This window comes from Balaenoptera ricei, chromosome 11 (genome assembly GCF_028023285.1).
Source record: "Balaenoptera ricei isolate mBalRic1 chromosome 11, mBalRic1.hap2, whole genome shotgun sequence".
Lineage (NCBI taxonomy): Eukaryota > Metazoa > Chordata > Mammalia > Artiodactyla > Balaenopteridae > Balaenoptera > Balaenoptera ricei.
Window position 1 is genome coordinate 23,287,342 of NC_082649.1, and position 142,254 is coordinate 23,429,595.

The 142,254-nt window shown below is 45.4% G+C and overlaps 5 protein-coding genes and 2 pseudogenes across 8 annotated transcripts; 3 read left to right on the forward strand and 4 right to left on the reverse strand.

Annotated features, from left to right (window-relative positions):
* The first annotated feature begins 7,239 nt into the window (after nt 1-7,239).
* Nucleotides 7,240-19,472, forward strand: TRIM40 (tripartite motif containing 40). The gene is made up of 5 exons (XM_059940718.1): nt 7,240-7,584; nt 17,751-17,846; nt 18,498-18,722; nt 19,021-19,043; nt 19,226-19,472. Exons 1-5 carry the CDS (start codon nt 7,240-7,242, stop codon nt 19,470-19,472), a joined length of 936 nt encoding a protein of 311 aa, XP_059796701.1.
* Nucleotides 19,473-25,386: 5,914 nt separating this feature from the next.
* TRIM10 (tripartite motif containing 10) lies at nt 25,387-32,784 on the reverse strand. The gene is made up of 7 exons (XM_059940719.1): nt 32,356-32,784; nt 30,681-30,776; nt 29,594-29,824; nt 28,830-28,852; nt 28,376-28,491; nt 27,159-27,191; nt 25,387-25,928 (listed from the first exon to the last, which is right to left on the reverse strand). Exons 1-7 carry the CDS (start codon nt 32,782-32,784, stop codon nt 25,387-25,389), a joined length of 1,470 nt encoding a protein of 489 aa, XP_059796702.1.
* Nucleotides 32,785-35,152: 2,368 nt separating this feature from the next.
* TRIM15 (tripartite motif containing 15) lies at nt 35,153-44,207 on the forward strand. The gene is made up of 7 exons (XM_059938239.1): nt 35,153-35,521; nt 37,070-37,165; nt 39,735-39,965; nt 40,734-40,756; nt 42,017-42,132; nt 42,489-42,521; nt 43,690-44,207. Exons 1-7 carry the CDS (start codon nt 35,153-35,155, stop codon nt 44,205-44,207), a joined length of 1,386 nt encoding a protein of 461 aa, XP_059794222.1.
* A 5,950-nt stretch (nt 44,208-50,157) lies between these two features.
* Nucleotides 50,158-51,215, reverse strand: LOC132375448 (ras-related protein Rab-9A-like; annotated as a pseudogene).
* Nucleotides 51,216-53,999: 2,784 nt separating this feature from the next.
* On the reverse strand, nt 54,000-76,699 carry TRIM26 (tripartite motif containing 26). 3 transcript variants are annotated; one of them, XM_059938234.1, is made up of 9 exons: nt 76,567-76,699; nt 67,183-67,292; nt 63,709-64,196; nt 63,449-63,544; nt 61,910-62,140; nt 57,591-57,613; nt 56,984-57,099; nt 56,708-56,740; nt 54,000-56,189 (listed from the first exon to the last, which is right to left on the reverse strand). In XM_059938234.1, the coding sequence occupies exons 3-9, from the start codon at nt 64,144-64,146 to the stop codon at nt 55,504-55,506; spliced, it is 1,623 nt and encodes a 540-aa protein (XP_059794217.1). In that variant the 5' UTR covers nt 64,147-64,196; nt 67,183-67,292; nt 76,567-76,699; the 3' UTR covers nt 54,000-55,503. The 3 variants fall into 3 exon arrangements, with proteins under 3 accessions (XP_059794217.1, XP_059794216.1, XP_059794218.1); XM_059938233.1 differs by lacking the exon at nt 67,183-67,292; XM_059938235.1 differs by lacking the exons at nt 63,449-63,544; nt 67,183-67,292.
* A 27,554-nt stretch (nt 76,700-104,253) lies between these two features.
* Nucleotides 104,254-105,571, reverse strand: LOC132374347 (cysteine-rich protein 1-like; annotated as a pseudogene).
* Nucleotides 105,572-118,632: 13,061 nt separating this feature from the next.
* Nucleotides 118,633-122,087, forward strand: LOC132374513 (BOLA class I histocompatibility antigen, alpha chain BL3-7-like). 2 transcript variants are annotated; one of them, XM_059938248.1, is made up of 8 exons: nt 118,634-118,740; nt 119,063-119,332; nt 119,534-119,809; nt 120,430-120,705; nt 120,825-120,935; nt 121,368-121,435; nt 121,541-121,588; nt 121,752-122,087. In XM_059938248.1, exons 1-8 carry the CDS (start codon nt 118,668-118,670, stop codon nt 121,806-121,808), a joined length of 1,179 nt encoding a protein of 392 aa, XP_059794231.1. In that variant the 5' UTR covers nt 118,634-118,667; the 3' UTR covers nt 121,809-122,087. The 2 variants fall into 2 exon arrangements, with proteins under 2 accessions (XP_059794230.1, XP_059794231.1); XM_059938247.1 differs by lacking the exon at nt 121,752-122,087 and having other exon boundaries at nt 118,633-118,740; nt 121,368-121,400; nt 121,541-121,677.
* The last annotated feature ends 20,167 nt before the right edge of the window (nt 122,088-142,254 follow it).

A 142,254-nucleotide genomic window follows, 5' to 3' on the forward strand; every position in this document is an offset into this window, starting at 1 on the left:
GTGACAGCGCTTAAAGCAACCGATCTGGGGGTGTCCTGATTATATTGCCCCAGTTGAGGTGGATTTTCTTTTCTTTTTTTTTTTTTTAATCCCAAAGCACATATTCTACCAGGAAAGCCACAAAAAAAAGTTGGGGAGATGGGGCTGGAAACAACTGAGGGCTCAGATGCTTGTTGGTGAAGGTTTTCTGCAAACTTTGTACAAGGTGCAAGCCTTGCCTCTGGAATTCTGGAGCCGCTGCAAAGTTAAGAACCGAAAACAGCCTGAGCACGCGGAGCCGCAGCCCCCCGGACGGTTATGAACTTTCAGCGGGGACTTCTGAGTGCAGTGGCCATCGGGCACACTCGCCAGGGCGGGGACTCTGACCCTCACCTGTCACTCCATCCGCTGAGCCTCGCCAACCAGCGCTCCCAAGCAACCTCTCTTCCTGTTCAGCTCCCCTTTAGGGCTTCCTGATGGAAAGCGGCGCCCACCTGCACCGCACTGTCAGTGCCCCCAAACGCTCATGGCGGGGGGAGGGGGGGGGGAGGTTTAGGTTTGTGGGGCCTGAAGCTCACACATTGTTGGGCCCTCTTAAAGAAAAAAGACACAAAAATGAAATATAAAGTAAGGAACCAAAGTGAATATTTACTTAGAAAGAGAAAAGCAAGGACGGCAAATTACAAATTTTAAAAAGCAGACAAATAAACATCAAAAAATCCAGTAAAATATTTTAAATTAACTGCTTGACTCCCCATTCTATTTTCCCTATGCTTTTAGCTTTATGTTTTTTGTCTCCCTCTTCATTTGACAACAATTTTGTAATAAATTTTCTCTGGGGAGAATGACTCATTTGGTATTTCCTCTAGCGTGGTTAATTTTTTTAAATTGAAAGTTTAGAAGCGTTTATTTCAGTTTACAATCATTATTGGTAATAATGTACCAATTTTTAGTTCGTTAACTTTGGGGAAACTTCTGTTAAGAGTTTCTTCTGTGAGCTCTAAGATTTCAGGATATTTCAAATTTTCTTGGGCACTGACTAATCTTAAATAACTCTTTAAATTGCTAAAGGTCATTGATCTGTTTATTGCTAATTCCTTGTTATAAAAGGGTATTATGAGTTCTAGATTATCTTTGTAGGTGCTGATATTTCACACCAAATCAACAGGAATTTTTTTTTAATGTAATGTGTTTATAGGTTTATTCTTTGCCAATTGATTATCAAAAAATCTAGGAGTCTATTCTTTACTTCTATTTAAAATTTATCTCTTCCCCTCAATTATTGATTTTGATTTGATCTGAAATTTTTTTCCTCCAATTCACTTTTTGATGTCAGAATAACCTCGATTGATTTCATGTAGAAATATGTTTAAAAATAATTTTATTTTGTCATGTATACATATTTGTATATGTTACATTGTTAAATATATTCCTGATGAGGGGAACTTCCATTTTGACTAGACCTTGATGAGACTAAATTCTACACTTAACAATTATCTACATCTGTGGGTTGAAGGGATTTATTGGCTCCACTGTCCACAGACGTCTGGTACCTCATGTCACAGGACACGTTCTTTTCATGACACATCCTCTGACTCTGCACTTTAGTCTCTGATGTCAGGTAGGTTGTCTCAGTGGGTGGTAGAAGTGTTCCTGGAAGCCACTTCTACACGGAAATACCCAGCAATAACTTATGAACTTATTAAGCAATAACTTATGAATCTTAGTAAACCCAAACAATGGAAGCCCAGCTTAATTTCTCCTTAGCTAGATCTCACCCCCAAAAGTCACTTGGTACAAGGGAAGATGTGACAGAGGAAAGTTGGAGTGGAAAGAGACAGAAATCTTACCTATGGTTAAAATATATTACTTTTGCAATTTTACAGAAGAGCATGGCCATGTAAACACATAGCTAGGGCCTATCCCAGGGTATTAGAAAGGGCCAGATCAAGTGAGGAGCTTCAGGGTCGATCTTCCTCTGTGTATCCTGCTACTGCAGCAAGATTGTCTCTGAAGTCTTCTCTCTGCTGGGGTCTCGCTTCTGTCTGCCCCTCACTCTCCACCTCACCTAACGTCACGCTCTGCTCTTGCTAGCTCCTTTTCATTCTTCTCCCTGCCTCAGTGAGCTTGGAATTTCATAAATTCCCCTATTTTGCTAATTGTATAGTTCCATCCTTTTGTTGAAAATAGGTGTGTCCAACCAAGTACTGATGGTAAGTCAGCCACTTGTACACTTTCCACTCAGGGTGGATTCAGCCCTTTCTGCAACCTCTACAACCAAAACATCCATACAGGTCCATTTGGCTGTGCTTCTCAGGAGAAGCTGTTCTGTAGAACTCAAGATAAGGACTCTATCAACCTGGTGAATGACTAATAGCCTCAGTACATTTCAGGCTGTACTTTCCTCCATGCCATTGGGTAGAATCCAGGAGGTCCCACCAAGAATGTGTTACTTTCACTAGCAGCTCCTAAGGCCTCTGCTGAATTCTCCATTTCTCCTGAGTTTCAAATCTTGAGCTCCTGTTCCCCCCACCCCTACCTCCTTTTTCATAATCGTGGAGCAGATAAAGGTTCAATATTACATTCTGCGTTTTAAAATTCTTGGCTATTTCTGCCACAGGACACCTTTCACTGGTGAACTTTCTTCCTTGGTCCCTGCCTTCTGCTGCTCTGCAGGTTGTCTCTCCTGGGCTATACCCCTCTTCCTCTTACATAGTTTGAAGGCCCCTTCTCCTTCCTCCCTCCCTCCTCCTGGATCTGCATATTTCAGAGCTAACTTTCCACCTCCAGGTATTCCTTGCTCTGAGGAATTACAAGGCCAGATTTGAAACTATCATTTTCTAATGGAATGTCCCAGTGCCCTGAGTCATTCTCCCTCCCAGAGAGGTGAAAATAAGGTCCTGTCTTGGGAGACAACGCCACCTACTGCCCACTGAGAACTGCCAAACACACAGCTGAAGGACGCTTTTTATTGCCCGTTCTGGGTAAGGTTGCAAATAATCCAGGTAAGAATAATTTAGAATTGAAGTTGAGGTGGTGATGAGACATTCAAGGATGCACAGGAATTTAAACTTGGTAAATACATCAAGACCATAGATAAGGATCTGGATGGTCCTGGGGTTCAGGGAGGTTACAGGACCTGCTTAAGGTTAACAGCTGCAAAGTGGCGGAGTGGAGATCTGAATCTGGCCCATCCACCTTCAAAGTCCATGTAGCTCCACCTCATTGTGCTAGGAGGGAGCGGATCTCCTGTAATGAATGGTAAGAGCGGTGATAGGGAAGCCAAGAGCCAGCAGAGACGAGAATTTCAAGGAAGAGACTGCTGATGATCTCATGTTTCAGAGTCATCAGTTTGGATGTGGGCTGAGAAAGCATCACTAGGATTTAGTTGGAGACTTGAAAGAGTGGCTTAAGATGCCCAGCACTGGGCAAGGCATCAGAGGGTAAGCAAAGATGGGAAGATATAGTCCCATCCCTCACGGAGCTAAGCATGAGCCAAAGTCAGGGAAGTTGGCAAAATATGTAATGGTAATAAATTAGGAGGTGGTTCATAAAAGGGAGAGAGGTATATAGACCTGCAAGTCCCTCTGACACCTTTGTGCAAATTAGAATAAGCCCCTCCCCTTCCTCAGGGCCAATCATGCTCTTGGCTGCAGAGGCCCATGGCTTGGTAAGTATAGACTGTGGGCTGGGTCCCGGTCCGGACTCATCCTCTCTCCTGGCTGCTCTTGTAACAGTGAACAACCTGCCCACTGTAAGTGGAGGCCCTGGAAGGATGACGACTGAGTAGTTAGGAAGGTTTCATGCAGGAAACTGGGACGTTGAGCTGGGCTTAAACTGATGTGAGAATTCAGAGCAGCTGCAAGAAGAGGTAGGAGGGCTTCTCTGCTGGAAAGTGTCGAGCAGAGCCAGGAAAGAAGTGATGAAGGAGAGGGAAAAGATGCAAATCACCAGGCCCCTGGCTCCAATATTTTGAAGTAGGCAAAATTAGGTAAAATCACTCATTCAAAAACTATCGATGGCCTGCTATATGCAAGGAGCTATGCTGAATAGGTTGTGAGGCAGGGGAATAATAATAACCCCTAACAATTGTGCATTGGTTTGTAATTTATAAAGAACCTCCATTCCCAGCTGTGACATTTGATCCACTTTCCTGGCAAGGAGGCTGTGGTCGTGGTTGTCTCAGAACATGAAGCTCCAAATCTCAGAATTAGGACCATAATCCAGATCTTTTGGGTAGTTCAGAATTCCTTTCATTCTAACCACTGATTATTCTTCTTCTTTAAATGTAACTAATTGTTTAAATAGATGATACCCTTACTTGGTTCCAAATTTAAAAGGTACAATGGGAACCTCCAACCCCAGTTCTCCAGACATCCAGACATCTAATTTTAGTGCATTTTAATGTGTGTTTTCTTCATGTGAGAGAGACTGAGCATCTTTTCATATGTTTTAGAGACATTTTTTCCTATGAAGTGTCTGTTCATTTCCTCTGTCCAGTTTCATCCTTGGTAGTTAATTTTTTTTTCTTTTGTAAGAGTTCTCTATGCATTAGGGGAATTAGCCCTTTGATTTTCTTTTTTTTTTTTTTTTAGCCCTTTGATTTTGATGGTAGTTGTTAATATGTTTTCTTTTTACGTTTTCATTTGGTCGTTTGTCTCTTGACATTGTTTTTGTAGATTTTTCCCCCATGCAGATCTTTTAAAATATGATTGAATTTATCTGTCTATCCTTGTATGATTTCTATATTTGAATCATTCTTTTTGTTTTGTTTTGTTTTGTTTTGTTTTGTTTTGTTTTGTTTTCTTGGCCATGCTGCACAGCTTGTGGGATCTTAGTTCCCCAACCAGGGATTGAATCCGGGGCCCTCGGCAGTGAAAGCGCAGACTCCTAACCACCGGATCGCCAGGGAAGTCCTTATATTTGAATCATTCTTAAATTGGTGTTAAGTACAGTGGGTCCTTGCCTTCAACTTGCTCAATAAGCCAGTAGGAAAATCAAGAAAAGTACCTAAATAACTACAAAAGAAATTACCATATGGTCAGTACTCTAAATTTCTTCATCTGTCTATCCAGAATCCAGTTATCAATCTACCTGAAAATTCACCTTTCCATTTATTAAGGCTTTACTTAACTCCTTCTAAGGGCAAGGAAAGGTGTGAAAAGATGACATTTTGTGGTGATGAGGCATGTGGGCTAAAATGACAGAGATCCAGATCTGAATCCCAACTCTGTTTACCCCTCTGTGGCTTTGGGCAGGTTACTTAATCTCTCCTCATTTTTGTTTCTCATATTATCTCATGAGATGTGACAAATGAAGAATGTGGAGGGATCAAGGATTAGACATTGATGAACAGATGTGTTAGCAATAAGCTTAGGGAAAGAGATGTAAGATGAGTCCTATGCCTAGATTTGTGATTTCAGGTGGTGAAGTCTGTTCTGACAAGGACCAGAGAATGGTCACTAGTGTGGGCGGCAAAAGTAAAGGTCACTGGATGTGAGCATGTCAATGAGCTGAAAGGCCTCAGTGTTGATGGTCATCTACATCGTCCTTGAAATCACCCAGGATGATGGCAGGACATGGGGTGGCTCACAAGGCTCATGGCTCATCCTCAACGAATCAAGGGAATTGGCTCTGTGGAGGACAGCAAGGCAGAGGGAGAGCGTGGACGACCAGAGCTCCACACATAGGTGCTTTTATCTGGCTCTGGGGACCTCACGCTTGGGAGGTGGTGTATGGAGTGAGGAAGATGCTCACCCCACCCGTGACCCTGAGATTCGAGGGAGCCATTCCCTTTGATAAAAAGGCCAAGGAACTATGACTATGGGGAAAGTGACTTTTTAATAGAAACCCTACAGCAGACAGTGGTCAAGTGGGATTAAGGAAGGATAGTATGGAGTGAGATTTGAACAAGAATGTTGGACCTTTTAATAAAGCCTCAACTGGCAATTCTCATCAGTGTTATCCCCTGTGGGACCCCAGTGTCAGTGCTGAAACCTGCCTGACTGGAGGGAAATTGGAAGACAGTGGGTGGGCACTTGGTATTCTGGTATCCTGAGCAGATGCCGTGGTTCTCTGATGCCTGGATCCCGAGGTACCTAAGCGGAGGCTCTGGGAGGTCTTCATTCTGTGCGTTGACTCTCACTTCATGTCATATTTACATCAGAGGCACCAAGACTTTCCTCCTCCCCATGTGCAAACAAGCCACACCTTTCACCAGCCAAGGTCCATCTCACCTTCCACCTCCCCTAGATCAGTCACGCAGGCATGGGAAGATGGGCCGTGTCACCTCTCCCCCATTTTTACTAATGCGTGAGCATATATAATCGGCACAGTCTAAAAACCATTCACCTGCTGGCCATCTCTCCAGATCTGGAGCATGAAACCATGACCTGATGTCGTGGAAGGAGAAATTGAGGTAGGATACCAGGGGAGCTTTTCTGGAGGAGGACTAGGCAAGAGGCTTAGGGATGAGGGAGTGAGTGTTGAATGCAATGTTTAAGTGAAGTGGGGACAGGGGAGTACTTTCTTCTTTGGGTCTTCTTTGGAGATGGCTTGAAAGGAAGGGAAAAGTTCTCCAAACTGCTCTATGTCCTGTTCTCCTTCTCTTTCCCTTTCATTGCAGAATCTGTATAACCCTGAGAGGGATGCTGGTTGGGAGAATGAACAGCTGACAGAGATGCTGATGCAAATAGTTGGGTAGTAATTGACAGCAGTAGCCACATTCTTACAATGTGACCACGAGCCTGCAAGTATCACAGTGTGGTACTTGATAAACTCCTGCCAGCTTCTCTCAACTGAGGGCAAATCAGAGAACACTTTCAACTTTTAAGTTTATGAGTCTCTGGCTTCTGACCAGGATACTCTGGCCTTTTAACTTTGAGCTGTAAAAATATGCACAGAAAGCTCTGAAGAGGAAAACTGGTCTTTGAATCACCTGCTTCCTCCAGATGTGTGAAGAGGAGTGATTTCAAGTTTAGTAAAGACAAGGAGACCAGAGGGTGTGTGTCAAAGTTGATGATTTATTTCTGAAACTTGTTGCAGAATTGTGGTTTCCGTTGTCCGTGCTACAACTCTGTTGATGGAGAGCAGGCGGCTGCCTGCAGTTGGAGGGCTGAATCAGGTCCTCTGAGCTGCTCCAGGGCCGCCTCCTTCCAGCTGGGCCATCTTACCTGGACTGTCTAGGGTGGCAGGCTGTCCAAAGCTCCAGTGGGGAAGGAGGCCCTATAGATGGGAGGCTGGCAGTGTGAGGTGGAGGCCATGCTCCCTCTGCAGGAGGACAGCCGGGAAGAGGGCATCTGCCCCATCTGCCAGGAGTGCCTGAAGGAGGCAGTGCGCACTGACTGCAGACACCTCTTCTGTCGAGCGTGCCTGGCCCAGCACCTGGAGAAGGCCTCAGCCTCCGGGGTCCTCAGCTGCCCCCTCTGCCGGAAGCCCTGTTCCGAGGGGGTCCTGGGGGCCGGCTATACCTGTGACAGCCACCAGAAGAAGGTGTGCTGGTTCTGTGAGGAGAGCAGACGTCTTCTGTGTGTGGAATGCCGGGTGTCCCCTGAACACAAGTGTCACTGTGAACTGGCCATTGAAAACGCCATCAGCCACTACAAGGTAAGGTGGGGTCATCATAGCCATCCCTCTGCCACCACCTCCCTGAGTTACTCCTTCCTACTCCCTGTCCTTTATGCCTGGCGTATCATAGAGGCTCGGTGACTGACACTTTTCTTTGTTTCTTCTGCTTTAACCTGTTTTGGACCCTTGTCTTCACTTTTCTGTGTTTATCTTGCTACTAATGTTAAAATTTCAATGCATTAATAGGAGTCTAAGAGGAGATACGGTCACATGATGTCAAATTCCCAGGAAGCATGAGCTCCTCGCAGTTTGCTCATCAGTAGCATGAAGGAGTTGGACTAAATAGTCCAAAACTCTTTTAGTACTAAGACTGTATGGTTCCCCTGTTTGATAGTACTAGAAAATTGGCTAGAAATGTAATCAGGTTTTACATATCCTAATGATTAACCTGGAAATACATTGAAACCTCGAAATTAGTACATGATTCTCTCTCTCTCTTCCTTCTTCATCTTTTCTTTCCTTCCTTTCTATAGTGATTATTTTTATCCTGTTTTTAAATTTTTTTTATCATAAAACTGGTACATTCAGACAACACTGTAAGGTCTAAAGTCAAAACTAAACATCTTTCTTCCTGCTTTCCCCCATTCTCAGTACCCAGAGGTAACCACTGTTAGATTTTTGTGTATCATTCTTCCAGAAAATTGTGTGTGTGTGTATGAATGCAGTCTCTAAAACACATACACACACACACACGGATTCTCTATATATTTTTCTGTAACTCGTTTTTATCATCTAAAAATACATCTTGGGCATTATCCCATTTTCCCATCAGTACATATAGATCTTATGAATTCTTTTCAACAACTGCATGGTATTCAATTCTATGAATGTACTATAAATTGGCAGATATTGAGCTATTTCCAGGTTATTATTTTGTTTTGAGGTCTCATGGGATGTTGTAATGAGTATCCTTCCACATATATTTTGGAGGACTTAGAATATCCAAGCTGTATTTTGGTGAAAGAATAACCTAACTTCCAAGTTTTGATAAGTTTTTCCTATCACTATTTTACTGAATAATCCATAGTTCCCCCACTGATTTGAATGCCGACTTCTTATTCTGCCATGGGTACGTATAGACTTGCACATTTTCTTGACTCTCCATTCCGTTCTATTCTTCTATCCATTCCTGCTTGTGTGTCAAACCATTTTAAGCACTGTACCTTTGCAATGTGTTTTAATGTCAGGTAGCTCTTAGAACCCTCACAATATTCTTATTTTTCAGAATTTTTGTGGATATTCAGATATATTTATTTTGCCAGTTAGCTTTAGCATTTATTTCCCAACTATCCTCTACCCCCATCCCCAGTTAAGTTAGTATTTGATTGGATTGACAATTGACATATTTTCACCATGGTGTCTTTCTATCCAATAATGAAGGATGAATTTCCAAGTCTTCTTTTAGATACTTGACTTTTTGAACATGTTATAATACAGGATGAGAAACTGGGGACTCCAGATTGAGGGTGACTATGGGAAGGTAGAGAAATAACTCAGAAAGCCAAAGAGGCAAAGTTCTCTGGTTCTAACATCATTCCCTCTAAGTGCAGGGTACCACAGGAGGGCAGGGAGAGCTCTCCCACCTGCTGATGGGCCAGTGAATAGATGGAAAAACCTATTCACTCACTCAATGATTTATTGAGGTCTGTGCTTTGTATAGGATGTCATGCTAGGCATTGTAAGAAGTATAAACATGATTCATAATCTTTGTCCTCAAGTTTACCTTTAAATTATGACAGGAAAACTAAAATAAATAAATAACAATATTTGTTCATTTAAGAAAGACTTAAGTTCCTGTAGTGTATTAGGAACTACTATACATGCTAGGAATACAATGATGAACAAGTCAGATGCCATCCCTCCTGCCAGGGACTTTGCAGTTTAATAAGAAAGACAGACAAGAAATCAAACAAACTACAAGTCTCATATGAGCTAAGAAGAAAACAAACAAGAGTCTGAGATGGAGAGTAATGGGTGACCCATGTGGTCGGTGAGGGCCTCACGGAGGAGGTGGCACCGGTGCTGAGATCAGGAAAAAGAGAAGGTGGCCAATGTAAAGTCTGGGCAGAAGGGAAGCACAGATTTGGGAGCCCCAGATCTGGAAAAGCCTTGTTATATTTGAAGAGTTTATAATTAGAGTGTGAATTGCCAGCATTTACTGACAGATTAAAGTGGGGTGAGGGAATGAAGGGAATCAAAGATGACTTCATGAGTTTCTGATTTGAGAAACTGGATGAATGACGGAACAATAAGGACTGGGGAGAACAGGTTTGAATGAAACATCAAGTTTCATTTAGGACAAGTCAAGTCCAAGTTGAGACACATCAAAGTAGGATCTTAGTTAAGTGGCTGACTTTGAAATCTGGATCTCCAAAGAGAGTCTGGGTTAGGATTCCCAGAACGTAGGACAGGGTTCCATCAGAATAAAGATAATATTTAAATCCAAGGGAATTGATGCAATATCCTCAGGAGAGAGTCTAGAGAGAAAAGCAGTTCCAGGGCAAGGTCCTTAGAAAGGCCATCATTTAGATGTAAGATGGAGGGGGACCCAGCAAAGGAGACTTAAAGCAAGCCACTAGCAAGGCAGGAGAAAAGCAAGGGGAGTGGTGTTCCAGATGCTAAGAGAGAAGAATCTGTTAAGAAGTGACAGTAGAGGGACTTCCCTGGTGGTGCAGTGGTTAAGAATCCGCCTTCCAATGCAAGGGACGAGGGTTCGATCCCTGGTCAGGGAACTAAGATCCCACATGCTGAGGGACAACTAAGCCCATGAGTTGCAATTACTGAGCCCACTGCGACGAAAGACACTACATGTCGCAAGGAAGATCCCGCGTGCCGCAACTAAGACCCAACGCAGCCAAATAAATAAATAGTAAAAAAAAAAAAGAAGAAGAAGAAGCAATAGTGGAGTGCATTGAATGATGCTGAGCCATCCAGTAAGATGGGCAGCAGAGAAGTGGATGCTGGGCTGGGAGGAAGCACACTTCTTCCATTGTAACAGTGGGGAACATAAGAAGGCCTCTGCAAGGGGAGGGAGTCTTGCAACTTGGGAGAGAACCCAAGTGTTCAGGTATATTTCCTCAATAATATGTGAGGGAAGAACATCAGCAGTGTGGGTAGAGGTGGAGGTGTGAAAGGTTTGAAAAGAGAGGAGAAGCCACGGTAGAGTTTGGAAAAGTGAACCTATGAGTGAAACTGAGTGGAATTGGCAGGCAGCATAGAGCACCAGTTTGAGTTTTGAAACTAGGGATTTAGTGAGTTTCATGAGGCTGCCTGAGGACAGCCAAAGTCTGGGGAGTTGAAGGTATTTTCAAAGGACTGATTACAATGGGAGACCCTGAGTGTGTTTGTAGATGTTGACAGCATAGTTCTGAAATAAAGATTTCTTATGATTTCTCACCATGTCTCTATTCCTTTGAATTAAATTTTGTAAATTAAATATTTTAAATTGTAAATATTGTAAATTGTGTCCTTTTTAAAGGAATTATGTATTGCCTGACTGCACTCCAGAAGACTGAAAAATTTGCAGTGTCTTTTTTGTACATCTGTTTCCTTACTGCCCAACTCATGCTGTTGTCAATCACTTTTGTCAATGTGCTTTGCTGGTTTTCTAAGTGCGTGACAATGATTGAAGTTGTTTTACTTTGTTTTGTTATGAATCCTGGTGGTGAGGTTTCTCTCCACATGGAGACTCACTGTCTACATTTCCCCTTAGAATCAGGGCATAAATTCTACATGAGTGCATCAGAGTAGTTTATCTTTTGGATAATAAGCTATACTAATTATGTTTAACCTTCATTTTTCCTATTCTCATATTTCTTTTCTTTTTATTTCATTTTTGGGGCAAAAATTTTAAGAATTTGTACTTGAATCAGTTCTATTCTATTTAAGAAATAAAATCTCCATGTCTTACTCAGAAATTTATCTAGTATGGTGATAGATAGATAGATATTAGGTCTGTGTCATTTTTAAAGATTAAGTAATTGCTGGCTTATTTGGAATTTAATATACTGTGCTGTGTGAAGGATGACTCCTTTATCAAACAATAAAGTTATTTTTTCTTTATTCTGGTTTACAGTTGTCCCTCAAACATTTCTGTGAGTCCTTTCGCATCTATATGTTCTTTCTGGTTTGACACAAATTAAATTCTTATAATAGTGGCATTTTTTTTTACTCTAGTCCATTGATTTTTTTTTTGTTCTAAAGTTATTATATAGTTTTGATACTTATTGCTTTATGGCTTATTTTTAAATTTAGTAGCATCTTTGTCAAATAATAATTTTTTGTAACCTGATGGTCTTGCTGACTGTCTTTTCAGAAGGATTTTCATTTTTCTAAATTTAATTTAATTTAATTTATTTATTTGGCTCTGCTGGGTATTACTTGTGGCACGTGGGATCTTTGTTGCTGCATGCGGGATCTTTGTTGTGGCATGCGGGATCTTTAGTTGCGGCATGTAGACTCTTAGTTGCGGCATGCAGGATCTAGTTCCCTGACCAGGGATCGAACCCAGGCCCCCTGCATTGGGGATGAGGAGTCTTAACCACCGGACCACCGGGGAAGTCTCCAGAAGGATTTTCTTATATAATGTTTCTAAGATTTATGGAGAATCCCTGGAATTTTAATTGGCATTGCATTAAATTTGTTGATTACATTAAGAATTATGACTTTTGTGAGCCTACTTGGTCTTCTTGACCAATAGCAGGATATATCACCAAGCGTTTTCCTTTATGTTTCTGAATTAGATGTTACATTTCTTTATTTAAATCTTATATTGAGAGTAGCTATATATTTTATAAGGGTTGCTTTTTTGACAATTGGTACTCGTAGATTCAAATGAGAGTCTTTGCTGAGTTCGTATACCTTTTAACTTAATTTCCTGACATTTTCTAGATGCACGATCATGTGGACATTGTCAGGTTTAGTCATCAACACCATTTTTCCTCATAAAATATAATGGGTGATATCATTCTTATCCATACTTTGGGGCACTTTTTGTTCTGTAAGGAGCATGTTTTTTGAAAGTTGGTCTTTTTTTGTGTGTGTGTGACTGTATCAGGGGAAAGGTACCTTTTTGCCTGTTAACCACTTTTTCTTTGATGCGTTTTGTAAGCCTTTTTTTTTTTAATTTTTATTTATTTACTTATTTATTGGCTGCGTTGGGTCTTCATTGTTGCGCGTGGGCTTTCTCTAGTTGCAGCGAGCGGGAGCTACTCTTCGTTGTGGTGCGCGGGTTTCTCATTGCGGTGGCTTCTCTTTGCTGCAGAGCACGGGCTCTAGGCGCAGGCTTCAGTAGTTGTGGCTCGCGGGCTCTAGAGTGCAGGCTCAGTAGTTGTGGTGCATGGGCCTAGTTGCTCCGTGGCATGTGGGATCTTCCCCCACCAGGGATCGTACCTGTGTCCCCTGCATTGGCAGGTGGATTCTTAATCACTGCACCACCAGGGAAGTCTTAGTAAGCCATTTGAGAAGGATTTTAAATGTTGCTATGTTCTCATGTTTCCTCACTATTTATAATGTCCTTTTTGGTCAATTTTTTTACTGTGAAATCACATTTTATCTGATATCTGATAGGATCACAGACTTTAAAAAATATTTATTAAGACAAAACAGGTCTTGCACTATTCCCTATATTTCAATTTGTCTTTTTTCCCCCCTGAGGAATATTTTGGGAAGATAAAAGTTTGTAGAATTTTGCTTTCTAATTCTAATGAGTATCTTATTTACATAAATATTACCTTAATGCAAAAATGGATGAATAAATATTTTTTGAAAAATGAGGGACTTTACCTTACTCATTTTGAATATTTTAAATGATAGATCTGAATTATCTTCATTTTTTCATGCATTATCTTTATTGCTGTTATCTTTGCTTCCTTTTTTCATTTACACAATCTTTGTAGTTGACTTTAAGCTCTTCATTAAATTTTAAACTACTCCAGAAGACAGGACTCTGACATTTTGAACAGGATCTTAAGAACAGGCCTGACTTTGACAGGCAGCAATAGATAGCATTCCTGGTAGAAGGAAGTAAAAGAAAAGCCATGAAGAGGCATGTCTGCATGGGGTGTGTCCAGGAAACCACAAGCAGCTCTGTTTGGCTAGTGTGGAGAATAGGGAGGGAGTAGAGAGAGGTAACACAGGAAATGTAAATTGGGTTACAGAGGGCCTTGGATATTGGGTTAAGGAGTTCGGGCTTATCTTTGATAATGAAAAACCCTTTTGAAGACAGTAGTAGCACAGGTAAAAAATAAAATATGACTGAGGTTTCAAGCTGGATGAGAGACAGAAGGGTGGGTCCAAGGACAGAAATATGGAGGTCAAGAGTAGTGAATTGTGGAAGAGGGTGGGGAAGAGGAAGATAAGTTTGATTACTCCAAACTGAGTTTGAGCTGTCAATAGGGCAGCAGGAGATACTTAAGTCTCAGCTGGAAACATGGAATTGACTGTTAGGACAAAGAGCTTTTGGGAATTATGATAAAATCTGAAGCCTGAAATTAAGGACATCATTTAGAGAAAGAAGAGGGTTAAAGAAACAACCTCAGGAAGGTCAAGGAAGGACGGGGGTGGGAGGTCGGGAGAGTGGGGTGGGTAGAATCACATCCAAGAAGAGGAGGCCTGAGAAGAAGGCACTTCTGGGTTTCTTTCCTGGAGATCACTGTGACCTTGGAGAGAGCAGTTCCAAAAGAATGATGAGAAGCAAAAGCAGATGCTGAGGAGCAAAGGGGCCACGAGGACGTGAAGACAACAAGAACCAACTGCTTCAAGAAATGTAGTTGTGAGAACAGAGTAGATGGAAGGGGTAGCAAGGTGAAGGTTGCTTGCTTGTTTGAGCTTTTTGAGACTTGAACTTCAGTGCTCACACAGACAATTCCCCACCGCACCCCAGCCTCCGCCTTCACCATTGAGGCCCTGAGTGAACTCCAAGACGCCCATTTACTTCCTCCCCCTCCTTCTATGACTGTTTTATTGCTTGTCTGCTGGGAAATGCCTGCAGGTAACACCAGTGACATGAAACATTTTTAAATAATTTCCTAGTGACATCATTGTCTCCTCTGTTTATTGTTTGTTTGCTTGAATGTCCTCGCTGAAGTCTCACCCACAGCCCCTTGACCTTGGTTTCACCCTCTGAATCTCAGGGCCAGAAAGAACTTTCACAGTCATCTCGTCCAACCCCAGCCTCTACCTGTACATCTCCAGTGATGTGGGACTCTTCTTTTCCAAAAGCAATACATTTTAAGAGTTTATAAGAGAAAATGAGGCAAAATGACAAAAAGAAGAAATATTCCCCATAAACAGCCAACAACAACAACAAAATCCACCCCCCCCCCAATTTTTTTTGACCTGAGGTGAGAAGGATTTACTTAATGATACACACACTCTTCAGTTAATAGCACACTCTTATCTTTAGTCCACAAATCCTGTTCATGTTTTGTTTGTTCCATTTAATCATCATTCCTCCCTCTTCCATGGACAACCACTTAAAGTGTTTGTTGTATTTTTATTTGTAGACAGTTTGGTAAAACACACATTGCTGCACTGTGTGCTTGTATATTGAATTAACAAAATTATATGATGGGCTTCGTTCTATTTCTTGCTTTTCACTCTACCATGTTTTTGAGATCAGTCCATGTTTTGTGGGTCACATAGTCCATTGTTTCTGACAGATGCACTGTGTTCCATAGCGGGCACCTGCCATATTTTACCCATCCATTTCCCAGGAGTGGACTTTATGTGATTCCAATTCTCTGTTACCACAACCAGTGCTGTAGTGTACATATTCTCTTAGAACCTAGGAATTCTCTGGGATTTTTACTCAGAAACAGGATGACTGGATCACAGAGGAAAGCACACCTAGGTGGCCAGAACCGTTGCCAGAATGGCTGTGCCAGTGCATATCTCACCAGCCCACAGTGTGGTCCTTATATCCACACACATCCCACCTCCCCCAGGTGTTATCCAGTTGTCTAATTTTTATTACTCTGATGGGGGTCAAATAATATTTCTTTGTATTAATTTCCCTTTCTCTAATCACAGGTGAGTTTGGGCATCCCCTCGTCTGTGAATTAATTGTCCATATTCTCTGCAAATTTTTCTCTTGGGTTCCTGTCTTCTTAATGATGTCTAGGCTTTCCTTTTCTTTCTTTCTTTCTTTCTTTCTTTCTTTAGGCTGTGCCTTGTGGCTTGAGAGATCTTAGTTCCCCGACCAGGGATTGAAACGGTCCATGGCAGTGAAAACGCTGAGTCCTAACCACTGGACCACTGGGGAATTCCCTAGGCTTTCCTTTTATATTCTATATATAAGTCTCTTGTTGGTTTTAGACATTGCAGATATTATCTCTTAGTCTGTCATTTCTCTGTTAGGTTTGTCCATAGAGTTGTCATTGAACAGAAATATTTAATTTTGAGATAATCAAATTAAATCATTCTCTCATGGTTTGTGCTTTTGGAGGTTTATTCTTTAACATTTTATTTATTCTTTAACATTATTTTCTATTAACTTCATAGTTTTCCTTTCACACTGTCTTTAATCCAGCTAGAGTCTGCCTTCACATATGGTTCTGGATAGGGATCTGGCTTTATTTTTCCCTGCTGTTGTAAGCCAGTTTTCTCAACACCATCTCCTACAGATTTTGTCCCTTCTCTTACTGATCTGTGTATTGCTTTTTATTTTTATTTTATCTTATTTCCTCCCAGTTTTATTGAGTTATAATTGACATACAGTAGTATGTAAGTTTAAGGTGTACAGCATAATGATTTGACTTACATACATAATGAAACAATTATTACAATAAGTTTAATGAACACCCATTATCTCATATAGATACGAAATTAAACAAATAGAAAAAAAACTCTTATTGTAATGAGAACTCAAGATTTACTCTCTTACCAACTTTCATATATAACATACAGCAGTGGGAATTATATTTATCATGTTGTACATTACATCCCTAGTACTTATTTATCTTATAACTGGAAGTTTGTATCTTGTGACTGCCTTTACCCAATTCCCCGTCCTCCCACTCCCTGCCTCTGGTAACCACAAATCTGATCTCTTTTTCTATGTTTGTTTGTTTGTTTGTTTTGGAAGCATGATTGACCTGCAATATTATGAGAGTTCCTCTTACACAACATAGTGATTCAATATTTCTACACCTTTCAAAATGATCACCATGATAAGTTTACTTACAATATGTCACTATACAAAGATATTACACAGTTTTTGACTATATTCTCCACATTGCACATTTCAGACCTGTGACTCGTTTCTTTTTACTTTTTTTTTCTTTTTAAATTCTTTTGTAAACATGGGTCTGTCCCTGAGCTCTCTCTTCTTCCATTTTCTATTTTTTCTTGTCCCAGTACCACACTGTTTTATTAGTATGGCTTTGTACACCCTTTTATCTGGTATGCAAATATATTTTGTAACTAAGGTAACAAGGGTTACAAGAAGAACATTTTCAGACTCTTTTGCTGACACCCCCCACCCTGCACCTTTCTTCCATTTTGATTCATTAAAGGCTTATGTTGATATCAGTATCAGCTTTGTTTATATTTGCTTCCTACATAGTTTACCCAAAATCTGAAAGTAAATGTTTTAGAAACTGAAATGATTCATTATATCCTTAGATTCCAGGACACCGTGACCCATCCAGACACTGATTTAAGATTTAGAGAGAGGTTCCATGCCTTCCTGGGCTGTGGGTTTGCTCTAATAGAGAGTTCTTGTCCATCCCAGCCAGGGTAGGGGAGTGGTACCAGAGGTTTTTCATCTCCTCTGTAAGTCAGTTCTCTCTAGACTGGCTTCACTTGTTGATGAGAAGTAGTGAGGGTTGCCAGAGATCAGCACATAACTTTTAGATGTCGGGAGAAAGACACCCTGAAGTCAAGTAGAAAAGGTTCTCTTACTATCTGTTATTTTTATGTAGTTAAGGCTTTTTTAAAAATTACCTATTGCTTTTTGCCATCATTATCCATTAAATAAACTCTTGTGTTCCTTACCCCAAGCATGATGCATAGAAGGCTGCCTCTTTTTAGGCGGAATTTTACTTTAGCCTCATCCTGGGATCAGGACACCCCCTCCCCGCCATGTGTTCCACGGGCACCACCCTCACCCCCAGTCTGACCAGCAGGGGTGTCTGTCTCTCTAGGAACGACTCAACCGCAGGATCAGGAAGCTCAGAAAGGACATCTGCGAACTCCAGCGGCTCAGGGCTCAGGAGGAGGAGAGACTGCAGGCTATGCAGGTGGGCTTTGCAGAGTCCCAGGAAGGACTCTGGTCTGATCATCTGTCTGTCTGGAGCAGCCTGCTGTGGGGGGAGGGCCTGGAGGCTGGAAACACAAGTGCTGGGCTCGGCCTAGGGGTCTGCTGGCTGAGTGACCTGGGGCAAGTCAAGCCCTCTGACCTTCATGTGGTTTATATGTTAAGTGAAAGCCAGTCCTGCTCCACCTGGTTCTAGGTGAAGATCAAAGGAGACAAGCAGCCCATCAACTGAAAACTACTCCACAAACCATACGTCTCTTTCTCTCTCTGACCATCTACCTTTCTGTTGCTTGCTCACTTCGATGTGGGGTCTCTCCTCACCCTATGATTTGAAGGGGGTTAAAAGTCAGTGGAAGGATATAGCCGAGTGGGGTGTGTGTGTGTGTGTGTGTGTGTGTGTGTGTGTGAGACATGGCATCTGTGGATGTTCACAAGGGTGTGAGGTGGGGGGGGAGGGGGAGGTGTCCCTTCATTTTTGAAGAACACGGCTACCCCGTAATACCCATGACATGCAGAGGCAACGCCATGAGGGGAGGAGGACCGAGAAATCAGCATTCTCGCTCAGAACATTCAGAGACTGAAGGTCCAGAGGGAGTCATCTGACACTGAACCTTAGGGAGCCCCTTTTCTGGAGTTTCAGGCAGACTGTAGGACCCACAGGCTGGAGGCTGAACTGGAACGTCAACACCAAGCCGGGAGACAGCTGGATGCCCTCCCTCAGCAGCGGCCAGGCCAGCTGGAGGACATGCCAGCAGAGGTGTCCAGAATCCCTGGCATCTCCAGGGCAATGATTCAACTCAGCAGCCTGGTCACTGAACTGGAGGGGATGGCTAAGAAACTGGATGCCAGCCTGCTGAAGGTGCATACCCTGAGGTGCCTCCCAAAGCCTGGGATTCTCCCCAAATAGTGGGCAGCCTACCTGTAGCATCCCTCTGGGAGGTGTAAGAAGGAGAGTCTTCTCTGTGACACGTGGTGGTGGCTTGTCCGAGGCTGCACAATACTGCTGCAGCGGAGGCGGGTACACAGAAGGGGTGCTACCCTCTCCAGTTCTCAAGGTGACAGCCCAGAGTGCCATCCACTAGTGGGTTGGGGAGGGAATTGGAGGGGACAGGAACCTGAGAACTGGTTGTGACTCTCACTCTCTTTCTCTCTCCTAGGATGCCAGTGACTTATTGAACAGGTATGAGCCATCCCATCTCCCTTCCCACATGTGCTTACACAGCACAAACCCACACAAACATAGACGTGTGTATGGGCTTTCTCACGGTCAAGGAGCTCCACTGCTCCATTAACTTGCATCTTCAGGCTACATGGAAAGTGGAAGATTGAACAGAATATACTGAAGGATTTCTTTGTTTCTAGGAGTGCTCCAGAGCAGTTAGAGGCTATTTATCCCAACTTAGAGAAAAGAATCAATGAATCACTTAACCAGCCATCCTCAGCAGTTCTGACCAGTTCATCCCTGGACCAGCTCATCTCAGACTCACCTCAGCCTCCTGGCTCTCCTTCCCCCAACCTGTCCAACCTCCCACTAGGTCTGCCCAGTACACCCTCAGGCCTGCCACCTCCTGAACATGCCACAGCTGTGATCAGATGCCTGACCCTCTGATACCTGGACAATAGTCACAGCCTCTTTCCTGAACCAGGCTCCCACTGCAGAAGTCAGCATCCAAGACCGCCGTTTTACCTGTGAACTGACAGTAGCACCCATCTCTCACAATCTCATATTAAAATGGGAGTACCCAGGTACCTGGATGGCATGAGTTCACAGTGGTGAGGCCACCTCTGCCTGTGGAGCTGGCGCGTCTGTTGGCAGAAATATTCCTTCTGAGCTCCTGTAACACCTGTTGTCTGTACAACGCACCTGGAGCTTACATTACTTTTGTGGTGGACAGACTCTACAGTGACCTCCCATGATCCTCCCCTCGTGCTGTTCATGCCTTTGTATGATCCCCTCTCTTTGAGTGTGAGCAGAACCTGTGACTTGCTTCTAATCAATGGAATATGACACAGGGGATGAGCTGTCCCTTCGCAGACTGTATTACATGGATGGGATGCCTCCTTGCTAACACGCTCACTCTTGAAACTCCCCTTGCTGGATTGATGACGTGGGTAGCCCTGAGGCCAGCAGGCAGCCTCTAGGAGCTGAGAGCAGCCTCCAGCCTTCAGCCAACAAGAAGCAGAGGCCCTCAGTCTTGCAGCTGCAAGCAAATTAATTCTGCCAACTGCCTAAGTGAACTTGGAAATGGATTTTTCCCCAGTCGAGCCTCAAGAGGAGAACCCAGTCCAACTGACATCTTGATTGCAGCCTTGTGAGACCCTAAGCAGAGAACCCAAATTTCTGACCCACAGAAACTGTGAGGCAATAGATGTCATAGAAACTATGATATAATAAATCTGTGTTGTTTTAAGACACTAAATTTGTGGTAATTTTTATGGAGCAATGAATAATACCTTTGGAAATTAACTATTTGTGCATCACTTCTTTGGGTGAGTAAAGAGAGTACTCTGTCTTTGTGTCCCCAGGGTTTAGGACAGTGCCGGGCTCATAGTTGGTGTCCAGTGCAATTTATTAAGTGGATGCGTGAATAAATTAATAGAACGTATAAGGGCCCTTCTTTTTTCTTTTTTTTATAAATTTATTTATTTATTTATTTACGGTTACATTGGGTCTTCGTTGTTGCACGCGGGCTTTCTCTAGCTGTGTCAAGTGGGGGCTACTTTTCGTTGTGGTGCACGGGCTTCTCATTGCGGTGGCTTCTCTTGTTGCGGAGCACAGGCTCTAGGCACGTGGGCTTCAGTAGTTGTGGTTCTCAGGCTCTAGAGCGCAGGCTCAGTAGTTGTGGCGCATGGGCTTAGCTGCTCTGCAGCATGTGGGATCTTCCCGGACCCGGGCTCGAACCCGTGTCCCCTGCATTGGCAGGCAGATTCTTAACCACTGCGCCACCAGGGAAGTCCTAAGGGCCCTTCTTGATGCTCCATGATTAACAAAGGGGACCTTTAACTAGTATTACTGAGCCCTTGCAGAAATAGTCAATAGTATACTTGGCACTGAAGGATACAAAGAATAAAACATGGCTACAAGGAGATACTGCATTGTGGTGTAAAGAGTAAAAACTCACAAGTCAGACTTGAGTTCAATCCCAGTCCTGACACCTAATACCTCTGTAACCCTGTACAAGTTACTTAGCCTCTCTGTACCTCAGTCCTACTCCCTCTAAAATGAGGATAATGGTACTCATGGCCTGGGATTGTTGTAAGAATTAAATGTTATTATATATGCCTGCTGCAGTGCCTAACACATTGGAAACATTTAAATGTGTTAATTCCATCTTCTTATTCTACGTCTCCAGCCAAAAGCTTATAATCTAGCTATGGAACCAGAATAAACACAGATGGAATAACAAGAGAGTGTGTGATGGGTTATTAAGTGTCTTAGTTGCTAAGGGCAGTGGGGATTCAGAGGAGAGACACGAGTGAGGCTGGCAAAGTCGGGGTTGGCTTCATGGGGGTGGAATTGGACAGGCAGGAGAGAAAGGTGGAGAGTATCCAGGTCAGGACAGCTCCACGGATGAAAGCGCGGAGGTGGGAAAAAGCCTCAGCACGTTTGTAGGAGTACGAAAAGACTGACCCAGTTAGTCTGGAATATTCGGGAATGGGGAAGACCAGAAGTCAAGCAGAGGGTTAGATGAGTGACACCGAAACATAGGCAGTCACCAAAGGGTTTTGAGTCAGGAGTGAAAGGAACAAGTGGTGTTTAAGGAAAACCAGTCTGGACTCTTGTTGCCAGATGGATTGGGGGCAGGAAGTCAGGGGGTTAAGGGAGGAGAAGGAGAGAGAGCCTAGTGTGGATGTTCAGAAGAAGAAGGATATAGTTACTAGGCAGGAAGCTGTATGTCTCAGAGAAACGTGAGACCCCGAATCTAAGAATAAGACATTAGCCAAGGAAAGAGCACCCCTGGATGTGACAGCTAACAATTCCCGTGTCCTAGCTGTGGTTAACGTCAAACAGAGAATTTGTCCAGAAGCATCCTACCAGCACTGGGAGGAGACTGACAAGCTCCAAGGGTCTGTCTCCACTGGAGAGTCAGTTACCCTGCAGGTGCCTACCAGGCGCTCTGTCCTCTTCTGATGTGACTGCGGATGATTAGGCCAGGTGGGCATCTGACCAGCAGATTGTTGGCCAACGGCGCCTATAAGGTGGCCTGCCGAGAAAGGTCTTATCAAAGAGAGACAATGATAATTAGGTTCTCTAAGAAATTCAAAATGGATCTATGATGAAGGCATCATTGGTTGGCAGGAAGAGCAGCAACATAGGGGATCAGAGCCGCACACGTGACTGTGTCCTGGAGCAAGTGTCATTGACCATGTTGCCCAGTGGCCACAGGCTAGTCCAGTCTCTAAGCTGCCTTGGGCCTCAAGTCCCCTTCCCACCGTTCTTGGATGTACAGAGGCAGTATGACTTAATGGTCATGAGCACAGACTTGGGAGCCAAACCATCTGTCTAATGTCTAGTGTCTAATGTGTATTATCGCTGTGCTATTTACTAGCTGCTCATGTGCGACCAGTTACCCAACCTCCATACATCTCACTTCTCTGATGTATAAAACGGGGCTGTTAAAAAACAAAAACAGGGCTATTAATAATAATACCTACCTCATAGGGTTGTTGTGAGGATTAAATCAGTTAATATGTAAAATAATATTTACTCCAGTGACTGGCCAGAGTGAACTCTCTATGTGTTGATTATTATTATTAGCATTTTTAAATCTCCAGTTCTTCCTTTGGGAACTACTTGTATCTCTCACCACTCTCACCACCCCACCAGAGCTTCCCACAAGGCTTGGCTAACAGTGGAAAAATCCCATTTTCCTTATTTGCATGTCCGATCTTATAAACTTTCTTAATATTTGAACTAACTTGAGTGAGTCTCCATTCCCTGTAGTAGAAGAAGCTGCTACAGTGTAAGTTGTGAAAAAGTCAGGTAAACTTGTAGATGTCCCAACAAGTGTGCACGTTTCCTTTGGAGTCTTGGAGAGGACGACTGGGAGCTTGGGGCTCTGGACTCCAGCACTTCCCTGGGGGAGGGAACCCCGAGTTCAGACTCTGTGACAAGCAGAGCATGGAGGCTCACGGAGCTGCCTTATCTTGAAGTCATCCTGTTTTGGGATCTATCCACTTCCTCTGCGCTGAGTCCACAATCCAAACAAGTGAATTTCAAGTAAAATTACCCTGGGAGGGGAGCAAGTGCTGATAGACCAACGTGAATATTTTCACTCACTAGCGGTTTTACTTCTCAGTGTAAGAAATATAAATTTTTTTCCTGAATCCAAACCCCTCATGGGAAGTGTGGCCAGCAGTAAAATATTCACACCAAGGCACACATTTCTGAACAAGGCAGCACAGTAGTTAAGAACTCTTAAGTCTGACATGGATCAAAATCCTGGCTGCCTGATCTGGCTGAGGAAGTAACCCAAATCCACCTGACCTCAGCTTTTTAACTTTAAAATGTGGATAATAATAGGAGCTACCTGGTGGGGTTACCAAGATTAAATGACATAATACATGTAAAGTCCTCCAACAGGCCAGGATCTTCATACATATATACCCTAGAGGCTAATAGTCATTTAAAAAGACCCAGCTAAAACCTACGAAAAATCAACAGAAAAATACAATCTACTCTTTGTTGGAATCCCAAGTCTGGGGGCTTGGGGTATGTTTTAGCATTATTTAGGGACTTGTGTGTGTCTTTTTTTTAAATATACGTCTTATATGAAATACTGAACACTCCCAGGGAAAGCAATTGAACCTCCCTCCGATCCTTGGCTCCTGGTCTCCACGTCTTTTCTACCTGCTAAATTGAGGATGAACAACAGAACTTTTGGGGTGACCTCGAACCCTGGGCCTCAAAACATTGTGCTCACCCCCTTAGAGGTTGCACCTGGATGGTTCGCTCCTCCCAGGGACCTCAGTGGGGAGATGATAGAACATTTTAGTTTACATCCAAGCAGATTCAACAGACATAGTATTAAAAAGATTGACAGTAAAGGGTATGTTTAAGCAGAATAAATGACACCTCCAATAAGAACTAGAAAATAAAATATGTTACGACAATGCTTTTATTATGCATAGGATTTTAAATTCCTTGGGACGCGGGTAGTCATTTTACAAATTCTAGGCAGCCACGTGTTAGTGCTTGTTCCTGTCCCAGAATCACACCAGGCAGGCGGATTTCTGGAGTCACGGATAATCAGCTTCTTCACACCACCCGTGGCCACAGCTTCTGCCAATGTGGCCTGCTCCCCTGCGGCTCACCACCCAAATCCACACATCTTCTACAAATCCCTAATTCTCTCCCTTCTTCTGCCCCATCCCTCAGATGGCACTTCCTGCCCAGCCCTAGAGCAGTCCCAATGCTTTGGGCTAAAAGCCACAGGTCATGCAGTTCACCCCCTGCCTCCACCTGGGATTCTTTACCCAGCACAGAGCTTACGATGGTGCTATTTCTGCTCCCACAGCTGAGCTATTTGAGACTCAGTCCTTTCCACCATCTCATTCCTTTCGTCTCACTTCTCAACCTCAGGTGGTGATCAGGAAGACGCTTTTCCCCAGGGGTTGAGTGTGGTCCTTGGGTTGTGGCTTATGGCGTTTCTTCCCCTGTGCCCCTCCCACCAAGGCCCTGCATTTTCATCTCAGCCAGAAGGAGGCACTGAGTGGTGTCAGGAGTGGGGGTGGCAGCACATCTGTTTGTGAGGACAGTGGAGGTGACCCAGTGTCCCAGGGGTCACAGATCATCCAGCTAGTTCTCTGCTGTCCCTTCTCCTTAAGAGGCTTATTCCCCTCTTTTCATCATTCACTATACTCATCTTTTAGACTCATCCTTTCCAGAAAGCCATCTCCAACTCACCTCCTGTTACCTCCAAGATGGGTTATGCCCCTCCTCTTGGCTTCCCTAGTATCCAGGTCAGACCCCTATCACAGTACCCATCACACTGTGCTGTCATTTCCTCCTTATGTCTCTGTCTCTTCTCTTGAGCTCCTTTAGATACAGGACAAAATTTTTTTTCTTTTTCTTTTCATATCACCAGTGGCTACCATACTGCTTGGCTCATAATTAGCACACAATAAATATTTCTTAAGGATATGAGTAAATGAACTCTAATATTTTGGGGGGAGAAAACAAGATGAAGAGAGGTGAGATGCCTAGTTTAAGATCATATAATTAGTTGATTACAAGGCTGGATCTAGAACCCAAGTCTTCTGGCCCCAAATCCAGTATTCCTTCCTCTACACAGCTACTTCTGTGCCTGGTGGGGATGGTGGTGAGGATGGCTGGCAGTGGTCTGAGTCCCATCCACTGGGCATTGAGGAAAGGGCTTGATCAACAGACTGAAGGTCATCCCACCTGTCCCTTGCCAAAGTCCTGACTCTATCACATCATCTAAAGCAGTAACTACTGTTCTGAATCTTACAGGCGACCCAGCCAGGGTCAAGTCCTTGGGTCCTCTCTTTGGACCCTGTGCTTAGGGGAGGGTAGCTGCACCCTCTTGGGAGCTCAGGGAGAACTTGGACCCTCGTCCCCAGAGCCCAAAGAAGGGAAAGATCTTCTGGGTGAAGGAGGCAGTGAAGGTGTAGATGGGTTCCTGCGTGACGGCATTGGCAAAGGTCACCCAGCCCACCTCGTAGTCGACAGACACCCGCACCTGCTGGGGCTGCTCCTCCAGGGCCAGGCGGGTGGGGAAGGAGCCCAGGGCCGAGACGAAGCCCCAAGCCAGCCTCACCGCCCACACCCCCTCCTCTGGCCGCAGCCGAACCTCCCCCTTCCGCCGGATGTCCTTACTGACCACACCCAGGGTGCAGCTGCCCCCGGGAGCCAAGTCCACACTCACCACCCACGTGTGTCTCCCCCCAGTGAAGCCACCATGGGCCAGGACACAGGTGGCCCGGTCGAAACGCTGGGGGCTGTCTGGTGACTTCTGCCATTTATAGGAGAAGCGAGCCTGCTGGTGGTCCTCAGACAAGAGGAGCTTCGGGTGGGAAGTCCAGGGGTCTAGAGAGATGTGAGCTGTGGGGAAAAGCAAAAGGGCCACAGATGTCAGCAGACATGCTATCACCTTCAGGAAAGGCCTAAACACTCCCCTTGGCACCCGCGTTAGCGTTACTACCAACAACGTATATAGTGCCTACAAAGACCGGCAGCATGGGTATCACCTGGGAACTTGTTAGTAACAGACTCTCAGGTTCCACCCCAAACCACCTGAGATGGAATCTGCATTTTAGCAAGATCCGCAACTGATTCCTGTGCTTGTTAATGCCTGCTTCAGAGGATGCGTTAGTTAGTTGGTTAGTACGTTAGTTCGGACATCCGGGCTCTCATCTGGTTCTGTGCCGTCCCCTGGAAAGCACTTCTGCTCCCTGCAAACTGGCTGACTCCCAAAGCTGTGCATGCCTGCTCTGATCTCCTCCTGCTGCTGACACATCACGTCCTCCGCCTCCTGTATCTCGGAGGGTGGAAACTTTCTCCCCTCAGTCCAAACTTCATGATCACTCCCTGGGCACTTATGACTCATTTACACAGTCTTCACTCCCCCCAGGCTCTCTGACTCACCCACGGGTTATTCGTTCTGCCTCGGTAATTCTAAAATCAGGCAGAGTCTGAGGATCACTTTTTAACAACAAAAACTTCTGCAGACCCGTGCATAGTGTTACTTTTAGTATCCATAAATTGGGACAAATTCATAAATTCAGATATGTCCATGAGTTAGGAGTCCCTGCCAAGAGCTCTGTGACTTCCCAGGGTCTAAGGCTGATAGACTGGGAACAGTGCCCTTGAGTGGGGTCCATTCTTCATTCCTTTCCCACCTACAGGCTGCACTCCTATCATCTATGAAATATAATAACACCTGAGAGAGAGTAGGGGGTCCTGACAATTCTAAGAATGTGATTCTAAACCCAGATCAAATTCCGCTCATCCAGGAAGCCCTTCCCAATAGACCTTGTCCCATTCTGATTTAATCTTTCTATCCCATCATCACGTGCAGATCAGAACATGAGCTTCCTGCCAGGGATGTGGTATGTGTGTGTGCCTGTCCCTTCTTCATGGTTCTCCCGCAAGCATTACATGGGCAGTGATACATATCAGTGTCACGTGTGACGTTATGTGTATATGTACATTTATATATGTGATATATATGTATTTGACTATTACAGTGCCCAGTGTAGAACCCTGCAAACTTGTCTGTCTTTTTCAAGATTAGATTCCTCACTCCCTCCCATCCTGACATAGGCTGCTTACCTGGCTCATAATCCAACTCAAAGCAGAGTTTTTCTGTAAAGAGGAAATAAAACAGGATGCGATGTCATTAGTCTTACCAAACCATAGAACATTTAATGATGAGGAAACTGAGGCCCCAAAAGGGAAGGGACAAAGAGAGGAATGGAAGCTGGAATCCTCTAGACCAGTGGTTCTGAAGTTGAACTTGCATCAGAGTCCCCAGAACACCTGCTAAAACACACGTGTTTTTGATTCAGGTGGCCCGGGGTGGGGCTGAGATTCGCATTTCTGGCAAGTTACCAGGGGATGTTGATGCTGTCGGCTGGGAGCCCCGCTTTGAGCCGCACTGCCTAGCTCTGAGCGGGCAGCGACCATGTGTACCTTCAGTGCCTTGCACGGAGCCTAGGACACAGTAAATGCTCAAGAAACATCTACTTAATGAACAGATAAGTGGGTTAATTTATTTCTCATTCTGCTTGGAAATAATTTGGGGGATAGTCAAAGGTCAGCCTTTGATTAGAGTAAAATTTCCTTCACTGCCAGCCCATTTACTTGTAGGAAGTGGACTTGGGGGAAAGCTCTTCTAAGGTGACATTTTTGTGGGTGGGTCATTTAGAACTAGGTGGCATCATTCGTGATGTCATGTAGGAAGAGGGGGAAGTGTTGGCGACGAACCACATTCCTGACTCTCATTTCAAACCTTCCACACCCTCTCCTACCACCACTCCCTATCCTGGAAAAGGGGGTCATGGTCCCCACAGGGGCAATGCAACTCTGAGGACCAAACTAACAGGGGCAGGGAAGCCAAGGAAAAGAGGAGGGAGGGAAGTCAGCTACCACAGGGCACAGAGAAATACCCTTGCTGGTTATTAATTAACAATGTTCGTCATCAAAAACTTACCATGTATTACAAGTGTCCCTGTGGATTTTTAAAATTATTGACAATGACAGATTTTGTTAATCACTATCTTATATATCACTTCATGACAAGCGATTAGATCTATTTGTTTCATTATTTTTCAAACCAGTTACATTTTTTTCCCGGAAATCCTCACCTTTATTATCTCACTTCATTGTCACAGATAAGCAGATTTTATAAAGATCTGCAAATAAGGAAACCAAGGCACTGGGAGGGTGCAAGCCTTGTCAAAGGTCACACAAACGTCAGGCAGCGGGGCATGGAGGCCATTCCTAAACCCAGGCTTCACAGCCACCTGTGCTTCGTGGGGTCCTCTTACCCAGAAACATCTTCATCTCCTTCCGCAGCGGGAGGGCCTGCTGGGGGAAGTCCCGAATCCTCTGGCCCAGCTCAGGGGATACAGCCTCTGGTTTCCGACACCTTCTGGTTTCACATCTAGGGGCACAGAAATGGCGGGGTCTGGGAATTATCCTTCTTAATGATGCCTCCAGACCCAGCTGGTCGCCTTCTAATTGTCTTGGAGGTGCCAGTTCCCACAGACAGACATGATTCCTCTGGGATGGACCCACTCCCTCCCCGCACTGCCCCTCTTGGGCAGTGTCACGCAGGGATGTGTATCTACAGCTAGCTGTACATGGGAATGCGTTTGAGTACGTGAAGGTTCACATGTGAGTTGTTATCCTTAATGTGAGAATGTATATTTGTGTGGTAATAACCAGGCATGTGGTGCGTGTATGTTTATGTATGTGGGAAAAGAGAAGAGTAAATCTTACCTTATTAGAGTGCTTCTGATATCCTAGGAGAAAGAGAGAGAAAGCAGGGATTCAGTTTCCATTTCTCCCTCCCACAAGAAAAGACAAAATACCATATTCTCAGCCCTAGATAGAAAAAGGACACCAGATCCATGGAGTCACAGCGTTTTGGGGTTTACGAGGCTTCAGGGATCTTAGATCCCAACCCCTTTATTTTATAAGATCCAGACAGTGAAGTGACCTGCCCCTTAGAGGCAAAGGCAAGTTCCATGCCAAGGTCTCCAGCTGCTCAGTCCCCAACGTGTCCGCCTAAATCATGCTGCCTTTCTGATGCCTAATTGGGACCCCAGTATCTCTCCTCCAGTGCGAGGAAGAGAAACAGAACAAGAAGAACTTCCTGGCTGGTGGGTGGTGACACAGAGAATAGTTTGCCTCAGCAATAGCACCTGACATTTGTTTGCACAGTACTTGATGCTTTTCAGAGTGCTACTTTCACTTGCATTTCACTGTTGGATCCTCACAAATAAAGTATTTTTGAGATAAATAAACAAAGTATCTCCCCTTTTTGATGGATGGTAAGATGAAGAGACCAAGACCAGAGAGCAAAGCAACCAGGGAGCTCTTGGGGAAGCAAGGACTCTTAGAATTCAGAACTTCTGGTCCTGTGACCCATCTTCCACTTGGGATACAAGGATGTGTGAGTGAAGAAGAGATGGCTTAGACAGATAAAGATGCAACAAATCATAGGTGAGCACAGGTGGACGGGGGCGGGGCTCAGATCTCACCATCAGGAGCTCCCTTGCCGGCCTCTCCTTCTTCTCCTCCAGTTCTTCGATGAGGGTGCTAAACCGGGAGATTTCCCCAGTGACCAGGACATCAAACTCATCCCGATGCTTTAAGATGTCCCCATCCAGCCTCTCCAACTGGGCTAAGAGGATGCTCTGCTGTTCCTCCAGGAACTGGCTCAGATGTGCAAACTCAGAAATCACTTTTTGTTTCTTGGTGGCCACCTGAGTCTGAGGGGGCAGGAGGAGAGGGCAGGAAGTTATTCCTCCTCTTCCTCCACTTCCTTTTCCTTCTTTTTCCTTAATTCACTCCCGTCTCCCTCCAGATCCACATTCTCCAAGGTTTGGTGGTAAAGTCAGAGCCCCCCACTCCCCGGGTCCCCAGATAGACTTGGAACCGTGGCATAGTTTCCTTTACACCTGCCATGCCATTTCCAGGACGAGGTGTAGGGGAGGTGGTGAGGACACCCCACCTCCTGCCATTTACAAAGTGCAAACAATCTGCGGGGCACTAAGGCACATTACTGTCCTTGTAGCAATTCAGTGAGATAGTGAGGATTTTTAATCTCCACTTCACAGAAAAATAAACTGAGCATAGAGAGCTGCTTGAGGTCATAGAGCTAATTCATGTCAGGATTCAAACTCAGAATGGGGCTTCCGTGGTGGCGCAGTGGTTAAGAATCCACCTGCCAATGCAGGGGACAAGGGTTCAAGCCCTGTTCCGGGAAGATCCGTGCGCCACAACTACTGAGCCTGCGTTCTAGAGCCCGTGAGCCACAACTAGTGAAGCCTGTGTGCCACAGTTACTGAAGCCCATGAGCCTAGAGCCCATGCTCTGCAACAAGAGAAGCCACCGCAATGAGAAGCCCGCGCACCACAACGAAGAGTAGCCCCCGCTAGCCGCAACTAGACAAAGACTGCACGCGCAGCAACGAAGACCCAATGCAGCCAAAAATAAATAAATAAATAAATAATAAAACAAAAATACAGAATGACTTCAGAGCCCTATATGCTATGTTGCCTTGGTTTCAGAAAGGCACTGGACCCTGAGGAAGGGAAGAGGACCAGGGAAGGGATGATGACTTACCAGGAGGACTTGTATCCTTCGATTTTCTCTTGACTGAATTCCTTGAATCTCCTCTCTCTCCTTTCTTAAACACTCAAGACACTTCTGTATTTGTTCCTGGGAAGAAGGAGCATAAAATATTTAAGATGGGGGGAGGGATAAATTAGTAGTTTGGGATTAGCAGATACAAACTACTATATATAAAATAGATAAACAACAAGGACCTACTGTACAGAACAGGGAACTAAATTCAATATCTTGTAATAAACTATAATGGAAAAGAATCTGAAAAATATGAATCACTTTGCTGTACTCTAGAAACTAACACAACATTGTAAGTCAACTATACTTCAATTAATTTTTAAAAAATATTTAAGACGGAAACAATGATTTGTTAAGACGTGTCATCTCTGTCTCCAGGAATGGAATGACCCAAGGGAAGGAGTCGTTCTCTTAGCTGACAAAGCCTGGGCCTTTATGGTCCTTGACAGCTTACTCTCTTTGGGTCTTCTTCCTCTTGTTTTGTCCTCCAAGAATTTTGATTAGGGCTTTCCGCTTTTATCTCTGTGCCATCATAAGCTATGACTCTGTGTTCTCACCTGAGCCTTCCTGTCTTCAGGCTAAACACCCTAATTTCTTTTGCCTTTAATGAATGGTATCTAGGATCTGTCAGCTTGATATGCCCTTCTTTGAAATTATCCCAACTTTCTCACATATCCCAAACAGAACACATCCAAACAAGCTCTCTTATAAACGGAATCAACTTTCTGGGTATGATTCTGGAGGGAACAAGAAACTTGGATAATGCAAAAAATAACCAATGAATTGTTTTAAAAATTGCTTGCTCTAGGGGACTTCCCTGATGGTCCAGTGGTTAAGACTTCAAGCTTCCACTGCAGGGGGCACAGGTTCGATCCCTGGCTGGGGAACTAAGATCTTGCATGCTGCAAGGTGTGGCCAACCCCCCCCCCCCAAAAAACAAACAAACAACAACAACAACAGCAAAAATTGCTTGCTGTAGAATAAAGAACAGGTATACACACATAAATGTCCATATAAGCACATTGCAAAATATATTTAGAACTCTTAACAGTACATGCTAATTAACTAATTGACACATATACATAGATTCTCACTTGTAATAAAACACAATGCATAAACAACTAAAACCAGCACATGCTCATTTAATGACAGATAAAATTATACACCATATATATTTACCCAACCTGCATATATGTAAACACTAATTTACCTACAAACATGAGCACTCAGTTACACATACACACTCAAGTAGTCAGATCCCCCCAAACACACTGCACACTCTGGTAAACATGCAGACGTCAATACACATACACCCTGTGCAATCATTTCCTCGAGTGCAAACCCAGACATCCTCAGACACACCTGACTGATCCATGGCTCAGACACACACGTTCATGTTTTGGTGACTCATTCATTCAACATGTATTTATTGAGCTACTATTATGTATTGGCCATAAGTAAACAACATAGGACATACTTAAAACACAAACACATGATCTTCCATGCCTGGGTCTATTGCCTGGGTAATCACAGAAGCAGGGAGATGGAATTAAGTTTCAGAGTGGCCCAAATAATCCACAACTCTGCTCTGATTCTTTCAGTCCAGTCCAATCCCAGACCCACCCTGGGAACCTCTCAGTTTCCCCTTTCCTACCCTGTAGGGCCCAGCCGCGTCCTCCAGGAAGCGCACAGTGTGGGCACGGTGCTCCCAGGCCTCCCGGCACACCACGCACAGCTGCATCTCATCATCCTCGCAGAAGAAGTAGACTTTCTCCCCGTGCTCGGGGCAGATGTCCTCCTCTTCTATGTCCAGCCGGGACACCAGCTTGAGACGCTCAATGTTCTCCACCACGCTGGCCAGCTGCCAATTGGGCCGGAAGCTCCCTGGGCGGAAAGGATCCTTGCAGAGTGGGCAGGTTGGGGGCTCCTCGGGGTCCGGGCTGGGGATCTCAAGGTAGTGGGTGAGGCAGATGCGGCAGAAGTTGTGGCCACAGTCAATGGTGACCGGCTCCCTGAGGGTCCCTTGGCAGATGGGGCAGTTGACCTCATCTGCCAGGCTGGTCACAGAGGCAGCCGAGGCCATAGTGCTGCTGCGCTTGTGGCCTCTTCAAGGTCACCCTCTCTGCTCAGCTTGGGGAGAAGGGCTGGGAGAACAATGAGGACACACACCTCACACTCACACACCTACATGTGCACATGGCCAGACACAGGGGCATCTTCCATACCCAGGGACACCCTCATGGTCACACACACATACGTGTGTGCACAGGGCAAGGTACCCACTTGCATCTCTGGCAGCCAGGGTTCTGCTGTCCCCCTCCCAAAGGAACAGACACACACCCTCCAACAGCAGAGACAGAGAAATAGCAGAGGAGGGGCAGAAGAAGCGGTCACAGCATTCCGGAGATGACCTCAGTTACTCTCCGGACTGGTGCCCATGACCTGGGGCTTGCTGCTCCTTCCCGTCCATCCAGAGACACCCGCAGTAGAAGGAAAGTGGTCGTATCTTAACCATCCACAGTTGGAAGAGACTGTTCTTCTTTTGGGAGCAGGAGGGAGACTGGGTCACAGGGCAGTGATGCCACCCCAGCCTCCCTGCAATATGACCGGCTGTCTCCAGGGAGATTGGAGGTATCAGCCAAGCCAGGGGAGTGTGGGGACCCAGATAAGGCGTTGTGCCCAGGGCAGGGGTGGTGAGACAGGGCACAAGCAACTTCACCAACCGGCCTGCCATAGGCTTCCAAAGGGGTTGGAATGTACTCTGTCTGGGGGAGGAGAAAGAAAACTAAAAACAGCCAGCATTTATTTACGATGGCCATATTCCTCACGCTAACATAAGCAATTTAAACATACGATCTTATTTATTCCTCCTGTCTGCTCTGTAACGTTGGTGCTATTAAGATATTAGCTGGGCTCAGCCAGGTTACTTAGCTTGCTCAAGGCACACCGGTAGGGAGGTGGGAGGCCATAATTTACACTCAGATCTGTGAGTCTCAGAGCCGTGCTGTCCAACAGAAATACAATGTGAGCCACGTGTACAATTAAAAGATTCTCAGTAGCCATATTTTAAAAAGTAAAAAAGTGAAATTAACTAATATTTTATTTAGCCCCAAATAGTATCAACATGTAATCAGTAGAAAAAATTAGTCATGAGACATTTTACATCCTTTTTATTTGGTGTTAAGTCTTTAAGAAGGGACATATTTTACACATACGGGACCAGCCACATCTCAATGCTCAGCAGCCGCATGCAGTTGGAGGCTCTTGTGCTGGACAGTGCAGCTCCAGGGGCTGCACTCTTTGGGGCAGAGGGAAGGTGATGTACAAAATAGTTGGAGTGGAAAGGGAGCAAAACACGGTGGGGTGCTGATCATCCAGTGGAAGAATGGAAGGAGATTTCCTTGGTTTTATCCACAGATGAAGGTGAGTGGATGAAGAACCATGGCTGTTTGATCATTGTCTTGGCTGGCAGTTCAGGAAGGGCACGGGCTGGAAGCCAGGAGACTTGGATTGACCCTAGCCTTGCAACTTTCTAGCTCTGTGACCTTGGGGAAGTCACTTTACCTTTCAGTTTACATTTCCTGTAATCATCACCTGCTCCCAAGCACTGTTTTCAGATTGGATGTAATAATATGAAAATACTAAGCCTTAGATAAATGTGGTTGAACCTGTTTATCTTTTTGATTAATTGAGTTTTCTAAATTATATCAACATTGTGTTATGCTTTCTTGCCTTCTCCCCGCTGCAGTTAAAAACTAAAATTGAAGTACAATGTTACCCAAACTCCAGTGGGGACACTGGCACTGGGAGGTGGTGGTGGGTAGGAGTTTAGGAGAGACCAGCCAGAGTTGAGGAGCTGAGACAAGGAAAGGAGGGTGGAGGAAGGGACCCGGTAAGTGATCATCACACCTGCGGTATCTGAGCAGAGCCGCCGGAACAGAGTTCCCCGGAAGTCAGCATCTCCCACTCTGGCTGGACTTTGCCGCTGCGTGCACACCTCAAAGCCAGAAGTTTATGGCTCCCACCTGCTCAGCCGGACAGGAAGCAGCGTCTCCTCGGCAATTCCCCCCACCCCACTGTGGTCAAGGGAGGGGTTCCAGGAAACCCCATCTCCCTGTGACCTCATGGCGTGCTCTGCTCCCCACCCCAGGAGCCGGAAGGACCAGAAGGAGTGGAGAACTGGCTGACGGGGGGCCACTGTTGGGAAATGCTGGGTAATTCGATATGCCCTGGAGTTTGGACCCGCTCAGCTGATAGGTGGTGGCCAGGACTCTGGGAAGCACAAGAGGTGGAGCCAGGTGGCTTCTCTGTCCGGACACTCCTGCCTTCCCCTCTCTCAGCCTCCCATTCCTTTCCCTCTGTGACTCGTAAAAGTGACTCAATTTCAGGGAAAGAGGATTCATGTGGACTGAGGCAGAAGCCTCAGTGGATGGGCTGGGGAAGGCACCATGATGCCCTCCACCCCCTCCCACAAAGGGGCTGCCTGTTCTGAGTGCAAAGGGCCCCTGGGGGATTCAGTGACCGCCACCTGTGGACACACCTTCTGCCGGCACTGTCTCCCCCCACCCTCCCAGATGGGTGCCCAGCCCTCCGGCAGGGTCCTGCTCTGTCCCCTCTGCAAGGAGAAGGAGCAGACCGAGACCATCTTGGTCCCCGTGCCCCTGGGCCCCCTGGGGGAGACTTACTGCGAGGAGCATGGTGAGAAGATCTACTTCTTCTGCGAGAATGATGCCGAGTTCCTCTGTGTGTTCTGCCGGGAGGGTCCCTCCCACCAGGCCCACGTCGTGGGCTTCCTGGACGAGGCCATCCAGCCCTACCGGGTAAGAAGGGTAGGGTCAGCTTGGGGCTGTTTGAGGCAGGACAGTACCCCCAAGGTGGTGAAGGGAATAGGGCGGGGATCTTCATGAAGGGCACAGCTTCCACATCAGGGGACCCCAAGGCTGTTGGGACCCTGGGGCAGTCTCAGACTGAGGGGGACGTGGTTCCTTCCACTTGGATGCGTGGCCTTTCACGTCTTGGGGAAGTTCAGCTCCAGCCCCGAGAAGACCTCGCGGTGACGGAACACAGAGAATTGTAGCCATGACTTCACTCTCTAGGGAAGGAAGGAGAGCAGGCTATCCTGTAGGTCATGGGCAGGGTGGCCTTTGTCTCCCTGGATCCAGACTGGATATGGGGTCTAGCAAGGCCCTGACTGCTGGAGCTCAGAGAGAAGACAGGGATGGGGAAGGCATCCAACAAGCACTGCTCTTCCTTTTGAGAAAGGGAGGTGTGGCAGTACAGCACCCCATCTGGTCTTGGGGACATTATCCACTCCTGTCTGCCCCTCAGATCTCTCTCTTGTCACTCAGTCACCAGGTCTGGAAGTGGCCTCCTCAGAAATATCTCTCATCTTTCCCTCTGCCTTTCCCCCACTGCCGAATCCAGTCTCTCACCATCTGTCACCCAGAGGCTCCAACAAGGTCACTGTCTGCATTCTTACCTTTCCCCTCACCCTCCAATCTGCTGCGAGGCAGAGCTTCCCAAAACACAAAGCCCATAATGTCGCTGCCCTGCTCACAATCATTCCGTGGATCCCTAGTGCCCAAAGAAATCTCAAGTCTTTAGCAAGGCATTCAAGGCCACTTGGAGTCGGGATCCTGCCTTTGTCTGTCAGCCACCCTGCCCGGGCACCATGTGTCCAGACAAACTGACTGTTATGTACCTGCTGTTTGCTGAATTAACACTCTTTCCTGCTTCTAATATTTTTCACATGCAGTTCCTTCCTCCTGGAAAGCTCTCCTCTCCCCTGACTCTTTTTTTTTTTAAGCCATTTTACCAATTTTTATGTGTACAGTTCAGAAGCATTAAGTACTCTCCTCCCCCTCTCTTACCCAACTGGAAATTTATCTTTCAAGACCCACTGTAACCGGTTTCTGCTTTCGACACACTTCCCTTGTCCCTACAGGCAGAATTGTCCCCTCCGCTGTGCTCCCATCTCACTGTGTGCACACCTTGATTATTGCATTTGTCCTTTTGTATTTTAATCATTTGTGACCAACTCCATCTCTAGAGGGTGGTCTTTTTTTTTCTAATTTGTTTATTTTTATTTGTTTATTTATTTTATATTTTGGCCGTGCTGTGCAGCTTGCGAGACCTTAGTTCCCTGACCAGGGATCGAACCCAGGGCCCGGGCAGTGAGAGCACCACGTCCTAACCACTGGACCGCCAGGGAAGTCCCGATGGTGGTCTTGTAGGGAGAGGGACTGGGCCTTTTTCACCTTTGAATTCCTCAGCACTTAACGGTGTGCCTGGAACATGGTAGACAATTAATACCTGTGAGTTGAATTATGAATTAAGCCACCTTTTTCTGCCCATTCTTCTCTCCACAGGACCGTCTCAGGAGTCGGCTGGAAGCTCTGAGAACCGAGAGAGATGAGATTGAAGACATGAAGAGCCGGGAAGACCAGAAGCTCCAAGTGCTCCTGGTAAAGGCCACATCATTGGCCGCCTTCTCCTTGGGGGGTTTTCTTGTTTTTTCTTTTCTTTTTAATTAATTTTCAACTGTTTGATTTCTATTTGGTTGTTTTCCAAATATGCTTTTTCAGTTTTCTTTTTTTTTTTTTTTTTTTGCGCTTTCAAATTAATTATTTTTCCTATTATTCCCATTGTCTTTAAACCTTTTAAATATATTTCTAATATCTGAAGTTTATATGACGTTTAATTTCTTCTGACCCTTCATCCTGTTGCTTATTTTCTTGTGAGCTTTCCTTGTGGTTCTCACATTTGGGGACCCCACATCTGGGATGTCTCCAGTCAACACCTTTCTTTCTTTGTTCCAAGGGGGGCAGGGTGGCTGATCCACACAGGAGTGAGGGCCATGTGACCCGCCAGTATCTGGAAGGAGCACTGGCTTCTCAGCTTGATCACTCCTCTGGATCCTTCTCTTGTTTACTTCTGGTCCTAAGAAGTTCCCAAATTTTCCCATCAGCTCTTTTGGACATTTTAAGGATTCTTGTAACTTTTGAGAGTTTTTAGTTGTCTGCATTAAATGACTTTTGGGAATATATATAATTTTGTTCTAAAACATCAAATATCCACCTAGCATCCATGAGTAAAATATTTCACACAGACATTTGTGACAGAACAGTGTCTTGTAAGAAATCCTGATTTTCTTCATTTAGAACACCACTCCCCCCCATATATCATATGATAATGTCGTTATTTGTAGAGTGTAACTATTTTCTTAATTCTTGAAAGTGTTTTTATGTTTTGCACAAATTTCTGAAGTGATAATCCTCCACTCTAATGAATAACACATGTACACGGCCAGAATTACTGTTTTTCTTTTCTTTCTTTTAAGGGTGCATTTTCCTCCCCCAACCCCAGTTTTATTAAGGTATAATTGAGAAATAAAAATGCATATGCTTAAGGTGTGCAACATGATGTTTTGACATATGTATACATTGTTTCCTGTAACATTAAGGTAGTTTTGGTAGAATTAGGTGGATTTAGTCTTTTGTCTCTAGTTTCAATGCTTCCTCCTTAGCACTTCTTTGACTCTGTAAAAGTAATCTCAGTTGGGATTTTCTGTCTAATCCAGTAGCTATTTAAAACGATCCTAAGTTCAATTTTCATGCAGCTAGGTAGTACTTATTGGTTATACATTAACTGATGGTTTTTTAAATTATTATTCCCAGTGCTGAGAAAATATGACCTGTAGGATTTCATAAAGTTAATGGCACTTTTTTTAGGCCTAAAACCTTGCAATGTTAAATAATATTTTCTGAAATATTAAATGTTAAATAGTATTTGAAAATAATAATTTAATTTAATAACTTTAATCATTATTTGAAAATAATAATTTTCAAATAGTATTTGAAAATTATGTCCATACTGTTTAGTGCTCAAAAATGCTTTTCATAAGTCTACCTGACTAGTCAAACCTCAGAATAAAGTTATTTGACACTTTATTTATTTGTTTTTAAAATTCACTTTATTTAAACAAAAACAATTTACCCATTTCTCCCACTTGGAAATCCCCATTTAGGGATTTTCTTAACAGACTCTGGGGAAGCTTGTTGTCTAGTATCCGTTGCCTGGCTGGGAGGAACAGGCCGACTGTTCTTATTCACCTCCCTGCCTCTGCAGATGGGCATTTGGGGTCAAGGTTATGGAATCCCAGAACATGAGAGCTGGAAGTGGTTCTGACATCTTCTAATCCCGGATCCGTCTTGCCAGCCATTATTTTTCAGAGCAGAAAATTGACGTCCAGAAAAGTGCTGCTCCCAAGGTCAGACGGCAAAGCCATCTCATAATGAAATGGCTAGAACCTGGGTCTCTTGACCCTTAGTCCATTGCTCTTCCCATTACAGTCTGTCTGCCTGAAAGCATTGCCTTCAGATAGGAAGCTTGCAGCCAGAAAGTGTATATCAGTGTCTGCATTCCAGTACTGACCACAAGGCTGACCCTGAGGACAGTAGGCTGATGGTGAGGTGGTATCTGCCTCCCTCCCATCTCTTCTCTCGTGCTACAAATTTTTCCGGGAGGAAATCCACAGTGTGGGAATTTCTGGTCCCTTCACCAAGGAGACAGAGTTTGGGGACAGGAAGATGTCTCCAGCATCCCTCAACTCCCATCAAAATATGCCCTGTAGATGGCGACCTCGGTGGCTAAGAACAATGCCACACTGTGCTCTAATCACAGCTTCCTTTCGCTTCAACTGCTCTCTAAGAGATCATCTCCACCTGACTCTAGGGATGGTATGGGAGGGTTAGGATGGTATTGCAGATGTGGAAGGATGTTTGAAAAGTTCAACATGGCTCTGAGAGTATAATGTGCATTATTATTAGAATCTCTAGGTGAGACAAGAGCATCGCCCTCATCGTTGGTAAGTTTATCCTGACACCTACCTACTTGTACCACAGTATTACTTGGGAGAGCGAACCTTGGACCTAGTTACTCCCTATCCCTTTTAATCAAGTTCATAGATGATCCTCTGGGAACGCAGCTCTGTGAGCTTCTCCCTAACCATGCCTGTCTTTCTACCCCTCGCAGACTCAGATTGAAAGCAAGAAGCAGCAGGTGGAAGCGGCTTTTGAGAGGTTGCAGCAGGAGCTGGGGGAACACCAGCGTCTCCTGCTGGCCAGGCTGACGGAGCTGGAGCAGCAGATCTGGAAGGAGAGGGGCGAGTATATCTCGAAGCTCTCTGAGGAAGTCACCCGGCTTGGAGCCCAGGTCAAAGAGCTGGAGGAGAAGAGTCAGCAACCAGCAAGTGAGCTTCTACAAGTGAGAGACAGCCCACCAGCTCGTGGGAAAGGAGAGGGAGTCCACAGGAAGGGGACACCATGCTGGGGGCTGGAAGATGCTGGAGAAAGACAGGAAAGGGAAGCAGAGATTACTTCTAATGAGAGGGACTGATGGTTATTGGGTTCCTTCGGCCCAGAGAGGTTACGGAGATGTAGTCCCAGAAAGGCTGGATGACTTTCCCATGTCATGCACCATGGTCACGCCAAGGGCTTTGGAGTGAACTTTGTAGTCAAGGGCTTGAGTGTCAGCTCATCTAGCTGTGTGACATTGGCAAATCTTGTAACCTCTCTAGACATGGGGATAATCATAGCACCTCCCTCATAGGGTTGTTGCAAAGACTGTAAAAAAAAAAAATTCATGCAGAATGTTTAGCGTAGTCCCTGGCTCACTGAAAGGACTCAGTAAACAGTGCCTGTTGTGATTATCATTATATTATCCTGTTTCACATCAGGTCTGGCTGATAACTGAAGGCCTGGTCCCTGCTAACCACCATCTCCTAATTGTTGGAGGCAGAACACACTCCTAGGATGAGGCAGAGACAGAGAAAGCAGCTCAGATGAACTGACAACACAGTCCCACATTAGTACGGAAGCATGATGTAAATGAACAGTCTGATGAGTAGGTAATTAGAAAGATCACCTCTCTGGAGGAGGAGAGTTTTGAGCTGATATGCTAACGAAGAAAGGATGTACAGAATCCCTGATGGGAAGGATGTGTGGAAACTAAGTGTATCTTTTTCTTTTGTAGGATGTCAGAGTCAACCAGAGCAGGTAGGGCCCACTGCCCAGTCCCACCTGCTTTACACTTGACATTGAGACTGAAGGGGGAGGGGCACTCACTGACTCCCTCCACCCCGCCCCCACAGGTGGCTACCCAGAAAAGCAAAAGCACTCTGACAGATACACTCTCTCATCCACTCGCACATAAACAGCCCCAATTTACTGAGGTTTGTATTCTAAGGTTCCTTTTTAAACTGATTGTTTGGTATTGGGGATGCACTTTTTTCCCTGAGAAGTGAAGTTATAAATAACAATTACATTAGGCTGATCCAGGAACATTTTATTTAATCCCTGAAATTATTAGTGCTTAAGTCAGTATTTAACACCGTTTAAAATGTCAGTCTAAAAAAAATAATAAATAAAAAAAAATAGCCTAAGGGGAAATATTTTGTATAGAATATGATAAGCACAAAACTTGGGAAGACCAGTCCGTTCTTTCAATCATTTTTCCCACTCAACTTTCCCATTTCTTCAAAATTGCAAATGCTACAATAAAAGGACAGCTACCAGCAGCTGAGAGGCATTACAAATAGCAGGGCTCCTTTCCTTTCTAAACATCAGCAGTCTGCCGTGGGCTGAGCAGAGACACAGCAGCTAGGGAAGACTTCTCATATACTGTGTGCCCGTGTATGTGTAGGGGGCCTGAACTCAGCTGTCCATGAATCAGGAAGTTCTCTAAACATACCTTCAAAGAGTGTCAGAGATTTAGATGTAGAAGGGCCTTCAAGGTCTTCTGGTCTGATGAAGAAGCTAAAACCTAGAGGGGAAGTGCTTGCCCCAGGTCACACAGGGACTGACAAGCAAAGACTGAGCTGGAACCAGAATTGAGGGCTTTTTCACTGCAGTATAGGATTTCTTTCACCTCCTTTTTTCATCCCTGCACAACCCCTTTCCCTTTGTACGGAACAGCACACAAATTAGAAAGACTGTGTAAGGCTGTTTTTCAAATGGTACTGTACCGCCCTCTAGAGGCTAATGATCTCTTCCCTTTTGGTCCCCACATGTCGATTCTCTTAAAGCACCTACCTCTAATTCTTGAGGAGTGGTTACCATGAGTTCCTCTTAGGTCTAGCTGAAATGCTCTTGCTTTAGTAGCTACACATTTCCAGCAAAGATAAAGGGATGATACTCAATCTAATTACTCACCACAGATGCCAAGATTCTTTAGTCTGATTTTAGCCTCATTGAGTCTGGATGACCCAAACATTATTTTTGGAATTAGAACCTAACTGGTTACCAACTTGTCTGCAGGTATGAGATGACGACTTTTGTGAGCCCAGAGGCCATTTCTCCTGACCTTGTCAAAAAGATCCGCGATCTCCACAGGAAAATACTCACCCTCCCAGAGATGATGAGGGCATTCTCAGGTAAACAGGAAGGGGCAGCAGCTTTCCCCATTCCCATCAGTTGCCCATCTGCCTTCCATCCAGCTCCATCTTTCCCCACCTTCCAAACCTGCTTCCATCCCCTAAGACATCTTCCATCCCTTAGGCCCTCCTTTAGTGATCCTACTCTGCCCAGGGAGACCATTCCCTCGAGCATCTCCTCTCCCCAAGGACAGGCACTGCACTGAGAGGCAGGAAGGTGAGGACTACATCTCTTTCATAGCAGAAGCCGAGCCTTCTCCTGTCCCTGATCTCACATTGTTCCCAGGCCACACCGCCCTTTTGGGTGCCTATAAGAAATAATAAGTCACAGATCTTTCTATTTTTGCTTCCCTCAGAAAACTTGGTGCATCATCTGGAAACAGATACAGGTAAACACTTGGGGGCTTCGGGAGTCATTCTTTCCTTTTTCTGTTTGTGAATTCATCCTTTCAATCCAAGGCAGCAAACAGAGCAATTAAAGATATGAACGCTGGAGCCCGATTGCTTGGGTTCTCTATTCCAGCTTTTGCTCATTATGAGACACTAACAAGTCATTAAGCCTCTTTGTCCCTGTTTCTTTATCTATAAAATAGAAAATATAATAGTACCATCCCACAAGTAGCTGAAGATAAATGAATTCATGTATGCAAAAAGCTTAGTATAATACTTGGCACATAGTAAGTGCTCAATTAATATTAGTTACTTGTATAGATATTATTTATTCAAAAATATTTATCAAGTGCTTGGTTTTTTTTGCCCAGCATTGTGCTGGACTCTTTATTGACTTGGACAAATATTGAACAATTTTTAAAATAGCATTTACTTTTTTTTTTTTTTTTTAACTTTTGGGTTTATTTATTTATGGCTGTGTTGGGTCTTCGTTTCTGTGCGAGGGCTTTCTCTAGTTGCGGCAAGTGGGGGCCACTCTTCATCGCGGTGCGCGGGGCCTCTCACTGTCGTGGCCTCTCTTGTTGCGGAGCACAGGCTCCAGACGCGCAGGCTCAGTAGATTGTGGCTCACGGGCCTAGTTGCTCCGCGGCATGTGGGCTCTTCCCAGATCAGGGCTCGAACCCGTGTCCCCTGCATTGGCAGGCAGATTCTCAACCACTGCGCCACCAGGGAAGCCCCGGATTTACTTTTAAATTGGTGCTTAATTTAGAAACTATTCCCCAAACATCACCTCATTCTGCTTCTCAAATTAATGTGCAGAAAACTCACCTGGGGATCTTGTTAAAATGCGGATTCTGATTCACTAGGTCTGGGATGGGGCCCAAGATTCTGCATTTCTAATAAGCTCCCAGGCACAGCGGATGCCCCTGGTCCATGGACCGCACTTTGAGAAGCAAAAGCCTTATAGCACAGCACCACTTGCGGGTCAGGTAGAGCTGTCGTCCTCTGCCTCCTGGAACAAAAGGGGGAACTGAGGTTCTGAGAAGCCGGGACAATGGCAGGCTGCACAGGCCGGTGCTCCTTCTGCCTCGCACTCACAGCACACGTGCTCTAGGGGCATTTTTTGTGCCGCCAGCTCTGTTGATGGCCACGCCTTCCTCCCAATAGGGGTTGTCACTCTGGACCCTCAGACCGCCAGCCAGAGCCTGGTCCTCTCCGAGGACAGGAAGTCTGTGAAGTACACCCGGCGGAAGCAGAACCTGCCCGACAGCCGCCTGCGCTTCGAGGGTCTCCCGGTGGTGCTGGGCTCCCCCGGCTTCTCCTCGGGGCGCCACCGCTGGCAGGTGGAGGTGCAGCTGGGAGACGGCGGCGGCTGCACGGTGGGGGTGGTCGGGGAGGAGGTGAGGAGGAAAGGGAAGCAGGGTCTGAGCGCCGAGGAGGGCGTCTGGGCGGTGATCCTCTCCCACCAGCAGTGCTGGGCCAGCACCTCGCCGGGCACCGACCTGCCGCTGAGCGAGATCCCGCGCCTCGTGGGCGTCGCCCTGGACTACGAGGCGGGGAGCTTGGCCCTGCTCGACGCCGAGACCCAGGCGCCCATCTTCACCTTCACCGCCTCCTTCTCCGGCAAAGTCTATCCTTTCTTCGCTGTCTGGAAAAAAGGTTCTTGCCTTACTTTGAAAGGCTGAGGCTGAGCGTCCGAAGGGCGGTGCAGCGCCCGGAGATCCAGCTCCAACCCCTGGGCGAGTCGTCATGCCCAAGACGGCGGGAGGACACAGGATGTCCGAGTCCCTGTGGCTTTGTAATTTTTTCACTTTATTTATCTTATGTCCTTCAACTCCCTGACGTTCCTGGTCCCCTCTGCCGACGCTCCTGCCTTCTGTGCACCTCCGAGTGGAGAACCAGAGGCAGGCGAGTCTGTGCCCAGGACACCCGCAAAGCTGGGGAGCCAGTGGGTTTTTAAGGGGAAAAAAATCTAAAATAAAACTGTTTAAAGCTTCAAAATAACCGTCATGGGTAAAGGCAGAATTTTGTGGAGTTTGCACTAATTTTTTCAGTTGCCTGTTTTTATTTGGGCTTACACATGGAGATACTTCCGCCTTTACAGACCTTAGGGCCTCTTCATCCAGCCCTGGGTGGACCCAGGTCACCTTCCTCTCTGCTCGTTTCTCTTTCGCATAGAGAATGTCCTAAATAAGTGTGCCACCCACCCAGACTCCTGCGTTTCATGTGTCTAATCAGTGCTGATGGGGCTGAAGGAAAGGCTTAAAGCCAGTGGAATCTCTGTGACCCAGACACATCCTGCCGGTTCTTTTACTCAGGACTTGCCTGAGGGCAGTCCAGCCAGATCCCATTCTTCAATAAAACGAGGCTTGTGTTCAGTTCTAACTAACCTCTTAAATATTTATTATTGTTACTGTTGTTACTATTATTGGACACAGAAACTAACCACACATTAAAATACCTTCACAAAGTATGAATCTCTGTAATGATGATTCTCACACCACCTCTACCCTTTCTGATTCTAGCTCTCTTTCAAGTTTAACACTTACATTCCCGCCCCCCCACCCCAAGCTCCGAAAAAATCTACATTCATCCCCAGTCAGGTTCCCTCTAGTATAGATCTATGTGCAAGATTACCTTTTGTATCGTATGAGCCCTGCTCCTGAAGTGTGGGGTCAGATGGCTTAAAGATACTCTAAGCGCTGGTACCATATGGGAATTTCATTACAAAATTGTAATACGAATCACTGGGATGTGAATAATTACCCCTAATTTAACTGAGCAAATAGAAGTCCTTGATACAAAAGAAGCCAGAGGTATTGGGGTTTCTTCTGTCACCTTGTGTGACAGGCAGAACCACGCTGTGTTTAACCCAGAAAAAAATCAAATTGTTTGGTAGTCCAACTTAGTAGTAGTAGTAACAGTAGTAGTATTGCCTAATGTTTATTATAAAAGTAGTATATACTGTACTCCTCGTTTTAAAAAGATTCAAATATTTTCAAAGAGTGAAAAGTCCCTCTCTCCACTTCACTTCCTCTTATCACATCTTGTAGATAACCACTGGTAAAACATTTTTGTTTATCCTGCCAGTTTTGTAGACAAGTGTATTTAGCTTTTTTTTTTTAACAAATATGAGATTATACCATAAATACTCTTCACAATCCTCCCCCTCAAAGAAAAACGATATGCAGCACATGCCTCATTGTAACACTTGTCAAACATTACCCAAGTCAAAAGTTATTTTTCAAAAATACACATCTTCCTTTGAACCTTTTAACAAACCTGTGAAATACAGAGGACTTACTTTGTTTTTCTTGTTCTGTGGTTGAGAAAACTGGCACAAGTTAAAGGAACTTGTCTGACAGGTTTCCCAGCTGGTCTTTGTAATCTTCAGGAAGTGGAATCCGAAGGTCCTGGTCCTCGGTGCCTCAGTCCAGTGACCTTACGAAGAAGCTCAGACTTTCCAAACAGACAGGTCATGATGGGGCTTTGTTTCATTTTCTCTGCCCTGAGCTAGTGTTTTTGTCAGACAAGACTTTCTGGTTGAGTATGAAAGAGAAAAAACAAATGAACGACTTACACTGTATTTCCAAGCCTCTAGTACTTCTCATTTTAAGAGGAGAATCTTAGTCTCCTCAAGTGAAAAAGAGATTTAAAAAAAACAAAACAAAACAAAAAACCTGTTCTATCAGATTATTATGAGTTTTAAATAGATTATCAATGTAATATGGTTCTGGAACCCAGTTCCAATGTGGGGCAGCAGTGGGGGGATGGGATGGTTTCCCCACATCACCAGCAATTCTCTGGACACCAGCCGCGTGTCCTACAAGTCAGCTCAATTCTGACACTATCTACCTGGAGATATCATCAGATTCCACAGGTTAGGGATTCAGTCCCACAGGACCATCCTCCACTTCAGAGGCCAGTTTAAAGTCCAGGCTGTTACCTGTACATCTGACCCACTGGCTATAAATCAGAGGTTCCCACGACCCCATCCTTGGGTTCAATGAACGTTCTAGTGTGGCTCACAGAACTCAGGAAATCTGCTCACTCACTAGATTACTGATTTATTACAAAGGATATTAAAGGGTATGAATCAATATCCAGATGAAGAGATACATAGGGTGAGGTCTTGGACAAAGGGGCTTCTGTTCTTGTGGAGTTTGGGGCCCAGCACAGTGGCACATGGAAGCATTCTTGTTCCCCACCTGGAAGCTCCCCGAACTCCCTCCCTTTTGGGTTTTTATGGAGGCTTCATCACACAGGCACAGTTGATTAACTCACTGGCCATTGGTGATTGATTCAACCTCTAGGCCCTCTCCCCTCCCTGGAAATCAGGGGAAGAGACTGAAAGTTCCACCCCTTTTCCTGGTTGGTTTCCCTGGCAACCAGCCCCCATCCTTAGTTGATTTCCAAAAGTCACCTCATTAACATAAAGCCAGTTGTTATTCATAACAAGCCGCCCATTTCACCTTTATGGCTCTGAAGCATTTTCAGGAACTGAGGACAAAAGATCAAATATTATAACAAAAGATGCTCCCATTGTTTTTATCCTTCAGGAAATTCTGAGGGTTTAGGGAGCTGTGAGCCAGAAACTGTGGACAAAGACCAAACATATATGAGAAATACATCTGAATGACCAAATATATATTTCTTACAAATCACAATATTGCAACATGTAATGGGACTGGTACAGCGCTTGGTATTTAGTAAGCAGCTAATGTTGCTCGTGAAGTTGGGGCAACTTCCCTTAGAATGAGACCCTGGAAGGAAGCTCAGTGATTGATGTCTCAGATGACTGGTCTGCAAAGTCAGAATTACACTGGTATAAACCACTTAAATGTGCACCAAACAGAACCTATTTATCAATAGAAGTAAGGAAATCCTCAATTATCCTTTCTTTTTCTCATGTGTGATAGAGAATTCTGTGGTCAAAGTCAAAAACTTGGGATAAGTCCAGCACTCTAGGACAAACATAACCGAGGTAGCAGAACTAGAACCTCAGATACTCAGAGCCACGGGTGAAGGAAGGAGTGGAGCCAGGAGTGGCCTCTGATCACGGCCAACTTTCCTGCATCTCTAGGGCTGGATGTCCCCTGAATTCATAAAGAAGTGCAGCTTCATTGCCTGGGGGTCAGAGTAGGCAATTTAAAAAAAATAAAAATAAAAAAGAAATGTATTCTAATTCACAGAAGAACAAAAAAATTAAACTAATGAGAACTGCCGTGTAGATTATCTTTAATTGGGGACTATGGGGCTATCACCAGTGAATATTATTTTTGTAAATTCTCTCCCACCGCCATTAGAAAGAAGACACAAGAGCTAATTATCCTTATGATGACAATAAAGCCATTGCCACCAGCACCATCCCCTCACAGCAGTCTCTTTGTATAGGTATTCTGAGACTGGGTGAGTGGCTCTAAGAACTATGCAGAAGAAACAGTGAATGCAAACAAGTCAAGGTGCCCCCCAGAGATGTGAATGCCTCCTGTTCTGATCTTGGCTCAGTCAGTGACTTTGACCTTGGAAAAATCATCCAATTTGCCCAGGGCCTAAAGAGCGATGGGATCCCTTCTAACTCTGAGACCTCATGACTTACCTCCCCTCCTCAGGGAGCTGTCCATCTAAGGAAGTGAAGAGTGAGTGCTGCTTCTACCCTCTAAGTATCACCTTGTATCTCATAGGAATGGGGACTAATTTCAGATACTTCCTTCTAGGTCTCTTGGGAAAGCAATGACCTCACACCTTTGTGCTCAGTGAAAACCATAGGCTCAGAAACAGAAAGACCTTGATTCATACCCTGACTCAGGTTTTAGTTGTGTGACCTTTAGTGGTGAGACCTTAATCTCCCTGAGCTTCTAGACTCCTGGTCTGAAAACTGGGAACAAGAACCCACCTTAGGATTGTTATCAGGAATAAATGAGACAGTACATGTAAAAGTGCCGAGCACATTGCCTAGTGCAGTGCAAGTATCAACAATGCTACTGCCGCTGCTAACAATGACTTAAAATCGTGGAGCCGGGAAGAGCCTCAAGGGATGATCAGATCCAGGTTTCTATCTTTAGGCAGAATCTAAGGATGTCCTTTTACAGATAAGGCAACTAAAATACAGAAAACTTAAAAAATGAGAAAATGGCTATCTTTTTTTTTTTCCCCAAGAAGGTCAAGAGCTATCAGGGGCTATGTGTTCCTCAGAGTCACTGCAGGTTTGCTATGGGAGTTTTTGAAATTTTCATCTTAAATTTATAGCTGATGAGTATAACTCGCCCTGAGCTTCACCACATTGTAAGCTAACTATCATGTTAAAAACCAATTACATTCCTGCCAGTGGCACTATGAGTGATTGGTCAGAATTTTCTTTTTTTTTTTCAGTTTCACAAGAAAACGGATGAGTACACTGACCTACTCAAGGAATTTTGTTTTTACTTTTTAAATCCTGAGTGGCTGTGAGAGTCGAGACTGAGACTGGAATACAGCCAGGTCCCTGTGAGGACTGCACATTCCGAGAATGGATAAATTGGGGGAAAACCACCCAGTGGCACAGGAGATGGGAGGGGAGCTTTTCCTGGGAATCCTTCTGAGAAACAGAATCCCTGGCCTAGTGTATGGATAATGTTTTCGTTTGTGGGATACGAACCCCCAAGCCAAAAAATAAATATAAAATGGTATTAGACCGGTATTACATCTGGGTTCCCTGGTTGAAGCACTGCACAGAATGCTCTCAAAAAGCCCTGCGGAAGAGGAGCTCAAAATAAGTTACTAAAAACACATGAAGAAATGACCCCCTTCCACACCAGAAGACACAAACTGGGAGTACAACCCCAAGAACTTCACCTATAGAACAATCTAAAAGAGACTAAAAATGGGAATTTTTAAATGATTAAAGAACGAAAAGGAAAGAAAAGAACATGAAAATCTAGTGCTAAGAACCAAGTAGAACTAGACATAAAAATATAAATGAAAATAGTCTTATTGACTTGGTCAAACAACAGATTAAATGCAGATGCAGAGACAGTTTACGAATTGAGGAAATGAATGTAAATGACAGAGAGATAATGAAATGGAAAAGCGGAGAAAAATTAAGACATCTGAAGAATGGAACATGAAGCTCCAAAATATGACTTACAGGAGTTCCAGGAGGAGAGACGAGAGAAAATTGAGAGAAGCAGTATTTTAGGAGACACTGAGTCTGAGTTTTCCACAACTGATAAGAGGTAGCAAGCATAGATTCAAGAAACACAGGCACTGAACAGGATAAATAATGACAAACCTACCCCTAGACACAGAAACTGAACAAAAGAAAGACAGAAAAATCTGAAAAGTAGCAAGAAGGAGAAGACGTCCCAAGGAGCAAGTCAACCGTCAGCAGACTTCTCAACAGCAACAACGGAGGCCATGGAATAGACCCTCGACCTTCTTCTTCTTCTTTTTTTTTTTTTTTTTACGGTGCAAATGCATTGGATTTTAATCTTTAATATCTAACATTGCTTTAGGACATGTTTTCTATGAACCAGAAACAGAATGCTAATTGCATAAAAATATACACATAGAAAAAGTAGTTCTCCATTTTCCTGGGGAAAAAACAGTAACTTCTAGAATACTCAAGTGTTTTGTTTTAATTATAAAGCCTTGGTCATCTCATTTATTAGCTCTGTAACATGCATATTTAAACATTATTAGACAAGCGTTAACAATTTATAAATGTAAGGTGCCATTACTGAGTAAGTAGATTCTCCTGTGAATGGATGTGTCCCTTCTCCCACCAACAAGGCAGCAGTATGGTTAGTTTAATTTCATGAGTACATGATCCATTGCTGCAAACGTTAATTCTCTTCTCCACCCTGTGCTTATCTGTGCATGTATGTGAGCTGGTTAGATCACACGGGCAACCTCTCTAACTTCAACAGTAAGAGGAGCTGGGCTTGGGCTTTCGATGCAGACTGACCGTGTCTGTCTGCATCAAGTGATCTGACCTATCCTTGGTAGCAAGCACTCTTTGAACTGCTTCCTCAAAGGCCGCTGCGACATTCGTGGCATCTTTTGCACTCGTTTCAAAGTAAGGAGAGTCGCCGTTGTCCCTGCACCAGGCTTGTGCTTCTTCTGCAGACACCTGCCGCTCGCTGATGTCAACCTTGTTACCCACAATCACAAAAGGAAAGCTTTCGGGCTCTTTCACATCCGCATATGAATTCTTTTTTCCAGTTACTCAAGTTCCGGAAGCTTTGAGAATCATCGACGCAGGCAAGTCAGAACCTCTGTAAAATGGCGTCCTTAGGCTTCTGAATCGCTCTTGACCGGACGTGTCCCAAATCTGCATGGTAACAAAATGTCCATCCACCTCCAAATCTTTACTTAAAAATTCCACACCTACTGTATGGAAGAGCTGGGTATCAAACTTATTAGTCACATATCTGTTCATTAGAGAACTCTTCCAACTCCACCATCTCCAAGGAGAATTACTTTAAAAAGCGATGATTTTCCTGCCATTATTAATCTCAAGATCTCTGATTTCAGAACCCTTAATTGTTCAGTTCAAACATCATCATTATCTCTAGGACTGTCTGGAAGATTCACCTGGACACGGACAACAGGGAAAGCGGTTCACCACTGTGCCGGGCTCATTATAGGAGTGCAGGGAGTTTCTCGCGGCCGCACGGAGGAAGCCTGGGAGCTCCGGTCCGGTCAAGCACCCGGCAGGCAGGACGCGTCGGTGGCACTGCTGACCCTCGAACTTCTGAAAGAATTGCCATTAAACTAAATTTCCGTTCTCAGTTAAATTCTAGCTCCAGAATGAGGAGGAAATGAAATTCACAGAGGAAAAAAAAGGCAGTTTACCACAAACCTTTGCTGAGAGATCTCCTCACATTTCCCTCTGAGGAAGGGGGGGGGGGGCGGTGGGGGGATGCAAGAGGCAGCCATAAGAAGGGACACTGATGAACATGTGAGAAGCAGAAGGAAGCATTAACTCCATAGAACGATAATAGTGACTAACTGGAGGCATATTAAGACAAGGCGTGTGCAAGATTGTTTTCAGACATCAAATTTTTATTTCAGACATCAAAATATGAAGGAAGGGACTTCCCTGGTGGCCCAGTGGTTTAGGATCCGCCTGCCAATGCAGGGCACACGGGTTCGAGCCCCGGTCCGCGAAGATCCCACATGCCGCGGAGCAACTAAGCCCGTGCGCCACAACTACTGAGCCTGCGCTCTAGAGCCCGCGAGCCACAACTACTGAAGCCCGCGCCCCTAGAGCCCGTGCTCTGCAGCAAGAGAAGCCACCGCAATGAGAAGGCCATGAGCCGCAACCAAAGAGTAGCCCCCGCTCGCCGCAACTAGAGAAAGCCCGCGCAGCAACAAAGACCCAACACAGCCAAAAATAAATTTAAAAAAAAAAAGAAAAAAAAAATTTTAAATATGAAGGAAAACCTGTATGAGACGTAAAAGTAATCATGGTTTACCTCATGGTGTAAATCGCTTGGACATACACATGGTAATGAACATATTCAAGTACTGGGTTGGCCAAAAAGTTCGTTCAGTTAATGAATACGTTGTTCAAGAAAGTTCTTGGTGAAAATGAAAAATGTGTCTTATTTTTACTTAAAACTGAACGAACTTTTTGACCAACCCTATACTTACCCGATGTTAGGTCTACATTGAAGGGATGGGAATGCGTGGGGAGTGTGTGTGTGTGTGTGTGTGTGTGTGTGGTGAGAAACAGGGAGAACAGAGCTAAATCTTCCTTCTCCACAGTGTAAAATTAGAGGATAATGCCCCAAACTCATGTTATTTACAAAAAGTGAAGGTGAACACCAAAATAGTCTGCTAAAAAGGATGAACTAGGTGACTGGGGAGAGGAATAGGGCAGGGCACACTGTTCTTTTTTCCTCTGTAATAAGCACTGTAGATATATTTGACCATATGTGCAGGTGTAGCTCATAAAAAACAACTTAAAAATATGAATATAAAAAATTTTTAAATCTGTTGAATAAATGTTGCTGGCAACTTTCTGTACTAGGATGGCATCATATATTTTTATTATTACACATTTTTATTATTTTGCAAGGGTCTTCTATGCTGACACTTTATCTTCTACAGTTTATTTTAGAAGTATGACACTCATAAAACTCATTAAAGCAACAATGACCTGAATGCATTAATACTTTGTTCAAATGGCAATGTTCCCATTTTAATAACTATTAGCTTTTAATTATATAATAATCACCTAAAAGTTTCAAAAATCTCTCACTGTTGTATAAAAGCTCTTTCCAAGAAAGGGTAAAAGGCAATTTGAGAATATGAAATTATTTCATAAATAAAGGTTAGTAGTGTATAATTTTAGGGGACAGTTCACATCAACCAACAAAATAAATTTAAATTTTCAAGAATATGCTAGTAATCAGATGCAGAAAGACAAACATCATATGACACCACTTATGTGTGGAATAAGATGATACAAATGAACTTATTTACAAAACGGAAACAGACTCACAGACTTCAAAAACAACCTTATGGTTATCGAAGGGGAAAGGGGCAGGGAGGGATAAATTAGGAGTTTGGGATTAATATATACACTACTATATGTAAAATAGATAAGCAACAAGGACCTACTGTATAGCACAGGAAACCTTACTCAATATTCTGTAATAACCTATACAGGAAAAGAATCTGAAAAAGAATGGATATATGTCTATGTATAACTGAATCACTTTGCTGTACACCTGAGACTAACACAACACTGTGAATCAACTATACTCCAAAATAAAATAAAAAATTTAAAAGATATTATGCTAAGAAATATTGTCTCCCAAGATTCAAACGTGAATTAAGACATTATAATTAATTATGCATGTCTTATTTCTAATAATCGACACATTTTACATATATGTATTTAGAAAGAAAAAATAAATTTAAGAGGGAAAACATTCATGAGTCCACAAATGAGAGCACAGGGAAGAAATATGCTCTTTGCCATTAGTATAATCTTAGACGTACTTTCTGTAATCCTCCCTCTTCTACCTTTCAGATGGCAATTTTTAAAAAATCAAAAAGAACAGACAAAAAATGGTGAGATAGTTGAATGTTAGGAGGCAGAATTGAATCTCTGTAGGTTATATTTCCTTTGCGGCACCACTTATTTTCCAGGGAAGGACTGTGGGTGTGCCGTGCTGGACATTACCCTGCTCGCAGGAGCCCCATGCTCCACAGGTGCTGGATCTCAGCGCAGGGCCACCACTGCAGGAGGGGAAGAGCAAGGTGGAACCTTGGCGTTGGCTGATCTGTGTCCCATGGGGAGCTCTTCTCTGGGGAGTTCCACAAATGACAGCATGTGTGCAAGCAGAGTTGCAGAGCTCTAAAGGACCCAGAAGGGGCACAGTAGAAAAACCCTGGGCTACTGCTATCGACAGAACCTCTCTGTAGCCATAGACTGTGAAGGTCGGTAATATTTGATTTACAATAAAATATATACGAATCCGGGCTGTTCATTCACCAAGTTTTTATTGAGCACCTACTCTGTGCCCAGCACTGCACTAGGTGCCATGGAGAATACAAGAGAAGTATAAGATACAGTGTCCGCCCTCAAGGAGCTTACAAAACTAGAGGCAGAAATCAGATGTACATGTGACTCAGGCAGCATGTGATATATACAAAGAGTACAACTACAGATAATGTAGTGGCTAAGAGACGCCCGAGATCCACAGCGGCTGGAAAGAGTCTCTTAGAGCAGGGGAGGAGTTAAAACTGGCTAAGCGGGGCACTGGCAGAGTGCCTGGAATGGGCAAGGACAAAGACTGCGAGGTAACCTAGCTGGAGCAGGAGCTTGTGCTAAACTGTGGGCACTAGCGGAGCCTGGACAGAGGCTGGGACTTGGGTTGGGCCCGTGGGCAATGAGGATACGCTTTGGTCCCTCTCTTGACATGAAGACCTGGTGGCTTGCTGGGGACCCCTGCTGCCCTCCTCTCCTCTCCCGGCACAGCCCTGTCTTGCCCTCCCCAGCCCCTCTCCTAGGAAAATGGAAGCCGGATGTTGAGTAGAGCCAGTGACAGAAGTTTAATACATACCCTGCTGCAAAAACTGATCAGGGCTTCCAAGGCAGGGGAGTTTTTGCTTGACTGGATATTTGCCCTGGTGCTTTCATATGAACTGCCCAAGAGGAGGGTATTTTGGATTCTTTTAAAAACTCTCCTCAAGAGGACCAACCCAGAGATAATTCATTGATCACCAATCACAACTGTTACCCCAAAGCCACATATATCTAGACCCTTCCCCTCAGACCACAGATGGCTTCAGGGAGTCCCACCTCCTGGTAATGGAAACCTCACATGCTCAGCCCTGGTCTCAGAGAAGCATGGACTCCGCTCTGGACCTTATGAGGAGATGCTTTCCACTCGCACTCCAGGCGGCTTAAACGGCCTGGGAAGCCTCAGGGGATTTTCATTCAGTTCATTTCCAACATTTTCATCTATGTTTAACTCTGAGTTGGGGTGGCAGTAGGCGTGTTTAAAGTGCCAGGGGAGGTAGGCAGCAGAGTGGATTTGGGCAAAGGAGAAGCCATGGGATTGGAGGGCAGTAAAATGGCCTTGGGTGTAATAGTCAACTGGTCTCTCCCAAGAACAGCTGGCATGGGATGCCATACAGGGCAAGAAAGTGCTGCCTCGCCTCTTACTCAACAAGGAGAGGGCAGAGCTGGGTCAAAGGCAGTGGGCAGGAGGGAGGGAGAAGCCCTGTGGACTTCAGGGTCAGAAGTCAGCACGGGAACCCCAGGAGGCGGGAGAGGAGCCCGAGAGCAGGATGGATGGAACAGCACTGAGTGAGGTCCCAAGGGGGCCACAGCCACAAGGAGGGAGCGCCAGCGGACACGGGGTCCCTCCCCTTGCCTGCAACAGGTGCTCCAGCCAGGCACCTCCTCTCCCGTCACAGAGCCCAGGAATTCCAGAGAACTGAAGCATCGGTGGGTGTGGGGCCGGGAGCGAGAGTCAGGGCTCAGGGTCTCAGCAGGAGGCGTGTTCCCGGCCACTTGAGCCACAGGAAGGGGAGCAGGCGCCGGGTGAAGGTGGCAGTGAAGGTGTAGATGAGTTCTTGCGACTCTGCGTTGGTGAAAGTCACGGTGCCCCCTTCGTAATCCAGGGCGATGCCCACTCTCCGGGGCCGCAGGGCCGGGAAGAGCTCGGCCTCGGGGCTGGTGTTGGCCCAGATGCCCGCGGAGGAGAGGCGCAGCGCCCACACGCCGTCCTCCGGCCGCAGGGAGAGGTCGCCCTTCCTCTTCACCGAGTCTCTGGCCACCCCCACCATGCAGCTTTCCAGAACTTCCTCCTCCTCCTCCTCCTCCTCTTCTTCCTCTTCATCCCCCAACGATTCCTCGTCCTCATCCGTTTCCCAATCATCATATCCGTCCCCATAGCCGGCCTCCTCTTCCTCCTCCTCCTCTTCCCCCTCTTCCTCCTCGTCCCCCTCCTCTTCATCCTCGGACCAGCCCTCCCTCTCCACCTCCACCTCCCAGTAGACCTTGCCCCAGGTGAAGCCCTTACTGCCCAGCACCCCCGGCTCACAGTCAAACTGCTGGGGGTACAGGTATGCGCTCTGGTACAGGCCGCTGTAGGTCACGCACTTCCAGTCCTCCGACAGCTGCAGGTACCCACTGGCCGACTGTGGGTCTAGGGTGACACTCACTGTGGGGACAAAGGAAGAAGTAGCGGTGTCGCCAGCGGACCAGGAGGGGACCCCCCAGTCTCCACAGCAGGGCTGCCACGCTGCACGATCCAAGGGGTGCGCTCACACCTGTGGCAGCGTGCACGGGCCCCTCAGGGGTATGTGGTGCGCGGCCTGACAGCAGGGTCAGAGGCAGCACAGCAGCGGGGCCTGGGGCAGACAGTTTGCTCCGAATACAGGAGCCACATGACAGGGCAGATGAGAAGGAACTCGGTCACAGGGAAAAGGACTGGCGGCAGGACCTCTGAGGACAGAATAACCAAACATGGGCAGGAAGGGTCAGAGGCTCCAGTGGAGGGCTCTACTGCAGACGAAGGGTAGCAGAATAGTCAGAAAATGCAAGGTGGGGACTTCAGAAGTGCAGCTGGGAAACTCTCCCTGCTGTACAAGAGAACGGGCTACCTGGGGGCAGAAGGATTCTGTGGGGAGAGTATTCTTTATTTGAGGCAAATCTAGGAACAGCCCTTTGGATACTCACCTGTCTTATATTCTAAGTCTCTCAGCAGCTTCCCTGGGGAGGAAAAAAAGGACAGCAATGACCCTCAAGCCCAGCAAACCTATGAACCTGTTTCTCACTTGGACAGTATTAATTTCGTGACAAGGCTCCACCCCTGAGATCCCAAGAAGGGAAAAACAACCAGGAGACCTCAGAGGAATGAGGTCAGAGAATCCGACACGAAGGAGCCAGGTACCCTCTTCTCAAAGCGGCACCCCAGCTCCTGACTCCCACCCCAAGTCCCTCCCCAACCCCTACCTTGGAACTCTCTCAGGCCCCGCTGCAGAGACAGAAGTCTATCTGAGAATTCTCCTGTCCTTTTTTTAACCACACGAGCAATGGGTTTCCCAATCCAGAACTTCTTCCGTGGATACCTGAGAAGATGACAGACAAACCTGCTACTTAACTCTTCCTACATTTCTCTCAATCCTCATGACAATTTGTGAAGGGGGAGGGAAAGGTATGATTATCCCCAGGTAATGGAAAACCAGGGCCTCAGAGGTACTAAGTGAACTGCCCAAGGCTGAGCCAAGACTTACAACCACCAGCAGACTCAACATTCAGAGCCCTTTTGTCTACCAACACGTGTTCTCACACCATCCTGTCCCGTCTCAGACAAGGATAGTGGACACGGGAGTGGGGATTATACAGAGAACTTGCTCCGGTGCAGAGCAAGTCTCCACCAGTTCTCAAGGATGTGTTCTTGCCTCCCAGGAGAGAAGGTTATCAGGATGAACCATGCGATGTGGGAACCTCTGGCCTCATATCACACAGCCATTAATTCAGATGGATCATGGTCAAGGAACAGGGGAGGGGACACAGGCACAGGGGAATGAGGTGCACCATGGAAAGGAAACTCTTTTACCTGTTTAAGAAGTCTCTGGTGTCCTGGAAGGGAAGAAAGCACAAGAGTCAATGTGAATCAAAGAAGACTTCATTCATATATACCAACACTATTAGAGACCGGGACACATCAGTGAACAAAACAAATGCGGTTCTTCCTTATGGAGCTGACATTCTAGTGGCAGCAATGGATAAAACAAAAAGAAAACAAACAAAATAATCACAATGACAGAGCAAATGGCTGGGGGTGGGGGGCGGTGGGTAGGAGAAGGGGATGACAGGCCAGCTTCTCTGAGAGGATGACACTTGTGCTGAGATTTGAAGAACTCAGTACTGGCCAGGTGAAGAATGGGAGGAAAGCAAGGTGGGAAAGGGCTTGGCAAAGGGGGCAGGGGCCACATCATGCAGGGCTGGACAGGCATAGCAAGGAGTTCAAATTTTGTTCTATGTTCAGTAGAAAGCCATCAAAGTGTTTCAAGTAGGGGAGTGATGTACGTGATCTGCTTTTCAAGTGGCTGAGACTGCTAAGTATCCTCCAGGATCTATTCTCCCCTTCTTCCTTTTAGTAATAGAACCTGTGGAGTAATAGCTGGGCAGAGGGCCATCCAACAGAAAACTACATTTCCCAGATTCCCTTGTAACCAGGTTTGGTCATGTGACTAAGCTCCAGCCAATGGGATGCAAAAGGAAGCAATGACTATAATTTTGGGGTCACATCCTTTAAAAAAAAAAAGAAATTCCATTCTACTTCCTCTTTTTCCTTGGCTCAATTTTGGATATGATGGTGAGCTCAACTTTGACAAAACAGCTGAGGACAACGTCCCTTGAGGTTAGTGAAACAACCAGATGGAAGTAACCAGCTTTCTGGTCCATGACCTCATGGACAGCTGCCCTAACAGCTCTAGACCCCTCGTGTCTGAACTGTTTCTGGGAGGGAAATAACTTGTTTGATATAGTCGCTAGCCAAAAACCCCAAATGATCAATCACTTGGCCATCCTGTACAGAATGGATTAAAGAGAGGCAATGCCAACATCAGGGGGCAGTCTGGAGGCTGTTTATGGACCTGGCAGGAGATAATGATGCCCTGACTAGGGCAGTACAGTGAAGTCAGGGAAGCAGCACATTCTAGGTATGTTTGAGACAGACTGGGCATACTGGTGAAAGATAATCAAGGACAGGCCACGGCTTGCACAGGAGGGAGGATGGTGCTGAGTGACAGGAGAGGGTAGCATGGGAGGAGGTTCTTGCGAGATGCTGGTTATTTCCCTTTTATAAGTCTAAATCCTCCATAATACTCTATAGTAATTTTTGCCTTCCTTTTACTCATCCCACAAATTTTAAGTGCTTCTTACGTGTCAGACACCACTCTAGAAGCCTTAGAGCAGGAAAAAAAAAAAAAAGAGAGAGAGAGACACACACACACACACAAATCCCTAGCAGCGGGAAGCAGAGAGCAAAGAATCAACATAACAAATCCATTATACGATGCTATTAAGTGCTAGGTGCTATAGGAAGAAGACAGTAGTGTGGAGGGGGACTGGGTAAGGGTGGGGGCAGAGTGACCTCTTTGAGAGAGTGGGATTTGGGAAGCAAATGGGATCGCCAAACTGTGGCTGCTGCGGACTGTTTCAGCAAGTCTCAGGAACAACTTGGGGTTTTGCTCAAGGGGAGGCCATCCAAGAGGTCAGAGCTACACCTCGCCCCCAACCGTGAAGCAACTGACCAGAGACTGGTTGTGAGTTGCTGGCAAATCCTTCTACTCTGGCCCTCAAAACAAGTAAGTCCAAGCCAGCTTCAGAGGACGGGGGGACAAATCTTGAGACAGTGTATGCCAACAACTCTGCTGGGATACGTGACATAAAAAGGCAAATAAATGGGCAGTAGGTGGGTGGGGTTAGGGAGCCAAGAGGGCATATTTTGTGACACAGGAGCTGCTAGAACAGAGAGAGAATGAGGCCCATCTAAGGGCTGAAGGTTGTGAGTGGCCCAGAGAGGGTGGGACCCGGAGCACCAGTGCAGGAACCCTTCTCCCAAAGGACGCAGAAGGGGAGACTGGGGCCTCCCGAGGCGACCTGCAGCCTCACACACTGGGCCTCCAGAGGGACGCAACCCGCCCAAGGCTCCTGGAGGGCCTCTCACCCCCCAGACTCCTGGGTATGTGGAGAAAGAGGCAGTCAGAGCAGAGGCTGGGGCAGGAATCACAGCAATGCTGGGTATGAAGAACCCTAAGGTTCTTCATGGGTGTGGATGGCGACTGACAGTGGAACAGGCAGAGGTACGACCTGCCACCAGACCCTGCAAGGCCTGCCCAGGGTTGAACCAGGGGGGCTTCACAATTCCCTCCAGAGGGGCTCTCCTATCCCCTAGTTCCCTTTATTGTCTTCCTGATAGTCCCAGTCCAGAGATCTTTCTTTTTCTATCGCCTTTGTCAAAAGGCCTCTGTTTCTGTCTTTTTTTTTTTTTTTTGCCGCACTGCATGTCTTGTGGGATTTTTAGTTCCCCAACCAGGGATCGAACCCAGGCCCTAGGCAGTGAGAGCGCCAAGTCCCAACCACTGGACCACCAGGGAATTCCCTGTTTTTATCTCTCGTCCTGTTGCTTCTCTCTCTCACCTGTATTTCTCTACCAGACTTTTGGATCAGGGCCCCTATCTTTGTAGGGCCTCATCTTTACTCTCCATTGACAATCAACTAATCTCTGGTAAAATACTAATGACAGTTCAGGAGTGAGCGGTCCAGTTCCCTTGCAGCAAAAGCAAACCCAAACAAAACACACAGACAAAACCCACCGGCACCAACATTTCCTTTACTGACTTTCAGCAGACACCCACCTTCTCTCCTTTCCCTCCTCCCACCTGGCCCCAGGGATGTCTTCAATCTGAGTGGTCTCAGAGGCACCGAAGGCTGGGCCTCTGCTGGCCCACAAAGCTCTTCTGGGCGGACTGCGGAGAGGCTCCCCTCCAGGCAGACACGGCTGGATCTCAGCCCCCCCCAGTACCCCAGCTATGTCCCCCTCTGTTCCACAACAAGTACACATCCACATGGTGGCAGCGGCTGTGAGGAAAGGAAGGATGCGCACCCCTGAAGAGGGGGGAGGGGGTGGAGAAGTGACCCAGTCAGAGTCTGAGAGAGAAATTCTAGGGAACAGAATGACTTCTGGAGGAAAGCAGGGAACCAGAGAGACATTCTGGACAAAGTGAGAGAAAAGAAGAGCAAGAGGCCGGAGGCCTGTGAGTCAGGACACCCGAGCTGGAGCTCTGACGTGATTCCTGACCTGCCCCATGGCCTGGGACAAACTCTTCCTCTCTCTGGTCGTCAGGGACTTCATCAGTGGGGGCTCGACTGGAAGAGTTCTACGTCCCCGCCAGTCCCGAGGCATGAGTCGGAATCCGCAATGATGGAGAGGCAGGCAGAGGCTACCTGTGCCGGCCCGTGTACCCGGCGGACTCGTCCTCTCTCCCCAGCATCCCGCCTCTGACTCGCCCTGCCACTGGCCAGGGACAGCACTTCCCTAGAGGAGGTCCTGGGCGGTTCCGCTGCCGGCCAGCAGCCCCACCACGTAAGTGGAGGAGCTCATCACACAGGCCTTCTCCTGGCCTGCAAGGGCAGAAAGATCGAGCATGCTCCCTCCAAAGGCTGCTGAGCCCTGTTTAAGGCAGTGTGACTCCTCTGAGAGACTTGGGGTGGAAGGAGCTGTGGTGTCATTTCAACGTGGCAGCCTTTTCTCCAATCCATGACCCTCCCTTTCTCGGCGCCAAAGCTGCCTCTTCCGGGAGGCAGAGGCCCCCTGCCTGCTCTCCACCTTATTCTCTGAGGCTGATTCCACAGTCCCAGAGAAATCCTCTGCCTTCGAGAAGTCTCCCTTCCCCAGCTGCCCATCTCCTCCAGACCCTCTGGGTTCTTGACAGAAGCCGTCGTTCAGCCCTCCCTCAGCGACCCCTGACCCCACAGGCTTCTTCATCTCCAGAACCATAAACAGCTTCCCCTGGACCAGTGTCTGCCAATGACTTGTTAGAAGACAGGCTCGTGACGGTAGTGATGAGCATGGAGGATAGTAACGAAAATACTAATAACCTTCTCTTCCATTTCTACAACATTTTTCAAAATTTTAAACTCTTTCAGGTAGAAAAGTTACTTTTTGAAGTGACAACATGCCAGTTATTTTATGCTCATGCAATCATTGCAATAAGTGGTGGGGATAAGGATTATCATCTCCATGCTTCAGATGAGAAAACTGAGGCCCCGAGAAGAAGTGACTCTCCAAAGGTCCTGTAAGTGAGTGGCAGGGCCAAGACCTGCTGTCCTTGTCTCCCGGCTCCCTGCCCCAGGGAGGTCTCTCACCTGCATAAGCTCTGCAGCCGGCTGCTGTGCCTTGCCCTCCAGCTCGGAGATGACCAGCGCCAGCCGGGCAAGCTCCCCGACGCCCCTGGTCTTGTACTTCTCCCTGCCCTCTGTGAGCTCCTGCTCCAGCTTCGCCAGCTGGTCCAGCAGGCGCTGTTCCCGCTCCCTCAGGAACTGGTGGCCCTGCTCAAACTCAGCCACGATGCACTGCCTCTGGTCCTGGAGCTTCTTCTGCAGGGATGGGAAGGGGGAGAAGGGGGTGACACCTCCGCCCCGGGGTAGAAGATCCCTCCAGGATCTGGTGTAGGGGTGCACAGGCTGGCTCTTTGTCTCTCGTGCCCCTCGCTGACCCCATTCATGAATTCTACAGTGTTTGGGCTGGAAGGGGCTTTAGAGCTCTCCTGTGGCAACCTCCTTTCTTCAAAGAAGACACAGTAAGTCAGTCAGGTCAGTTCCCTCAGACACCATGGGATTGGAACCCTGACTGCCTGCCATTATCTGTTCTAGGTAAACCAGTATGTTCTGGGGGCCCTTTGAGGAACATTATGAGCAAACACATTTTCCCCTCCTGGACACCAATCGCCGTGTGCTGCCAGGAAGTTTTCCTTGATTAATTTTATTCAAGCCTGACCAATCCTCTCTTCAGCATCCTCCCCATTGTGTGTAAGATATCTGTGTGTACCCCATCCCTGCCATGTAGGACTATATCCTCTTCCCTCAGTGAAACTGTGGAATGTCTATGCTCAGGGACCATGTCCTTTCTTGCCCCCAAGTCTCCCTGCCCAGTCCAGGCTGGGATCTGGTCAGCATCCTCGCACACTGAGCACCTGGAGGCACTCCTTGGATTGGGCCGTCTCCTGCTTCACTCTGTCCCTCTCCCAGGGCCTAACTGCTCACCGCCGGGACTGGCCCCAGCATCCCTCCACCCTCCAATGCCCACTTCCCCAACAGACTTTCCCCCAGAAAACTGGAACCTCTGATCAGTTCTTTCCCTCTAATCCCATCTCTCATCAAGCACACCATGCGCTGCCTGTTTCCTAACTCCTGGCAACCACAGGCGCAGGACTCACTAGACAGAGCGTCTTCAGAGCTGGTCGGGCCTTGCCTAGCCCACCCCTCTCAGTTCTCGTCCTGGAGCCAGCTCCCTCCTCCCAAACCCCCTGCGCCCCTCACTCTCAGGAACCATGTCTTTCTCCCTCTCTTTGAAAGGAAGAACAAAGCCGGGCCTTCCTCAGTTCCCTACACTCTGGCTCTGCTGAGCAGACACGCCTGCAGCTGAGGTGAGTCACGGAAGGAGAAGGACCTTAGCTGACATCCAGGCAACCCAGTCACTTGTGAGACGAGGAAGCAGGCCAAGGCCACAGAGCTCAGACCGGCAGGGCTTGGGCCAAAACCCAGGCTTCCCGGCCGTCAGTCCAGTAGGGGCTCCCTCTCCCAGGGAGCCGGCTGCCTGCCGGCTGTGTCTCTACAAGCTCTAGAGCTCCTGCTCCGCATGGCCAATTGCCTGCCTCAGAGCTTTCCCTCAACAGCCTCACTTACCAGCACAGCCAGGATATCAGCTTCTCCCTTGGCCTGAAAGCCCTGAATTTTGTCTCTGTCTCTCCTTAGGGTACTCAGGTGGTTCAGGATTTTTTCCTGTAGAAAGACAAGCAGTGGGGATGCTCTGGGCTGAGGCAGGAGGGTGGACTCGGGCTGAGTCCTCGGCCAGCGAGAAGCCTTCTGAGGGGTCTGCGCCGGGCCTCGCCTCCGGGTGGGTGCCAAGCAGAGCATCCCTCCCTGCGGGGGTGAGGAGGGCTTACCCTGTGGGGCTGGGCCGCCTTCTCCACGAGGACGGCCGAGTGGGGCCTGTGCTCCCGGGACTCCCGGCACATGACACACAGCAGCTTGCCATCGTCCTCGCAGTAGTAGTGCAGCTTCTCCTGGTGCCGCTCGCACAGCCTCGTGTCCTGCTGCTCCCGGGCCACTTCCCCCGGCTGCCGGCCCTTGTCCACCTTCAGCCGCTCGATGTTCTCCACCAGGCTGGCCAGCTGCCACACTGGCCTGATATTCTCCTTCTTAAAAGGCTTCTTACACAGGGGGCAGACAGGGCGGCCCCCTGATGTGGGGCGGACGTCGGTGGTACAGCTGCGGCAGAAGACGTGGCCACAGTCAATGGTCACCGGGTCCCGCAGGTAATCGAGGCAGATGGAGCAGGTCACCTCCTCTTCCAGGCTCCGCAGTGGTGCCAACGCAGCCATGGTGTCCTGAGCTCAGAGGGGTCCCTGTTCACTGGTGGGGACTTCTCCTCCTTGGAGACCAGACACGGAGTCAAGAGCAGGCACAGCAGAGGGGCAGAAATGGCAGCCTTGCACAAAGCCGCCAGCCCCAGCGATCGATCAGTCAATCAATAGATACTTAGCAGCTCCTACGAGGCTCACACAGAATCAGAGCGAAAGGACCTTACTGATCCTCAAGTCCAACGCCCTCATTTTACAGATGAGGAAACTGAGGCCCAGAGAGGGTAGCTTGGTAGAAGGGAGAGCAGAGCTGCCACCAGCCCATGCCACGCTGTTGGGAAAGCACTCCTACCTCAAGACCCTTTCCTTCCATCTGTTGGGAAATTGCTCTAATATACCAATTATGATAGAACAAGGCACCAGATAACTACCTGCTGAAAAACTGTCATAATATACAAATCTACAATGTCTATTATGCGCACAGTGCTGCCTCACTTCTGCAGTGCATGGGCTGCACAACTGTTCATGGGGGGCCCTGACAGAGTCAAAAGACTCCTTTGTCTTCCCTGTAGATCTCAGGTGTCAAGGACTAAGTGCACTGAGGTTCTTTACCAAGACTCAAGAAGCGTCAAGAATCTGAGTTCTGGTGTCCTCCTTTATAGATGTTTCCTTGGGCTGTGCTGGAGTTTTGGCTTGGTTCACTTCCCCCAGAAAGCAGGTCTCTACCCAGACTCAGCCTGCTGGCAGAGCACGGCCTAACCACACCGGACTCGTTCTCAGCTGTGCCCCCTGTGCAGCTGGCCTGGCTGCTCTACTGCTAACAAGGGCGACTGAGACCAACGTGGGAGGAAGCCTCAGGTGGCTTGTGACCGTGATGTGCTGATGAGGGCTTGGCCGTAAGAGGGAGCACAGAAGCTGAGCACAGAGAGGACTTTAGTCCTGTTTACCTCTGCAGCCCTGGCCCACTTCCTTTCTGAGGTTAGGAGCCTCAGCACACCTAACCCAACAGCTTCCTCCTGCCCCTGACACTGTGTGACAAGAGAGAACTCATTTAAGTACTCTGAGCCTCAGTTTATCCATCCGTAAAATGGGGAGAGTGATACTTACCTTCAGGGGTTTCTAAGTGGGTTGAGTAAAAGAATTATGTTGAAAATACTAAGCATAAGCGCGGTATAGAGGGGGAATCTAGGAGAGCGCGGTATAGAGGGGGAATCTAGGAGAGAACCCAGAACCCGTGGTTCCCAAATCCAGTGAGTGTTCAAAGCACAAGTAGAGCAAGAGTGGAAATTTAAAGTGAGGATGAACCGCCATAGTGACACACGAGCTCCAGAGTTAAAGCAAACGAGAGACTCGTGGGGCAAACTGGGGAATCTGCTCTGCCGCAGACCCACAGAAGGACCCACGGGAGGCAATAAGCAGTCGCTGGGAAGACAGCCAGCAGACGGGGCGCGCAGGTAACTGCGAGGCTGGAATGAAGCCCGTGGAACCACAGGCAAATCAATCCGATTACTGACTATGTATGTCAAAGTCCATTACAGCAGAGTTCAGTGGCCTTCAAGGTCTTTCACTGTAGTGACATGAATGAGCTAGAAATAAAGCCCCAAAGAGAAAACAACACAGGAATACAAAGTCTACTTCTTGAGGATCTAACGCAGCAATATATAAAAAGTGCTTTATAAAGTGAAAGTACTGTACAAATGTAAGAGATTATTTTACTGCTGACAATGAACTCCAACTGGAAGCTCCAATGGATTTAGAGATGTGTGACTTTAAGAGTGTGGAAAAGACCTGTACCTACCAAGCTCAAATGAAAGAATGAAGGAATTTAACTGGTAAATGAAGGTAATGAAGTTTTTAGAATGTTAATAAGGGTAGTAAAACTCCTAGGAATTGCCTGGTCAACTCCCTGGTTTGTCTGTTGAGGAAGCGAGCCTGACCCAGCAACTTGGAGGTGTAACACAGGAAAGGGTCCTGGTGCTGGTGATTCCTGTGGGTGCTGGAGCCCTTCACCAACTCACTTTGCTGAGGGGCTTGGAAGTTCAAAGGCTAAGGTTATTTGTTTCTTTTATTGTTGTAGGGGGATGGCATGTGTTTATCTTCGGGGCTGGGAATTTAATTCTGTTGCAAATGACCAGATAAATAAAACGACTATGAAGAGCTCAGCTACAGCTCCCCGTCCACACAAAAGCTGACACCATCAGTTGCCCTCATCACTTGGAGCAGGAGTTCTTAACCCAGGCTCCATGCTGGACTTTCACAGATCTTTAAACCCCCAACACTATATGAAAATGGTCACTAATGTACTAGATGAAAAACCTGTCCAGGGATTACAGAAGAATGCTGGTAAGTAAGTGTAGGAGGGATGATAGAACTAGAAAAACACCATCTTGCAAGCTCCATTGCATAAGACAAGGATCATCATCAGATACTAAAACCATGAGGTACTAGGGGACAGGACAGTCCCATGGTGCTAAGTACCACCCAGTGGGTTACTCCCTAATGTACCTTGATAAGGGAGAGATCTGGTGATGGCCTTAGTCAGTGACCAAATCCAGCATCGCTAATAGAGGGACAGGTGTTTCTGGCATATGGTTCCCAATGTGGCGCCATATGAATTGCACAATGTCACCTTTGAAGTAGTTGTGCCAAAAATGTTTGAGGTGGGACTTCCCAGTGGCTCAGTGGTTAAGAATCTGCCTGCCAGTGCAGGGGACACAGGTTCAATCCCTGGTCCGGGAAGATCCCACATGCCGCGGAGCAACTAAGCCCATGCGCCACAACTACTGAGCCCGTGCGCCACAACTACTGAAGCCTGTGCACCCCAGAGCCCGCACACTGCAACTACTGAGTCCACGTGCCACAACTACTGAAGCCTAGAGCTCGTGCTCTGCAACGAGAAGCCACCACAATGAGAAGCCCGCACACCGCAACGAAGAGTAGCCCCCGCTCGCTGCAACTACAGAAAGCCCACGTGTAGCAACGAAGACCCAACGCAGCCAAAAATAAAAAATAAAAAAAGTTTGATGTGAATGAATCCAATCAAGTCTTTCAACCTACCTTCCAGTTTATAGAAAATATGAGGGTTAGAAGAATGAGTTAAAGCCCATCATCAGGAGACAGTTAAATCCAGAATAGGAGACATTCCACAAGACAACTGGCCTGGACTTCTAAAAAGTCAGTCATGAAAAATAAAACAGGATTGTTCTTGATTTAAAAAGACTAAAGAGAAATAACAATCAAACGCAAATACTTTGATTGGATCCTGGTTTTTTAAAAAAGCTATTAAAAACTGTTTGGGGACAATTAGAGGAAATTTGACAAAAGACTAGGTATTGGATCATATTAATAAATTATTATTGATTTTTTAATAGCATTTATTGAAGTTATGTATGAGAAGGTACATATTTTCAGGCAACACATGCTGCAGTATTTAGGACTGTATGACTACAACTTACTTTTAAATGGTTCAACAAAACAAAATAAAAAGTCTGAAAAATTTTCTGAGGAGAGGGGCTAGAGTTTTCCATCCTTCTTAAAAGAATCTGTACAAGAGTCTGTAACTACCAAAGATGTTGAAAATCTCTAATAGAGAGATGATCGTGCCCAACACTTGTAGAAGCTCAATACATAGGTGCTGAACAAATGAATGGATTCAGAGGAACGAAGGCAATGTTAATTGCATATGCATTTGTTTGAGAGTCTGCTGAAACTAACAAATGAAACACAGTACAGTTCTATGTTCAATCCCATTGCTTGGTTATATAGGCTCCATCCTGAATATATAACAAATATTGAAGATGGCTTACCCTGGCATTGCTGACTATGTGTAAGACTCGAGGTGTAAATCTGTGGGTTGAAACCAGGTTCAAGTTAGGGCTCTAACCCAATAGCCCAGTGACTAACAACTTCTTGGTGACAGCATTTCTGTAGGACCCATCTTACTGGCCATTTACACATCTTATGTTATTTAATGCTCAGGATACTCTTCTGAGGACACTGAGGCTCAGGGAGGGAAGCAATTTGCCCAAGAGCACGTGGCTAGGAAGCAGTGTCTGGTGCTGATGCCTCAGCCCAATCCATTACACTCTCTTCTCTGCCCAGGCAAACTGTAAAATGGGGCCTAATACCAGCTCCTTTGTCAGGAAGCTCGGATGAGGTCATCGCAATGGAAGGGCTTTGTAAACTGGAGAGCGCTGACAAAAGTAAAGGGTCATGTATTACTGCTGACACTGAGCGAAAGCACCCTTGCCGTAGATTCGACAGGCAGCGGGGCTCCTATATGAGACGCGGGCGGACCTGGGCTCACACTGCACAGCCAACCCTTTCGAGCCGAGGCAAAATTGACCCTCTCCAAAACCCCTCCCCAACTTACCACGCTCCCCTGTGATTCTGCCTTTTCTATCATTTGTGCCTTTAGCATATGCTGATGATCTCGACAGGTTTTCACAATAAGGGGTAAAACTATCACACTCCTCTCCATTCCTGGCTCTCGGGTGGACAGAAACCACAGAAAGCCAGAGCCAGAAAAAGTCTTCACAACGACACGGTCCACCCTACCGACACGGTCCACCCTACTTGCTTTACCCAAATGAGAATTCTGAAACCTGAGAAGTTGTTTCATGGATTACCTTCTACCAGAGGCCACTCACCCCCTGCTTTGGGGTGGACAGGTCTTCTGTCCTTTCAATAAACCAGAAGCTGGTTTCAATTCAGAACCAGGCAGAACTGGAGACACTCCCGACCTTTTTGAGTTCCCCTTGCCCCACAATCCACCGGTCCCCTACAGCTCTCCGCATCTCGTAAATACCTACTCTACATGTCAACAGACTGGCTGAGGTGACACCACGTAATTCCTGGCACGCATTTCAGCATGTGGATGCCCTGCACAAGTTTTGGCTGCGAGAACCACTGTGAGTTGTAAAAACTAGCTGAGGTTTCTCTTTTCATGGTTAGAATTCTGGTAGATAGACTTTACCAAGTTATGAAAAGAAACTTCCATTCCTACTATTTGGAGAATTATATATATATATTATACATACATGTATATATACATATAACTTGATACATGATTTTTTCTTCTTTATATAGTCACGTGTTTTTCTTTAATTCATTGATGTGATGAATTGTGTTAAAATATTTTCTTATAAGCCATCTTTATGTAGGAATAAACCCTACTTGATTATGATGTATTATGTGCAATTTTAATAAACAGTTTGATTCAGGTTAAAAAAACAAAAAAAAACTAGCTGAGGGAAGCATCGCCGCGAATGCCCGCACCTTGTAAGGGACAGGTCCTTGCACTACTCACCCACCCCTGCCCTGGTCCACTTCCAGAGGGAAAGGGTCTAACTCTAGACCCCTGTTTCTTAACAGTTGCCAACTTCTACCCTAGCAGGTTCTAAACCTTCCCTCAACTTCCCATGGCTTTTGATGCCCCACACCTTCGTCCCTCCTTCCTGCTGCCTTGGGCTCCTACATGCCACAGCAAGGGACCCTAGAAGACATCGAATCCCAGGTGTGGACTCCAAGGCCCAGGGAGGTGAATGGAGGGGGCTGGATTTGCACCCTGGTCTCCAGGCTGCTTCTCAAGTCCACGCATGGGGCTCCAAACAAGAGCCCCTTCTTCCTTGTGATCCTAAAGTGCTTAGCCTAGGGCTCCGTGCCCTGTGGGAAGGTCAATTAAGGGCTCTTGGGGCTCCAGATTAAGCCTCATTTCTTAATCTGAAATAACCAAATTCTCCTAGAAGTAAACTTCTGTGAGACACCTCTAACAAAGCAGGAAAGGACAAAATTCAGGGCAAAAAGCAAGTGATCTGGATCTGGATACTAGAAGGAGTGGCCGTGCCCCTGCTGCCGACACCTGGACTCCCTAGATCTTTACAGGCCTGGCTGTGGGCTGGGCACCAGGCAGGCTCAGGGGATGCCAGTTTGGTGGGCGGTGCATTGCTGAGGTCACACGTGGGTTACTTTTCCCCCACAGGTCAAGCATCACTGGTGCTCTGAGGCACAGTGCAGGCCACGCAAACCCCCGGGCCAGGCCGAGACATGCTCTGAACAGTGGAAATCCCCACAGGGCCCAGGGCGGGGCATGGAAGCAGCAGCCACTGGGAGTTGGATGGGACAAGGCTTTGAAGTGCTGCTCAGGCTTTTAAGTAGGAGGGTGTCAAAATTCATTCAACAGTTAATAGGCATTTACTAAGCGCCAGGCACTGAGGATACAACAGAGAACAAAAATGGGAAAGTCCCTGCCCTCCCAGAGCTTACATCTAGTGACATAATTGAGTGATCCTTTGGAAGCTGCAATCAGAGCTAACTGTGGGGATTATACAATCCTCAAGGCTTTCCCGATTTACTTAAACCTCCTCTCTCCATCGCCTAGTGTTCCAGGCACCGCAGCCTTCCTTTCGTCCCTCAAACATACCCTGCCACGTGTAACACAGGTTCGCTCATGTAACCACCCTGGTTAATTCCCAGGCTCCAGGGATAAAGTGAAAACTCCTTCCCATGCTCTGTGAGGCCGCCGATAATCTAGGCCCAGGCCTTGTCTCCAGGCTCATTTCCTGCCATTGCCCACCTCAAACTCGACCCCACAGCCAAACCAAACCCCTCTCTAAGCCTCCAAAAGTGCCATGCTCTTTCCTGCCTGAACCTTTTGAAAATGTTGTTCCCTCTGAATAGAACACCATTCCTTTCCTTCCTAGTAGACTCCTTTTCCAGCTTGAAGTCTCAGCTGAAAGCCACCTCCTCTTTCCTGACCTGTCACGGAGGCCACATGCTCTCTCCCTTATACAGCCCCCAGCACTCCACACTGCACTGGATACTTCCATGCAGTTGTGAGTCCCTACTTATTATTATAATTACTTATTTAACAGCAGCTTTTCCCACTGCGTTGGACAGAGACTGTGTCCGCCTTATCCCCAGAATCTAGCACAGTGCCTGACATAGACGAAACATGAAAAACTGGCTGAAGAAGTGAATAAAGCACAGGCACAGAGCGTCTGATGCCCACAAAATGCTTCCTAAGTATCTGCTGAACGAGTGCAAGAAATCTCAGCCACTTGTCCTTTCCCTCCAGCAAGATGAGAAAGTACTAGAGAGAAGTGATTTCTTCAGAGTCCCTGCAGAACAGTGGGCTGCAATCACCAGCACACCCCCAGTCATGGTATCCAAGGTTTGGCTCCAGGAACGTACAGGAACCAGGAGAGAAGAAAAAGCTGTGTCCCGGGAAATGCTTGTGATTATAATGGTGATAATCGCTCCTTCCCTCTTCTTTCGTTTTACACTAGGTATGTATCCATGAACAAAACAGTTTATTTTTCCTGGTTTTGAGCATTTCAAATGAATGGAATCATATTGCATTGGGGGGGGCGGGGGGGGGAGGGACTATCTACATCAAGTCTGTGAGGTTCACTCACATGATTGTGAGCCGATTTTGTTCATTTTCATTGCTTTATGACTGTATAATTCTACTTCTGATGTAGCCTGTTTTTGTTTTTCGGCCACGCCATGCGGCTTGCAGGATCTTAGTTCCCCAACCAGGGATCGAACTCCGGCCCTCGGCAGTGGAAGTGCTGAGTCCTCACCACTGGACCGCCAGGGAACTCCCTGATGTAGTCTACTTCTTATGGCCCCTGAGTTGTTTCCAGTTTGGGACAATTACAAACACTGCTCTGTGAACATTTCTGTTCACATGCCCTAGTACACCCGGGCAAGCAGGATGCATCCCCAACTTAACTAGATCAGGCCAGACTGTTTCCAAAGTGGCTGTACCACCACGTGTCCCCACCAGCAGGCTCTGAGCGCCCATGCTGCTCCACGGCCTCACCAATACCTGGTATTTTCATCTTTTAAATTTCTGCCATGGTGACTATAGGTAATAATACTGAATTGCATATTTGAAAGTAGCTAGGAGAGTAGATCTTAAAAGCCCTTAACACTAGAAGAAAAAACTTTGTAACTATACATGGTGACAGATGTTAACAGGACTATTGTGATCATTTTGCAATATATACAAATATCAAATCATTATGTTGTACACCTGAAACTAACGTAATGTTATATGTCGATTATACCTCAATTTAAAAAAAACAAAACAATTAAATACGTAATAGATGCTTCACACTCTAAAAAAAAAAAATTGCCAATCTGGTGAACGGGAAATAGAATCCCATTGTGTGTATGTATGTGTATGTATGTTTAATGCTTTAAAAAAATAAGAAAAAGAAACAGCATGAAGAGAGGCCCAGTAACAGGCCAGGGAATCAGCCCTAAAGCAGCAGATCAGATTGTCCCTTGATCCAACTAGTAAATGCTGTAAATGTTTATCTTTTGCAGGAAGGGGTCCACCAGCTTCCATTCTTCCTTCCTCTGCTAACTTTACCCAGTTCCTTTCTGGGGATCACGTGCTTGGGGTAGAGCTCTCCCCCAGCTCAAAGGTGGAACAAGAGAAAGAGTCGTAAGCCCCCCTGGCCACGGTGCTTGCTTCAGGGTTGAGAACATGACTCAGTTGCAGCCAGTCACAAGGAGACCTAGTTGAGTCACCGGGGAAAAAAGATTCTTGAGAACTTTTTCTCTAGAACTTGCAAGAAGTGAGGTCAAACGGTTTGGAGCTGCTAGAGCAGCTAGCCAGAGGGTTAGCCTGTTTGAGAATGAAGCCAACCCAGGGATGAAGTGAAAGAAACCAGGTCCTGATGGCATCTGGTGAAATCTGTATCGAGCTGTGCCTGAAGCTAGCCTAACCTTGAACTTTTCTGTCACCGGAGCCAATAAATGCCAATAAATGCCCTTTCTGCCCAGCCAGCTTGGACTTGTCTATCATCTGACCTTCCCCATCCCCACCCCAAATTCCTGCCAGATACAGCAGAGGAAGTTATTGAGGGTTACTAGGCTGAAATATACAAAGAGCTTATGCAGAAAAATCAGCCTCTTCATCTAGACAAAGCATTGGGCAAAGGTAGATACTAAGTGGCAATTCTGTTCTCTCTGGGCCCCACAGGTAGAATACAACCTGCCAGGACATAACAGATCTCCAACCTGCTCCATTGTGAGTGAGGAGCAGGCAGAATCTTCTTCCACCCCAGCTGTCATTCTAACCAAAGCCTAAAGTGAAGAGTCCTGGGTTAGGATGAAAACCCAGATTATCACCCAGCCTCAGCTACTCTGCTGTGCAGCCCGGGGCTAGATTCTTGACCTTTCTGGGTCTCAATATCACCATGAAGTGACAGGGGTAGGAGGTAACATCCAGGCAATTCACAGGACAAATTGAAATAAAGGTTTGGCAAGCATACCAGAATATTTACTGCCCAACATAAAGTCACTGCTGTGATGAAGAGCCACCAAAGCAGAATAAACATAGATGATATCTTTGGACCAGGTACCCCAGTTTTATTGTTTTTTTGTTTGTTTGTTTTGACAATTGGTTATCAGGCAGGAAAAAGCCAGTTTATCAAATTTAGTTTCTTCAAGATCATAAATGGAGTCACTGAACTCAAAATCTATGGGTTAGTGAAATGGAGATAGTCTAACCATTCATTCCCCAGAGGAAGGAGGGCCCTAAGCCACCAGCTAGGAAGTTACTACTTTAATCAAATTTGAGACACCCATGTCATTACATGTTTGCATCTCTGAAATGTGATAAATGGCATGCCATAATTTAACTGGCAAAATATTTTTTCTATGTGGAAATAAAATAATTGATGACATCTTAGATGTGGTGAAATGTAGCATATCTCGTACAAAGTGCTGCCAGGGTCCTCTAACACATGGAACTCATCCTGTCACCCTCCTGCTTCAAAACTCCTGAGGTCAAAGCTGCACAGCAGGGCACACAGGCCCCCTATAATCTGCCCCCCACTTACCCATCCAGCCTTGAATCCTAACGCTAGAGACACTGAACTGGAAAGACAGCCCCTTCTTCACCGCCCCCTCTCCGCACCCCTTGCTCTTGTACATGAGCTTCTCAGTCCCAGCTCATCCTTGAAAGCCTGAATCAGAAATGCCCCCTTATCTGTGAGGTCCTTCCTGTGCCCATCCCACCTCTGAGCTGAATGAATTCCCTCCCTCGGGAAGCTCCTGCAGATACTACATTTCTATTATAGCACTATCATACCACTTCCTAATTGATATTTTTACCCATCTTTCTTCCAACCAGGATGTGAAACCAAGGGTCACGTCTCACCGATCTTTTCATATCTCCAGTATCGGGCACAAAGTCTGTAAATGTTTGTGAGGCTAAATGTTATCCCATGATTCCAGAGCCCCATATCTTCTTCATTCTCCCCCTCACCATACTCCCCTTCCCACCCTGCAATCTCGCTTCAGCAGGAGGCTCCAAGGGCTCCCCTCAGATTAGACATTCTTGGCCACAAACATTACCCAGATCTCCTCCCTCTGCATATAGTTTGGGGGGAAAGGTCACTGCATTTCTACCAAGTTGGCAAGTTTTAATTCACCCTGGATGCCAGCCAAATTAAGCCTTTGTTTTCCAAAACCAATTTCTTCCCATTCTCCATGTCGTTTCCTTTTCTGATCCTGGGGGGTATAAGTCTGAAGTCACCCCAAGAAGCCTCAATTCCAACTACAGGCTCTCCTCTGCAGCTCGCAGTGTCTTTTGCAGCAGTCACCCCAGTCTGAGCCCAGCCTATCACTCCCTTTGGGGAAAGTGACATCTAAGAAGTCACCTACTGCCCCTGGGCCTCAGTTTCCTTACTGCCTAACAAGGTAAGAATAACGTCTTGTCAAGTTCGCCAGGCTGTTTGAACTTCAATCGAGGTCACATAAGTGAGTGTTTTCAACAGCAAAAAACTCTATAAAAATACATGCTAGAAAAGAGCACAGGAGCCAACTTAAAAGAACTCGCAATGGCTAAAGTTGTAACAAAACAAAGTAGTATTGAATTATAACCCAAAGTATAAAATAAATATCTATGAGTCCATACTGATACAAATAAATGATTGAATAAGTGAATAAATAAGGCAAAAGAGACAAATCTCCCACGCAGAAGAATTCCAAATAATATATGTATGGAGTTGCCCTTAGGAGGCAGGAGATAATCTCACTCCTTAGGTCAGGGCTGCACATAGTTTGACTACTTTCCAAAGAGTACAGTATGGAAGGGGGTGGGGGGGCACGGGGGGGAGGGGAGGAAGAGTTACTTTACAGTGGAGAAGCCTGACTTCTCAGCCAGGTAATCAAGATCAGCATCAAGTTATAAAGCATGTTCCCTTGATGTGAAGTGATGAAAACGGCAATCTACCTCTGTGGTCTTCCTCCCAATAACCCATAAGCCCAGACTCAGGAGAAAAACAACAGACAAATTCCAATAGAGGGGCAGCCTATAATATACATGGGGGATATTCCTCAAAACTCTCAAGATCATCAAAAACAAAGTCTGAGAAACTGCCACAGCCACGGGGAGCATAATGGGAACTAACTGGAATATGGTAACCTGGGTGGGATCATGAAACAGAAAAAGTACTTAGGTAAAAACTAAGGAAATCTGAATACATTATGGATGCAGGCCAATAATAATGTATCGATACAGGTTCATTAATTGTAACAAATGTTCCATATTAATGTAAGGTGTTAATAAATGAATGGGGAAAAGGTTTGGGGTATATGGAACTCTGTACTAGCTTCACGATTTTTCTATAAATCTAAAACTGTTCTAAAAAATAGTCTTTTTTCAAAAATATGGAATTGCAGTTTGAGGAATATACGAAACAAAGTCTATTTTTTAAAAAGCTGATTCTTTTAAACTTGGGGGGTGAGTAACTCTAGGGACTGATTTTTAGCTCAGGCACGGTCCCTGACACTGATATTTTGTTGCATGCACGAACGAATATCATTCTCTGGAAGTGCACACAAACCGGCGTGGTGTCAAAATCTGGAATGTACTGGGAATTTGGAAGTGTTTGCCTCTCATAAGCTCCACAAAGGCAAATTTACACACTTTTCTAAGGCCATACAGGGTGAAAAGCAGCAGGGAAAACGCTGATGTGCTAATGGTCTGGAGGAGGAAGTGAATGCACAGCTCCAAGTATACGTGGCTAAACCGGTTTATTCTGACCAATTAAAAAACAAAAAACAACAACAAAACACCATGGCTTTGGTCCTGGAGCCTGACTGGCACATCTACTCGGCTCCAAGCAACGAGACCGTCATCTGGGCCACGCTTACTTCTGGCTCTGGAGACAAGAATGGATGGGTGCCTGAGCTGGACACGGGAAAGCGAGGAAGACCCAAGAGGAGGGAGCGAATGGAGGCCCAAGCAAGCAGAAGGATTAGGCCGGGAGGGAGGACGCCGCGAACTTCACCCTTCTCCCGAGCCCGCCCGGCGGCCCGGCCTCTTTCCGCTCGCGCGGCCGCGTTCGGTTGCCCGGACCCGGGGCGCGTGTGTGACTGCTGCTTTGCTGCATTTCTCACCGGGCGCCCCCTACTCACCGGTCCCCAGCTCCGGGCCGCGAATCCCGGGTTGGTGTCGCTTCTTTCCCGCGGCGGTCAGTTCCGGGTCGCGCTCCTCCGCCAGCACCCAGCGCGACGGCGCGTCCCCTCCCGGTAATCTCCGGGTTCTTTGGAGCCCTCCACCGAGATTTCCCCCGGACCAGCGCCCGGATTGGCCCCTGCCGAACGCCGCCTCCCAATGGGAGCCTTAGTCCCCTCTTCGTCACTGATCACTGGGCGAATCCCCGGGCCGCAGCGGTGGGTGGGGCAGCAGGGGCTGAGAAAGGGAAACTGAAATCTTGCGGAGCTGAGGCTTAGCGGCTGCCGCAGCCGGAGTTTGGCGCGCGGTGCGCGCTCCCGTGCTACAGGGTGGAAGGGAGTCGAATTTTGAGGCCTAATGAGACACCTCCGCAGGACTCTGGGACGCCAGAATCCCTCCCCTCCCAATTCCCGCCCCGGTCTGGACGAGGGTCGGAGGGCACTAGGCGGCGAAGCGAGTTTGCCAGGTGCTCAACATTAAATATGACTCTGCCCGCAACGTGGCCTAAATTTGCTTCCTGGACCGGGCAGAATCTTACCAAGCAGATAGTCTCAGGGGGCTATTTGCAGAAATTACCTACCATTTCCGAGGCGCTTACGATGAGGCGCTTTACATAAAATATCTTTAAACGAGTCAGGCATTTTTGTCCCCATTCGACAGAGATCCCAAGAGCTTAGGGGCCTGGGCTGTTTCCCTCTTTGGCGTTGGATTCAGAAACCACACAGCCCGAAAAGTGGACGGACACTCGGGTTCCCAGGATCCTCCGTGGGGAGATTTCCTTGAGGCTCCCGAGCGTCCACGCCACCCGGGTCCCGGGAAGCTGACGACGCCAAGAGTCCCTGGCCGCTCGCTCGACTCCTGTGTAGTCGTTGCCGTGTCTCAGGCACCGCCGCATGCAAATCGCCCTGGGCCAGCGGGACAGTCACCGCGTTCAGCCCATAGGCCCTCCAGCTACCTACTCTTTTAGTTGGTGTTTTGGAGGAAATGTTTAAAATGCTCCTTAAATGATTTCGTGCTACTAATTTGTCCTCTCCTTGTCTCTAGGAGGTACTTGCCCCACCCACAGGCCATTCGTGCATCCTCCAGCCACAGAGGTCCTTTCCCCTGCTTGAAATTCTCTGATAACTTCCCAGCCCACTTAGAGAGACAGGAAGGCCTCTGCAGAGCCTGCGGGGCTGACATAACCGCCCTGATTATCTCTCTGACTTCCCTCTTGCCACTTCTCCCTAAGTCCCTGTGCTTCAACCCCTCTGGTCTTGAAACTCCCTGCCCTAGCCCCTGGCATGGCTGCCCCCTTCTTGTCAGTCATGTCTCTGCTCCCTTGACATCTCAGAAAGGCCTTCCTCCACCGTCCAGTCTGTTTCACTTTTGTCATACATTTTTCATCACTCGAAAGCATCTTGTTCATTTCTTTGTCAATGTGTTTATACTCCCCACTCGCCACCCACCCCTGAGCAATGTAAGCCCCATGAGGGTGGAGACATCACCTGCCTCCCCTGCACATGACTGTCATTCAGTAAATGTGTATTGAATGAATGGGCTCTGCTTGGGCATTTCTAGAAGCTTTCTAAAGCCCTATGGCCCTGCTTGGCTGCAGTGTCAGTTACGCACTCCCCTCTCCCACCACGCTACACCTTGGTTGATGCGGCTTCTCAAGCCCAAGTAAGGGCAATGGTGACTCCAAGGCTTGCTTTATACAGTCAAAGGCAGTTTTGTAGTCGCACACAGTGGTATCCGCCCCTGTAGCTACTGGGTGGTCAGACTCACTGCCCCCGAGTTTCTGAGGGTAGAGCCAAAATTCCTTCCTCCAGCCCTCCAGCCCAGTGTTCATACCAGCTGGAGACCAGAGCATCATATGGGGCTGGTTAGGAGTTTAGCTGTCGAGTCACATCTCTGCTTGGCTCTGCATGGGCTGGGATCATCCTCTCTGCCACTTTCTTCGTGATTCTGGGGAGTTGCTGAGCCTCTATGTGCCACAGGTTCTTTCTCTGAAAAATAGAGATAATAATTATATCTACTTCATAGAATCATTGTGAGGATTAAATGAGATAATACATGTAAAACCTTTGAAACTGTCTATAAGTATTGACTAGCCCAAAGGATATAATTACTTGCATTTGAAATGAGAATCTTAAATCAAGCAAGAAAATTTAGTAGGTATGTTCCTACTATTTACCATATTTATTGAGTTAAAATATGGTTTTCAGAAATCTCAAGGTCTGAAGAATGTTAGAGTGCTTGGAAAGAGGCCTCTAAACAAAAATACTTAAAAATATGAAGCTAACACTGGTAAAGAGGCAAAGAATTTGTTTGAAGCTTTCATATGAAGGATACCTTGTTATCAGGGCCAGAATAAATGACTATCTCTAAAGGAAAAGCTAAAAGTTACATGAACTAAACTGGGTTTTAAGCCTATATGTCTGTTTTCTAGCAAAGGTTTAACAAACAAAGAAACAAATGTATGCTACTAAGAACTGACTGCTTTTGTGCTAAGACCTGGCTATGGGCTAAAAAAATAACAGGCTTCACTGTCCCTTTCAAAAGGAAAAAGAAAGGCATTTTGAATGCTAACAGCGTTAACTGCCGGGTTTTAAACAGAAAGCAGGCATAGGCTGAGCCAATCTCTTATAAGACTTGAGTTGTTCTTTAAAATACTTTATATTCCAACTTTAGGGACATTTATATAAACGTCTTTTTGTTCAAAAGTTAGTGAAAATATGCTGTATAGTAAACAATGAGAAATTCAACTTTTAACTTTAAAATTAAGAATTCTAAACCTTATGTGGTGAAGGTGCAGTTACCCCAGAGTGTGAAGCAGAATACTATCATTACATTTTTAAAAATTATTATGGAATTTTTCAAACCTACACAAAAGTAGAGAAAATATCATGAACCACTTGGCCTCAACAATTATCAACATGTTGTTTTGTTTCACCTATTCCCTCCCCCCACTTTCTTTTTTAACTGGAGTATTTTAAAGCATATCACAGACATGTTTTACTTTACTTGTAAATGCTTCCACATGCTTTTCTAACAGATAGGGACTTTGCTTACATAACCAAAAAGCCATTATTGCACCAAGCAAAATTATTCATTTAATTATTCAATATTTTCATAATATCATTTAGTACCCAGACCATATTCAAATTCCTTGATTTTCTTAAAGATGTCTTTTTGCATTTGAGTTGTATGAATCCAGATGCAAACAAAGTCCATACTATTAAGAAAAAGAAAATCCCAAACTTGGACATAGACAAAATGATGACTGTGTGTCCTTTCTATGTAACACTGGAGCATTTTCCAACAAGCCCATGAAAGAATTATCTCATTCTCTAGGGCGGTTTTACTTTGACTTATTATTTTAGGGTATTTAGCATATTCTTTAAGGGTAGATGTGAATTTATAGAAAAATAATATAGATACAAATGATTCTTGGTCAATAACAATGTACATGAATATTAGTCAGTAGAGATATAAAAGATGTATATCCAGTGCCCATGTATATTAAGTTTTTAAAAATCTTTTTGAAATAGTTCTTTTTTACTGGTCCCCTTGTTAATACTTCCTTGATAAATGCTCTTATATTTGTCTAAGACCACTGTTTTTAAGTTTTTGAAAATTATGCTTTGACAATACATTGCATTTTATTATTATGTCTTTTAATCCTTATCTACAGCAATCCACCCTCCCTTTAGTTTTATACTATTAATATGTTGGAGAAAACAGTTCATTTATCCTGTAAAACGTTCTACATTTTAGATTTGCCTGGTTTCCTCATCGTGTCAATTAATTTGTTTCTCTATCCCCTGTATTTCTTGTAACTGGTAGTTAGATCTAGAGGCTTTATCAGATTTGGGTCCCATATTTATTTATTTATTTATTTATTTATTTATTTGGCTGTGTTCCGTCTTAGTTGCGGCACGTGGGATCTTTCGTTGCGGCACGCAGTCTTGTCTCTAGTTGTGGCTCACGGGCTCCAGAGCACCTGGGCTCAGTAATTGCGGCACCCAGGCTTAGTTGCCCTGCAGCATGTGGGATCTTAGTTCCACAACCAGGGATCGAACCCGCGTCCCCTCCATTGGAAAGCAGATTCTTAACCACTGGACCACCAGTGAAGTCCCTTGGGTCCCATTTTTTAAGGCAAGAAATATTCCAAAAATGCTGCTGTGTACCTATTGCATCACACGAAGAAATATATGATCTCCACCCCACTTTGAGTGATGGCAAGTTTGATGGAAGGTTCAGATATTGTCATCCTGATTACTCCTTCCCCATGGGATTGGTTATATATTTATTGTTTCTCAGCTCCGAAATGCACCTGAGCCACTTAAGTATTTTTCCTTTGCCAGCAGGCACTGAGCATTGTCACTAGAGGGCACTAGAGAGTCATTGCAGGGAAAACGATTTTTGCTTCCTGGTTCTGGTATGCTCCTTGCCAGGCTCCTAAAGCTAGCGCCTGGCTTTTCCAGCACCAGCTCCTGAAGCACAGGAAATCTCCCTACCATCCAGCTTCTGCCGTGCACGGTGGTCATCAACAAACAGCGCCAGCAGCAACCCCTCGGGAGATTTTATATTGTTCACCCTGGTGTGAACAGCTTTCTCCTGCACCCAAGAGGGTGGATTTCTGGGAAGTTCCAGAGGGCAGATTTCCAGTAAGCTCTAGATATCATATTTCCAGCAAGTTCTGCTGTGGCAGAACCACCTGGACTTCCCTCCTGTCCACTGAGCCTCGTTGGCACCTTCACTAACAAGGCCAGATCCCATCCCTTCTGTTTTCTCGAAGACTATGCCTCTGTGATGTCCCATTTCCTGTATCATCATTTTTTACCTTTTCACTGACTTAGTCTCATAAGCATACACACATATTATAATATCCCTCTTTAAAAAAAAAAAAAAAACTCCTTGATACCATAAGTTTTTCAAGGATTTTTGCTTAGCCAACCCCTCCCTCCATTTCTCTGCTCCCATGACTGGAAATCTTGTTTGTACTTGATTGTTTCATTTCTTTTCCTTCCTCTCAAAGACTGTGAAATATATCAAAATATATCATCTGTTGGAAAGAGTACATATAATGCATGTATATGTTTTAAAATAAGAAGAAGATAATAAAGTAGACATTTGCACTCATCTCTCATTCTAGGAAATCAGATATTTCCATCATCTTTCACTGTGTGCCCCTAACGGATGTATCACTCCCTCTCTCCTCTAGAGGTAAGCATCAATGTGCTTTTCTGTGATAGTCATTAGCTTTTCTTTGTAATTGTTTTACACATGTAGATATCCCTAAACAGTGCATTATCTAGTTTTGCCAGTTTTTGAACGTTATATACATGGAATCACACTGTATGTGTTCTGTGACTCGTTGTCTTTGTTTTTGAGATCCACCATCTTGATGCATTTAGCTTTGGCTCATTCATTTTCACTGCTGTGTAGTATTTCAAATATGAAGAGTCTACATTTTTTTCTTCTCCACTCTACTGTTCCTGGAATTTGGTCTGTCTCCATCTTTTTGCTATTATGGGTAATGCTGCTATAAACATTCTCATACATGTATCCTGGCACACACCAGCAAGACTTTTTAGGATATGTGACCAAGAGTGGAATTTCTGAGTCTTAGAATGTGCATACATGTCGTGTTACTAAGTGAGGCAAGACTATCTCCCAGGGGTTGTATTTCTTACTCTTCCTCCACTGGCAGATGAAGTTGCAATTGAACCACATCCTCAGCATCACTTGGTATTGTCAGACTTTCAACTCTTTGCCAATCTGATGTGTGTGAAATGTTATCTCATTTAGTTTAGACAGCATATATATGGGTCTTGTTTTTGTATCCATTCAGTGAGTCTGTGTCTTTTGGTTGGAGCATTTAATCCATTCACGTTTAAGGTAATTATCGATATGTATGTTCCTATGACCATTTTCTTAATTGTTTTGGGTTTGTTTTTGTAGGTCCTTTTCTTCTCTTGTGTTTCCCACTTAGAGAAGTTCCTTTAACATTTGTTGTAGAGCTGGTTTGGTGGTGCTGAATTCTCTTAGGTTTTGCTTGTCTGTAAAGCTTTTGATTTCTCCATCAAATCTAAATGAGATCCTTGCCGGGTAGAGTAATCTTGGTTGTAGGTTCTTCCCTTTCATCACTTTAAGTATATCATGCCACTCCCTTCTGGCTTGTAGAGTTTCTGCTGAGAAATCAGCTGTTAACCTTATGGGAGTTCCCTTGTATGTTATTTGTCATTTTTCCCTTGCTGCTTTCAATAATTTTTCTTTGTCTTAACTTTTGCCACTTTGATTACTATGTGTCTTGGCATGTTTCTCCTTGGGCTTATCCTGTATGGGACTCTCTGCGCTTCCTGGACTTGGGTGGCTATTTCCTTTCCCATGTTAGGGAAGTTTTCGACTATAATCTCTTCAAATATTTTCTCTGGTCCTTTCTCTCTCTCTTCTCCTTCTGGGACCCCTATAATGCGGATGTTGTTGCGTTTAATGTTGTCCCAGAGGTCTCTTAGGCTGTCTTCATTTCTTTTTATTCTTTTTTCTTTAGTCTGTTCCGCAGCAGTGAATTCCACCATTCTGTCTTCCAGGTCACTTATCCGTTCTTCTGCCTCAGTTATTCTACTATTGATTCCTTCTAGTGTAGTTTTCATTTCAGTTATTTTATTGGTCATCTCTGTTTGTTTGTTCTTTAATTCTTCTAGGTCTTTGTTAATCATTTCTTGCATCTTCTCAATCTTTGCCTCCATTCTTATTCCGAGGTCCTGGATCATCTTCACTATCATTATTCTGAATTCTTTTTCTGGAAGGTTGCCTATCTCCACTTCATTGAGTTGTTTTTCTGGGGTTTTTTCTTGTTCCTTCATCTGGTATATAGCCCTCTGCCTTTTCATCTTGTCTATCTTTCTGTAAATGTGGTTTCTGTTCCACAGACTGCAGGACTATAGTTTTTCTTGCTTCTGCTGTCTGCCCTCTGGTGGTTGAGGCTATCTAAGAGGCTTGATGGGAGGCTCTGGAGGTGGGTAGAGCTGACTGTTGCTGTGGCGGTCAGAGCTCCATAAAACTTTAATCCACTTGATTGTTGATGGGTGGGGCTGGGTTCCCTCCCTGTTGGTTGTTTTGCCTGAGGCAACCCAACACTGGAGCCTACCCGGGCTCTTTGGTGGGGCTAATGGCAGACTCTGGGAGGGCTCACACCAAGGAGTACTTCCCAGAACCTCCGCTGCCAGTGTCCTTGTCCCCACGGTGAAACAGAGCCAGCCCCCGCCTCTGCAGGAGACCCCCCAACACCAGCAGGTATGTCTGGTTCAGTCTCCCCCAGGGTCACTGCTCCTTCCCCTGGGTCCCAATGCACACACTATTTTGTGTGTGCCCTCCAAGAGTGGGGTCTCTGTTTCCCCCAGTCCTGTCGAAGTCCTGCAATCAATTCCCACTAGGCTTCAAAGTCTGATTCTCTAGGAATTCCTCCTCCCATTGCCGGACCCCCAGGTTGGGAAGCCTGACGTGGGGCTCAGAACCTTCACTCCAGTGGGTGGACTTCTGTGGTATAAGCGTTCACCAGTCTGTGAGTCACCCACCCAGCAGTTATGGGATTTGATTTTACTCTGATTGCGCCCCTCCTACCGTCTCACTGTGGCTTCTCCTCTGTCCTTGGACGTGGGGTATCCTCCTTGGTGAAGTCCAGTGTCTTCCTGTCGATGATTGTCCAGCAGCCAGTTGTGATTCTGGTGCTCTCGCAAGAGAGAGTGAGAGCACGTCCTTCTACTCCGCCATCTTGGTTAATCCCCTCTCTTCATGAATTTTTAAAAAAATATTTCCTTATTTATTTGGCTGTGCCAGGTCTTAGCTGCAGCATACAGGATCTTCATTGCGGCATGTGGGATCTTCGTTGCTGCATGTGAGATCCAGTTCGCTGACCAGGATCAAACCAGGCCCCCTGCATTGACATCATGGAGTCTTAACCACTGGACCACCAAGGAAGTCCCTTCATGAATTTTTTGAGGACGAGACTAGTAAATGCTGCTGCAGTACAATTCTACATAGGAATGGCAACAAATTTTTTTGCTGATGCACCCCTCAAAAGTGTGGAAGAAAAATGTCATTAGGCTGCCCTACAAGAGCTTTCCTAGGTGTCTTCTGCTTTAAGTAGAAATGAGACCCATTTGCAGTGATAGAAAATGATGATTTTGGTGCACTCTGTGCTCCGGGGCACAAGGTTGTATTTGGAGCTCTGTAAGCTGCTTCTCAATAAAAGAAAGAAGGTAGCGAGACAACCAAAGAAAGCCAGTGCAAAAGAAACAAACACAAAACAATGAGCCAAAGCCACCCATCATCAGCACCTACTTTTTGTGCAAAGTCTCAACTGCTTATCCTGCAACTTCTGTTGGTGACGACCCCCTGCCTTGTTTCCATAAACCACCAGCTTCCATCTTTCCTTACCCTCTCAACGTATCTTTACCTTTTTTTTTCAATAACAGTAAAGTCCTTTACCTCATATTATAATCTTTATCTATTAGCTATTTAACAAGTCTTTTAAAAACAATGCTAGTGTTTTTATTTGGATTGTTATTGATTGTTTTGTTAGTGTTAAGGTTACAAAGAAGTATAGATTCTGAGTTGTCTGCCAAAACCCTATTTTCCCCATAAACCCTGTTATTTTTGTGGTTATATAGTTATACTCTTTGATTACGTGAATCATGTAAGTCCCTTAGTCCCTTACTATTCAAAAAGTTTTTTTTTTTTTTTTAATAAATTTATTTATTTATTTATTTATTTTTTGGCTGTGTTGGGTCTTCGTTTCTGTGCAAGGGCTTTCTCCAGTTGCGGCGAGCGGCGGCCACTCTTCATCGCAGTGCACGGGCCTCTCACTATCACGGCCTCTCTTGTTGCAGAGCACAAGCTCCAGACACGCAGGCTCAGTAGTTGTGGCTCACGGGCCTAGCCACTCTGCCGCATGTGGAATCTTCCCGGACCGGGGCACGAACCCGTGTCCCCTGCATTGGCAGGTGGATTCCTAACCACTGCGCCACCAGGGAAGCCCCTCAAAAAGTTTTAAACAAAGAAAATTAATAAACCACAGGAAGATTAAAAAACACAAAAATTATCTATACTCCCACCACAGTAGACCCCATAGCAGGATGCGGATGCCTAGTTGGAGAGTGACAACTTTCCCTTTGACCAGAGGATCAGCCTTCCTTCTGGACCAGGAACAGCTGGCAGCTGCTGTGCAAAGGGCTGTCCTGCTCCGCAAGGAGAAAGTTCATAAGGTCCAAAGCCCAGGGGCTGGCAGGTGCTGGAAGAATCTTGCTGCCAGAGACTCTGGGGAGCTTGGTCACAGACGCCCATTGTTCTGTGAGGCCTGAAGAAGGCAGGGAGACCAATGCTTTTTTTAATCCATCTAGCCACTCTGTGACTTTTGACTGAAGAATTCAATACATTTACATTTAGAGTAATCATTGATATGTAAAGACTTACTAATACCATCTTCTTGATTTCTTTCTGGCTGTTTTGTAGTTCCCTTTTTTTCCTGTCTTGCTGCCTTCCTTTGTGAATTGGTGATTTTCTGTGGTGGTATGCTCTGATTTTCTTCTCTTTGTCTTTTATGAATCTACTGTAAGTTTTTTTTGCTTTGTAGTTACCATGAGGCTTACATAAAGCCTCTTATTAGATGTATCAGCATGCAAAAACTTAATTTCACTAGCATGCAAAAACTCTGCCCTTTTACTTCTCACCCATTTATACTTCTAATGTCAAAATTTACCTCTTTTTATATTGTATATTCATTAAAAATTATAGTAGCTATAGTTATTTTTAGTACTCTTGCCCTTTAACCTTTATACTATAGTTAAGTGGTTAACACACCATCATATTACAGTAACAGAGTTTTCTGAATTTGACTGTATACTTACCTTTACCTGTGTGTTGTATATATATGTATGTTTTCATGTTACTAATTAGCATCTTTTCATTTCAGCTTGAAGAACTCCTTTTAGCATTTCTTGTAAGGCAGATCTAGTGGTGATGAACTCCCTCAGTTTTTGTTTGTCTGTTAAAGTCTTTATTTCTCCTTAATAAAGGACAACTGTGTCAGATAGAGAATTCTTGGTTGCCAATTTTTTTCTTTCTGCACTTTGAATATATCATCCCACTCTTTCCTGGCCTGTAGGATTTCTACTAAGAAATCCACTGATAGCCTAATAGGGGTGCCTTTGTAGCTTACAATCTTCTTTTTGCTTGCTGATTTTAGGATTCTGTCTTTGTCTTATATTCTTGGCAGTTTTATTATAATGTGTCTTAGAGAAGATCATTTCAGACTGAAATAATGGAGTGATCTAATAGTTTCATGAACTTGAATATTCAAATTTCTCCCAGGTTTGGGAAAATTTTAGCCATTATTTCTTTTAAATAGTTTTTCAGTCCCTGTCTCCCTTTCTTCCCCTTCTAGAACACCAGTGATTCAGATTTTGTTTCTTTGGATGGTGTCCCATAGATCACATAGGCTTTCTTCACTCATTTGTATTTATTTCTCTTTTTTAAAATCTTAAATAGTTTTTATTTTTAAATAGTTTAAGATTTACAAAAAGTTATGAAAATAGCTCAGAGGACCTCTGTGTACCCTTTTCCCCATCATCTGCCAGTGATAACATCTTACGAAACAAAGAAATTGGCATTGATACAATACTATTCACCATGGCTTATGTAAAAGTGCATTGTTTAATCCCCAAATGTTTGGGGATTTTATAAATATTTTTCTGTTCTCTATTTCTAATTTAATTCCATTATGGTTAAAGAACATATTTTGTATAATTTGTATAATTTCAATTCTTTTAAATTTGTTAAGGTTTGTTTTACAGCCCAGAATATGTTCCTTTATATGAATATTTCATATGCACTTGAAAAGAATGTATATTCTGCTTTTGTTGGGCGGAGTGTTTTGTCATTGCCATTAGGTCAAGTTAGTTGATATGTTGTTCAGGTTTTCTTTATCCTTACTGATTTTCTGTTTAATTTTTCTCAGTTTTGGAGAAAGGAGTGTTGAAGTCTCCAACATAATTTTGGGTTTGTCTATTTCTCATATCAGTTCCATCAGTCTTTGCTCCATGTGTTTTGCAGCTCTGTTGTTGCACACACATTTGTGATTAGCATGTTTTCTTGGAGAATTGACCCCATTATCATTAAGTAATAGCCCTATCTATCCCTTGTGACATACCTTGTTCTGAAGTCTACTTTATCTAATATTCATATAGCTACTTCAGCTTTATTTTGGTTAGTGTTTGCATGGTACATCTTTTTCAATTCTTTTACTTTTAGTATATCTATATTATTATATTGATATTTAGTGTGGGTTTTTTTGGAGATAAAATATAGTTTGGTCTTTTTTTAAACCAATTTGATAATCTCTTTTAATGGGTGTGTTTAGACTATTCACATTTAATGTAATTATTAACATTGTTGAACTTGGGTCCACCATTTTATCATCTCTGTTTTGTACCCTATGTTTTTTACTCTTCTATTTCACTTTTCCTGCCTTCTCTTCTTTTATTCTAATATTTTTAATATTCCACATTAACTTACCTATTGGCTTTTGGCTATATCTCTTCATATTACTTTTTTGGTAGTGGTCTCTGTGTTACAATATACATACCTTAGAGTTAAAAATCTACTTCGAGTTAAAAGTTTGCAACTTCAAGTAAAATGTAGAAGCCTTACAACCATATAGGTCGCTTTCCCTATAGTTGTCTTATATATTATATCTACATACATTATCTCTCTAACAATGTTACAATTTTTGCTTCCAACAGTCCTACGTATTTTAAAGAATTTGTGAGGTATAAAATAGACTACTGTATTTATCCAAATATTTACCATTTGTGTTGCTCTTTCTTCTGCTCTGTTGCTATTGCTGAAGCTCCAACTGTCCCTTTGGAATTTCACATCAGCCTGAAGAACTTCCATTAACAATTCTTCTAGGGCAGGTTTGCTGGTGACACATTCTCTCAGTTGTCCTTCATCTAAAAATATTTATATTTTGCTTTCATTTCTGAAGGATATTTCACTGGATTGACAGGTTTTTTTCCTTCAGGACTTTACAGATGTTTCCCCCACTGTCTGTTGGCCTCTATGGTTTCTAATGAGAAATCTGTTCGGATTCAAATCTGAGTGATTTGAATCATTTTTCCCCTCATTGTGATATGTTATTTTCTTCTGATTGCTTTCAAGATTTTTTCTTCATCTTTGGTTTGCAGCAGTTAGATTATGATGTATCTGAGGTGGTTTTCCTTAAAGTCATCCTGTTTGGCATTTGCTGAGCTTCTTGAATCGATAAATCTATGTCTTTTGCCATATTTGAAAAGTTTTCAGCCATTTTTCTCTAAACATTTTTTTTCCTTTACCAATTTCTTTCCCTTCTCTGGGACTCTAATGACATGAATGTTAGACTTTTTGATATTTCATAGGTCACTGAGTTTCTGCTTTTTTAAAAATAAATCTTTTTTTTCTCTCTATTATCAAGACTTGATCATTTTTATTGCACTATCTTCAAGGTCACTCGCTCTTTTTTCTATCATCTGCATTCTGTTGTTAAGGCCATGGAGTGAAATTTTTATTTCAGACATTGTATTATTTAATTCAGTGACCAGATATTGGAGGTAGTCGTGAAAGAGAATGAGCTGTCTAAAATCACACCTAGCTTTTGGCTTGGGTCATGGAGTGGTTGTTGGTACCTTTTACTGAGGAGTAGGAACAATGAGGAAGATAATGCATTTGGAGATGTGAATTTGAGGTGCAAGTGGTATATTCAAGTGGTGATACAGTAGGCTTCTGTAGCTCCCTAGAGTTTGCATTTCTGGGTAGAGGTCAGGGTTAGTGATAAAGTTGTTGTGGTTTAAATCAGTGTTTTTCAAAGTGTAGACTGCAATACCTTGTATCATGGCATCAATTTTGTGGGTTATAACCGGCATTTTAAAAAATGGACTGCAGGGACTTTCCTGGTGGTCCAGTGGTAAAGAATCCGCCTTACAATGCGGGTCACGTGGGTTCGATCCCTGGTCAGGGAACTAAGATCCCGCATGCCGTGCGGCAGCTAAGCCCGCGTGCCACAACTAGAGAGAAGCCCACGTGCTGCAACGAAAGATTCCACGTACCGCAACTAAGACCCAGTGCGCCAACTAATGAGCCCATGCACTCTGGAGCCTGGGCGCCACAACTAGAGAGAAGCCCGCGCACCACAACAAAAGATCCCGCACGTGGCAATTAAGACACAACGCAGCCAATAAATAAATACATAAAATATTAAAAAATAAAAATAAAAAAAATTGCTTTAAATGATTCAACAGTAGAGAATAAGAATTACAAAAATTTAGGGCTATATATTAAAACTCATTTGAGAGTATGAGAGTTAGATTATTAGAAATCACTATGTTCAATCATAGGTCTGTTATTCATACTCTGCCTGGAAAAGCTCATTATCATGGTTTAAACTAAGAGTTTTCAAACATTTTTTGAAACATCACAGTAAGGAATTAATTCACAATCCAGTCTAATATACGTGCACATGAATACACACACACGCATACACACACACTAAAACACAAGTTTTGTTAAATACCATTTACTCTTTATTATATGTAATATACTGGTTTTTTGAATTACAGTCCATTTTTTTAAGATTTATTATTTATTTATTTTATTTATTTATTTTTGGCTGCGTTGGGTCTTCGTAGCGGCACGTGGGATCTTTGTTGAGGCATGTGGGCTCTTTCACTATGGTGCGCGAGCTTCTCTCTAATTGTGGCGTGCAGGTTTTCTCTCTCTAGTTGTGGTGTGCGGGTTCCAGAGTGTGTGGGCTCAGTAGTTTTGCAGCACGCAGGCTCTCTATTCAGGGGCGCACGAGCTCAGTAGTTGGCCATAGACATATCCATCACTTCCCAAAGTTTCCTCCCACCCGCTTTATTATTATTATTATGTTATTGTGTGTGTGTGTGTATGTGTGTGTGTGAGATAAGAACACTTAGCATAAGATCTATCCTGTTAGCAAATTTTAATTATATAACATAGTATTGTTATCTATAAGCACTATGCTGTAGAGTAGATCTTCAGAACTTATTTATCTTGCATAACTGAAACCATTACCCTTTGACCATCACCTCCCCTCCAGCTGTTGGCAACCACCATTCTATGGTCTGCTTCTTTGAGTTTGACTAGTTTTAGATTTCTCATATAAGTGAGATTCTACTGTATTTGTCTTCTGTGTCTGGCTTATTTCACTTTGCATAATGTCCTCCAGGTCCATCTGTGTTGTTGCAAATGCAGGATTTCCTTCTTTTTTAAGGCCGAGTAATATTCTATTGTATGTATATACCACATTGTCTTTATCCATTCATCCATTGGACATTAGGTTGTTTCCATATCTTGGCTATTGAGGATAATGCTACAATGAACATGGGAGGGTAGATATCTCTTCGAGATCCTGATTTCAATTCCTTCGGATAAATATCTAGAAGTGGGATTGCTGGATCATATGGTAGTTCTGTTTTTAATTTTTTGAGAAACATCCATTGGGTTTTCCATGACTGTGCCAGTTTCCATTCCCATCAGTAGTGTACCAGGGTTTCCTTTTCATCACATCTTCACCAATACTTACTTATCTTTTGTTTTTTAAATAATAGCCATTCTAACAGGTGTAGGTGAAGGTTCAAATTCTGTAGCATGGAAAGTTCTTGGCAACGTGTTATCCTTTGCATTTGGATAATAAACTGGTTTGTTTTCGTATCTTTTATAATAGCAAGTCTGTCCCATTGCCTTGATGTTTTAGTGTCTGAGGCAATCAATCAAGTCTCAACCAGCAGTATAGAATACCAGCACTCTTGATAGCCCTTTTGATACGTAGCTTCAAATTGTGTGTTTCTAGCACACTATTGTTGTAAAAATATTTTTGAGAATATTGCATCTTGTATGTTTTCTTTCAGAATTTAATCTCAGGGAAAATATTATTTTCCATACTAGTATTTTTTCTCCTGTCAGCTAAAGAATTAATGTGGTTCATTATTTCCCTTTTCTCCTTGGTTGATGGGACTCTTAAAACCAATTTAGTCATTCTCTTAATGATTTGGAGTTAGTACATATACTTTCCTTCACTTTTTGTGTTGATTTTCTTTTTTATTTCTATGTTATCAATAAAATTTTAATATAAATTGTCTACATTTGTGGTGGAAAGAGACAGTGTAAGTATAAATAAAAACTATACTATAAGTCTTAGTAGTTGCAGTGATAATAAATCATTATTTTATCTCACTTAATTTCTTCCAGTTTTATTGAGATGTAATTGACATACGGTACAGTATAAGTTTAATATTCATTTTATCTCACTTCTGAGAAGCTGCTCTAAGTTAACATAGCACTCACTTTGTTTCTTCTTCATTAAGTAGGATGGAAACTATTCCATCCTAGTTACCTTATTATACTACATAAGGTCAAACACTATCTGATTTCACTCTGGAATCATTTTGCAGATCTCTTTTCTTATTGAGGGCATTTTCATCTTCATCTTAATATTATCCATGTTTATTTCCATCGGGTAAAATTCTAAACCGTCTGAAGATTCTGAAGGGAGACAGGGACAGGATTCGGAATTTTCAGTCTACGGGACAAGATGAGATTCAGGCCCTGCTGGTAAGAGAAGTCTCAAGTGAATGTTCTGTGTACCTGTGTTGGGTGGGAGAATGTGTGTGTGTGTGTGTGTGTGTGTGTGTGTGTGTGTGTGTGTGTGTCCGGGGGAGGGGGGATATTGAAGGATGGGGAGAAGGAGGGTGTGATGAAAGGGATTCTTGTTCTGAACTCATTCCCAGATCTCACAAATGTTCTGGTGTTTCCTAGCCTCAGAAGAAATCCTCTTCCTCTTTCTGCCTTTACTGTAGGCAAAATTCCAGAACCACAAGCAAGACATAGCATCAGTGTTTGAGCAGGGCCATCAGTTCCTGAGAGAAAGGGAGCAGTACCTGTTGGAGTGGCTGGATGGGATGGAGCAAGAGCTCACTGAAGGGAGGAACAGCCATGTCACCAAGGGCTCCGAGGAGGTCATCCGGCTTGAGACCCTGATTTCTGAGTTAGAGAAGAAGGCCCGGCAGCCAGCACTTGAACTTTTGCAGGTGAGCGACCAACTAAACTGTACCTGAGTCCCCTTGCTCCAGGATGCAGTGTAGCCCTCCATTAGCATGAGATTTGGACAAGGAGTCAGGAGAGACAAGGTTTTGTTCTCATTTGTTGAGTTCTTTAATAAGTTAATCAGCAAAGCAATAGGTTTTAAGTCCCAACTTGCAGTGGGCAAGGGACTGTAATAGGCCCAGATCTTACAATGAGATAGTAAGATCTATACATTTATAATTATAAGAAATAATCGAGTGTTAAATCTTGTGGTCAGACAGGAGGCCCCAGGAATTCTGGAAAAGGCTAGGTTTAGTCAGGGAAGGCTTCAAGGAAGAAGCAGCTCTTAATGGCAGCCTTGAAGAAAATGTAAAGATTTGGATTAGCAGGAAGGAGGAGTTGAACTTTCCATTTGGTGGAGATGCATTGGTTAAAATGAAATAAATGAATGTGATAATAAACTTAATGAGTGTGATAATAAAAGGGTGGGCGTAGGTGCTGAGGAAGATAAGTTGGAAGGTAGAAAGGGTACATCGAGTGAAAGGAGCTACCTTTCGGGAGGAGTCAGCTTAAGTGAGGAAGAAGTTAAAGGGAAGATGAGACAGGTAAGATGGGGTCAACTGAGTAGAGGCCTTCCAAGGCAGGCTGAGATTTCAGTCTTAACCTGGTAGACAATAGGATTCTTAACAGATCAAGGAAGGTTTCCTGGAGGGGATAGTCTAGCACTCAAATAGAGGAAAGGACGGGGAAACATATGTCCCCATAAACTGATACTACAGTGGAGAACAGAACAGGTCCAGGCTCATCAGAAAATTCTCTGTACAGTCCTGTTGTGTACCCATTCCCCAGCAAGCCCATCGTAGGGAATGGTGTCAGCTCCTGGGAACCTTATTTCCATGACAGTCTGTCTTCTCTTCCTTTCTAGGACCCAAGCAACGTAATAAGCAGGTAAGTGCTGCTTGCTTTTTTTTTTTTAACCATTTAGGTGTTCCTTTGTTTTTTCTTTCTGTCACCATAACTTATTGAAATGTGGCAAGGGCTGGAAAGGGGTTGTTTGGAGGAAGAGAGGTTCTTCTAGAAAGGGTAAGTTGAAAGGTATTCCATAGAATGGGGGAGGGAGTTCTAGAAAAGTTATTGTCATGGAACTTATGTTAGGATGGTAATGGGATAGGGAGAAATGAAATGGGAGGAGATTATGGGAGAGTATTAGAGAAAATTTAGAATACACATTTGTTTCTAAAACCCGATTTCCTTTTGTTCTTTCTGTACTTGATTCCCAGCTGCCTCTCCTGGCCACAGCTTCCCTCATATTCTGTAGAGCACATTTCATCATCAGATTGTCCTCCATGCTTGCTAGTGGTGGTTTCCTGCTCTCTGCCTGACCATAAGACGAGGAAATGTATATGAGCCATAGAGATAATGGGTTCTTGAACAGTGGGTCTGAGGGAATGTGTGTTAGGCATTTAACATTGACAGTTTTCAAAAATTATACCCACACGATACTCAGAAGCTTTGAACAGAGATAAAAGGGAGGTATTTTGATAATACACTGTTCATCCCAGAGACATTCAAGACTATTGGCTTATACTGCACATTTACTGTGGACCAGTTACTGGGTAGAAAGGGGTGTAATGAGATAGGTTACCAGATTCTGGCTGGGGAGACTAGACAGAGACAATTAGAGATGAGTAATTATATAAGAAATGAGAGTGATACAGAATGGGTAAGACTTCTTGCCTGAAAGCATTTTGTCTGATATTAGTAGAGGTATTCTAGGTTTTTTTTGATTAGTGTTTGCATGCTATTTAACCTTTTATCCCTTAACTCTCAACCTTTCTCAGCTGTTATTTTTATGTACCTCTTATAAGCAACATAAAATTTTTTTTCTTTTTAAATAAATTCATTCTGACACTTTTTAATTGGAATATTTAGTATTTATAGCTCCTGGAATATCACCATTTTCATTTATATTTTCAAAAATATTTGCATAATTTGCCAAATAATGTCCTTAAATTTAATTTTTTTATGTCTGAATATATTTGTTTGTTTTGTGTATTTCTACTTTTGACTCCTCTACTTGCCTCTCCCTTCTTTTTTCCATTTTTAATATTTTTTTATTTTTGGTGTGTGTATATCTATGAGCCCTGCTTTTGTCATAGGCCAAAATTTCTAGTATTTGGTATTTTTATTGCTTTCTAGCTATTTTGAAATTTTAAATTTGATTTGCTATTTAACATAAGATTTAAGAAAGAGGATATCTGTCAGTGGCGCTGGGGTTTTTTTCTAGTAGTTTCATGTTTCATAGTTTTTAAATCTTGTGATCAGACAAGTTTGTTGCCATTTCTACCATTTTGGACTTTATTAAGGCTTTCTGTATTGTATGTTGTAAATTTTTGTACAGTTCTAAACACTTAAAAAGAAGGTACATTCTCTGTGTTCTTAGAATAGGATATGATATAGCTCCATGAGGTTTTCCTTAGTAATTTTGTTATTTAGGTATTTTGTATTGATACTTTTTTTTTTTTATAAGATATGTGAGGTACATCCTTAACTTTTTTTTTTTTTTTTTTTTTTTTATTTATGGCTGTGTTGGGTCTTCGTTTCTCTGCGAGGGCTTTCTCTACTTGTGGCAAGCGGGGGCCACTCTTCATCGCGGTGCACGGGCCTCTCACTATCATGGCCTCTCTTGTTGTGGAGTGCAGGCTCAGTAATTGTGGCTCACGGGCCCAGTTGCTCTGCGGCATGTGGGATCTTCCCAGACCAGGGCTCGAACCCATGTCCCCTGCATTGGCAGACAGATTCTCAACCACTGCACCACCAGGGAAGCCCCAATACTTATTTTTTGACTTCTTGATATGTCATGGACTAAAAGAAGTCACTCAAAGATTCCTATTAGCAATGAATTTTTGCCGACTTTTCTTGTATTCTTATAGTTTTTGCTTTTTATATTTTGATGCTTTCTTTTCTTTTAAAGAGAGTTATATCTTAATTGCGGATTATAATCTTCTTAGTAACCTAAAATACCCTCTGTTGTCTTATTTAATATTTTTTTGCCTTGAATTTAATCCTGTTTGATAAGATCAAGACCTCAGATTTCTTTCATTTTGTATTTAGCTTATATATGTCTGCCCAGCTATACCTTAATTTTAAATTTAAAGCTTTTAAAAATGTATATTTAAAGCTTAATTTTGGGGCTTCCCTGGTGGTCCAGTGGTTAAGACTCCACACTTCCACTGCAGGGGGCCTGGGTTTGATCCCTGGTCAGGGAACTGAGATCCCACATGCCGCACAGGGTGACAAAAAAAAACAAACAAAAAAAGCTTTATTTTAATTTTAATTTGCCTAGTTTATATCCTCAGGTAATTTCTTTAGAGGTTATAGTATTAGTAACATGTTTCAAAGACTTTCAAAGGCAGAAAATGGCTTTCTCTCTTTCTTAACATTGTCTGTAAATGACCTATTGGTGGGTAGAGAATCCTTGGATCATGGCCCTTTCTTCAGAACTCTATATATCTACTCTTTGACTCTGATGTTGAAACCGACCACTTGGAAAAGCAGCTTTTACTCTCTGACCCTTTGGTCCATTGCTGGTGTTTGTGCGCATGCACGTGCTGACGATGGGAAATCATGCCTTTCTCTCAGTGGTTCCCAGTGTGACTTCATTATCTCTAGATATCCCCGGAAGAAGTTCTGGATTGAAAAGCCTATCAGTCCTCCAATCAAAAAGCAGACACAAGAATTTCCAGATAAACTTCTTTCTTTAGAGAAAGGACTCAAAGGATTCCATGGTAAAAGAAGGGGTTCTGAGCCTAGAAAACCTTCTTTCTTTCTCTATAATGTTTCCTTAGGTTTTGATTGTGGCCGTGGCTTCTCAGAGTTCCTTGCTCTTGTGCACGTCACTCACACCACGCAGGGACATTGGGGAGGGAATCTAAGCAAGTCCAAACCAGAGAGCATTCCACATGATAGTCTAAGAATGTTACCTAGACTAAAGCAGAATCATAGTCAATAGGTCTCAGAGTTGGTAAAAAGATATTTCACATTTAACAGTGAGGCAAAAGAAAATTGGGAGGCTATGGAAAACAGTGTGGCATTTCCTCAAACAGTTAAAAACATAATTACTATATGATCCAGCATTCCCACTTTCCAAAGAATTAAAAGCAGGATCTCAAAGAGATATTTGCACACTCATGTTCATAGCAGCATTATTCGCCATAGCCAGGAGGTAGAAGCAACCCAAATGTCCATCAGTGGATGAATGGATAAACAAAATGTGGCATATGCAGACAATGGAATATTATCCAGCCTAAAAAAGGAAGGAAATTCTGACACATGCTACAACATGGATGAACCTTGAGGACATTATGCTAAGTGAAATGAGCCAGTCACGAAGGGACAAGTACTGTATGATTCCATTTATGGGAGGTCTCTGAAGCAGTCAAATCCACAGGAACAGAAAGTAGATTAGTGGTTGGGAGGAGGGGGAAATGCGGAGCTGCTGTTCAATGGGTAGAGAGTTTCAGCTTTGAAGAATGGAAGCGTTTGGGGGGCTTCCCTGGTGGCGCAGTGGTTAAGAATCCGCCTGCCAATGCAGGGGACACGGGTTCCAGCCCTGGGCTGGGAAGATCCCACATGCCGCGGAGCAACTAAGCCCGTGCGCCACAACTACTGCGCCTGTGCTCTAGAGCCCGTGAGCCACAACTACTGAAGCCCATGCGCCTAGAGCCCGTGCTCCGCAACAAGAGAAGCCACTGCAATGAGGAGCCCGCGCACCACAATGAAGAGTAGCCCCCGTTTGCACAACTAGAGAAAGCCCGCGCGCAGCCAAAAATAAATAAATAAATAAATTTATTTATTTAAAGTGAGACAGTGGCATGGACCTATATACACTTCCAAATGTAAAATAGCTAGTGGGAAGCAGCCACATAGCACAGGGAGATCAGCTTGGTGCTTTGTGACCACCTAGCAGGGTGGGATAGGGAGGGTGGGAAGGAGACGCAAGAGGGAGGAGACATGGGGATATATGAATATGTATAGCTGATTCACTCTGTTATAAAGCAGAAACGAACACACCTTTGTAAAGCAATTATACTCCAATAAAGATGTTAAAAAGAAAAATGGGGCTGGGACAACTGGACATGCACATGCCAAAAAAAACAAAAACAAAAAACGAATCTAGATGTAGACCTTACACCCTTCACAAAAATTAAATCAAAATGGACCACAGACCTAAGGGTAAAATGCAAAAGTGTAAAACACCTAGAAGCAACATAGGAGGAAACCTAGGTTACCTTGAGTATGGCAGTGACTTTTTAGATAAAACACCAAAGGCACAATCCGTAAAAGAAATAAGTGATAAGCTGGACTGCGTTGAAATTAAAAACATCTGCTCGCAGAAAGGCAATGTCAAGAGAATGAGAAGACAAGACACAGACTGGGAGAAAATTTTGCAAAAGACGCATCTGATAAAGAACTGTTATTCAAGATAGGCAAAGAACTCTTACAGCTCAACAATAAGAAAACAATCTCGTTTTAAAATGGGCCAAAGGGACTTCCCTGGTGGCACAGTGGTTAAGAATCCACCTGCCAATGCAGGGAACACGGGTTCAATCCCTGGGCCTGGAAGATCCCACATGCCACGGAGCAACTAAGCCTGTGCGTCACATCTACTGAGCCTACACTCTAGAGCCCGTGAGCCACAACTACTGAGCCCACGTGCTGCAACTACTGAAGCCTGTGCGCCTAGAGCCCATGCTCCACAACAAGAGAAGCCACCGCAGTGAGAAGCCCACACACTGCAATGAAGAGTAGCCCCCACTCGCCACAATTAGAGAAAAGCTTGCATGCAGCAAGGAAGACCCAAACGCAGCCAAAAAAAAAGGACCAAAGACCTTAATAGATACCTTACCAAAGAAGATATACAGATGGCAAATAAGCACATGAAAAGATGTTCCCATTATATGTCATCATGGAAATGCATATTAAAACAATGAGATACTACTACACACCTATTGGAATGGCCAAAATCCAGAACACTAAGAAGACCAAATGCTGGAGAGGATGTGGAATAACAAGAACTCTCATTCATTGCTGGTGGGAAGGCAAAATGGTACAGCTACTTTGGAAGACTGTGCAGCAGTTTTTTACAAAACTAAAAATACTCTTACCAGACAATCCAGCGGTTGTGTTCCTCAGTATTTACCTAAAGGAGTTAAAAACATGTCTACACAAAAATCTGCATATGAATGTTTATAGCAGTTTTAGTCATAATTGCCAAAACTTGGAAGCAACTCAGACGTCCATCAGTAGGTGAAGGGATAAATAAACTGTGGTACGTCCAGACAATGGGATATTATGCAGTGTCAAAAAGAAATGAACTAGCAAGACTTGTGAAGACATGGAGGAACCTTAAGTGCATACTACCATGTGAAAGAAGCCAATCTGAAAAGTCTACATACTGTATGATTCCAAGCATATGACATTCTGGAAAAGGCAAAACTGTGGAGACAGTAAAAAGATGTGTTGCCAGGGGTTGGGGAGTGAGGGGAGGAATTAGTAGGCGGAAAATAGAGGATTTTTAGGGTAGTGAAACACTCTGTCTGATACTATAATAATAGACTTATGTTCCTATACATTTGTCCAAACCCACAGAATGTAGAGTTCCAAGAGTGAATCATAATATAAACTACGACTGTGGGTGATGATGATGTGTCGGTGTAGGTTCATCAGTTGTAACAAACGCACCACTCTGCAGGGGACATTGATAACGGGGCACGCTATGCATGTATGGGGGCAGGGAGTATACAGGAAATCTCTGTATATCCCCCTCAATCTTGCTGTGAACTTAAAACTACTCTACAAAAATAAAGTCTTAATAACATGTGAACGAGTGTTATCTAAATACCCAGCATCACAGAAAAGTCTGCCTTCTTGTGAGAGGACTCTTTCACTTGCAAGTTAACAAAACTCGAATGAATCTAGCTTTGGCAAAAGAGGTGTAACATGTTGATTTACCTGGGAAGGCCAGGGGTGAGGCCAATTAGAGACATGATTAGACCCAGGGACTCAAACTTGTCATCAGACCTCAATTTCTCTTCTCTTTCACTGTTCCTGGGGAAGACAGACAATATGATCTCTAACCCCCTCACATTACCCACTTTCACAACTTTAGCAGAAAGATAAACATCTTTCTCACATTGACCATACATAAAGTACTGGAGAGGAAAGACTACACTTGGACCAATCCCTGTTGCTAGGTGGACGTGGTACAACATGGTAACCTGACTGGTCAGGCCTGGGTCATGTGATTTCCTCATCCCTAGGTTCATTATATTTCCTAAGTTATTTGAGGTCATGCTGATTATTAAACCATGTAACTATTAAACAAAAAGACTTTTGCAAATTCTCAGAACCATAAGAAAATAAGTGAGAACATTATTAGAACTGCTGGGTGTCTTTTTATTTCCTCTTCTTTATATTTCTACCTAGCATTTTGCCTCTTCCAATCCCCAAATTACCTAGAAGACTGGGCTACCTTTCTGGGATCATAATTTTGTCCTGTATTCCTGTGGGAGGAACACAAAGTCCCTTTGACCTCAGCTCTGATCTCTGCGCTCCTGGCTACAGCCCTGTGAGATGCCACACTTTCAGGTGGTTGCCAGAGTCCCCCTTGTGGTGAGCACACTTCTAAGATGGGATTCCCGTCTCCTGGTGTTCATGCACTTGTGTAATTCCCACCTTTGGAGTATAAGCTGGACCTAGTGACTCATTTGTAATAAAGAGAATACAGTGAAGTGATAGAATTTTATGATCACCAGGGCACAGGAAATGAGGGACCAGAGGTCAACTATCCAAAAGTCAGCTGTTCAAACTAGTTGGGGGAAGCACAGACTCCTTATGGAATCTGATGCAGAATGACCCTGCACTCCTTTTCTACCTGAGGGGTTAATCCTCTAGATTTCCACCTCCACAATCCCTGTCATCAGACAGGGTGATGAGGAGGAGACCAGCAGTGGTTCTGATCCTAGGTAGGATGAGCAGGAGATCTGGTCTGCAAAGAGGACGGGAAGTGAAGAAACAAGGACTCCCAAATCTAACACCCGGTGACCCAAACACTTCCCTAGGCCAGACCCTATGGCTAGAAAGATGAGGAGGGTAACAATCTCCAATCTCCCTGTGCTGCCCCCTCTGGCCCAGTTCTCCCTTTCTCTAACTCACAGTAATGTCCCAAGAGTCCACAGAGGTGACACTAAATATATCTCTGCTCATCTCCAGAACAGACCACCATGGCCACACACACCTGGGAAGTCCTATTCTCTCGATATGTGTTAATTCAGTATGTGCTGCAGAAACCCCAATAACAGTGGTCTCACCGGATGGAAGCCTGTGTGTGTCTCCCATGACGGTGAGGCAGGCAGTTCCAGGGCTGCTAGGGTGGCTCTGCACCAGGAGGATGTCCAAGCATCCAGGTCTCCTTGACCTTTGTTTTCTGCTGTCTCTGGGATGTTGCCCTTATTAGCATGACCCAACATACCTAAGACCATGTCATTGGTCCATGAGCAACCAGGGAAAGCAGGAGAGGAGGGAAAGTCTCATTGTGTATCTCCATCAGAGCTCTTGGGTGACCAAGTGCATCGTCAATGAGCAGTAATATTTTGAAAGGAATCTTTTTCTGAGCAGTAAGTTTCAATAGTGGGCTGAAAATATTTAGTCCACCATGTTGTAAACCGATGTGCTCTCATCTAGGCTTTGTTGTTCTATTTACAGATCACAGGCAGAGTAGATTTAGCATAAACCTTAAAGGGCCTGGGATTTGAGGATTGGTAAATAAGCACTGGCTTCAAGTTAAAGTCACCAGCTGCATTAGCCCCTAACAAGAGAGTCAGCCTTGCCTTTGAACTTTTGAAGCCAGGCATTGACTTCTCCTCTCTAGCTATGAAAGTCCTAGATGGCATCTTCTTCCAACAGAAGGCTGTTTCGTCTATACGGAAAATTTGTCATTTAGCGTAGCCGCCCTCATTAATGGTCTTAGCTGGATCTTCTGGATAACTCGCTGCAGCTTCTACATCAGTACGTGCTGCTTCACCTCACATTTTCATGTTACAGAGACGGCTTCTTTCCTTAAACCTCAGGAACCAACCTCTGCTAGCTTCAGACTTTTCTTCTGCAGCTTCCTCACCTTCTCGGCCTTCACAGAATTGAAGAGAGTGAGGGCCTTGCTGTGGTTTAGAATTTGGCTGAAGAGAATGTTGTGGTTAGTTTGGTCTTCTATTCAGAGCACTAAAACTTTCTCCATATCAGCGATAAGGCTGTTTTGCATTCTTACCATTCGTGTGTTCACTGCAATAGCACTATTTATTTTCTTCAAGAGCTGTTCCTTTGCTTTCACAACTTAGCTAACTGTTTGGTGCAAGAGGCCTACCGTTCAGCCTATCTAGGCTTTTGACGTGCCTTCCTCACTAAGCTTAATCATTTCTAGCTTTTGATTTAAAGTGAAACATGTGCAACTCTCCTTTCACTTGAACATTTAGAAGCCATTGTAGGGTTTTTTTTTTTTTTTTTTTTCATTGTAGGGTTTTTAACTGGCTTAATTTCAATGTTGTTGTGTCGCAGGGAATCGGGCGGCCTGAGGAGAGGGAGAGAGATGAGGGAACGTCTGGTCAGTGGAGCAGTCAGAACACACACAGATTTATCCATTAAGTTTGTTGTCTTCTATGGGAGTGGTTCCTGGTGCCCTCAAACAATTACAATAATAACATCAAAGATCACTGATCACAGACCAGCATAATAAATATAATAATAATGAAAAGTTTGAAATATTGTGAGAATTACCAAACTCTGATACAGTGTATGGTCAGGCCACTCAGGATGGCTGTTCTCTTGTTCTCTTGTACATCCCCTGTCTGACCCGGGCCTGCTTCACCTATACCCTACTCACATGACTGACCTTCCTCCATACTTGCCCCTGGCCCTAGCTAGTGATTGTTCTTATCAGGGAGGATGTGAGGGGTGTGCCCCACTACTGGTTTCCCTGGTCACTAATGAGCCCAGCTGATGTCAATTCCCCTATAACTGGTAATATACCCCCTGACCCCAGCACACGGTGGGGTGTCGCACCAGGATCTTGCTTCAGATGTGTAAGCTTCCCCATCCATTGCACCACTGACGTCTCTGTTGCTGACTCCGAGCCTTTCTTCTGTCTTGAAGCTGGGCAAGCACAGGCCTTGTAGGCCTGAGGGGTGCAGCCCAACACTCAGAGACATGAAGTGAGCAAATGCTGTTGGCAAAGTGGCGCTGATGACTTGCTCACTGCACGGTTGGCGCAAACCTTCAACTAGTAAAAAATGCAGTATCGTCAAAATGCAATAAGACGCGGTACACCTGCACAGGTTGACACCAATTACTTGGTTGAACCTTTGTCTAAAACTCTAGGAAGGGAGGGGTGAAACCAAACTGTCTATTTCAGCTCCTTGGGGGAAGGTGTGAGACTACAGTGGGTAAAACTATTGTTCCCTTCTCTTTTCTGGAGCTCTCCCATCTCTCCCAGGCTGGCCATTCTGTGTAGCAGGAGACAGATGATCGCAGGCAAAACCCAGGCTTTTTCTCCCACCCTCCCGTCCTTCTTTCTTTACCATTAATATTGCCATCATCAGATTCCAATATTCTCATATTTGGATTTCCCCTGCAACCCCATTCACTCAACTCTGTCTCTACCGCGGGCACCGTCAGACCCCACAGGTTAGTGCTCAGTTCTGCACTCCCGCCCACTCCTTGAGATGCCAATCTCGAGTCCAGGTTGTCACCTGTGTTTCTGACCGACTGGCTACAGATTGGATGTTCTAATGATCCCCCACTCGGGTTTGATTAATTTGCTAGAGCGGCTCACGGAACTCAGAGAAACACTTTCCTTACTAGACTACTGGATGTAACTCTGGAACAGCCAGACGGAGGAGACACAAAGGGCAAGCGTGTGGGAAGGGCGTGGAGCTCCCGCATCCTCTCCGATTGGGACAGTCTCCCCAGGTCTCCGTGTATTTGCCAGCGCGGAGGTTCTCTGAACCTCATCATTTGGGGCTGTTATGGAGGCTTCATTACACGGGCGCGATTGATTACATCGTGGGCCATTGCAGTTGTGAAACCTCCAGCCCCTCTCGGCTCCCAGGACATGGGGGATGCGGTGGTACCGGAAATTCCAGCTCCCTATTAACATGATTGCTTCTCCTGGTAACCAGCCCCCATCCTTAGGTTCAGTCCAAAAGCCAATCGCCAACAGAACAAAACACACCTCTGTGGCTCTCACCACTTAGGAAATTCGAAGGATTTTAAGAGTTTTGTGCCAGAAATATAAAATTAGGAAAATGAATGAATGTGTTTTCTTTTGTTTTCTTCCAAGTGTACGGGTTTATTGAGGGCATGGGGGTCTACGGGACAGCCCCAGGTGCCTGTGGAGAAGGCCTGCCATCGGCCTAGAGGGCCGCGGCCCCTCGGGCAGCGGGGGATGGGGTCTCCAAAACCTGGGTTTACTTGAAAGTGTGACTCTCCGCTCCACCGCGCCCAAAGCCTTGGGGTCCGAACATGGCCCCGTAGCAGGGGTGGTTGCAACAGCGCTTGCCTCCATGCTCAGTGTGTACCCTCCCCCCGAGGTCAGCGTCTTTCCACATTTCTCGCACTTCAGGCAAGGCCGATGCCAGTCCTTCCCCCAGGAGGTCACCCGCTCAGCAAAGTACACCTCCTTGTCGCACTTGGGGCACTTGGGCACGGTGGCGCCGGCTCCGGGGAGGGTGGCTGGGCGGGAGCACACCGGAGCGCGGGACTCGGAAAATGAATACGTTTCAGTTCAATTTATCATAGCATCAGGATAAAATATTTAGGTATCAATTTAAAGAAAGTGCGCCACATAAGTACACTGAAATTATATAGTTTTGCTTAGAGTTTCCATCTCTTTGGTAAAGTATTCCTTCTGTCCATTCATAGTATTCCTGAGCTCGTTATACTGCCTTTCTGAATTTTCTTGTAGCTTGTTGCGTCTCCTCATGAGCTGTTTTGAATTCTCTACCAGTTATGTCACAATATTCCATGACCTTAAGTTTGGTTTCTGGAGAACTGTCCTTTACTTTTTGTGATGCAGTGTTACCGTGGTTCTTCGTGTGCTTGCTGGGCTGTTCCTCTGCCAGCGCTGGTGAAGTGGGGAGCACTTTTCTGCTTGATTCTCACCATTCAACAAATTAGAGAGCAGAGGCTTTTCTCTTCTCTTCCAGGAGGTGGCGCTAGAGCACAGGTTTGGGGTTCTCCTACCTGTGTTACCTGCTTGGCAGAGTTGGCACTTTCCACCCCCCATCAGGGGTGTGGTCCCGTGCCCTCTTATTGCTTCTTGTGCCTCCAGGGTTTTTGGTGCCTTGTTGCTGCCTGTGCCACTGGCATCGCTGCCTGGTGACCTGGGATAGTGGGTTCTTCCCTCGTGTCCGGGATCCCCTGAACCACGGGGGAAGCGGGGGGTGTGGGTAGCTGGGGTGGTGCAGGCACCTCTGCCATGTCCTGTGCTGTAAGGTTCTGCGGCTCTGCTGCTGTGAGTGGGTGGTTGGAGGGGCCAAAGTCATGGGCGTCTCAGGGGCTGGTGGCTGGGGTCCCAGGACCCACTTCTGCTGCTGCCTAGCTACCTGGGGCCCTGGGCACTGCTGCGGCTGGAAGGCTGGATTCCTGTGTCGTGCTGCGGCTGCTGCTGGGCGTTCCGGGCTTCCAGCTCGGTGGCCGCAGGTGGAGAACAGGATCGCAGGCTCCGCCTCTGCCCTTCCCTCGGTTCAGCCTCGTCTCTGTGTCCCCGTCCACCCACCTTTCCATGCACACTGTGTGGGATTCTCCGGAGTCCTGGTGTGTTGGGCAGAGTCACCTGTGGTGTGTTGTGGAAGTTTACTGGTTGTGGATGGAAGCGGGGAGACAAAGGCAGCTTTTCCCTCCTCCGTGTGGCTGATGTGGCTGATGTGTCTCCTCCAGGTCCCAGTTTTATGTCCAGAATCAGCCGATTCTGTTCAGCTGGAGGCCTGGCTCAGCTGCAGCCTGTGGGGCCCTGGGGAGCCTCCCCTGACCCCTGACCCCGAAGTCCTGGGTCAACATCAGGGCCAGAAATTAGATCTGAGCCCAGGACCACAGGGCCTTTAATTTCAGGTTTGGAAGTGGCTGGAGAGAGGCCTGAGGGATCCAGACAGCAGGTCCCTGTCTATTATTAGATCCACGAAGGGGAAGAAGAGGCAGGACACTGGGGTGTCCTGGGCTCTCAGGACTGGGGAGGAGGGGAGAGGACCCTTGAGGCTTCAAACAGTGGTGGATTTGATGCCTGGACAGGAGGGGCCATGCTTGGTGTCCTTGGGTACGGTGTTGGGACGCCTGGGCCCTGGAGGTCTGGGGAGGGGGGAGGTCGTTTTCGTGTCTCAGGGAAATGTTAGGGGGACCCCCGGGCCCAGACTCATGGCTGATCTCCTTGTCGCCACTGTGGTCTCCAGGCTCCAGTCCACGTCCTGTCCTCGGCTCTCCAGGAACCACCTCCATGGCCACCAGCTGGGCAGGTCTTTTCCAAAGGTCTTTAGCCAGTCTTTTTGGCACAGTGGTCCCCGCTGTCTTAGCTCACAGGGAGACGATGTCCAAGTAGCCCCGGGCTGTGAGCTGGGACGGACTCTCCCTTCCTTGAGTCTCCCTGCTGCCCCCCAGCAACATGTGTGTGTGGGGTGGAGTGAGGACTGGGGGTGAAGTTATTTCTCTGGAAGAGAGGAATTCCTTTAACCACCTCCCCTCTCTCCTTTTCTCTTTTCTCTTTCTTCCAGGTGTATTTGAGTTATACCATACCTGTAAGGACAGGAAAATACCTAAAAGTTAAGTATAATTTACCAGCAAAATATAGAGCTGACACCTGTGTAATTATCATCCAGGTGAAAAACAGAGCCTCTACCAGCGCCCAGGCCAGAAGCCCCTGGGCCTCTTCCCACACAGACCCCACTCTCCCTGCACATGTGTCCACTAAGTGACCCGCTCTGCCCCTCTCCTCTATTGTTCCTTCCCCTCCACTCCTGTTGGCCTCCATCCCTTAATGTCACTGTTTCCTTCCTCTCCTCACTTCTCCAGGAGCCTCCCCATCTTCATAGGCAGATACCTTAGGGGATCTCCTCGCATTCCCCCTCCCCCTCCTCCCCCTCTTCTACCCCATTCTAGGGATGGAGGTTCCAGAGTTGATTCCCTGGAGGAAGAGTCTATAACCCTGTCAGCAGCTGGAAGAAGTGACATGGACTTGGGGTTCAAGGTCCCACCCCTGGAGACTGAGGACACCCAGTATGTTTGTGGGGTCCACCCTGGACCTGGGAACCAGCTATTAATGGCCTTGAAATCTGATCCTCCCTGAGGCCAAAGTCCTTGTTGGTTTGATGGGGAGAAAAAGGTCCGCGTCAGCATGTATTCTGGGTAACAATTCAGACTTTGAACTTGACACTGGATGAACTCCAACTTCTGTGCGCAGCACTGACCCACTGCTAGGAGCCCAAGGAAACCCTGGGCAGGTCTTTTGTAAGGGGGTCAAAGGGGAGCTCAGGTCTCCTGTCATCAGCAACTGTGGCCACACGGGGGCGCCACCACTCCGCCCTCTCCTATTCAGCGCAGGGAAGGGAGAGGATGGGCTGTGGTCTGAGTCAGACAGAGATGGCTGCCCTGGAGGCTGGTCAGCAATGGGGGATGCAGATGCTGTCTGAGCAGCTCTGGGGTCGAGCTCGGTGATGGGGCGGGGATTAGAGGGGAGGAGAGCCCTGGAGCCCTGCCTTGTGTCTGAGGTTTCCATCTTTTCTCTCCACAACCCGTCTCTCCAGCTCATTGATGAAAACACTCTGGAAAATTCAAAGTCGATAACTATTTCACTCCCTGTTCGTTTCTGGCAGATATTAATTTTTTTTTCATTTTAGTGTAGTTTGAGATTCACAAAAAAAGTAGCAAAGTTAGTAGAGAGTTCCTGTAAATCCCACGCTCAGTCTCTCTGTGATAATATCTTATATCACCATCATACATTTGTCACAGCTACTGAAGCAATATTGATACATTATTACTAAACTCCAGAATTTATTTGGACTTCATTAGTTTTTCCTTTTCCTGATCTACGCTCCTATCAAAGACACATTGTGTTAAGTCCCAATCATATCTCCTTCAGGCTCCTGTGGCTGTGACAGTCTCTCAGAGGCCCCTTGTGTTTGATGACCTTGATGTTTTTGAGTACTGCTCAGGGACATTGTAGAATGTCCCTCTATTCAAGTTGGTTGACTGGGGCAAAGTATTGTGGGGAAGAAGACCACAGAGATGAAGTGACATTTTCCACACAACAAGGGTGTATACTCTCCACTTGATTATCAGTAATAAGTTCACCTTATCACCCGGCTAAGGTACATTTCCCAGGTTTCTCCTTGTGAACTTTTATTCTTACTTCCCTACTTTCCATACTGTAGTCTTTAGCAGGAAGTCACTATGTGCAGCCCACACTTGAGGGGCGCTCTGCTGTAAACATTGATGTGCAGGGGTTTGTGCATATATAAGTTTTCAGATGAGCTGCATGAGGACTGGAGTGCTCGATAGACTGGATGGAAGGTCGATGTGTAGCTTTATAAGAAACTGCTGACCATCATTTCTAGTGGCTGTGCTCCTTCGTATTCCTGCCCCAGTGAGTGAGGGCTTCTGTCGCTCCACATCCGGGACAGCACTTGGTATCACCAATTCTTGGATTCTAGCTATTCTAATAGGTGTGATGATACATCATTTTTTTTTTCTTTTAAGGAAAGAACTTAGTACTTTTCTTTTTTTTTTTAATTTATTTATTTATTCTTGGCTGTGTTGGGTCTTCGTTTCTGTGTGAGGGCTTTCTCTAGTTGTGGCAAGCGGGGGCCACTCTTCATCGCGGTGCGCGGGCCTCTCACTATCGCGGCCTCTCTTGTTGCGGAGCACAGGCTCCAGACGCGCAGGCTCAGTAATCGTGGCTCACGGGCCCAGTTGCTCTGCGGCATGTGGGATCTTCCTAGGCCAGGGCTCGAACCCGTGTCCCCTGCATTAGCAGGCAGATTCTCAACCACTGCGCCACCAGGGAAGCCCCATCATTTTTTTATATTTACATTTCCTAATAATATATGATGTTGAGCATCTTTTCATATGCAGTTCCACTGATAGATCTTCTTGAAGAGGTGTCTGTCCAGACTTTCCTTCATTTTTAAATTGTTTTCATATTATTGAGTTTAAGCGTTCTATGTATATTCTAAAACAAGCCCTTCATCAGATATGTGAATTTGCAAATAATTTCTCCCAGTCTGTGGCCTGAGCTCTTCTACTGACATAACAGTATTCATTAATGCATAGATATATTGGGGGAGAAGAAAAATGAGAAATGGCCAACTGCAATGGTTTCCAAGTAGAGGACTTGGGCAAATGGGGGACGAGAGGGAGAACATGAATTATTTATTTTGTATACCCTTGAGTACCTTTTCAATTCCCTTCTGTGTAGGTAAATATGCTTTCAAAAATTACATTAAAATCCCTTGCACTTGTAAAACACCTGACAGATCCTCTTCAGATCATGCATTAGGACACACATTCTCTACTTTGGCACCCAAAGTCTTTTAACTGAGCTATTCTGCCACAGAAATTCCATTACTGGAAAAGATGGGCTGGATTGTAGGGAGAATTCTGCTCACTGAAAATAGCTGAAAATGCCATGTAAAATATAAAAACCATCTTAAAAGCATCAAAGAGGTGACAAGGTCCTAATAAGTGACCACACTGAAAAAAGCAGGGAAAAATCCTGCTTGGCCTCCAAAGAAAACACGGTCCTGAGAAAAGGAGAAAAGGCTGTGTGAGTTCACTGCCCAGAGCTCAGGCACGGAGCCCAGCACGTCCAGCTCTGTGCCCACAGCTCTTCACTTTTTCTGCCCACTTGCCTTCCTTTGAAAAATTTAAACAAAGCTTTTAAATTCTTATTATGATGTATATGTGTAACGTGTAATATAGGATATAATGTATGTTCACTGTAAAACAAGTAATAAACTGTTGAAAGTGATAAATGACAAAGTGAAAAGAATGTAATCCTCACATTTGGAGATATTTTGTTGCATTTTTCTTTAGTTTCTTATACATACTCCTGTTGTTGGCCAAGAGCTGGAAATTTCTCTAAGCTGATCAGCCCAGACCTCAGTGGCCCCCACCCTGCACTCTCCAGATGCCATTTCCCAGTCAGCTCACTCTCACACCCCTGAGAGGGCTATTTCTCATTTCCTCCTTTCCCCTCAGACCCCTCCACTCACCCCACACTCCCTGTTCTTAATGATGAGCTTTTTTTTTCACTCAGAAAAAAAAAAGGACTCAGGAGAGAATTACATCCTCCTCCTCCCCTATTCCCACATCTGCACCTGTATCCTCACCTTCCCACCAGTGATGATGGATGGTCCCCTCCTGTCTAAGGCTGCCCCTCAGCGTGGGTACAGGATCCAACTCCATCCTCCCCTGTGTCATCAGTTTCCCACTCTCTACTGCTCCTTCATCCCTGCCTACAAACATGCTGCAGTTATTCCCATTAAAATTAATCAAACAAAACTAAATAAATCAAAACAAAATTCTCCCATAAACATCCACCACTCTGTGTACAGTTTCCTTCCAACTACTGCTCCATTTCTATGACTCTTCTTAACAGAACAATTCCTAAGGCCAAAGGCAATTCTCTCATCTACTAGGTTGTCTTTTTATTTTTAGCTAATTGATATATGCACATAGTTTTAAAAAGTAAAATACTTCTACAAGACTTGATATCTAGACTGATGTCCCCAATCTTCCATGTCCCCCGTCTCCTGAATCTGAGAGAAGCTGTTTTAGTTCTTAAGCTGATTCTCTAATTGTTTCTTCTATGTCTCTAAAAAGCATGCCTTTAATACTCCTTTGTCTTTCAGTTTTATGTATCGTCTTTAGTTAATTGGTTTTTCTTTCACACACCCCTGTCTTCCCAAAATAGTTATAATTTATAATCATAAATCTATCAGTTTTGTAATTTTGATTAGCTTGGTGTGCAATATTTGCATTATTATGATGATGGAAATGCTAGTCACAAGTGAGCATTTAGTAGACTATGATTACTTTTCTTGAATGGATATTTAAGATTTTGCTGGAATAAATAATATCTTACTTTTGTTGTACTCATTTTTTTTTTTTAGTTTATTTGCCTGCTTTGGGTCTTCATTGCTGCATGCGGGCTTCCTCTATTGCAGCGAGTGGGGCTACTCTTTGTTGCGGTGTGGGCTTCTCTTGTTGTGGAGCATGGGCTCTAGGTGCGTGGGCTTCAGTAGTTGCAGCAGGCGGGCTCAGTAGTTGTGGCTCACGGGCTCTAGAGCGTAGGCTCAGTAGTTCTGGCGCACGGGCTTAGTTGCCAACCACAGCACGTGGGATCTTCCCAGGCCAGGGCTCGAACCCTTGTTCCCTGCACTGGCAGGCGGATTCTTAACAACTTCGCCACCAGGGAAGCCCCATATTGTACTCAGTTTAAATCATTCTAAAACTCTGTGCAGAATGTAAGTCTTTCTGAATACATTCAAGCACATCGGATAGTCCACCAACTTCACCTCTTTGCACACACTCTCCCACAGCCCTCAGAGCTGCCACACGGAGACTGGTTCCCTGCACACCTGGGGCAGGGCTGACGTCCCGGATCTCCTTCGCCTCATTCTGCGCAGCCCTCTGCCTCTATCTCCTACTGTATAATTTTACAAGGCTTCCCTGTTGCCTGGATCCCATGTTTCCCTGTTGTTGGTTTTCTCCATCATTTCCCCCGCACTTTGTCTAACAGTATCCTGAAGAAGGGAACATGGAAAGGAAAACATTGTAACTCTGAAATGTCTTAGGCTACCCTAGGACTTCCTCTCATCTTGACTCAACATAGAACTCTGTGTTGGCAATACTGATTTTTTTCCTTAGAATTCAGAAGGCATTGCTTCACTGTCTTCTAGCCTCCAGGCCCATGTTTTTTGCCTCTTGAAGTTTTCAAGGTCTCTTCTTTTCCATCCTTTCTGCAATTTCACTGTGATGTTTCTTAGTGTCGGTCTGTTTTCATCTACTGCAGTAAGAGTTTGCTTAGGTCACTCCAGATGTAAATTTTTGTCTGTAAACTCTGAGACGTTTTCTGGAAAATTTTTTTTTATTATTTCCTACTCTCCCTTATTTTTAATTTATTTTTTTTTTTTTAAACATTTAAGATGCAACTATTTTAAGTTTATTTATTTATTTATTTTTGGCTGTGTTGGGTCTTCGTTTCTGTGCGAGGGCTTTCTCCCGTTGCGGCGAGCGGGGGCCACTCTTCATCGCGGTGCGCGGGCCTCTCACTGTCGCGGCCTCTCTCGTTGCGGAGCACGGGCTCCAGACGCGCAGGCTCAGTAGCTGTGACTCACGGGCTTAGTTGCTCCGCGGCATGTGGGATCCTCCCAGACCAGGGCTCGAACCCGTGTGCACTGCATTAGCAGGCAGATTCTCAACCACTGCGCCACCAGGGAAGCCCCCTCTCCCTTATTTTTGAAACTTGTATTGCTTACTCGCTGGAATCTCTTGATTGATAGAGGAATATTCTTATAGGTCTTCTCTCCTCCTTGCCATTACTTTTCTATTCCTATTACTGTGAGTATGACTGTAATTTTTCAATTCATCTACTGAATTATACACTTCTATGACATTATTTTTAATTTCAAAGAGCCCTTTTTGGTTCTATGATTTTATATAATTGTATAGAATTCTGTTTTTGTTTTATATACCATATATCTTTTACATCTTTCAAATATTATTGATAATAGTGGCAGGGGAGCTGTCAGGTCTCTTGGTTATCTACTTTCATGATATCATGAACTTCTTCCTCACAGCACTTAGCTCAGTAGTGATTTACATTTATCCTTGTCATTTCTGTCCATCTCCCTCACCACAGTGCCTGTCGCACATCACCAAGGTCCTAACTGTTGTTCTTCATTTTTTTCTCCAGTGTCTCCAGATCCTGTTTCAAGGTGGCCTTGAAATATACACTCCTTAACCTCTCTGAGTCTCCCCTTCTGTGTCTCCTCTCTCTGAGTCTCTCTCTCTGTGTCTGTACAAAGGGATCACATGTCGGGTGCCTCATGGGTTTGCTTTTTTTTTAATTAATTAATTTATTTCTTTATTGGCTGTGCCAGGTCTTCATTGCGGCATGCGGGATCTAGTTCCCTGAATGGGGATCGAACCTGGGCCCCCTGCATTGGGAGCTCGGAGTCTTAGCCTCTGGACCACCAGGGAAGTCCCCTCGTGGGTTTGCTTTGAGGAATAAATTTGACCCACTATGTAAATCACATGGCATTATTGCTTTAATTCTTATTAAGTGTTCCCCTAGTCATAGTTACCATCATTACAATGACTATAGCATTTAGATTGTTTCCATTCTTTGCTTTTATAAACCACAATTCAAGAAACATCCTTGAATATATATTTTTGAGAACATGTGTGATTATCTTCGCAGGATAAATTTCTGAAAGAGAAATTTCTATGTCAAAATGTAAACATATTGAAGGCAACCCTCCTACACTGTTGGTGGGAATGTAAATCGGTACATCCACTAGGGAGAACAGTATGGAGGTTCATTAAAAAAGTAAACATAGAAGTACCATGTGACCCAGCAATCCCAATCCTGGGCCTAGATCTGGAGAAAACCATAGTGTTTGTTTTTTTTTTTTTTTTTATAAACATACCCCTTTTAAATTATTGATTGATTGATTGATTTTTTTTTTTTTTTTTTTTTTTTTTTTTGGCTGTGTTGGGTCTTCGTTTCTGTGCAAGGGCTTTCTCTAGTTGCGGCAAGCGGGGGCCACTCTTCATCGCGGTGCGCGGGCCTCTCACTATCGCAGTCTCTCCTGTTGCGGAGCACAGGCTCCAGACGCTCAGGCTCAGTAGTTGTGTCTCATGGGCCCAGTTGCTCCGCGGCATGTGTGATCTTCCCAGACCAGGGCTCGAACCCATGTCCCCTGCATTGGCAGGCAGATTCTCAACCACTGCGCCACCAGGGAAGCCCAAAAACCGTAGTTTTAAAAGACAAGTGCACCCCAACGATCATGGCAGCACTATGTACAATAGCCAAGACATGGAAGCAACCTAAGTGTATAAGGACAGATGAATGCATAATGAAGATAGGATACATATACACAGGGAATATTACTCAGCCATAAAAAGGATGAAATAATGCCATTTCCAGCCACAAGGAAGGAAGTGAAACAGGAAAAGACAAGTATCCTATGATATCACTTACAGGTGGAATCTAAAAATGGATACAAATGAACTTCTTTACAAAAGAGAAACAGCCTCACAGACTTAGAAAAGAAACTTATGGTTACCAAAAGGGAAAGGTGGTGGGCAGGGAAAAATGAGCAGGTTGAGATGAACATATACACACTACTATTTATAAAATAATCAACAAGGACCCACTGTATAGCACAAGGAACCCTACTCCACACTCTATAATAACCTATATGGGAAGAGAACCCAAAAAAGGACATATATACGTCTATGCATAAGTGAGTCAAGTTGCTGTACACCTAAAAAAACAAAACACCCTGCAACACTGTAAATTACCTATACACCAATACAAAATTTAAAAACTTTTTTAATGTAAATATACTGAAATTGGGACGTTTTGCATAGTGACCTTTAAAATTTTTGTACCAGTTTTCAATCCCATCAATCTTTTTTTTTAATAAATTTATTGATTTATTATTATTTTTTTATTTTTTGGTTGCGTTGGGTCTTCGCTGCTGCGCACAGACTTTCTCTAGTTTTGGCGAGCGGGGGCTATTCTTTGTTGCGGTGTGCGGGCTTCTCGTTGCAGTGGCTTCTCTTGTTGCAGAGCATGGGCTGTAGGTGCGCGGGCTTCAGTAGTTGTGGCTTGCGGGCTCTAGAGGACAGGCTCAGTAGTTGTGGCACACGGGCTTAGCTGCTCCGCGGCATGTGGGATCTTCCCGGACCAGGGCTCAAACCCGTGTCCCCTGCATTGGCAGGCGGATTCTTAACCACTGCTGCCACCAGGGAAGCCCCCCCATCAATCTTTATGACAGTATATTCTCCCTAAATTCCTGTCAATACTCTCCTCATACTGTTATCTTTGCCAAGATGATAGATTTTAATTTATTCCCATTTCTTATTCCACATTTGCATTTTTCTTTATATTTATTTGTTATATATTTGTTTGACATTTGCATTTCTTATTTTCCAAATTGTTTTCTAATACACTTTAATTATGTTTTGTTTGGGATTTAGTTACTTTAAAACACTGAATTCAGGAAGGACAAAGCAGCCTCCAACATCAGAAACTGCTCTGACATTTACCTTAGGCCTCAGCGTTGTCAGAAGCTGGGCTGGTGCACACCACGCAGCTGTGTTCTTCTCCTGTTGGACATACGTCACCTCACAGAACATCAACATCAGACAAGGACACCTGAGACCATGATACAGTGAGACAAAACAAGACCACAACATCATTTTGTCCAAGCACAGACCAAACAAGGCAGCACTGTGCACCTCACAATGTATCAAACCTCTCCCTGTGCTGATACCAGCAACCACGGCTTCTTTCCGATTACAGCTGCATCCTCACTCTAGTCTTCCCTCCTTACAGGGAAGATGCACTGAGATGCCCAGTCATAGAATTGCCCCCACTTCCTGACAACACCCAATCTAGAGTGAGCCCCTCCTCCATACACCCTCCTCAAAATCACCCAACCAGAGCCCACATCCTGTATATGTTCTATCTAACACCTCACACTAAGACACCATGGTCCCCGATGGTGTGTCATCTCCCTCCTCGCTGCATCCAGTAATAAATCCAACTTGTTTGGCCACAGATTTTCTCCTGGTGGTCTTTGGCTGAAAAACATTGCTACCTGTTTGTCAATTTTTTTGTCTTTGAGTTTGATAGGGGCATATGTTAGTATCTTTGTGAATGTCTGGTTGACATAGAGAAAATTTATGATTTTTTAGTGGTTTTTCATCTTTGGGCCATACAACTCTTCATTCCCCAAGTGTAAAAAATTCATGTATTTTTTTGTCTAGGAAAGAGGGGTCCAAGCGTGAAGGGAAACAGAATTGATTGAATTTGGGGGAACGAATAGCAGGAGCAGTCAGTAAAGAATTCTAAGGTGGTAGATTCTAAGGTTTACATCTCCTGCTTTATAATTTTACAAGTATGTACAGCTCCTACAAGGTATTTGATATATGTTGTGTTGAGTAAATACTTTCTCTTGGGCTAAGTGAAGACTTCAGTGTCTGCTTATGTTTACCAGGTTAATGAAAAGAACAACAAGAGCTCAAGGTAATAAAGACAAGAATTAGCTCCAGTGATGGGCAGTTTTGAACACATATGACCTTAAGGTGATAAACCATGGTGTCCTTAATGTCTGAACACTCTAGCTGTTAAAATACATGTTAATGAAACTTTCTGCGCATGCTGCATTTTAAGGATCTATCTAAGACCCACATAGACAAATCCATGGTTTCCATATGAAGGTTATTTTAATATGCATCAACCTATGAGTCACACAGTATCTTTTTGGGGGAAGAGACTGGAAATTAAGAACATTATGGTTATGCAATGCCCAATAGGCTAGCTACTAGCCACATATGGCTATTTAAACTAAATAACATTAAGGTGCTCAGCACAATAGCCACTTTTGAGGTGCTAAATAGCGACCTGTAGCTAGTGGCTACCTGATTTTGACAGTACAGATATAGAACAATTCCTTCACCACAGAACATTCTATTGGACAGGACTGCTCTTCATGCTTTCTGGGCCTCAAGTCAGATATACTGGACCCATGAAAGGGCCAATATTATTTCTCTTAGAGACGATGTCAGATTTCTGTCTGGGATATGAATACATACTTAGCTGGTGTGTAACAAAACCAAACTAGGTTATGAGTGGGTGTGGTGCCTTCAGGCACAAACTGTTTCCAGGTCCAAAGGGGAAACACCTGTCCCCCTACCTCCCTTCCCAGACTGAGGACACTCTCTGGCATCACTTTCTAGGGGGTGAGTTCTCTCCTAGAGGAGCCCAGGGGCCGGGCCTTCAGCTAAGTGTGGGGAGGCAGGGAGTCCAGCTCAGGGAGAGGGATTCTCCAAAACGAAGAGGAGGCAAAGGCAAGGGTCCGTTAGGAGATTTTCCCAGGTTTATTCGAACAGCAGTTCTCAGAGTGTGATCTGTGGAACCCTTGAAGTCACTGAGACCCTTTTATGAGATCCACGAGGTGAAACCTACTTTCATAGCATTACTAAGATATTATTTGACTTTCCACTATGTTGACATTTCCTTTGAGGTATAACTTAGCAGTGATGGAGACTACTGTAGCAAACGGCAATATAATTATTTTCACCACAAATTACTTGCAGAAAAAAAAAAGCAGGTTTGCTTTAAAATATTCTGGTTGATGCATTACAAATTTTTATCTTTCCTTAATAAGCCATAATGCAAAAGAAAATGAAAAAGAATGTATATACACATGTATAACTGAATCACTTTGCTGTACAGCAGAAATTAACACAACATTGTAAATCAACTGTACCTCATAAAAAAAAAACTTATAAAAATTCTTTTGTTTCCTAAATCATCCTTAAATCCACTTTTTTTTTGGCCACGCCCCACAGCATGTGGGATCTTAGTTCCCTGAACAGGGATTGAACCCTTGAACCCAGGCCATGGCAGTGACAGCTCTGAGTCCTAACCACTGGACTGCCAGGGAACTCCCTTAAGTCCACATTTTAAAACTATCTTCTAAGATGACATGGGAAGTACCCATCAAGCACTTCTGCTACATTCCAAAGTTCTATGTCCCAAGGAAAATCATTTGTGTGACCTGAACTACCCTCTTCTTCATGGAATACAATGTTTGCTTGAAAGAATGAATGACACTGGAAGATCTATATAACTTAGTGAAACAACGTATTACTTTTTTTAAAATCTTACGTTAGTACAAGAGACATTCAAGGTGCAAAATAGGGTTATGGATTTTAACGTAACAGAATAGGAAATAGTTAATAATATTGTTTCAATATTTTATATTGAAAATAACCTTTGAGAAACTACCACTTGTGTAGTTTTAGTTTTGTATCAAAGACTAACATCCATGACTGTCTGAAAAGGTTATTAAAAATACTACTCCTACATATGTGTGCGCCTTTTTATTTTCATAGACTTCAATCAAAACAACGGATTCGATGCAGAAGCAAACATGAACATCCAGGGGTCTTCTAATGAGACAGACAAGAAAGAGAGAGACTTGCAACAATATAAAAACCTGAAAAGCTCCACTTTTCCCACTACCGTGTTTATTTTGGGAAGTAGTTATTTTTCATATTAAATCATGGGTTATTAATACTATTCTAAATAAATTAATTTAAAAATTTTTAACTCTATTATTTCTACTTTGGAAAGTATCGATAGAAGTATCCACATAAACAAAATTATCTTTGGGGTCGTCACTAGTTTGTAAGACTGTATAAATATTCTGACCACAATGTTGTGAAAATCGCTGACTACACAGTCCCCGGCCCAGGACTCAGGGAGACAGTGTGACAAAGAGCTCTCTGAGCAGAAGGAGCAGGGCCAGGCACAGTCCCAGGTCCCGGGAGGGCCAGGTTCTCAGGCTCTCAGGGTGTCAGGCGGTCTCTGGGACGGGGACGCTCCGTGGTGGGGATTCCCCGTCCCCCCGAGTTTCACTTTCTCTCTCACAACCTGTGTCGGGCCCTCCTGCCTGGACACTCGTGACGCGGCCCCACTTCTCACTCCCATTGCGTGTCCGGTTTCTGGAGAAGCCAATCAGCGTCCCCGCGGCTCCCGGTTATAAAGTCTCCACCGAACCGCCGGGACTCAGCGTCTCCTCAGATCCCGAGAATGCTGGTCATGGCGCCGCGAACCCTCCTCCTGCTGCTCTCAGGCGCCCTGGCCCTGACCGAGACCTGGGCGGGTGAGTGCGGGGTCGGGAGGGAACGGCCTCTGCGGGGAGGAGCGAGGGGACCCCGGGGGTCGGGGGGGCAGGACTCCCAGGGAAGGAGCCGCGCCGCCGCCCCCGGCCCAGACCCGCCCCCTCACCCCGGTCCCCGCCTGTCCCTCCCTGGCTTCCCGCCCCCTCTTCTCTCCCCCCGAGGTGCCGGCCCTTCTCCGACCTCCACACCTTTTCCGTCTCACGAGCTCCTCGCCCCCTCCCCCCCCCCCGGCCCCGTCACCTCAGACCCGGGACCCGCGCCGGGAGGAGGGTCGGACCGGGTGTCACCCCTCCCCGCCCCCAGGCTCCCACTCCCTGAGGTATTTCTACACCGGGGTGTCCCGGCCCGGCCGCGGGGAGCCCTGCTTCATCGCCGTCGGCTACGTGGATGACACGCAGTTCGTGAGGTTCGACAACGACGCCCCGAATCCGAGGACGGAGCCGCGGGCGCCGTGGGTGGAGCAGGAGGGGCCGGAGTATTGGGATCGGGAGACGCGGAACTTCAAGGACGCCGCACAGACTTTCCGAGCGAACCTGCACACCGCGCTCGGCTACTACAACCAGAGCGAGGCCGGTGAGCGACGCGGGCCCGGGTCCGGGTCACGACCCCCATCCCCAGGGACGGGCCGGCGTCGCCCCGAGTCTCCGGGTCCGAGGGTCACCCCAACATTGCGGGACCCGCCCGGCCCCCCGACTTGGGAGGAAACGGCGGGACTTTACCCGGTTTCATTTTCAGTTTGGGTTTAATCGCTGCGGCTGGTCGGGGCGGGGTCAGGGTCTCACACCGTCCAGTGGATGTACGGCTGCGACGTGGGGCCGGACGGTCGCCTCCGCCGCGGGTACAGTCAGCACGCCTACGACGGCGCCGATTACATCGCCCTGAACGAGGACCTGCGCTCCTGGACCGCGGCCGACGCGGCGGCTCAGCTCACCAAGCGCAAGTGGGAGGCGGCCGGTGCTGCGGAGCGCGAAAGGAACTACCTGGAGGGCAGGTGTGTGGAGGGGCTCCTCAGATACCTGGAGACCGGGAAGGACACGCTGCAGCGCGCAGGTACGAGGGGCCGCGGGGCCTCCCTGGTCTCCCCTCGGGCTGGAGCTGGCTTCCCACAAGGGGAGGAAATGGGGTCCCTGTGGGAACAGCGCCCAACTTCTTGTCGGGAGAGGGAGGAATCCGCCCAGGTTTTCATATTCTGTACAAGACAATGATTCACCGGTGGCCTCACTTCTCTGAAAGACAGTTAAGGAATCCAGTCTCCTTGGGGAGGAAGCAGGAAACCATCCCTGAAATAACTGACCAGCGGCGCCCTTTGACCCCGACCTCCATCTTGTGAACCATGACTTTCTCTCTCAAGGCCCGTTCTCAGCCTGAGAACATCTTAGGAGGCCTGACTCCAGCTTTTCTGAATCATACAGCCTCCACCAAAGTCAGGACCATTGCTCTGTATTCTCCCCTTTACATGGAGCCTCCTACCTTGGCTTTCATCCTTATTCTAGAACTTTCCAAGGACTGGGAGATTTTCCCAGACCCCGGAGTCCAGGCTGGTGTCTGGTGTTTTTCCTGCTTCTTTTCAAACCTGTTGTGCTGTCCATTCTCAGGATGGTCACATGATGCTGCTTCAGTGGCCCATGAAGGTAACCCAAAGTGTGAATTTTCTGATTCTTCCTCTTCAGACCCTCCAAAGACACATGTGACCCATCACCCCATCTCTGACCGTGCGGTCACCCTGAGGTGCTGGGCCCTGGGCTTCTACCCTGAGGAGATCTCACTGACCTGGCAGCGTGATGGGGAGGATCAGACCCAGGACATGGAGCTTGTGGAGACCAGGCCTTCAGGGGACAGAACCTTCCAGAAGTGGGCGGCCCTGGTGGTGCCTTCTGGAGAGGAGCAGAGATACACGTGCCATGTGCAGCACGAGGGGCTTCAGGAGCCCCTCACCCTGAGATGGGGTAAGGAGGGACATGGTGGGGTGTAGCTTCTTCTCAGATAAAGCAGGAGCCCTTCTGGACACGTTCAGCAAGGTCGGGATTCAAGCCTGAGGTCAGGGCCCCTTCCCTTTCCTCCACAGAACCTCCTCAGCCCACCGTCCCCATCATGGGCCTCATCGTTGGCCTGGTTCTCTTGGTGGTCACTGGAGCCGTGGTGGCTGGAGCTGTGATCTGGAGGAAGAAGCACTCAGGTAGGGAAGGGAGGGAGGGATCTGAGTTTTCTTGTCTCACTGGGGAGTTTCAAGCCCAGGTAGAAGTTTGCCTGCATTTTTATTGGGCAGTACCACTCAGAAACATTGCTTGCCAGTCTGGAGACTGGCACTTACCCTTTTGTAAAGCACATGTGGAAATGAAAGATTTTTTCACCTTCATAATTCCAGTTGGGGACCAGATTACCAGCACTTGAAGGTCAGAGAGGGAAGGTCCCTGCTGAGGACAGACCCCCAGGAGAGCAGAAGTTGATCCAGTCCCCCCACATCTCCTTTCTTCGTGTTCCTGATCCTATCATGGGTTTTGGTCAACGGTTCTGGAAAGTTCTCTGTGGTCCAGGACTAGGGGGTTCCTCTAGGGTCTCATGACTCTGTCTTCTCCCTGGCCTCTCACGTGATGTTTTCTTCTTACAGGTGAAAAAGGAAGGAGCTACGCTCAGGCTGCAAGTGAGTGTGGAGGGGGTGTGACTCCTGAGACCCTTGTGAGGGCGCAGACAGGAGGCCATGGGGGGCTCACCCTCCTAAAGTTCCTTCTCTAGTTTCTCTCCTGTGGGTCCTGAGCACGTTCTGGTTTTGTTCTTCCCCAGGCAGTGACAGTGCCCAGGGCTCTGATGTGTCTCTCACGGATCCTAAAGGTGAGACCCTGGAGGGCCTAGATTGGGAGAGGTGTTGGGACCGAGGGGATGGCCCGGGTGGTGGGGATCTTTGAGTGGGACATCTGAGCATGTGGGGGGCTGTTGGGAAGGTCGGCACTTACATGACTGACCTGAATTTGTTCATGACTATTTTCTTTCACAGTGTGAGACAGCAGCCTCGTGGGGACTGAGTGATCCACGGTCCCACTTTGTGGCTTAAGATCCTGTGACTCCTCTTTTCTGCAGCTGCATCTGAATGTGTCTGTGTTCCTCGTAGCATAATGTGAGGAGTTGGGGAGACTGGCCCACCCCTGCCCACCACGACCTCTCCCCACACTGACCTGTGTTCTCTTCCCACCCTGACCTGTGTTCTCTTCCCTGATCCACTTGCCTGTTCCAGCAGAGGCAGGGCTGGGCCACCTCCATCCCTGTCTTAACTTCGTGTTGCACTGAGTAATAATGTCCTACTTGCCTGTTGGAAATAAAATCTATATATGAATTTTGTTTTTTCTAATTCTTGCCATGAGGGGTTGATGGGATAATAAAGGAAAGGATTCCTAAAGTTTGAGAGAGAAAATAAATGGAAGCACTGAGAACCTTCCAGATTCTGTGTGTTTGCTGTGCTGAGCCTGTCGCAGGTGGGACAGGAGGAGGCTGTGAGGAGCTGAGCGTGGACGCGGCCTGTGCCCACTCCGTGCTCACTGCATCATGGGCTTTGATGTGGTCACTGCTTTGCCAGGTCATCTTCTCTGTTCCTTTGTCCTCGTCACTTCAGTAGAACCTTGTCCCACCAGGACCTGTGATCTCAGAGGCTCAGAAATCACCTGGGCCTTGTGCTGTCTCCAGGACTGTGGGCAGCAAGGGCTTCCTGTAACCAGGTAGCCTTGGCTCAGGCTTTGGTCCCATCCTCGGACCCTGTCTTTATCGTGTGTGTTTATATTTTGCTTATTTAGTTGTTGTTGTTGGATTAATGACTTGTTTTTCATGTGCAGAGTTCTGGTCTCATTCTTCTCTGGGTGTCTCCATCTCTGACAGCAGCAGGAGTCATTTTGCCTGTCATTGTCCCCACAAGTCCAAGGGGGCCCTGCACACAGGATTCTCAGTAGTATCAAGAGAGCAATTTTCAGCCTCAACCAGCTCTTGCCCTCCTTCTAGAGATGTTTGCTGGATTCTTCTTTCCAACTTTTCCCCATCTTTTTAAAGGAACCAGATTCTGGAATTAGCAAAGAGAAGGGACCCACTAGTCTCTCATCTTGACTTAATTCTTGCTGGATTTCTCTCTTCTCTGCAGCCTGGCCCCTCTTCTGCCCTTAGGTAGATCTTCTAAGCCTAGTGCTGACTCCAATCCAAACTGGTGGATTTAGAAAGCAGAGCCTAACAGAGTCAGGGTACGTTGGAATATAGGACACACAAGTGCAGGATATTCTTTTCTGAAGCGAGAAGGAGCATGGTGTGTGGTGTGCAGACTGATTGGTGAGGGAGGGAGGGGAGATCAGCCCTTGTGAGAAAAGTACAGGCGGCATTGATGTCATTGCAAATGGATGTTGTGCTGTAGCTGCCACAAGACAGCATGTGGCCTGAGGTCACGTTAATAAAGACACTGTCTCTAGAATAGGGAGGTGCTCTACACTGATGATTCATTCAATTGATATTTTTGTGTGCCAGATACATGACACACTATTTTTGCATCTAGAAAACCTCAGGGAACTAACAACAGACAAAACTTGTCAGCCATGTGGAGTATATGTTCTAGGGGAAAGGGCAGAGTGTGCACTCTGAGACTAGTAAGTGAGGGAAGTGTTTACATTAAAAGTTGGTAAGTGCTTTGAGGAAGGTGACCCAGCGTGTAAGTGTGTGGGGACAGGGAAGGTGGCTGTTTTACTAGGGCGGTCAGTGTGGGCCTCATTGAGAAGGTGACCTTTGAGTAAAGATGCGAAGGACATGAAGGAATGTCCCCGAGGATGTCTGGGGCAAGTTCTCTCCAGGCAGGGGAGCCTCCAGTGCCAGTGTACTAGGGCAGGAGAGTGTCTGCGTGCTCAAGGAAGAGTGAGGAGGCCATTGTAGCTGGAGGAGAGAGGAACTGAGATGAGATGCAGTGTCCGGACAGATCATATAGACCTAGACAATATTAGAAGGGTTTTGATTTTGTCTGAGTAAGATGTGGAGTTTACAAGATGGTTTGAACAGAAGATTGACCTGGTGTGACTACTCTCTAGAAACATCTGGCTGCTGGGCAGAATCAGGAGGTGAAGGGCAAGAGATTCCATAGAGGAAACTGTAGGAAATGGTGCAGTGTCCAGGCTGGAGATGCTGGTGCTTGTCTGGGGTGTGAGCAGGGAAAGTAATAGTAACTGATTGGATTCTGGATATATTCTGAAAATGACGTTTTACAGCAATTCCTAATGGATTAAATTTGGGTTATAAGAAAGCAGAATGAAGGGAGACCCTAAATTTTGAGATTTGCAAGTAGACATGTGGGGCACCTTCCGCAGAAGTGGGGAGACTCTGGAAGCAGCACATTTGAGGAGGCGGCAGCATTGGCATTCGATTTAGGAAAGTAAGTGCAAACTGAGTCTGGGGTTCAGGTGAGATGACTTGGCTGGAGAAATAGTTGGAGGAGGTGACACCCTATAAATGAGGTTTAAAGCTTTGAGAACAGATGAGGTCACCAGGGGAGAATTGGCTACAGAAGAGGAAGGACAAGGACTGAACCCTGGACCCCCCAGCGCTATGCGATCTGATCAGACCACACACCCGAGCAGACCGCACGGTTCTGAACACCGAGTCTAGACGGCACAGAGACCAGGGGGTCCCGATCTTCCTTGTGCATCACCTGCACACCTCAGGTGGAAGGGAGCGTGAGAATCTGCATTTTTTTTTTTTTTTTTTTTTTTTTTTAAAGATTTATTTATTGATTGATTGATTTATTGCTATGTTGGGTCTTCGTTTCTGTGCAAGGGCTTTCTCCAGTTGTGGCACGCGGGGGCCACTCTTCATCGCGGTGCGCGGGCCTCTCACTGTCGCGGCCTCTCCCGTTGCGGAGCACAGGCTCCAGACGCACAGGCTCAGCAGTTGTGGCTCACGGGCCTAGCTGCTCCGCGGCATGTGGGATCTTCCCAGACCAGGGCTCGAACCCGTGTCCCCTGCATTAGCAGGCAGACTCTCAACCACTGCGCCACCAGGGAAGCCCCAGAATCTGCATTTTAAACAAGTTTGGTGCTGAGGTTGCTGGTCTTCAGATCACACAGTTAGTAGCAACAATGTAGACCAGGATTCCCACGTGGTTGTGCATCAGCCTCACCTGTAGGGCTTGTTCATAAGGGATTCCTGGACTCCATGCCCACATTCTGAGATGCTGGGTCGGGGAAGAGGCCTGAGTACTTTGCAACAATCCCTACAAGCAGTCCTGAGGCTCAGGCAGATTGGGATCCACAGAGGTCAGTGATCAGAGAGTAATCAGGGTGGGGAGGGGTTTTAAATCGGCACTGAAATGTTTTTCCCTGGGAAGAAAAAGTCAGGACATTTTCTGGGAGATACATGTTTTCTCTACCATGCAGTATAGCCAGGTGGAAAATTTAAGAAGCAGTTATCCACTCAGCATAAAGAAAAGCTCTTGAGTTGCTAAGAGGGTAGACCTAAATTTTCTCCACACACACGAAAAAGGTGATTATGTGGCATGATACAGTTGTAAGCTAATGCTACGGTGGTAATTATTTTGCAATATTAAGTGTATCAAGTCAACAAGTTGTACACCATAAACTTACTCAATATTGTAGATCAATCATATCTCAGTAAAGCAGCGGGGAAGAGTCTCTGAATCCCTGCTCTCTCAGAGTTTCGCTACATGGTATTCTCATGCAATTCTTTATGGGGAAAAAAGGGTTTCAAATTGTTCTAAATGGAACGAGAGAGAGAGAGAGAGAGAAAGAGAGATTGATTGTAGTTTTGTTTTATTTCAGGAAAAAGCCACAGAACAGCCCTGAGAGTACACAGCCAGGAACAGAATCCACAATCCCATCCAGGTCGGGTCCCACAGAGGAACCCCTGCGCCTGCAGGTGGGCACAGATGCCACTGTTCACGGCACTGTCAGCCCTGATGCTGGACAATGCACCCTGCGGCTAGGCCTGCTGTCTCTGCTGCTCCTGACAACTGGACGACACTACTGCCACCTCTGCCACATGTGCCAAAGCATTCAGCACAATTCCAGCCTCCCTGTGTCACCATGTCCTGAGTCAGAGTCCAGCATGGGGTCACCTGCCTGGTGGGGCCTCAGGCTGTTTCAACCTGCCAGAATGTTTGGAAGCAGGTTTTTCTCTCAAGGAGGGAGGTGGCCTCTACCTCCTACCAAGATCTTCAAGTTTGAAATTCCCCTAACTTGGGAAGAGGGTACAGATTCTAGGGGTGGAGGTTGAAGGTGAGGAAGGGAAAAAGAATGACAAATTTCAATTTTTGCAGCCGTGACCTAGACGAGAACTTGACCTGGTACATTGTAAGCAGTCAGGTTGGATGGATGAATAAGTAATAAATGACATCTTTCAACTTCTTCTGTGATGTTCTGTTATGGGGTCCAGCTTCTGTGTACTCCAGTTTATACTCAGATAAGCAGAGTGCATTTTTCAATAATGAAATGATTACTCAGAATGTCCTCTCCCTACCTTTGTCTCTTTCTAAGCTTAAAAAAACAAGATCTGTAAGTCTTCATGGGATCCATACATAAACACTGACATTTTATACTAAGTTTCCTATTTCTTTGTACATGCACATCTTTCTGGGGAAAGTATCCATATCACTTATCAGTTTACATGTGATCCCCACCAAAAAGTATCAATACTAGTTTAGACAGCAAGTTACTCAATCTCTGGTCCATGAGGAACTAATGATCCAACTGTCTTAGCAGATCCAATGACAGGATATAAATGCTCATCTTTTTCTTGGCAATTACCAGTCTGGGTCAAGATAAAGGTAGAAGTTTACTTGCTTACACTCACTTTCAATGTCTGTATGTTTCTTATTGTGAGCTCAGAGCAAACATTTCACAAACCAGCACTGGCTCACAGAAGAGATAAAGTATCATTGGTTTAGGTGGACTTGTATTCTAGCACCTACCATGGTGCCAGATAAATAGCAGGAGTGAAAAAACAGGTCATGGAGACTCCATTCCCAGTAACGTGATAGAACTTGTTTTAAGGCTGCCTCTTCCAGTGAAAACAAATAAAAATAATATATAAAGTATAAGAAGCTTCCATAAGTACAGTATCAAGAGAATAATTGTTTAGGCCAAAATATAAATGGGGGTAATGACCCAGAGGGAAAAATTGTTTTTATCCTTAGGGCATTAGCCAAATCTGGAAACATCTTACCTTTGGTTTTCTCAAGCTTATGAGCTGTAATTGGAAATGTCACCCAGAGAACTCATATTGTTTTTTTTTAATCCTGTGAAGTAAAAGCTTTTAGTAAGAAAGGCTTCGTGGAAGCCCCTGAAAAAGCCGCCCAAGCTCAGCCACGACAGAACATTAAAAACAATATTGTGTCTTGGGATAATGAAAGAAGTTAACGTCATCCTCAAAGACTTAAAGGTTGCAGGGGTGGTGGTCACATCACATACCAGTTAACTCACCACTGTGGTTCTTGCGGAAACTGGAAGGATCGTTGTCAATGATAGTGAGACAACGCTAACTCTCAGCGCTGCTACCCTTCTTTTCATTTCCTACCTTTATGTTTCTACCTACAAAGTTCTCTCTTTTAAAAATCCCAAATTACCTGGAAGATCGGGCCAGTTTTTCAGGAATATAATTTTGATCTGGATTCCTGTGAAGTGAGCCCCAAAACCTTTGACTTGAACTCTATTTATTCTGGTCTCTGCATTGCTAGCCTCAGCCGTGTGACAGGCCATGTAGTCAGATGGTCCCAAAGTCACCCTGTGGTTGGCAGACTCTAAGTTGGTCCCCGATGCTCCCTCCTCTGGTATCTATGCCCCTGTCTAATACCTTTGGAACATAAGCTGGACCTAGTGACTCACTGGTAACAAATAGAATAGGGGAAGTGATGAATGTATATTTGGGGATCACCAGGGGAAAAGATATGAGGGACCCGGGGTCAGCTGTCTCAGGGCTGGCTGTCCAGGCCTGGCTGGGGAAGCAGAGATTCCCGATGGAACCCAATGACAATTGATGCTGCATTCTTTCCCTACCTGAGGAGTTTCTCCTCCAAATCTCAGCCTCCACAGTCACTGCCATCAGACAGGAGGAGGAGGAGGAAGAGACCACCAGCAGTGATTCTCATCCTGGCTGGAATGTCAAGAGAACTGTCTGTGAAAAGGACAAGAAGGGAAGTGAAGAAACGAAGGCTCCCAAATCTAACACCTGGTGACCCAAATGCTCCCCTATCAGACCCCATGGCTAGAGAGATGAGGAGAGTAACAGTCTCCAGTCTCCCTGTGCTGTGCCCCCAACCCTGGCCCAGCTCTCCCTTTCTCCATTTACAGTAATGTTCCAGGAGCCCAAGTGGTGATGGTTTAAATATATCTCTGCTCGTCTTAGAACAGGCAGCCCCACACTCCTGGGAAGTCCTGTTCTGCCGATATGTATTCAGTACGTGCAGCAGAACCCCAATAACAGTGGTCTCACCGGATGGAAGCCTGTGTGTGTCTCCCATGACGGTGAGGCAGGCAGTTCCAGGGCTGCTAGGGTGGCTCTGCACCGCGAGGATGTCCAGGCGTCCAGGTCTCCTTGACCTTCCTTCTCTGCTGTCCCTGGGATGTTGCCATTGTTGGCATGACCCAAGGTACCTAAGACCATGTTCATGGTCCAGGAGCAACCAGGGAAAGCAGGGAAGGAAGAAAGGTTTCTTCCCTTTAAGATCAAAATTTTAAAGTTCACATCTGCTTCATCATATTGGCCAGAACTTAATCAAAAGGATACAAGTAGTGGAGATTGAATGTTGTTTTTTTTTTTTTACTTTAATTTCTTTCTTTCTTTCTTTCTTTGTTTTGGCTGCATTGAGTCTTTGTTGCTGGGCTTTCTCTAGTTCCGCTTAGTTGCAGTGCGGGGGCTTCTCATTGCGGTGGCTTCTCTTGATGCGAGCACGCGCTCTAGGCGCGCAGGCTTCAGTAGTTGTGGGGCACGGGCTTCAGTAGTTGTGGCGCACGGCCTTATTTGCTCCACGGCATGTGGGATCTTCGCGGACCAGGGATCGAACCCGTGTCCCCTGCATTGGCAGGTGGATTCTTAACCACTGCGCGACCAGGGAAGTCCCGAATGTATTTTTAATCTGGGTGACTTTGTCCAGAAAAAAACTCTATTACTATGGAAGAGAGATGATTTTTGCTACACTTAAATTTTTTTAAATCAGCAGTGGAGAATTGTTATTATCAATACCTTAAGCTGAGCCAGATTTGTATTTTAAAAATAGAATAATCTTAGAATATATTGCTAATTGATAACAAAATTGCAGATAGAATATGTGATAAATACCACCTGATAAAATGAAATCGCTCTCTATTACACTGTCGAAACTGGTAACAGTTACTGTGTCCAGGGAGGGAATTTGGAAGGGTTTTGGATGGGATGGAGGAGAAAATATACTTTTCACTGTATATCCTTTATGTCATATGAATTTTTTAAACTTTATGCATGTATTAGTAAGTTGAAATAAATGTTGAATGACCAAAGAAAACCCCACACTCATTTAGTAATCATTTATTAGGCGGTTACTAGATGTCAGGCTCCGCGCTGGGCCTCAGTGAGTGACACATCAAGGAACTCACGATGGAGTGAAATGACCTGGTAAATGCAACATAGTCTATAATTAGTTGTCTGGGAAACAGCTTCCAGGAGGGAGGAAGCTGATTGAGAGCATACTGTGTGCCGGGTGTGGTGCCCCCTGCCGGGGACATAAAGAAAGCTAAGGTCTATGGCTTGGTGACCTAAATGTCTCACCCCGATGAGGGTCTGTGCCAGTCCATGACATCCCAGGAGCCCCACTCTTATCCTGTCCCTGTGTGGGATGTGAACTGAGGATTGGAGAGATGACCTTGGCCCATTTGGTCCAAAAATTAGTAGAAAGGGTTAGTTAGAAAACACAACTTCCTAATGAAGCTGAGTAATCAACACGAGAGAAAATCACTAAGAAATAATCTGGATGAAGGGGAAGAAACCAACAAGCTAGAATCACAAGGAGTGACTCTGGGATCCTGTAGGAAAGTAAGATGGGAGGAAAAGTGGGAGCCCAGGGTTTGCTGGCAGGATGACACAGGGAAGAAAAATGTGGGTGACTTTAGTGACGGCACTTTCCTAGAGGTGTAGGAGGTTTGAAAAGTAAGGGGGCAAATATTCAGAGGGGACCCTCTCAGATTCCCACAGACCTGGAGAGAAACCTTTCCGATGAAAACATTGATTCTTGTACCCAGGTCGGTGCCGTGATAAACACAAGTCAGTTCTGCAGATCATCCTGCCTGAGGCAGACCCACAGTGACAATGACTGTTCAGTGACTGTGCAATCCGTGGCAGAGTCCTCACTACCTCGTGCTCCTGCTTCTCTGACCTGGAATGTCCCAGTGCAGACAGACTCTGAGATGCTACCCAAGGATCCCTGCCTCCTGGGGTTCACATCTTGTGGCTCTCCACCCCTGAGTGTGGGTGGGACCTGGGACTTGCTTCTGACCAATAGAATATGACAACGGGGATGTCACTCCTGAGATTAGATCATAGAAGAGCAAGACCCCATCTTGCTGGCTGACTTTCTACTGTCTTCACTGCTTGCAAGCACTGAGGAAGGAAGCAGCTGCATTGGAAAGTCCTACATGGCAAGAAATTAAGGTCAGCCTCCTGTCAACATCCAGCAGAAGTCTGAGGCTGCCAGTGTAACAGCGCACAAGAAACTACTCAGTCTTCTTCCCTAAGGCAACCCTTTCCTTTTCTTGGTGACAGACGTTCTGCTTTCTCTTTACCAGCATAATGTCAGCTTCTCTGTCTGTCCTAGTTGCTGTCCTCTCACTTCATCCAGGAGGCCCCAGAAGGGAGCAGCAGGCAGGATGGGAGGAAGTGCTGGTGAGCAGGGGTGTGGCCAGACCCCTCCTCATGTGTCACCTTGGACAGCAGATGTTCCCAGGAAGTCAGCTGGAAGAAGAGCAGTCAGGGCAGCAGGGATGGGAAGGAGATGCGTGAACACCCCTGTGACTCTCAGGCCCACGAGGGGCCGTGGTTTCAGGCTGTGAAATAACACAGTGATGAGTAAACTCTGCACGGCCCCTGCTAGTCTTCACCCTTCAGCATCTGGAAAGCCCAGCTCACACCCAGATGCAAACACCACTGCGGCCCTACAGCCCAGATGTGACCCTCACTTCCCCCCACCTCCGGCAAACACACTCCGGCAGCCAACGTAGAACCAACTCTCCTGTCACTTCAGACCCCATGGACACACCTATAGGGAGTGTGAGAAACGCAATAGACTCCCAGCCAGTCTCAGAGCCCAGAGGGGACAGGGAAGCTGTCAGAGCCCCCAGAGGAGGTGACCCTTAGTGAGGCTGGTGAACAGTGTATGCGAGTCAACACAGCAGAGTGAGTACAGACCTGGGCGCAGCAGTCAGACCGCTGCCTTAGAGTCATGGCTCAGCCAGCTGAGGGCCAGCCAAGCTCTCAGAGGCCTCAGTTTCCTTGTCTGTAAACTGGGGTTAATTGCTGTCCCTATCTCAGAGGACTCTTATGAGATTTAAATAATTTGATTCATGTAAGTCCCTTAAAATGGTATCTGACACATTTACTAAGGCAAAATCCTGAGAAGGAAGAGAGTCCACGCATGCAGCTCCTGTTTCTTTCTTCCAAGAGGATGAGGACCACTTCTCCCCAACACTCATCACCTCAGCCTCTTCTTACTCATGTGCAGATGGAGAGCTGTCCTGTCTCTTATATCCCCTGAGGTGGGAGGGGCACCTGGAGAAGGCCAGGGTGGGGGCCAGGATGAGGACGCATCAGAGCAATGCACACCCGCACACCACAAAAACACACATACACATACAAAGGCCCACACATGCTTGTGTACACTCACCCACACACATATACACAAACATCCACACACATTTCTATACGCATGTGAACACACAGAGACAGACACACATGCAGGTTACACTCTCCCTTCAGATTTGCCAGTTCATTGTAGGACTGGGCTTAATACTACCTCATCTTTGTAAAAAAATTTAGGATCCTGCAGGAGACGGACCTGAGAATTTTTGTCCCACTAGAAAGAGACCCATTCCCCAGGCAATCTGGTACTTTCTGGGCCTCATGTGGCCCTGCTCCTGGAACCCTCATAGAGGAGAAGGGGAGCTGAACTTAGATCAAGGTCCTGGAGTCCAAAGTCAGCCACGTACACTGGCCTGACCTGGAAGTGGGGCTCAGGGGATCCAGCAGGTCCCCAGCCTCCCAGCTCACCTGCACTTTCTCAGCTGGCCTCCCACCAGCCAGGGTCCCTCCAGGCTTTGCTGCACAACAGGATGCCTGCACATTGGCTCCAGAAGTCACGAGGACAGGAGTTGCAATTCAACCCCTGAGGTGAGAGACACTTGGGTCAGAACAATGAAACCCAGAATCCCTTCCTAACCTGAGTTCTTGGTGTTCTAGAGCACAGTTCTTGCAGGCAAAGTTCCAGCAATCTGAACTCCTGCAAACACAACCCCACTGACAGCAGCTGCAAGGAGAAGCTGGCCAGCAAGTGCTCCCTTGATGGGGATGCTGGGCTGGGAAGGCGGCTTTGAGGAGGAAAGGAGAGTGAGGGGCCCTGACCTCACATCTGAGCCCTGACCCTGCTGAAAGTCCCCAGAAGGGCTCCTACTTCCCTGAGAAGAAGGTTCCGCCTCAGATCCCTCCACACCGGACCTCAGGAAGAGGGGTTCAGGCAGCCCCTGGTGCTGCACGTGGCACGTGTGTCTCTGCTCGTCTCCAGAAGGCAACACCAGCGCCGCCCACTTCTGGAACGTTCTGTCCTCTGAAGGCCTGGTCTCAACAAGCTCCATGGCCTGGGTCTGGTCCTCCTCACCACGCTGCCAGGTCAGGGTGACCTCTGAGGGTAGAAGCCCAGGGCCCAGGATCTCAGGGTGACCCCTCCGTCAGGGCTGGGATGCTGTGTCACCTGTGCTCTGGAGGCTCTGCGGGAGACAAAGCAGGGAGGGCTCAGGCAGGGCCTTGCTGAGTGCCATCGACTCCAAAGATCAAGACACCGTAGCTCCTGATGGTTTGGCTGCCAACCAGCACAAGGCAGGGACCGTCCTCTAGGGGGAGGGTGAAGGGAACAAGCACTAGACAAGCCAGGTCCAGGACGAGGAGGTGAGAACTCTGTCCAACATTCTCCTCCAGGATAAGATCCTCTTCAAGGACTCTCCTCTCTCTTTTTTTTTTTTTTTTCCTGTTAGTGGTGTGCAGGGTTTTTTCTAATAGTTTTATGTTTCATCGTTTTAAAATCTTGTGACCAGACAAGTTTGTTGCCATTTCTACCATTTTGGACTTTATTGAGGCTTTGTGTATTGTACATTGTAAACTTTTGGACAGTTCCAAACATTTGCAAAGAAGGTACATTCTCTGTGTTCTTGGAATAGGATTTGCTCTATCTCCGTGAAGTTTTCCTTAGTAGTTTTGTTATTTAGGTATTTTGTATTGACACTTATTTTTTGACTTCTTGATATGTTATGGACTAGAAGCAATCACTCAAAGATTCCTATTAGCAATGAGTTTTTGCCTATTTTACTTGTATTCTTATAGTTTTTGCTTTTTATATTTGATACTTTTTTTCTGTATGACCTTTAAGGAGAGTTGTATCTTAATTGTGGATTATAATTTTCTTAGTAACATAAAACACCCTCTGTTGTCTTACTTAATAATTTTTTGCTTTGAATCCAATCCTGTTTGATAATAAGATCAAGACTTCAGATTTCTTTCATTTTGTCTTTAGCTTATATATCTCTGCCCAGCACTTCCTTCATTTTAAATTTAAAGCCTTTAAAAATGTATATTTAAAGCTTAATTTTAATTTGTCTAGTTTATATCCTCAGGTAATTTCCTTAGAGGTTGTAGTATTACTGGCATGTTTCAAAGACTTTCAAAGGCAGAAAATGGCTTTCTCTCTTTTTTAACATTGTCTATAAATAATATATTGGTGGGTAGAGAATCCTTGGATCATGGCCCTTTCTTCAGAAGTCTATATATCTACTCTTTGACTCTGATGTTGAAACCGACCACTTGGAAAAGCGGCTTTTACTCTCTGCCCCTTTGGTCCATTGCTGGTGTTTGTGCACATGCACGTGCTGATGATGGGAAATCATGCCTTTCTCTCAGGAGTTCTAACTGTGACTTCATTTTCTGTAGATACCCCAGGAAGAAGTTCTGGATTGAAAAGCCTATCAGTCCTCCAATCAAAAAGCAGACACAAGAATTCTCAGATAAACTTCTTTCTTTAGAGAAAGGACTCAAAGAATTCCATGGTAAAGGAAGGGGTTCTGAGCCTAGAAACCCTTCTTTCTTTCTCTATAATGTTTCCTTAGGTTTTGATTGTGGCCGTGGCTTCTCAGAGTTCCTTGCTCTTGTGCACGTCACTCACACCACGCAGGGACATTGCGGAGGGAATCTAAGCAAGTCCAAACCAGAGAGCATTCCACATGATAGTCTAAGAATGTTACCTGGACTAAAGCAGAATCATAGTCAATAGGTCTCAGAGTCGGTAAAAAGATATTTCACATTTAACAGTGAGGCAAAAGAAAATTGGGAGGCTATGGAAAACAGTGTGGCATTTCCTCAAACAATTAAAAACATAATTACCATATGATCCAGCATTCCCACTTTCCAAAGAATTAAAAGCAGGATCTCAAAGAGATATTTGCACACTCATGTTCATAGCAGCATTATTCGCCATAGCCAGGAGGTAGAAGCAACCCAAATCCATCCATCAGTGGATGAATGGATAAACAAAATGTGGCATATGCAGACAATGGAATATTATCCAGCCTAAAAAAGGAAGGAAATTTTGACACATGCTACAACATGGATGAACCTTGAGGACATTATGCTAAGTGAAATGAGCCAGTCACGAAGGGACAAGTACTGTATGATTCCATTTATGGGAGGTCTCTGAAGCAGTCAAATGCACAGGAACAGAAAGTAGATTAGTGGTTGGGAGGAGGGGGAAATGCGGAGCTGTTGTTCAATGGGTAGAGAGTTTCAGCTTTGAAGAATGGAAGAGTTCTGGAAATTGGTTGCACAGCAAGTTAAATACACTTAACATTAATGAAGTATACACTTAAAAATGGTAAATATGGTAAATGTTATGTGTTTTTACCACAATTAAAAATTTTTTTAATTTAAAGAATACTGGGAGAATGAATCTAAAAGAGGTATCTTTGAGAGTGGAGAGAAATAGTGTGGTCTAGGACTAGAAGTTTAGGACTTAGTTTAACAACAGGGAATATGTCCACAGGTACTCTTTAATGAAGCACCAGCTGGGTTCAGCAGATGTTGGCCGGGATACTTCCATGAACCACTTTACACTGGACAGCTCTGGGTGTTTCCTGAATTGATTTCTCTATTTCACTTGTGTTTTCATGGTGCTTTGTCACCTTCGAAAGTTATATTAGCCAACAGTAAGAGAATTTGACCTAGAAGATGTGGTATCAGAATCGCTTACTGTCCTTTGGTACTTTTATTCTAGGAAAATTGATGAGGGATCTGGAATATAAAACAAGTGAGCATCTGGAGGCGATAGTGGCTGAAGTTTGCTAATTGCAGCTTTCCTGTGAAGCTCCATTACTTATGGGTCAGCTCTTTCGATTTAAAGAGGAAGGTCTTCGTGTGACTAATGTATCCAAATTCTTTATCCTGAGATTTCAGATTTCAAAACCACAAACCTTTCCCCAGATTTGTGCAGCTGCACTGATCCCAGTCCTTACCGTTTTTCCCTCTCAAGTCTCATCACACTGCCTGTGCCCTTGAAATTTCTGTGTTCTCTTCATTTTCCAGATATGGTTGCTAATAGTATGAGCACAAGGTCAAAAGCAGTTTCTGGCCTGGCCCCCTGAGGAGTCTCCCCCCATTGTCATAAAGGTCCCAGGAGCTATGGGATAAATCTCATTTGCTGTCTTTTGTGATGCCACACCTTTATCTCCTCGCCCCCACAGGGAGGATCATCCTGAATTCCCAGACAGCCAGCGGCTACCTCTCAGTGTTTCCAAATGGGAAGAGCATGATATTCCCTGGCTTGTGGATGAACACATAGCAGCATGGTCAGCGATTTGATCCGGAGCCTGGCGTGCTGGGCAGTAAGGGCTTCACGTGGGGCAAAGTGTATTGGGAAGTGACAGTGGACAGGATCTGGTGGGGAGCAGAGGAGGAAGAAGAAGCAGTGAAATACAGGGGTGGAAGCAGAGGTGTGTTTGGCAGTAGCTATCTTGGTGGATTTCTAGGCATCCCTGATGGGTCTAGTTCTCCTGGATATAGACGTGAGAAGGAGGAGTCGGAGGGGAATGGTCGCAGGAAAATGGAATGTGGCCAGAATTCTGCCCGGTGAGGGTGGCAAGAGAGTCAGTGGTGAGAAGAGGGTTTCTCAGCTTCACCCCTGAGGAGGGGTTCTGGACTCTGCACCTGTCTTCAGCTGGGGTCTCTATATGCACCGGCCCTGAGCCTTGCCAGATCCTGTCCTACTGTCCAAGGCTGACTGGAGCTGCTCTGGATTATGATGGTGGGAAGGTAACCTTTACCAATGCCAGAACTCAAGAGTTTCTCTATGGACTCTCATCTTCCTTCACTGGGAGAATTTTCCCTTTCCTGTGGCTTGACTGCATGAGATCCAGGCTTACGCTGAGACCCTGAGAGGAGACCTCCTGGGCACGACCCTCGGTGTTTTCATTGATCCTCTGCTCCTTTACATCATTCCCAGCTCTCTGCCTCAGCTAGGTGGTCCTGCGGGGTTTCTGAATGCACTTAGGTGACTGGAGCCTTATGGTAGTCAGGAGTCTCTTGTCCTCACTGCTTTGTCTCTAAAATGGGAGTCGTAACGCTTGGTCTGCTTTCTCTACAAGGGAAGGGTTGAAATGTCTTTAAAGTACTTATTAAAATGCGTATTAATTATTAATTTTTCTCTTCTGTTGCCTTTGATTTGGTTCTTCACCTGCCACTGAGTCAAAGGTATGAGAACGAGTGACTATATCATAGGACTGCAGCCCCTGCCACGAATAGGAATTGATTACAACATCCATATCCATTTCTAGGGCACCTTTTCTGTCACATAATTTCTCCTGTCATCCTTCTAAGCAGCTGAGCAAACAGTAAATGTTTTGCCACTCATACCTGCTTACCATTGATACATTATGAGACTTGAGCTATCTGGAGTGGGAATTGGTTTATTTCTTTCTGAGGTGTTCTGATAATTTTTGCAATAAGAAGGGGGGAGTGGAAGCCATGTGAGGTTCAGGTGTATATGAGTTTTTGGAAGTCACTTGGTCCTGAAGTTCAGTCTTATATCAGCTGTGTTTTGAGATGGTAGAAATAGATACTTAGCTTAATATTAAATTAGTCGTCTTAACTATAAGCAGCAGAAAACAAATTTGGCTAATTTTAGAAAAAGGGAAATTTATTATATGTTACTGTGGCTTTTAGAGTGTAAAGAGAGAGGGATATGTGTGCCTACCTGCTTGCAAATTCTGCCCCAAGAGAGCTGGGAGTCAGTGCGGGAGCTGCAGTGAGAGGGAGGAGCAGGTGGGGGAGTCATCAGTGGTTGAGAGGATTGTTGGGATTGTCAGTACGTAAACAGAACATATGATGCATGAGGACAAGCTAGTGGAGAGTGGGTGTGATCTGGTGGGGAGCAGAGGAGGAAGAAGTAGTGAATACAGACAGGGGTGGAGCCAGAGGTGCATTTGGCAGTAGCTATGTTGATGGATTCATAGACCCAACTGATGGGTATAGTTCTCCTGGACATAGAGATGAGAATGAAGAGTTGAGGAGGGAATGGTCTCTGGAAATTAGTGGATAGAACAGGCCATAGTTCTTCATGTAACTAACTCTTAAATCAAAATCTGGCATAAGTGCACCAGATTGCCAGAGAATAGGATGCCTGCCTGTGCCCCAGCAACATTAAATGTTAGGAAAGCATGCTTTTGGCTTGTGTAATAAGAGGTGGTCTCATCAAGACTCACGTAGTTTAGCATTCTCAAGACATGGGAGCAGATGCTAGCTGCCTAAGAAGAACGTCCCTTATTTAAACTGCTGGGTTCAAGAGATGTGGGTATACTTGCTCTGATAGCTCAGTTGTATAAGAATGTTTTGTCAAAAAAATATGACCAAACAACACAAGATTCCTATACCGTATTACTGTATCTATCAATACAAGCAAGTACAAGTCGATTGCTGATGTTGTATGTTCAGATCCTCATTATAGCAGGGACAAAGCAACGTGCAACCAGATTTTTTCTATATGGTGAGTGGCCAAAGGTTTTAACTATTATATTCAATTACAGCGCAGTCCATGTTTCACTTACTGGACTGAAGGGAACAGATTTTATGGGTTAAGGATGTAGATAGAGGATGTTGCAGTGATTTTGGTTAGAAGTAAATAGGAGATGAAATGTGAGTAATTACTAGAGAACAGGGTCAGAATTTAGCAAGACAATGTTGAAACTGTTCCTCTTTAGAATGTTTCTTAAGTCAAAGATTAATGTTAATAAGATACTTATTAGACAGATAAATAGAAAAAAAATCAGGGGGCTTCCCTGGTGGCGCAGTGGTTGAGAATCTGCCTGCCAATGCAGGGGAAACGGGTTCGAGCCCTGGACTGGGAAGATCCCACATGCCGTGGAGCAACTAGGCCCGTGAGCCACAACTACTGAGCCTGCGCGTCTGGAGCCTGTGCTCCACAACAAGAGAGGCCGCGATAGTGAGAGGCCCGCGCACCGCGATGAAGAGTGGCCCCCGGTCGCCGCAACTAGAGAGAGCCCTCGCACAGAAACGAAGACCCAACGCAGCCAAAAATAAATATAAATAAATAAATAAATTTGAAAAAGAAAAAGAAAAATGCTAAAAAAAAAAAAGAAAGAAATAAGTGATAAGCTGGACTGCATTGAAATTAAAAACATCTGCTCACAGAAAGGCAACGTGAAGAGAATGAGAAGACAAGACACAGACTGGGAGAAAAATTTGCAAAAGACGCAACTGATAAAGAACTGTTATTCAAGATAGGCAAAGAACTCTTACAGCTCAACAATAAGAAAACAGTCTCATTTAAAAATGGCCCAAAGGGACTTCCTTGGTGGCGCAGTGGTTAAGAATCCGCCTGCCAATGCAGGGAACACGGGTTCACTCCCTGGGCCAAGAAGATCCCACATGCCGTGGAGCAGCTAAGCCCGTGCACCACAACTACTGAGCCTGCACTCTAGAGCCCGTGAGCCACAACTACTGAGCCCACGTGCTGCAACTACTGAAGCCTGCGCGCCTAGAGCCCATGCTCCACAACAAGAGAAGCCACCGCAATGAGAAGCCCACGCACTGCAACGAAGAGTAGCCCCCGCTCGCCACAACTAGAGAAAAGCTTGCGCGCAGCAACGAAGACCCAAATGCAGCCAAAAAAAAAAAAGAGGACCAAAGACCTTAATAGACACCTTACCAAAGAAGATATACAGATGGCAAATAAGCATATGAAAAGATGTTCCCATTATATGTCATCATGGAAATGCATATTAAAACAATGAGTACTACTACACACCTATTGGAATGGCCAAAATCCAGAACACTAAGAAGACCAAATGCTGGAGAGGATGTGGAATAACAAGAACTCTCATTCATTGCTGGTGGGAAGGCAAAATGGTAACGCTACTTTGGAAGACGGTGCGGCAGTTTTTTACAAAACTAAAAATACTCTTACCAGACAATCCAGCAGACAATCCAGCGGCTGTGTTCCTCAGTATTTACCTAAAGGAGTTAAAAACATGTCTACACAAAAATCTGCATATGAATGTTTATAGCAGTTTTAGTCATAATTGCCAAAACTTGGAAGCAACTCAGACGTCCATCAGTACGTGAAGGGATAAATAAACTGTGGTACATCCAGACAATAGGATATTATGCAGTGTCAAAAAGAAATGAACTAGCAAGACTTGTGAAGACATGGAGGAACCTTAAATGCATACTACCATGTGAAAGAAGCCAATCGGAAAAGTCTACATACTGTATGATTCCAAGCATATGACATTCTGGAAAAGGCAAAACTGTGGAGACAGTAAAAAGATGTGTTGCCAGGGGTTGGGGAGTGAGGGGAGGAATAAGTAGGCAGAAAATAGAGGATTTTTAGGGTAGTGAAACACTCTGTCTGATACTATAATAATAGACACATGTTCCTACACATTTGTCCAAACCCACAGAATGTAGAGTTCCAAGAGTGAATCATAATATAAACTACGGACTGTGGGTGATGACGATGTGTCGGTGTAGGTCCATCAGTTGTAACAAACGCACCACTCTGCAGGGGACATTGATAACGGGGCACGCTATGCATGTATGGGGGCAGGGAGTATATGGGAAATCTCTGTATATCCCCCTCAATCTTGCTGTGAACTTAAAACTACTCTACAAAAATAAAGTCTTAATAACATGTGAACGAGTGTTATCTAAATACCCAGCATCACAGAAAAGTCTGCCTTCTTGTGAGAGGACTCTTTCACTTGCAAGTTAACAAAACTCGAATGAATCTAGCTTTGGCAAAAGAGGTGTAACATGTTGATTTACCTGGGAAGGCCAGGGGTGAGGCCAATTAGAGACATGATTGGACCCGGGGACTCAAACTTGTCATCAGACCTCAATTTCTCTTCTCTTTCACTGTTCCTGGGGAAGACAGACAATATGATCTCTAACCCCCTCACATTACCCACTTTCACAACTTTAGCAGAAAGATAAACATCTTTCTCACACTGACCATACATAAAGTACTGGAGAGGAAAGACTACCCTTGGACCAATCCCTGTTGCTAGGTGGATGTGGTACAACGTGGTAACCTGACTGGTCAGGCCTGGGTCATGTGATTTCCTCATCCCTCGGTTCATTATATTTCCTAAGTTATTTAAGGTCATGCTGATTATTAAACCACGTAACTATTAAACAAAAAGACTTTTGCAACTTCTCAGAACCATAAGAAAATAAGTGAGAACATTAACTATTAGAACTGCTGGGTGTCTTTTTAGTTCCTCTTCTTTATATTTCTACCTAGCCTTTTGCCTCTTCCAATCCCCAAATTACCTAGAAGACTGGGCTACCTTTCTGGGATCATAATTTTGTCCTGTATTCCTGTGGGAGGAACACAAAGTCCCTTTGACCTCAGCTCTGATCTCTGCGCTCCTGGCTACAGCCCTGTGAGATGCCACACTTTCAGGTGGTTGCCAGAGTTCCCCTTGTGGTGAGCACACTTCTAAGATGGGATTCCCGTCTCCTGGTGTTCATGCACTTGTGTAATTCCCACCTTTGGAGTATAAGCTGGACCTAGTGACTCATTTGTAATAAAGAGAATACAGTGAAGTGATAGAATTTTATGATCACCAGGGCACAGGATATGAGGGACCGGAGGTCAACTATCCAAAAGTCAGCTGTTCAAACCAGTTGGGGGAAGCATAGACTCCTTATGGAATCTGATGCAGAATGACCCTGCACTCCTTTTCTACCTGAGGGGTTAATCCTCTAGATTTCCACCTCCACAATCCCTGTCATCAGACAGGGTGATGAGGAGGAGACCAGCAGTGGTTCTGATCCTAGGTAGGATGAGCAGGAGATCTGGTCTGCAAAGAGGACGGGAAGTGAAAAAACAAGGACTCCCAAATCTAACACCCGGTGACCCAAACACTTCCCTAGGCCAGACCCCATGGCTAGAAAGATGAGGAGGGTAACAATCTCCAATCTCCCTGTGCTGCCCCCTCTGGCCCAGTTCTCCCTTTCTCTAACTCACAGTAATGTCCCAAGAGTCCACAGAGGTGACACTAAATATATCTCTGCTCATCTCCAGAACAGACCACCATGGCCACACACTCCTGGGAAGTCCTATTCTCTCGATATGTGTTAATTCAGTATGTGCTGCAGAAACCCCAATAACAGTGGTCTCACCGGATGGAAGCCTGTGTGTGTCTCCCATGACGGTGAGGCAGGCAGTTCCAGGGCTGCTAGGGTGGCTCTGCACCAGGAGGATGTCCAAGCATCCAGGTCTCCTTGACCTTTGTTTTCTGCTGTCCCTGGGATGTTGCCCTTATTAGCATGACCCAACATACCTAAGACCATGTCATTGGTCCATGAGCAACCAGGGAAAGCAGGAGAGGAGGGAAAGTCTCATTGTGTATCTCCATCAGAGCTCTTGGGTGACCAAGTGCATCGTCAATGAGCAGTAATATTTTGAAAGGAATCTTTTTCTGAGCAGTAAGTTTCAATAGTGGGCTGAAAATATTTAGTCCACCATGTTGTAAACCGATGTGCTCTCATCTAGGCTTTGTTGTTCTATTTACAGATCACAGGCAGAGTAGATTTAGCATAAACCTTAAAGGGCCTGGGATTTGAGGAATGGTAAATAAGCACTGGCTTCAAGTTAAAGTCACCAGCTGCATTAGCCCCTAACAAGAGAGTCAGCCTTGCCTTTGAACTTTTGAAGCCAGGCATTGACTTCT

Bases quoted from the DNA above. Each gene is read 5' to 3' on its own strand.
- TRIM15 (XM_059938239.1), top strand. From the start codon at position 35,153: ATGCCCTCCACCCCCTCCCACAAAGGGGCTGCCTGTTCTGAGTGCAAA. The intron at 37,166-39,734 runs GTAAAGGCCACA...TACCCCTCGCAG, and splicing joins AGAAGCTCCAAGTGCTCCTG to ACTCAGATTGAAAGCAAGAA. The intron at 39,966-40,733 runs GTGAGAGACAGC...TTTCTTTTGTAG, and splicing joins CAGCAAGTGAGCTTCTACAA to GATGTCAGAGTCAACCAGAG.
- TRIM40 (XM_059940718.1), top strand. From the start codon at position 7,240: ATGCTCCCTCTGCAGGAGGACAGCCGGGAAGAGGGCATCTGCCCCATC. The intron at 7,585-17,750 runs GTAAGGTGGGGT...CTGTCTCTCTAG, and splicing joins ACGCCATCAGCCACTACAAG to GAACGACTCAACCGCAGGAT. The intron at 18,723-19,020 runs GTGCATACCCTG...TCTCTCTCCTAG, and splicing joins TGGATGCCAGCCTGCTGAAG to GATGCCAGTGACTTATTGAA.
- LOC132374513 (XM_059938248.1), top strand. From the start codon at position 118,668: ATGCTGGTCATGGCGCCGCGAACCCTCCTCCTGCTGCTCTCAGGCGCC. The intron at 120,936-121,367 runs GTAGGGAAGGGA...TTCTTCTTACAG, and splicing joins CTGGAGGAAGAAGCACTCAG to GTGAAAAAGGAAGGAGCTAC. The intron at 121,436-121,540 runs GTGAGGGCGCAG...GTTCTTCCCCAG, and splicing joins GTGTGACTCCTGAGACCCTT to GCAGTGACAGTGCCCAGGGC.
- TRIM10 (XM_059940719.1), bottom strand. From the start codon at position 32,784: ATGGCCTCGGCTGCCTCTGTGACCAGCCTGGCAGATGAGGTCAACTGC. The intron at 28,492-28,829 runs GTAAGATTTACT...CTGTGCCCCTAG, and splicing joins ATCAGAAGCACTCTAATAAG to ATGTGAAACCAGAAGGTGTC. The intron at 25,929-27,158 runs GTAAGCAGCCTA...TTTTCCCCACAG, and splicing joins TGAGTTGGATTATGAGCCAG to CTCACATCTCTCTAGACCCC.
- TRIM26 (XM_059938233.1), bottom strand. From the start codon at position 64,146: ATGGCTGCGTTGGCACCACTGCGGAGCCTGGAAGAGGAGGTGACCTGC. The intron at 63,545-63,708 runs GTAAGCCCTCCT...GTCTTTCTACAG, and splicing joins AGGCGGCCCAGCCCCACAGG to GAAAAAATCCTGAACCACCT. The intron at 57,100-57,590 runs GTAAAAGAGTTT...TCATCTTCTCAG, and splicing joins ACCAGAGACTTCTTAAACAG to GTATCCACGGAAGAAGTTCT.